Source organism: Aquarana catesbeiana, linkage group LG02, assembly GCF_042186555.1.
Source record: "Aquarana catesbeiana isolate 2022-GZ linkage group LG02, ASM4218655v1, whole genome shotgun sequence".
Classification (NCBI taxonomy): Eukaryota; Metazoa; Chordata; class Amphibia; order Anura; family Ranidae; genus Aquarana; species Aquarana catesbeiana.
The window spans coordinates 86421297-86565475 of record NC_133325.1 but is presented as its reverse complement, the minus strand read 5'-3'; the positions used below and the strand labels follow the sequence as shown (position 1 = coordinate 86565475).

At 42.9% G+C, this 144179-nt stretch overlaps 2 protein-coding genes across 3 annotated transcripts; both read right to left on the bottom strand.

Moving 5' to 3' along the window:
- Positions 1-34858: 34858 nt before the first annotated feature.
- LOC141127013 (sarcolipin) lies at positions 34859-76742 on the bottom strand. Of its 2 annotated transcripts, none has more exons than XM_073613135.1 (2): positions 76595-76742; positions 34859-35443 (listed from the first exon to the last, which is right to left on the bottom strand). In XM_073613135.1, the coding sequence occupies exon 2, from the start codon at positions 35339-35341 to the stop codon at positions 35246-35248; it is 96 nt and encodes a 31-aa protein (XP_073469236.1). In that variant the 5' UTR covers positions 35342-35443; positions 76595-76742; the 3' UTR covers positions 34859-35245. The 2 variants fall into 2 exon arrangements, with proteins under 2 accessions (XP_073469236.1, XP_073469237.1); XM_073613136.1 differs by having other exon boundaries at positions 76555-76663.
- Positions 76743-85032: 8290 nt separating this feature from the next.
- SLN (sarcolipin) lies at positions 85033-92392 on the bottom strand. The gene is made up of 2 exons (XM_073613134.1): positions 92238-92392; positions 85033-85641 (listed from the first exon to the last, which is right to left on the bottom strand). Exon 2 carries the CDS (start codon positions 85564-85566, stop codon positions 85471-85473), a length of 96 nt encoding a protein of 31 aa, XP_073469235.1. The 5' UTR covers positions 85567-85641; positions 92238-92392; the 3' UTR covers positions 85033-85470.
- Positions 92393-144179: the final 51787 nt, after the last annotated feature.

The window sequence follows — 144179 nt, the reverse complement described above, 5'->3', positions numbered from 1 at the left end:
GTACTCACTTTTGTTGCCAGCGCTTTAGACATAATGGGTGTTGAGTTATTTTGAGGGGACAGAAAATTTACATTGTTATACAAGCTGTACACTTACTACTTTACATTGTAGCAAAGTGTCATTTCTTCAGTGTTGTCACATGAAAAGATATAATAAAATATTTACAAAAATCTGAGGGGTGTACTCACTTTTGTGAGATACTGTATCTACTGTATATATCTATATATAATTATGTATATAGTGCATTGACACTTTTTATGGATTCAATAAAGTCACTGGTCTTTCCTCTTCTCCTCAAGCATCAAAGGGGTTGAGTGGAACTTGTGTAATGATGTGTGTCCACTGCTGGGTGTAGTAGTACTCTGAGCCTAGGCTGCATGTTGATACTACCCCAGTAGGCGCAAAAGTGTGTATTGCAGTACAAGCTGATTTTTTAGTTTTGCATTTATTAGGCTATTTATTCATTTATTTATTTTAATTCTCTATGAGTTCAATGATGGCAGCACAACACACGTAACAGGCTACAAAATAGCAATGTTCATACATCGTGGTAAATGACGAAGCGTTATTCTCTCTGTCAACCAGCAAAACCAGGTAGACTGGTAAGGTTATCAAATATTTACAACAAAAAAGTAGTTAGTCTCCCATACTACTATTGGTCTAAATTTTGATTATTTAACCATCCATGTACACAATTAAGATAGTAGGCTGGTTGAACTAGATGGACTTGTGTCTTTTTTCAACCAGACTAACTATGTAACTATGTAAGCTAAAAAAAAAACTTAAAAGGGATGTTGAAAAGGTAGATAATTAGGACTTACCTGCGGGTAATAAACAGGGCCGGATTAACATAGGGGCTATTGGAGCTGCAGTTCCAGGCCCCTTACCTTAAGATAGGCCCATTTAAATAAAATTTAAAAAATCACAAAAAAAAAAAAATTGACTTTGAAGGTCATGGCTCGGCATCCAGGGGTCACATAGAGCCCAAATTTAGGGGGTAAGTAGCTGAAGGTCTACCCCACTACTGGTCAAAATTTGGGGCTCCTATCACCTATGATCCTGGAGATACAGGCCTCCTTGCGCAGCCTGTCAGAAGCTACATACAGAGCGGCCAGTTTAAATACAAGCTGGCCCATTCTGTTTGCAGCAGACTGAGAGGATGAGCTAACAGTGCCTCTCCTCACTTCTTTTCAGAGGCACTGAGATCAATGGATAGCTTGGAGCCTGCAGTGTTTGACAGGCAGCACCGCCTGTCAAACTCGCTCGCAGTAGCAGCACAGTCCAACAATGTAAAGCTGCCATTCAGCAATGTAAAAAAAAAAAGGCGGCAGTAGCACCTCATGAACGCCTGTCAGCTGCTGCTATACCACTCGTTGAAAAGCAATACACCACAGATCAATTTTCAGAGGGCAGTAAGCATTACTGCAAATGTGAAAGAAACTTGAAACACATCATCCATTTCACACTTACCACCAACCAGGTCAGTCCCCAGCCACTTCCCAGGTGACCATTTCCCAAGCTGCAAATGACACACCCTACTCCAAAAGATATCACTCTCAGTTACTCCCCCCACCCACTGATTGATATCCCTCCATGACCACCTCACACCCCCCTGCTGACAGACCTCTCTCCCCAGCCTGTCCCCACACACACTCTCACCTGCTGACCTGTGGCTGGGGGAATCACTCCCGCAGTGTTATTGTGCTCTGCCAGTGGGGAGCCTTCCAAACTCACAGAATACAATGATCAGTGTTGCTAACTATAGCTGGCAGCACTGATTGTTTTGGGAAAAACCCAACAGGCTGGTTGTACTCAAGTTGATTAATAGATTGACTTGTGTACAACCAGCTAGCCCATACATAGATCGACTATGGCTGGTCTCTGCTTAATTGGCTTAATTTCAATTCATGTATGGCCCACTTAACCACTACGCAGTCCCTAAACATCCTCCCACAAACCTTTACATTTTTCCTTCCCAGATTTCTTCATCCTCCTCACCTGTATATAGTGCCCACTGTCATACCCTCCACACTCTTCTGCTATACATAGTGCCCACTGTCATACCCTCCACACTTCTCTCCTAAACATAGCGCCCACTGTCATACCCTCCACAATCCTCTCCTGTACATACTGCTCACTGTCATACCCTCCACATTGCTCTCCTGTACTTACTGCTTACTGTCATACCCTCCACACTCCTCTCCTGTACATACTGCCCATGGTCAGACCCTCCACACTCCTCTCCTGTACATACTGCCCACTGTCATACCCTCCACACACATCTCCTGTACATACTGCCCACTGTCAAACCCTCCACACTCCTCTCCTGTGCATACTGCTCACGGTCATGCCCTCCACATTCCTCTCCTGTACATACTGCCCACTGTGATACCCTCCACACTGCTCTCCTGGACATACTGCCAACTATCTTTATTTCCACACTCTTCTCCTATACATACCTCCCTCATAATACCTTCCACACTCCTCTCCTGTGCATACTGCTCACTGTCATACCCTCCACACTCCTCTCCTGTACATACTGCCACATCATACCCTCCACACGCCTCTCCTGTACATACTGCCCACTGGCATACCCTCCACACTCCTCTCCTGTACATAGTGCCCACTGTTATACCCTCCACATTCCTCTCCCTCACCTGCACATACTTCCCACTTTTACCATCCATACTCCTCCCCTACGCCTCTTACACACAAAAACAGTTCTTTAAAATTATATTGAATATCCTCAATGTTACCAACTCTAGAATGGGCACACTTTTGTTCCATCTTCACCCTGTCTTCCTTCCTGGTTCTGTGCCTTGGGTCACTTGCCTTGGCCGGGCTGTGTTGCTGTCACTTCCACGCATGCTCATCCCCCTCTCACTCTCTCTCATCTTCCCTCCCTCACCCCTAACCTCTCTCTCATCCCCTTTTTCTCTCTCATCCTTCCTCTCTCTATTTAATTTAATTTGTTATAGCAAAAAATTGTTTGCAATTTTAATTATTGTATTTATTTTTTGTTTATAAAAAGCCCCACCATAATCCTCAGCACCAGGCCCATGATGTTCTTTATCCGGCTCTGGTGATAAAGGTGAGAAGAGAAAGACCATTGATGGTGAACCTTGGCACCCCAGATGTTTTGGAACTACATTTCCCATGATACTCATGCACTCTGCAGTGTAGTTGAGCATCATGAGAAATGTAGTTCCAAAACATCTGGAGTGCCATGGTTTGCCATCACTGTGATAGACCAACACAAAGTGCCACATAATTGTGAAGTGGAAGGAGAATGATAAATGGTTTTACAAATCTTTTATAAATAAATATCGGAAAAGTGTAGCTTCATTTGTATTCAGCCCCCTTTACTCTGATACCCCTAACTAAAATCTAGTGCAACCAATTGCCTTCAGAAGTCATTTAATTAGTAAATAGAATCCACCTGTGTGTAATTTGATCTCAGTATAAATACAGCTGTTCTGTGAAGCCCTCAGAGATTTGTTAGAGGACCTTAGTGAACAAACAGCATTATGAAGGCCAAGGAACACACCAGACAAGTAAGGGATAAAGTTGTGGAGAAGTTTAAAGGTTAGGTTATAAAAAAATATTCCAAGCTTTGAACATCTCACAAAGCACTTTTCAAGCCATCATTTGAAAATGGAAAGAGTATGGCACAACTGCAAACCTACTAAGACATGGCTGTCCACCTAAACCGATAGGCCGGGCAAGGAGAGCATTCATCAGAGAAGCAGCTAAGAGGCCCATGGTAACTCTGGAGGAGCTGCAGAGATCTACAGCTCAGGTAGGAGAATCTGTCCACAGGACAACTATTAGTTGTGAACTCCACAAATCTGGTCTTTATGGAAGATTGGCAAGAAGAAAGCTATTGTTAAAAGAAAGCCATAAGAAGTCCTGTTTGCAGTTTGCGAGAAGCCATGTGGGAGACACAGCAAACGTGGAAAAAGGTGCTCTGGTCAGATGAGACCAAAATTGAACTTTTTGGCCTAAAAGCAAAACAATGTGTGGCGGAAAACTAACACTGCTCATCACCCTGAACACACCATCCCCACTGTGAAACATGGTGGTGGCAGCATCATGTTGTGGGGATGCTTTTCTTCAGCAGGGACAGGTAAGCTGTTCATAGTTGATGGGAAGATGGATGGAGCCAATTACAGGGCAATCAAACGCCGGGTACACACGACTGGACTTTTCGTCGGACTGAACCCCTAAGGACTTTTTGATGGAGTTCCAACGAAGCAGACTTGCCTACACACGATCACACCAAAGTCCGATCATTTCTAACGTGAAGACGTACGACCGGACTAGAATAAGGAAGTTCATAGCCAGTAGCCAATAGCTGCCCTTGCGTCCTTTTTTGTACGTCGGACTAGCATACAGACGAACGGATTTTTTGATCAGACTCGAGTCCGTTGGAAAGGTTTGAAACATGTTCTATTTCTGAAGTCCAACAGATTTTTCGACAGAAAAGGTCCGATGAAGCCCACACACGATCGAATTTCCGTCGGACCAGTTCAGTCGAAAAGTCCGGTCGTGTGTACACGGCATTACACTTACCTTCAGCCTTGCTCGTGAGTTCTTTACAGTGGATTCACAGGATTTATTTTTTTCAGGAGGAGGGATGGTTGTTACACAGGCTGAACATCAAACATGTCTGTCATTGCTCATTTCCATTACATGGGGGATTGATGGAACTAGTAGTTTATACACCAAAGGTAAGGATGTTTGTGCTTTCTTTTCAGCTCACAGGAAGAGACAAGGGCACTGCATTTCTGGCAAGATCAACAGGTATTTTCTGTACTTGCTGAAAATATGCTTAGCCTAAAAAATTAAAACTATTGAAGCCCTCACATCTAAGGACTAGTAAAATACAATATATTTCATTTTTGTTTTGGGGTTTAGATATCGTTTATTTTTCTGATTTATTAACCCAGGACTAACTTGCAACCCGTTACTTGTCAGTAATGCCCTGTACACACAGGCGGACTTTTCGGCAACAAAGGTCCGACAGTCTTTCCGACGGACTTTCGATGGACTTCCGACGGACTTCCGACGGACTTTCGAACGAACAGACTTGCCTCCACACGATCACACCAAAGTCCGACGCATTCGTACGTGATGACGTACGACAGGACTAAAATAAGGAAGTTGATAGCCAGTAGCCAATAGTTGCCCTAGTGTCGGTTTTCGTCCGTCGGACTAGCATGCAGACGAGCGGATTTTTCAATAGGAACTGGGTCCGGTGGAGTTCCGACGTAAAGGTTTGAAACATGTTCCAAATCAAAATTCTGTCAGATTTTCGACAGAAACAGTCCACTGAAGGTCCGATGAAGCCCACACACGGTCGTATTGTCCGCTGGATTCAGTCCGTCGGACCAGTCCGGTTAAAAAGTCCGCTCGTGTGTACAGGGCATCACAGTTAAAATCACAGGAACAAAATGACAGCCAGGTAACCAGAAATTTCAGAAGCAATGGTAGCAAAAATTCTGCTCAATCATAATGTATTTTACCCTTTCCACCCTTTCTGAGAGTGTAAATTGCAGATATAGTGGTGTATATATTAGAAAGAAAATAAACTGCATGCTTATGTTATATTTATCTGCCTGGATCCACCATTCATCTGAGTAGAGGTCCTCCCTGCAGCAGATATCACATTTTGTGGTGCAGGATCAGGGGACAAGTACCATTGTTAGGCTAAAATCCTCATTACTAGATGTCACCACTAGATGGCAGACTTCCATACAGTGCATTATAACTGCAAGCTTTCAAGATAGATCAGGTCTCCATTTCAATGCAGAAACTAACATTTCATATCATGTACATCTTTAGGACAAATCTTATTATTATCAAAGAAGTCACCACATCTTGTACCTACCTTGATTTCTCTCATTCACTAGAGACCTGAGCCAGCCTTCTCCCGTTCATATTAGCAAGGTTATCCTGCATATTGCAAGACTGTCCTGATATGTTCATATGTGTAAATGCCAGGAATGCATGTTTTAACCACCTGAAAACTAGCATTTCTTTACTTTCAAAAAAGTGCCAAAAATGAGATCACCTTTGGGTGTCCTCTTTGAACAAAGAGGTCCTTTTAAGGGTGTTTTCACGGTCTTGACATTTTTATTTTACCAATAAGTCAGGGGAAACAGTTTATTTTTTAATTGTTGACCTTTCTTCCTATATATGATCAAAAAAAGAAGCCAAGTGGTTATTAAATATCACCGAAAGGGAGCCCTGTCTAAAAAAACGGTGCTCAAGTGGTTATTGAATTTGGTTTTGGCCTGAGTTTATGCCACATCCTTATCACCATATAGACTGTTCTCTCAGGTTGAGATCTCATTTATATACACTGGGATGGGATGGTGTTGTCGCTTTGACCTCCCAATGAGCCAGACAATTTTGCCCCCTCCACAGCACAGTGTCTGGGTAAACACTAGAGGGGCTGAGCAGAGAGCTGGTGACTAACAGCCACCGGCTCTCTGCTCGCTGAAGAGGCATCAGGGGACAATTGCAGATCAGACTGATGCTTCAACCACCTACGGTAGGTTAGTATGTTTGTCTGTTATCATGGAATCCCACACTTCTCTGGCTTAATCAGAATGATGATAATCATATTTAAACCTGTGTGTCACTGTAGGGCATGATATACTGCAAAATGTGGGCATCCGTTTTGTGTCGTAGACATGATATACACTATATACTGTATATATACAGTTGGGAAAATAATTATTTGATCCCCTGCAGATTTTGTAAGCTTCCCACTTACAAAGAAATGAAGGGTCTATAATTTTTTATCATAGGTGTATTTTAAATGATGATAGAGACAGAATATCAACCAACAATACAAAAATAACACATGATACAAATGTTATAAATTGAGTTGCGGTTCAGTGAGTAAAATAAGTATTAGATCCCCAAGCAAAACATGACTTAGTACTTGGTGGAGTAAAACCTTGTTGGCAAGCACCGAGGTAAAACATTTCTTGTAGTTTGTTACCCGGTTTGCACACATCTCGGTGGGGATTTTGGTCCACTCGTCTTTAAAGATCTTTTCTAAATACTTATGCCGCATACACACGACTGGACTTTATGGCATACTTTGCCCGGCGGACTTTTCAACAGACTTTATGACGAACTTTCCGAATGAACGGACTTGCCTACACACGATCAACCAAAGTCCGACGGATTCGTACGTGATGACTAGGGATGAGCTTCGTGTTCGAGTCGAACCCATGTTCGACTCGAACATCGGCTGTTCGATCGTTCGCCGAATTGCGAACGATATGGGCCGTTCGCGCCAAATTCGTGTGGCGCGTCACGGCCCATAATTCACTGCGGCATTGCAGTGCATTGCTTGCTGATGATTGGCCAAGCATGCACTATGACCCGCATGCTTGGCCAATCACAGCGCCGCCTTAACAGAGAGCCATAATTGGCCAAAGCCAAGGAGGCTTTGGCCAATTATGGCTCAGGGGATTTAGTACACGCCCCACACTATATAAGGCCGCCTGCACGGCGGCCCTGTGCAGTGTGTTCCGGTGTGCTTAGAGAGAGAGACAGTGTCATTTCATTTGAGTTAGCTAGATTAGGCAGGACAGTCAGTCGGTTAGCTGCACTTAAAGTGTATTGTGTATATATATGCATCCCAGGTGTTGCATATATATATATATATACACTGTATTCAGTTTAGCTAGATCCGTTCCTGTTATCTTCTAGACTATTTACATTTAGTGCAGTGCGTCCTGCTCACAGTGTTCAGCTAGATCCGTTCCTGTTATCTTCTTACTGACAGGCAGGCTTGTCTTGTTACAGTATTTTAAAGAAAATTACTGGTGTTCTTTTGATCCTATTAGTACCACAGTCAGGCAGCTAGACTATTTACAGTTAGTGCAGTGCGTCCTGCCCACAGTGTTCTGCTAAACCTACAAGTAAGTGGGGTGCGTCCTGCTCACAGTGTTCAGCTAAACCTACAAGTTAGTGGGGTGCGTCCACCTCACAGTGTTCAGCTAAACCTACAAGCTAGTGGGGTGCGTCCTGCTCACAGTGTTCAGCTAGATCCGTTTCTGTTATCTTCTTACTAACAGGCAGGCTTGTCTTGTTACAGTAAATACAGCTACCTGAAGAAAATTGCTGGTGTTCTTTTGATCCTATTAGTACCACAGTCAGGCAGCTAGACTATTTACAGTTAGTGTAGTGCGTCCTGCTCACAGTGTTCTGCTAAACCTACAAGTTAGTGGGGTGCGTCCTGCTCACAGTGTTCAGCTAAACCTACAAGTTAGTGGGGTGCGTCCACCTCACAGTGTTCAGCTAAACCTACAAGCTAGTGGGGTGCGTCCTGCTCACAGTGTTCAGCTAGATCCGTTTCTGTTATCTTCTTACTGACAGGCAGGCTTGTCTTGTTACAGTAAATACAGCTACCTGAAGAAAATTGCTGGTGTTCTTTTGATCCTATTAGTACCACAGTCAGGCAGCTAGACTATTTACAGTTAGTGCAGTGCGTCCTGCTCACAGTGTTCTGCTAAACCTACAAGTTAGTGGGGTGCGTCCTGCTCACAGTGTTCAGCTAAACCTACAAGTTAGTGGGGTGCGTCCACCTCACAGTGTTCAGCTAAACCTACAAGCTAGTGGGGTGCGTCCTGCTCACAGTGTTCAGCTAGATCCGTTCCTGTTATCTTCTTACTGACAGGCAGGCTTGTCTTGTTACAGTAAATACAGCTACCTGAAGAAAATTGCTGGTGTTCTTTTGATCCTATTAGTACCACAGTCAGGCAGCTAGACTATTTACAGTTAGTGCAGTGCGTCCTGCTCACAGTGTTCTGCTAAACCTACAAGTTAGTGGGGTGCGTCCTGCTCACAGTGTTCAGCTAAACCTACAAGTTAGTGGGGTGCGTCCACCTCACAGTGTTCAGCTAAACCTACAAGCTAGTGGGGTGCGTCCTGCTCACAATGTTCAGCTAGATCCGTTCCTGTTATCTTCTTACTGACAGGCAGGCTTGTCTTGTTACAGTATTTTAAAGAAAATTGCTGGTGTTCTTTTGATCCTATTAGTACCACAGTCAGGCAGCTAGACTATTTACAGTTAGTGCAGTGCGTCCTGCTCACAGTGTTCTGCTAAACCTACAAGTTAGTGGGGTGCGTCCACCTCACAGTGTTCAGCTAAAGCTACCTGTAGAAGGTTGGTGGTGTTCTCATACTACAGGCAGGCAGTTGATTTTGCTAGCTGCAGTATCAGTACATATATATATATATATATATATATATATATATATATATATATATATATCCCAGCTTAGTGCAGCTACAGGCCATTAGTATGTCTGGAAGGCCAAGAAGGAGAGGCAGACAGTCACAAGCCAATAAGAGAGGGCAAGCAGGCTCTGTGTCTAGTGCTGGTCGTGGAGACGGTGCATCCTCATCAGCACGTGGCCATGGGACACGCTTGGCCTTTTTTTCGGCAGCTGGCCATGTTGAGCCACAACATGCGGAAGACTTGGTCGAGTGGATGACCAAGCCGTCCTCATCCTCCTCATCCTCTCTCACCCATGCCCAGGGTACTTTGTCTGGCAAAGCAGCGGCCTCTTCCCTTGGCTCAATGTCATCAGTGACTCCTTCCCTAGCCCCACCATGTCCTCCTGAGGAGTCCCTCGAACTGTTTGACCACAGTGTTGGGTACATGCTCCAGGAGGATGCCCAGCGTTTGGAAGGCTCTGATGATGATACTGAGCTCGATGAAGGCAGTAACACGAGCACGGACAGAGGGGGTGCCCAAGAAGGACAGCAATCTGGCAGTCATGCTCCCCCTGCTGCAGCATACTGCCAGGTTTGCTCCAGTGATGAGGAGGGAGGGGATGATGAGGTCACTGACTCAACGTGGGTGCCTAATAGGAGAGAGGAGGAGGAGGAGGAGGAGGCGGCACATCACCAACGAGGCAGGATGCCCTCCAGGGGCCAGCCTAAGGGCAGCACATTGACTGCATCACACCCCAAAGCTCCACATGTGCAGGGCGCTGCAGTCTCTGCGCGTTATTCAAAAAGTTCTTTGGTGTGGGCCTTTTTTGAGACGAGTGCATCAGATCGCACTGCTGCTATTTGCAACATATGTCTCAAGCGTATCTCGCGTGGCCAAAACATCTCCCGCTTGGGTACCACATGCTTGACCAGACATATGTTGACCTGCCATGCAGTTCGTTGGCAAGCGTATCTAAAAGACCCACACCAAAGAACAAAGAGGACCTCTGCTTGCTCCTCATCAGCTGAGATTTCCAACCCCACTAGACCTTCAGTCCTCTCTGAGACCTGCACTGAGAGGAATGAAGGTGTAGAATTAGGTGTGTCACAGCCACGTACTTGTGGGCAATCTGATTTTGGTACACCGACGTCAGATTGTACCAGGCAAATTTCCCTGCCCCAGCTGCTGCACCGCCGAAAGAAGTTTGCTCCCAGCCATCCACATGCCCAACGGTTGAATGCTAGCTTGGCAAAATTGCTAGCACTTCAACTGCTGCCTTTTCAGTTGGTAGACTCTGCCCCCTTCCGTGAGTTTGTGGAATGTGCGGTTCCTCAGTGGCAGGTACCCAAACGCCACTTTTTCTCACGGAAGGCAATTCCGGCTCTCTACCAGCATGTGGAAGGCAATGTCCATGCCTCGCTGGTCCAGCAGGCATGGACAGGGATGTTACCTAAGTTTCACGGCGCATTGGGTGACTCTGCTGGCAGCTGGGAAGGATGCAGGACAAGGTGCAGTAGTGTTGGAGGTTGTTCCGCCACCACGCCTCCAAAATGCTAATGATTGTGACACACCTCTCTCCTCCACCCCTCCTCTTCTTCTTCCTCCATGGCCTCTTCCTCTGAACCAGCGGTGCTCCGTAGTCGTTCAAGGGGCTACGCAAGTACGCAGGCCAAAAGATGCCATGCGGTGCTTGAGCTGGTGTGCTTGGGGGACAGGAGCCACACTGGGGCAGAGGTTCTGTCAGCTCTGCAGGGGCAGGTTCAGAGGTGGTTGACGCCACGCCAACTTAAGGCAGGAATGGTGGTTTGCGACAATGGCACCAACCTCCTCTCTGCCCTCCGACAGGGACAAATGACCCATGTGCCCTGTTTGGCTCACGTCCTTAACTTGGTGGTGCAGCGGTTCTTGGGCAGGTACCCGGGCTTACAGGATGTCCTGAGGCAGGCCAGGAAAGTCTGTGTGCATTTCCGCCGGTCATATAATGCCAGTGCTCGGCTGACGGACCTCCAAAAGGAGTTTAACCTGCCCAAGAACCGCCTAATCTGTGACATGCCCACCAGGTGGAACTCAACGTTGGCCATGCTGCAGCGGCTGCACACGCAGCAGAGGGCCATCAATGAGTACCTGTGCGACTATGGCACCAGGACAGGGTCAGGGGAGCTTGGTTTTTTTTCCCCACGCCAGTGGGCCATGATCAGGGATGCATGCACTGTCCTGTCACCATTTGAGGAGGCCACGAGGATGGTGAGCAGTGACAGTGCATGCATCAGTGACACTGTCCCCCTTGTCCACCTGTTGGAGCACACGCTGCGAGGAATAATGGACAGGGCACTTGAGGCAGAACAGAGGCAGGAAGAGGAGGACTTCCTTAGCTCTCAAGGCCCCCTTTATCCAGACAGTGTTCCTGCGTGCCCGCCGATCACACAGGAAGAGGACGAGGAGGAAGAGGAGGAGGAGGAAGATTGTGTCAGTATGGAGGTGGAGCCTGGCACTCAGCATCAGCAGCAGTCTTTAAGGGATCAGTCCCAAGAAACACATGGACTTGTACGTGGCTGGGAGGAGGTGGCTGCGGACCATGTCGTCCTTAGTGACCCAGAGGACTCCAGACCGAATGCCTCAGCAAACCTACGCTGCATGGCCTCCCTGATCCTGCAAAGCCTGCGTAAGGATCCTCGTATTCGTGGTATCAAGGAGAAGGACCAATACTGGCTGGCAACCCTCCTTGATCCACGTTACAAGGGTAAGGTTGCGGACCTTATCTTGCCATCGCAGAGGGAGCAGAGGATGAAACATCTTCGGGAGGCCTTGCAGAAAGGTCTGTGCAACGCGTTCCCAGAGACTGGGAGGTTACAAACTCCTGTTTCTGGACAACGTGTTGCTGAGGCTTCGGTCAGTCAAAGAAGGAGCGGTGGAGAAGGTGGCCGTCTGACCGATGCGTTCAGACAATTTTTTGGTCCGCAGCCCCAAGGTATGATCGGTTCCAGCAACCATCGCCAGCGTCTGTTTTACATGGTGCAGGAATACCTAGGGGCAAGATCAGACTTGGACACCTTTCCCACCGAAAATCCTCTGGGTTACTGGGTCTTGAGGATGGATCACTGGCCAGAGCTTGCACAGTATGCAATTGAGCTACTGGCCTGTCCTGCATCCAGCGTTCTTTCGGAACGCACATTCAGTGCTGCTGGAGGCGTGGTAACCGATCACAGGGTGCGTCTGTCCACTGACTCGGTCGATCGACTGACCTTCATAAAAATGAATGAGTCTTGGATCACCACCAGCTACCAAGCACCTGATGCTGATGTAACCGAATAATTTTTTTTGAAATCTCAGATCCCTTCAAAGACTGCCTATGCTGATGCTGAGTGACTATCCCTGAGTAATTATCCTCTTCCTCCTCAATCATCACGCTGATAGCTTGTAAGAACATTTTTGGTTCTGGGTGCCACCACCAGTGCCTAAGGCACAATTTTTCAGCCCCTGTTTAACAGGGGCGTGTAATTACGATTTTTGATGTAATACTTTGCAGCAGGGCTCGTTCCTGCATTCCAACTAGAGTGTCTGTGAGGGGTTGCAGTGTTGTGGCACCAGCACCAGTGCCTAAGGCCCAATTTTTCAGCCCTTGTTTAACATGGGCGTGTAATTACAATTTTTGATGCAATACTTTGCAGCAGGGCTCGTTCCTGCATTCCAACTAGAGTGTCTGTGAGGGGTTGCAGTGTTGTGGCACCAGCACCAGTGCCTAAGGCCTAATTTTTCAGCTCCTGTTCAACAGGGGCATGTAATTACAATTCTTGATCTAATATTTCACAGCAGAGCCCTGTGAGGGCTTACAGTGTTGTGGCCACAGCAACACCTAAGGCCCAAATTTCTGCTGAGTATATAGGGCAGGACCCTACTTTCAAACAACTAACTTACAAACGACTCCTACTTGCAAACGGAAGGAGACAACAGGAAGTGAAATCTACCCCTAGGAAGGGAAATTCTCTCCTGTAAGAGTTAATATGGGAAAAACATTTCTCCTTTCCACTGATGCTTTCCAATCCATTGGGACAAAAAGTGAGGTGAAATCTTCTGAAGAGGAGGAAAGACAGCAAAACAAATGTCACAGGGGTGATAACCCTTCCCTATGTTTTCCAAAAAGCTTAAAAAAGATTTTTTGGCTGGAGCTAAACACGTTAAAAATGTACCCGTTCAAAATTACAAAGAGATTCTACTTAACAACAAACCTACAGCCTGTATACTGCTGTTCAGAGTATATAGGGCCTGGTGGCCCCACACCTTTCCTTATTTTAATTTGGGTGCGGGGTTCCCCTTAATATTCATACAAGACCCAAAGGGCCTGGTAATGGACTGGGGGGTACCCATGCCATTTGTCTCACTGATTTTCATCCATATTGCCAGGACCCGACATTACATTAAACCCGCAAGCAGTTTTAAATGAGATTTTTTCCTTTAAAAATGACATTTGGTGCAGGGACTGTTCTAAACACGGGAAACACGCGTCACTTTACAGGCATACTATAGACACCCCTCAGGTACGATATTTAAAGGAATATTTCACTTTTTTTTTTTTTTACTTTAAGCATCATTAAAATCACTGCTCCCGAAAAAACGGCCGTTTTTAAAAGTTTTTTTTGCATTGATACATGTCCCCTGGGGTAGCACCCGGGTCCCCAAACCCTTTTTAGGACAATACCATGCAAATTAGCCTTTAAAATGAGCACTTTTGATTTCGAACGTTCGAGTCCCATAGACGTCAATGGAGTTCTAACGTTTGTGCGAACTTTTGGTCCGTTCGCAGGTTCTGGTGCGAACCGAACCGGGGGGTGTTCGGCTCATCCCTAGTGATGACGTATGACCGGACTAAAACAAGGAAGTTCATAGCCAGTAGCCAATTGCTGCCCTAGCGTCGGTTTTTGTCCGTCGGACTAGCATACAGACGAGTGGACTTTCCGACCGGACTCGAGTCCGTCGGATAGATTTGAAACATGTTTCAAATCTAAGTCCATCAAACTTTTGATAAAACAAAGTCCGCTGGAGCCCACACACGATCGAATTGTCCGACGAAATCTGGTACGCCGGACCAAGTATGCCGTAAAGCCGATCGTGTGTACGCGGCATTAAGGTTTCTTGGTTGTCGCTTGGCAACTCAAAGTTTCAGCTCCCTCCATACAGTTTCTATAGGATTAAGGTCTGGAGACTGGCTAGGCTAATCCAAGACCTTAATGTGCTTCTTTGTTGCCTTGGCGGTATGTTTTGGATCATTGTCATGTTGGAAGACCCATCCACAACCCATCTTCAGTGTTCTAGCTGAGGAAAAAAGGTTCTCATCCAAGATTTTACAATGCATGGCCCTGTCCATTGGCCCCTCAATGCAGCAAAGTCGACCTGTACCTTCAGTAGAGAAACAGCCCCAAAGAATAATGTTTCCACCTTCGTCCTTTACTATATGGATAGCGTTCTTAGGGTCAAAGTCAGCATTTTTGTTCCTCCAAACACGGCGAGTTGAGTTAATGCCAAAGAGCTCAATTTTGTCCTCATCTGACCACAGCACTTTTGCCGCGTACACACGGTCGGACTTTTCGTCTACAAAAGTCCAACGGACGCTGACGGACTAAAGCTGGCTGGTAATCCGATCGTGTGTGGGCTTCTCCGGACTTTCAACGGACTTTTTTAGCCTCAAATCCGACGGACTTTAGATTTGAAACATGCTTCAAATCTTTACGTCGTAAGTACGACGGACCCCAAAATCCGCTCGTCTGTGTGCTAGTCCGACGGACAAAAACCCATGCTAGGGCAGCTATTGGCTACTGGCTATGAACTTCCTTATTTTAGTCCGGTGTACGTCATCACGTACGAATCCGTCGGACTTTTGTGTGGTCGTGTGTAGGCAAGTCCGTTCGTAAGAAAGTCTGCCGCAAGTCCGCCGAAGGTACGTCGGAAGTCTGTTGGACAGGCTGTCGGACTTTTGTAGACGAAAAGTCCGACCGTGTGTACGCGGCATTTCCCTCAGCCCTTCTCTGAATCATTTGGAGGTTCATTGGCAAACTTCAGAGAGGCCTGTATATGTGCCTTCTTGAGGAGGGGGACCTTGCGGGCGCTGCAGGATTTCAATCCTTGGCAGCATTATGTGTTACCAATGGTTTGTTTAGTGACTGTGGTCCCAACTGCCTTGAGATCATTCACAAGCTCTTCCCGTGTAGTTCTGGGCCGATCCCTCACTTTTCTCATGATCATCCTTACCCCATGAGGCAAAATCTTGCATGGAGGTCCAGACTGAGGGCGATTGATAGTTATCTTGTGTTTCTTCCATTTGCCAATAGTTGTCTCCTCACCAAGCTTCTTGCTGATGGTCTTGTAGGCCATTCCATCCTTGTGTAGGTCTACAATCTTGTCCATAACATCCTTTGACAGCTCTTTAGAAATATATATGGTAGAGCGCTGTGAGAGTGCCATAATCCCAGTCTAGACAAAAAGAAGTACCCTCCAATGGAGTAGGGACTATTATAGGCAATTTAGACAAAATAAACCCCAGAGACAGAAATATAAAACATTATTTTTGTTTCTGGAGTTTCTTTTGTCTGAAGTGCATATAATAGTCGCTACTCCATTGGAGGGTATTTATTTTCTGCCTTGCCTTTGATAGCTCTTTGGTCTTATCCCGGATAGTGAGGTTTGAATGGAAGAAAGATTCTGTGGACAGGTGTCTTTTATACCCATAACGAGTTGTCATCTTTAAAGAGACTAACTGAGCACGCGTGTCACTGTGAGCACCCGAGCACTTGAAGTTCTGGGAGCTATTTATACTATTTAGACTTGTCTTAAGCCACTATGTTGGATGAGCTTTTTTTATAAACATTAGATTGCTTTCTGACAGGCTATGTCAAAGTAAAGCTGCTAAAATGCAATCCAAACACAGCTGGTTATTATGTGTCTGTAATGTACTGGGATAAAGAGAGAGTATGAACATGACATACTGTAGAGGTAGATACTTGGTAACATTGCGGAGTCTGCTTGTGCAGTTAGGACTGAAATATCTAGTGTCAGTCCCATGTCCTCTGTGATGTAATTTAAGTGCTGAGCATGGTACTCATGGCTTGGTCTACTGGCATTTTTGAGGCACTGTATTACAGAAGCCGCATGCCAAAGTGGGAGCAATTATAGGTCTTTGGTTGTGTATGGGAGAACTGTGGAAACCAACATATGTACTGCTGAGGCTGTCCTGAGGGAATTGATCTCACCCTCTGAGGTCTGTGTTAAGGTGTGGTGAGAAGTTGTGATAAGTGAGCTATGAAACATGGGTTGTGGGTCTTACACCTCTCCCATGTCTGGAACTTTCTGGAAAGCCCTTGCAGGTTTTGAGCCTTAGATGAACTTACTGGAAGGTCCCTAGCTGCATAAAAAGGGTCATGTTATTAATGCACAATGTGGGTTTCTTTAACACAACACATAGGGGTTGATTTACTAAAGGCAAAAAGACTGTGCACTTTGCAAAGTGCAGTTGCACACTGTAAGAGCAGTTGCTCCAGAGCTTAGTAAATAAGCAGAAGCTCTGCTGACTTTCATCAACCAATCATGTGCAAGCAAACATTTATTATTTTTATTTTCCTTGCATGTGATTGGGTTTTCTTTGCAAAGTGAAGCTTTACTTCATTTACTACGCTCTGGAGCAACTGCCCTTGCAGAGTGCAATTGCACTTTGCAAGGTGCACAGTCTATTGGCCTTTAGTAAATCAACCCCATAGTGTAATGGGCCTTCGGTGTCTTCACACAGAATTTTCCCAATATTTGCAAAGTGCCTTCAAACTGCTTGGTATGCTCTTTTGTGTTTCTTGTGCATCATGATGCACCAACCTAAATGATGAATGTAGTGTTGAAGCGAGGATAATGCCTCATGTCATAGGCTTTTCCTGTCAACAGAATAGCAATAGCATCACAGGTTGGATGGAGGTTGGAAACTTAAGCACCAAGAGTTTTACACCTAGAGACTGGGTAAGCCTAGCCTTGAAAAAAACTTTTAGCAGTTGTCTAGTTTGCTCCCCCCAAACGCCTGTTCAGCCCATTGGATGTAAACGCTGGCCTGCAGTAGACATGGTCAGCTTATGCTAATCAGGCAGTGCTATTGTATTTATCTCCCAGGCCTGTTGTTGTTCTCAGATTAAGCTCCAGACGGAAGTTATTTTCAGGACATACACTACTGTGCAAAAGTTTTAGGCAGGTGTGAAAAAATGCTTTAAAATGAGAAATAAGTGTTAATTGTTTATTTTTATCAGTTAACAAAAAGCAAAGTAAATGATCAGAAGAGGAATCCAAATCAAATCAATATTTTGTGTGACTACCCTTTGCCTTCAAAACAGCATCAATTCTTCTAGGCACACTTGAATACAGTTTTTGGAAGAAACTCAGCAGGTAGGATGTTCAAAATATCTTGGAGAACTAACCACAGATCGTCTGTGAATGTAGGCTGCCTCAAATCCTTCTGTCTCTTTATGTTATCCCCTACATACTCCATGATGCTGAGTTCAGGGCTCTATGGGGCCAAACCATCACTTCCAGGACTCCTTGTTCCTCATTAGGCTGATGATAATTGTTAATGATATTGGCTGTATTTTTGGGCTTGTTGTCCTGCTACAGAATCAATTCGGGACTAATCACACATCTCCCTGATGACATGGCATGATGGATAAGTATCTATTATTGTGCTCATAAAAATATATGAACCATTTAATCAATAAGAATGAATGCACCATAATATCCAATAATTATAGATATGTAGCAGCAATCATAAATAAAAAAATCAAAGACATAATATACAAACGTAAAGTCCATGGGTTATAGATCCCAACACGGATCGAGTTGCTCATATATATTGATAATTTCTAGTTCTTTCACCACAGGTGCTCAATGGAAAGGTGGCAACTCACCAGAGGTGTTTGACCCCTTTTTACAGGATGGTCAAAAAACGCATTTGGAAAGCCAGATTGGTTCCACTGCTGACACCATTCTACGAACTAGGATGTAAAAATGACTCCAATGTATATGTGTCAATATTCCGGCACTAGGTGTATACAGCATGTGCAGATATGGCTATTTCCTCCGGCTGTGGCATGTGGTGTAAGCCTCGCTCTAGATGGTTAAGCCAGATGGGTATCTCACAGGACCCGTAGTTGACGAATCCCCCTCTCCGACGCATGTTTCACCGTGCTAAGCATCTTTAGGAAGTGACGTAACGCTGTTCCGGTTTGCATTTATGTGAATGGAAAACTTTCTATTGGTTGGGCTCCTCCAATATGGAGGAAGAGACAAGTATATACTAAAGAATCTGCCTCTAGAAATGTCGATCTGCTCATGCTGACCGCACCATTCGGTAGTAGATATAAGTATATAATGCAACAATTGAAATATGAAGATGGAAATACAGTGCCTTGAAAAAGTATTCATACCCCTTCACATTTTGTCATGTTACAACCAAAAATTTAAATGTATTTTATTGGCATTTTATGTGATAGACCAACACAAAGTGACAAAAAATTGTGAAGTGGAAGGAAAATGATAAATGGTTTTCCAAAAACGTGTGGCGTGCATTTGTATTCAGCCCCCTTTACTCTGATACCCCTAACTAAAGTCTAGTGGAACCAATTGCCTTCAGAAGTCACCTAATTAGTAAATAGAGATTTTTTTAGATGCAAAAGATGTAAAGCATGTAAAACTTTTCGTGACAGAACAAGGAAAACCACAAGTTTTTCCTCTGCTATCACAGGTGAGGAATTTGATATCAGACAGCTCATCACCTGTGATGCCAGATATGTGACCTACCTTTTTATGTGCCCATGTAGATTTTAATAGGTTGGCAGAACCACCAGAAAGTTGAGGGTTGGTGAACACATAGCATCAAGAAAGGCTTCAGACATCACAGTGTATCCAGCCATTTCAGGTTGGTACACAACTAGCACCCTTCCCTTCTTAGATTTTGGGGTATAGATAGGGTCCACCAGCATTGGAGAGGCACAGACATGGCCAAAGAAATGTCCCAAATGGAGACACAATGGATTTTTAGGCTTCAATCTTTACAACCTTTGGGATTAAACATACATTATCTCACAAAAGTAAGTACACCCCTCACATTTTTGTAAATATTTTATTATATTTATTATATATGTGACAACACTGAAGAAATTACACTTTGCTTCAATGTAAAGTAGTGAGTGTACAGCTTGTATAACAGTGTAAATTTGCTGTCCCCTCAAAATAACGCAACACACAGCCATTAATGTCTAAACCACTGGCAACAAAAGTGAGTACCTCCCAAGTGAAAATGTACAAATTGGGCGCAAAGTGTCAATATTTTGTGTGGCCACCATTATTTTCCAGCATCTGTCCCTGTTCTGCCTAGTGACAAGTGTCACTGATCACAGCTCCCTGTCATCGGGAGCTGTGATCAGTGTAGTGACACACACAGCCCATCCCCCCTACAGTTAAAATCACTCCCCTAGGACATACCTAACCCCTCCCCACCCCCTAGTGGTTAACCCCTTCACTGCCAGTGTCATTTACACAGTAATCAGTGCATTTTTAATCGCACTGATCGCTGTATAAATGACAATGGTCCCAAAAATCTGTCAAAAATGTCCGACATGTCCGCCATAACGTTGCAGTCACAAAAAAAATCGCTGATCGCCGCCATTACTAGTAAAAAAAAAAAAATATTAATAAAAATGCCATAAAACTATCCCCTATTTTGTAAACGCTATAACTTTTGCGCAAACCAATCAATAAACGCTTATTGCGATTTTTTTTTACCAAAAATATGTAGAAGAATACGATCGGCCTAAACTGAGGAAAAAAATTTTTTTTTATATATTTTTGGGGGATATTTATTATAGCAAAATGTAAAAAATAATGCGTTTTTTCAAAATTGTCGCTCTTATTTTGTTTATAGCGCAAAAAATAAAAATTGCAGAGGTGATCAAATACCACCAAAAGAAAGCTCTATTTGTGGGAAAAAAAGGACGTCAATTTTGTTTGAGAGCCACGTCACATGACCACGCAATTGTCAGTTAAAGCGACGCAGTGCCGAATTGCAAAAAGTGCTCTGGTCAGGAAGGGGGTAAAATCTTCCGGAGCTGAAACGGATAATATACTGCAATTGGGTTTTACTTATTCCCACATTGATTATTACTATTTTATTGCATTCTTTTCCATTTTTTCACCCAGTTTCACCTCACATAGTGGCTATTAATTAGGAAGATTTCCTATCCACTATACATACACACTTATATGTGGGGATGTAGTGGAGTTGGTTCCTACTAGAGGGGGCCACAGCAAGAGACAGTATGTCCAAATTAGATATTTTGGCTATGTACTATTGGTCATTTCACTTAGAACATGTTTATATATATTCATTGTAGGAGACTATTCTTACATATTTTCATCTTCATATTTCAATTGTTGCATTGTATACTTATAGCTACTACCGAGCGGAGTGGTCAGCATGAGCAGATCAGCATTTCTAGAGGCAGATTCTTTCGTTTATAGCTGTCCACTGCTCCATATTGGAGGAGCCCAACCAAAAAAAAAGCTTTCCATTCACATAAATGCAAACCGTAACAGCGTTATGTCACTTCCTGAAGACGCTAAGCACAGTGACATGTACGTTGGAGAGGGGGATTAGTCACTTCCGGGTCCTGTAAGATACCCGTCTGGCTTAACCATCTAGAGCGAGGCTTGCAGAGCATCTAGCCATATTTGCACATGCTGTATACACCTAGTGCAGGGATACATGCACATATACATTGGAGTCATTTTTACATCATAGTTCCATCCTGAGGGAACATTGGAGTGGAGTGGTGTCAGCAATGCAACCAGTCTGGCTTTCCAAATGCATTTTTTGACCATCCTGTAAAAAAAGGTCAAACACCTCTGGTGAGTTGCCACCTTTCCTCTGAGCACCTGTGGTGAAAGAACTAGAAGTTATCCATACTGTATATAAGAGCAACTCGATTGGTGTTGAGTAGGGATGAGCTTCGTGTTCGAGTCGAACCCATGTTCGACTCGAACATTGGCTGTTCAGTCGTTCGCCGAATTCCGAACGTTATGGGTCGTTCGCGCCAAATTCGTGTGGCACGTCACGGCCCATAATTCACTGCGGCATCGCAGTGCATTGCTGGCTGATGATTGGCCAAGCATGCACTATGACCCACATGCTTGGTCAATCACAGCGCCGTCGGTAGAGAGAGCTGTAATTGGCCAAAGCCAGGGTGGCTTTGGCCAATTATGGCTCAGGGGGTTTAGAACACGCCCCACACTATATAAGGCCACCTGCACGGCGGCCCTGTGTAGTGTGTGTTCCGGCGTTGAAAGAGAGATAGATAGGGAGAGAGACAGTGTCATTTCATTTGAGTTAGATAGATTAGGCAGGACAATCAGTGAGTTAGCTGCACTTACAGTGTATTGTGTATATATATGCATCCCAGGTGTTGCATATATATATATATACACTGTATTCAGTTTAGCTAGATCCGTTCCTGTTATCTTCTTACTGACAGGCAGGCTTGTCTTGTTACAGTATTTACAGCTACCTGAAGAAAATTGCTGGTGTTCTTTTGATCCTATTAGTACCACAGTCAGGCAGCTAGACTATTTACAGTTAGTGCAGTGCGTCCTGCTCACAGTGTTCAGCTAAAACTACAAGTTAGTGCAGTGCGTCCTGCTCACAGTGTTCAGCTAAACCTACAAGTTAGTGTAGTGAGACCTCTGCACAGTGTTCATCTAAAGCTACAAGCTAGTGCAGTGTGTCCTGCTCACAGTGTTCAGCTAAAACTACAAGTTAGTGCAGTGCGTCCTCCTCACAGTGTTCAGCTAAACCTACAAGTTATTTTTTTGCGAGCTCTGCACAGTGTTCATCTAAAGCTACAAGTTAGTGCAGTGCGTCCTGCTCACAGTGTTCAGCTAAAACTACAAGTTAGTGTGGTGCGTCCTCCTCACAGTGTTCAGCTAAAACTACAAGTTAGTGTAGTGTGTCCTGCTCACAGTGTTCAGCTAAAACTACAAGTTAGCGCAGTGCGTCCTCCTCACAGTGTTCAGCTAAAACTACAAGTTAGTGTAGTGAGACCTCTGCACGGTGTTCATCTAAAGCTACACGTTAGTGTAGTGCGTCCTGCTCACAGTGTTCAGCTAAAACTACAAGTTAGTGTAGTGCGTCCTGCTCACAGTGCTCAGCTAAAACTACAAGTTAGTGCAGTGCGTCCTGCTCACAGTGTTCAGCTAAAACTACAAGTTAGCGCAGTGCGTCCTCCTCACAGTGTTCAGCTAAACCTACAAGTTATTTTTTTGCGAGCTCTGCACAGTGTTCATCTAAAGCCACAAGTTAGTGCAGTGCGTCCTGCTCACAGTGTTCAGCTAAAACTACAAGTTAGTGTGGTGCGTTCTCCTCACAGTGTTCAGCTAAAACTACAAGTTAGTGCAGTGCGTCCTGCTCACAGTGTTCAGCTAAAACTACAAGTTAGTGTAGTGAGACCTCTGCACAGTGTTCATCTAAAGCTACAAGTTAGTGCAGTGCGTCTTGCTCACAGTGTTCAGCTAACCCTACAAGTTAGTGTAGTGAGAACTCTGCACAGTGTTCATCTAAAGCTACAAGTTAGTGCAGTGCGTCCTGCTCACAGTGTTCAGCTAAAACTACAAGTTAGTGTAGTGCATCCTGCTCACAGTGTTCAGCTAAAACTACAAGTTAGTGTAGTGAGACCTCTGCACAGTGTTCATCTAAAGCTACAAGTTAGTGCAGTGCATCCTGCTCACAGTGTTCAGCTAAAACTACAAGTTAGTGCAGTGCGTCCTCCTCACAGTGTTCAGCTAAAACTACAAGTTAGTGCAGTGCGTCCTCCTCACACTGTTCAGCTAAAACTACAAGTTAGTGCAGTGCGTCCTCCTCACAGTGTTCAGCTAAAACTACAAGTTAGTGCAGTGCGTCCTGCTCACAGTGTTCAGCTAAAACTACAAGTTAGTGTAGTGAGACCTCTGCACAGTGTTCATCTAAAGCTACAAGTTAGTGCAGTGCGTCCTGCTCACAGTGTTCAGCTAAAACTACAAGTTAGTGTAGTGCGTCCTGCTCACAGTGTTCAGCTAAAACTACAAGTTAGTGTGGTGCGTCCTCCTCACAGTGTTCAGCTAAAACTACAAGTTAGTGTGGTGCGTCCTCCTCACAGTGTTCATCTAAAGCTACAAGTTAGTGCAGTGCGTCCTGCTCACAGTGTTCATCTAAAGCTACAAGTTAGTGCAGTGCGTCCTGCTCACAGTGTTCAGCTAAAACTACAAGTTAGTGTAGTGCGTCCTGCTCACAGTGTTCAGCTAAAACTACAAGTTAGTGTAGTGAGACCTCTGCACAGTGTTCATCTAAAGCTACAAGTTAGTGCAGTGCGTCCTGCTCACAGTGTTCAGCTAAAACTACAAGTTAGTGCAGTGCGTCCTCCTCACAGTGTTCAGCTAAAACTACAAGTTAGTGCAGTGCGTCCTCCTCACAGTGTTCAGCTAAAACTACAAGTTAGTGCAGTGCGTCCTCCTCACAGTGTTCAGCTAAAACTACAAGTTAGTGTAGTGCGTCCTGCTCACAGTGTTCAGCTAAAACTACAAGTTAGTGTAGTGAGACCTCTGCACAGTGTTCATCTAAAGCTACAAGTTAGTGTGGTGCGTCCTCCTCACAGTGTTCAGCTAAAACTACAAGTTAGTGTAGTGTGTCCTGCTCACAGTGTTCAGCTAAAACTACAAGTTAGCGCAGTGCGTCCTCCTCACAGTGTTCAGCTAAAACTACAAGTTAGTGTAGTGAGACCTCTGCACGGTGTTCATCTAAAGCTACACGTTAGTGTAGTGCGTCCTGCTCACAGTGTTCAGCTAAAACTACAAGTTAGTGTAGTGCGTCCTGCTCACAGTGCTCAGCTAAAACTACAAGTTAGTGCAGTGCGTCCTGCTCACAGTGTTCAGCTAAAACTACAAGTTAGCGCAGTGCGTCCTCCTCACAGTGTTCAGCTAAACCTACAAGTTATTTTTTTGCGAGCTCTGCACAGTGTTCATCTAAAGCCACAAGTTAGTGCAGTGCGTCCTGCTCACAGTGTTCAGCTAAAACTACAAGTTAGTGTGGTGCGTTCTCCTCACAGTGTTCAGCTAAAACTACAAGTTAGTGCAGTGCGTCCTGCTCACAGTGTTCAGCTAAAACTACAAGTTAGTGTAGTGAGACCTCTGCACAGTGTTCATCTAAAGCTACAAGTTAGTGCAGTGCGTCTTGCTCACAGTGTTCAGCTAACCCTACAAGTTAGTGTAGTGAGAACTCTGCACAGTGTTCATCTAAAGCTACAAGTTAGTGCAGTGCGTCCTGCTCACAGTGTTCAGCTAAAACTACAAGTTAGTGTAGTGCGTCCTGCTCACAGTGTTCAGCTAAAACTACAAGTTAGTGTAGTGAGACCTCTGCACAGTGTTCATCTAAAGCTACAAGTTAGTGCAGTGCGTCCTGCTCACAGTGTTCAGCTAAAACTACAAGTTAGTGCAGTGCGTCCTCCTCACAGTGTTCAGCTAAAACTACAAGTTAGTGCAGTGCGTCCTCCTCACAGTGTTCAGCTAAAACTACAAGTTAGTGCAGTGCGTCCTCCTCACAGTGTTCAGCTAAAACTACAAGTTAGTGCAGTGCGTCCTGCTCACAGTGTTCAGCTAAAACTACAAGTTAGTGTAGTGAGACCTCTGCACAGTGTTCATCTAAAGCTACAAGTTAGTGCAGTGCGTCCTGCTCACAGTGTTCAGCTAAAACTACAAGTTAGTGTAGTGCGTCCTGCTCACAGTGTTCAGCTAAAACTACAAGTTAGTGTGGTGCGTCCTCCTCACAGTGTTCATCTAAAGCTACAAGTTAGTGCAGTGCGTCCTGCTCACAGTGTTCATCTAAAGCTACAAGTTAGTGCAGTGCGTCCTGCTCACAGTGTTCAGCTAAAACTACAAGTTAGTGTAGTGCGTCCTGCTCACAGTGTTCAGCTAAAACTACAAGTTAGTGTAGTGAGACCTCTGCACAGTGTTCATCTAAAGCTACAAGTTAGTGCAGTGCGTCCTGCTCACAGTGTTCAGCTAAAACTACAAGTTAGTGCAGTGCGTCCTCCTCACAGTGTTCAGCTAAAACTACAAGTTAGTGCAGTGCGTCCTCCTCACAGTGTTCAGCTAAAACTACAAGTTAGTGCAGTGCGTCCTGCTCACAGTGTTCAGCTAAAACTACAAGTTAGTGTAGTGCGTCCTGCTCACAGTGTTCAGCTAAAACTACAAGTTAGTGTAGTGAGACCTCTGCACAGTGTTCATCTAAAGCTACAAGTTAGTGCAGTGAGTTCTGCTCACAGTGTTCAGCTAAAACTACAAGTTAATGTAGCGTCCTGCTCACATTGTTCAGCTAAAACTACAAGTTAGTGTAGTGAGAACTCTGCACAGTGTTCATCTAAAGCTACAAGTTAGTGCAGTGCGTCCTGCTCACAGTGTTCAGCTAAAACTACAAATTAGTGTGGTGCTTCCTCCTCACAGTGTTCAGCTAAAACTACAAGTTAGTGCAGTGCGTCCTCCTCACAGTGTTCAGCTAAAACTACAAGTTAGTGCAGTGCGTCCTCCTCACAGTGTTCAGCTAAAACTACAAGTTAGTGCAGTGCGTCCTGCTCACAGTGTTCAGCTAAAACTACAAGTTAGTGTAGTGCGTCCTGCTCACAGTGTTCAGCTAAAACTACAAGTTAGTGTAGTGAGACCTCTGCACAGTGTTCATCTAAAGCTACAAGTTAGTGCAGTGCGTTCTGCTCACAGTGTTCAGCTAAAACTACAAGTTAATGTAGCGTCCTGCTCACAGTGTTCAGCTAAAACTACAAGTTAGTGTAGTGAGAACTCTGCACAGTGTTCATCTAAAGCTACAAGTTAGTGCAGTGCGTCCTGCTCACAGTGTTCAGCTAAAACTACAAATTAGTGTGGTGCTTCCTCCTCACAGTGTTCAGCTAAAACTACAAGTTAGTGCAGTGCGTCCTCCTCACAGTGTTCAGCTAAAACTTCAAGTTAGTGTGGTGCGTCCTCCTCACAGTTTTCAGCTAAAGCAACAAGTTAGTGCGGTGCGTCCTGCTCACAGTGTTCAGCTAAAACTACAAGTTAGTGTGGTGAGAGCTCTGCACAGTGTTCATCTAAAGCTACAAGTTAGTGCAGTGCGTCCTCCTCACAGTGTTCAGCTAAACCTACAAGTTATTTTTTTGCGAGCTCTGCACAGTGTTCATCTAAAGCTACAAGTTAGTGCAGTGCGTCCTGCTCACAGTGCTCAGCTAAAACTACAAGTTAGTGTGGTGCATCCTCCTCACAGTGTTCAGCTAAACCTACAAGTTATTTTTTTGCGAGCTCTGCACAGTGTTCAGCTAAAGCTACCTGTAGAAGGTTGGTGGTGTTTTCCTGATCCTATCACTACCGCAGGCAGCTAAAAAAGCTACAAGTTAGTTTTTTGTGAGCTCTGCACAGTGTTCAGCTAAAGCTACCTGTAGAAGGTTGGTGGTGTTCTCATACTACAGGCGGGCAGTTGATTTTGCTAGCTGCAGTATCAGTATATATATATATATATATATATATATATATATATATATCCCAGCTTAGTGCAGCTACAGGCCATTAGTATGTCTGGAAGGCCAAGAAGGAGAGGCAGACAGTCACAAGCCAATAAGAGAAGGCAAGCAGGCTCTGTGTCTAGTGCTGGTCGTGGAGACGGTGCATCCTCATCAGCACGTGGCCATGGGACACGCTTGGCCTTTTTTTCGGCAGCTGGCCGTGTTGAGCCGCAACAAGCGGAAGACTTGGTCGAGTGGATGACCAAGCCGTCCTCATCCTCCTCATCCTCTCTCACCCATGCTCAGGGTACTTTGTCTGGCAAAGCAGCGGCCTCTTCCCTCGGATCAATGTCATCAGTGACTCCTTCCCTAGCCCCACCATGTCCTCCCGAGGAGTCCCTCAAACTGTTTGACCACAGTGTTGGGTACATGCTCCAGGAGGATGCCCAGCGTTTGGAAGGCTCTGATGATAATACTGAGCTCGATGAAGGCAGTAACATGAGCACGGACAGAGGGGGTGCCCAAGAAGGACAGCAATCTGGTAGTCATGCTCCCCCTGCTGCAGCATACTGCCAGGTTTGCTCCAGTGATGAGGAGGGAGGGGATGATGAGGTCACTGACTCAACGTGGGTGTCTGATAGGAGAGAGGAGGAGGAGGAGGAGGCGGCACATCACCAACGAGGCAGGATGCCCTCCAGGGGCCAGCCTAAGGGCAGCACATTGACTGCATCACACCCCAAAGCTCCACATGTGCAGGGCACTGCAGTCTCTGCGCGTTATTCAAAAAGTTCTTTGGTGTGGGCCTTTTTTGAGACGAGTGCATCAGATCGCACTGCTGCTATTTGCAACATATGTCTCAAGCGTATCTCGCATGGCCAAAACATCTCCCGCTTAGGTACCACATGCTTGACCAGACATATGTTGACCTGCCATGCAGTTCGTTGGCAAGCGTATCTAAAAGACCCACACCAAAGAACAAAGAGGACCTCTCCTTGCTCCTCATCAGCTGAGATCTCCAACCCCACTATACCTTCAGTCCTCTCTGAGACCTGCACTGAGAGGAATGAAGGTGTAGAATTAGGTGTGTCACAGCCAAGTACATGTGGGCAATCTGCTTTCGGTACACCGACGTCAGATTGTACCAGGCAAATTTCCCTGCCCCAGCTGCTGCACCGCCGAAAGAAGTTCGCTCCCAGCCATCCACATGCCCAGCGGTTGAATGCTAGCTTGGCAAAATTGCTAGCACTTCAACTGCTGCCTTTTCAGTTGGTAGACTCTGCCCCCTTCTGTGAGTTTGTGGTATGTGCGGTTCCTCAGTGGCAGGTACCCAAACGCCACTTTTTCTCACGGAAGGCGATTCCGGCTCTCTACCGGCATGTGGAAGGCAATGTCCATGCCTCGCTGGACAGGGAGCGGTCAGCGGTAAGGTGCATATTACCGCTGACTCATGGTCCAGCAGGCATGAACAGGGATGTTACCTAAGTTTCACCGCGCATTGGGTGACTCTGCTGACAGCTGGGAAGGATGCAGGACAAGGTGCAGTAGTGTTGGAGGTTGTTCCGCCACCACGCCTCCAAAATGCCACTACTAATGATTGTGACACACCTCTCTCCTCCACCCCCTCCTCTTCTTCTTCCTCCATGGCCTCTTCCTGTGCTTTGTCCTCGGAACCAGCGGTGCTCCGTAGCCGTTCAAGGGGCTACGCAAGTACGCAGGCCAAAAGATGCCATGCGGTGCTTGAGCTGGTGTGCTTGGGGGACAGGAGCCACACTGGGGCAGAGGTTCTGTCAGCTCTGCAGGGGCAGGTTCAGAGGTGGTTGACGCCACGCCAACTTAAGGCAGGAATGGTGGTTTGCGACAATGGCACCAACCTCCTCTCTGCCCTCCGACAGGGACAAATGACCCATGTGCCCTGTTTGGCTCACGTCCTTAACTTGGTGGTGCAGCGGTTCTTGGGCAGGTACCCGGGCTTACAGGATGTCCTGATGCAGGCCAGTTAAGTCTGTGTGCATTTCCGCCAGTCATATAATGCCAGTGCTCGGCTGGCAGATCTCCAAAAGGAGTTTAACCTGCCCAAAACCGCCTAATCTGTGACATGCCCACCAGGTGGAACTCAACGTTGGCCATGCTGCAGCGGCTGCACACGCAGCAGAGGGCCATCAATGGGTACCTTTGCGACTATGGCACCGGGACAGGGTCAGGGGAGCTTGTTTTTTTTTCCCCACGCCAGTGGGCCATGATCAGGGATGCATGCACTGTCCTGTCACCATTTGAGGAGGCCACGAGGATGGTGAGCAGTGACAGTGCATGCATCAGTGACACTGTCCCCCTTGTCCACCTGTTGGAGCACATGCTGCATGGAATAATGGACAGGGCACTTGAGGCAGAACAGAGGCAGGAAGAGGAGGACTTCCTTAGCTCTCAAGGCCCCCTTTATCCAGACAGTGTTCCTGTGTGCCCGCCGATCACACAGGAAGAGGACGAGGAGGAGGAGGAGGAAGATTGTGTCAGTATGGAGGTGGAGCCTGGCACTCAGCATCAGCAGCAGTATTTAAGGGATCAGTCCCAAGAAACACATGGACTTGTACGTGGCTGGGAGGAGGTGGCTGCGGACCATGTCGTCCTTAGTGACCCAGAGGACTCCGGACCGAATGCCTCAGCAAACCTACGCTGCATGGCCTCCCTGATCCTGCAAAGCCTGCGTAAGGATCCTCGTATTTGTGGTATCAAGGAGAAGGACCAATACTGGCTGGCAACCCTCCTTGATCCACGTTACAAGGGTAAGGTTGCGGACCTTATCTTGCCATCGCAGAGGGAGCAGAGGATGAAACATCTTCGGGAGGCCTTGCAGAAAGGTCTGTGCAATGCGTTCCCAGAGACTGGGAGGTTACAAACTCCTGTTTCTGGACAACGTGTTGCTGAGGCTTCGGTCAGTCAAAGAAGGAGTGGTGGAGAAGGCGGCTGTCTGGCCGATGCGTTCAGACAATTTTTTGGTCCGCAGCCCCAAGGTATGATCGGTTCCAGAAACCATCGCCAGGTGCAGGAATACCTAGGGGCAAGATCTGACTTGGACACCTTTCCCACCGAAAATCCTCTGGGTTACTGGGTCTTGAGGATGGATCACTGGCCAGAGCTTGCACAGTATGCAATTGAGCTACTGGCCTGTCCTGCATCCAACGTTCTTTCGGAACGCACATTCAGTGCTGCTGGAAGCTTTGTAACCGATCACAGGGTGCGTCTGTCAACTGACTCGGTCGATCGACTGACCTTCATAAAAATGAATCAATCTTGGATCACCACCAGCTACCAAACACCTGATGCTGATGTAACCGAATAATTTTTTTCAGATCCCTTCAAAGACTGCCTATGCTGATGCTGAGTGACTATCCCTGAGTAATTATCCTCTTCCTCCTCAATGATCACGCTGATAGCTTGTAAGAACATTTTTGGTTCTAGGCGCCACCACCAGTGCCTAAGGCCCAATTTTTCAGCCCCTGTTTAACAGGAGCGTGTAATTACAATTTTTGATGCAATACTTTGCAGCAGGGCTCGTTTCTGCGTTCCAACTAGAGTATCTGTGAGGGGTTGCAGTGTTGTGGCACCAGCACCAGTGCCTAAGGCCCAATTTTTCAGCCCCTGTTTAACAGGGGCGTGTAATTACAATTTTTGATGCAATACTTTGCAGCAGGGCTCGTTTCTGCGTTACAACTAGAGTATCTGTGAGGGGTTGCAGTGTTGTGGCACCAGCACCAGTGCCCAAGGCCCAATTTTTCAGCCCCTGTTTAACAGGGGCGTGTAATTACAATTTTTGATGCAATACTTTGTAGCAGGGCTCGTTCCTGTGTTCCAACTAGAGTGTCTGTGAGGACTTACAGTGTTGTGGCACCAGCACCACCACCAGCACCAAAGGCCCAATTTTTCTGCCCCTGCTCAACAGGGGCATGTAATTACAATTCTTGATCTAATATTTCACAGCAGGGCCCTGTGAGGGCTTACAGTGTTGTGGCCACAACAACACCTAAGGCCCAAATTTCTGCTGAGTATATAGGGCAGGCCCCTACTTTCAAACATCTAACTTACAAACGACTCCTACTTGCAAACAACAGGAAGTGAGATTAAATCTACCCCTAGGAAGGGAAATTCTCTCCCGTAAGAGTTAATATGGGAAAAACATTTCTCCTTTCCACTGATGCTTTCTAATCCTTGTTCCACAAAAAACCCCAAATTTTCAAAAAACATTTGTCATTGGGACAAAAAGTGAGTTGAAATCTTCTGAAGAGGAGGACAGACAGCAAAACAAATGTCACAGGGGTGATAACCCTTCCCTATGTTTTCCAAAAAGCTTAAAAAAGATTTTTTGCCTGGAGCTAAACACGTTAAAAATGTACCAATTCAAAATTACAAACAGATTCTACTTAACAACAAACCTACAGTCCCTGTCTTGTTTGCACCGCCTGTATACTGCTGTTCAGAGTATATAGGGCCTGGTGGCCCCACACCTTTCCTTATTTTAATTTGGGTGCGGGGTTCCCCTTAATATCCATACAAGACCCAAAGGTCCTGGTAATGGACTGGGGGGTACCCATGCCGTTTGTCTCACTGATTTTCATCCATATTGCCAGGACCCGACATTACATTAAACCCGCAAGCAGTTTTAAATGAGATTTTTTCCTTTAAAAATGACATTTTGTGCAGGGACTGTTCTAAACACGGGAAACACGTGCCACTTTACAGGCATACTATAGACACACCCCAGGTACGATATTTAAAAGAATATTTCACTTTTTTTTTTTTTTACTTTAAGCATCATTAAAATCACTGCTCCCGAAAAAACGGCCGTTTTTAAAAGTTTTTTTTGCATTGATACAAGTCCCCTGGGGTAGGACCCGGGTCCCCAAACCCTTTTTAGGACAATACCATGCAAATTAGCCTTTAAAATGAGCACTTTTGATTTTGAACGTTCGAGTCCCATAGACGTCAATGGGGTTCTAACGTTCGTGCAAATTTTTGGTCCGTTCGCAGGTTCTGGTGCGAAACGAAACGGGGGGGTGTTCGACTCATCCCTAGTGTTAGGATATATCACCCATGGACTTTATGTTTGCATATTATGTCACTGATTTTATATTTATGATTGCTGCTACATGTCTATAATTTTTGGATATTAATGGTGCATTCATTCATTTTTATTGATTTCATGGTTAATATATTTTATGAGCACAATAAGTGCCACCACCTTTACACTTGCACTACTAATATTAGGTGACCATTTCATTTTTTAAAGGGGCAGCTATATCATTGCTCATTATTTTTATATAGGGCACCGATCTTTGGTAATTGACACGCATGGATAAGTATCTGCCTGTATTTCTCAGCATTGAGGCTACCAACCAAAATCTTGCAAGGAACCTGACCAAATCTCTAGATTGCAGAAATGCAGCCTCAAACTTGCAAGGAACCTCCACCATGCTTCACTGTTGCCTGCAGACACTCATTGTTCCGCTCTCCAGCTACAACTAAATATTTCACATTTTAATCCATCAGTCCAGAGCGCCTGCTGACATTTTCTTCCATGAAGATCACATCTGGCCAGACTTCTCTGGACAGTAGATGGGTGTACCTGGGTTCCACTGGTCTCCGCCAGTTCTGTGCTGATGGCACTGCTGGACATCATTCGATTTCAAAGTGAAATAAGCATGATGTGTCTTTCACCTGCTGCATTAAGTCTCCTTGGCCGACCACTGCATTTTAGATCCTCAATTTTGCCTGTTTCTTTGTGCTTTTTCAAAAGAGCTTTGAAAAGCACATCTTGAAACCCCAGTCTGCTTTGAAATCTTTGCCTAGGAGAGACCTTGTCAATGCAGTATAACTACCATGTGTCTTGTTGCTGTGCTTAGTCTTGCCATGGTGTATGGTGTATAGCTGTTTCTGTTTTAGTCAATGACTGTGTTTCAACCTACATATGAAATTGATCATCATTAGCCCCTGCTTATTATAATTGGTTAATCATACATACTGACTCTAATCACTCAAAATCTTTGACTTTGTACAAGTGTACAAAGTATGCAAGTGTAAGAATTGATGCTGTTTAAAGCCACAGGGCAGTCACCTCAAATAATGATTTGATTTTGATTTTGCTTCTGTTTGCTCACTTTACATTTTGTAAACGGATACAATTAAGGGAGTTGTAAAGCCTTGTGGTTTTTCACCTTAATGTGAAAAACCACAAGGCTTTCCGGGGTTATACCGGGATGATGCCAGCAGCTGCAGGCATCATTCCGGTGCCGTTGTTTAGAGCCGGCGATCGGCTATCCGAGTATAACAACTGATGCGGCTAAAAGCCGCTCGGCTGTTATACCGGAGGAGCGGGAGGGGACATCTCCCTCCCGCCACCTCCCGCCGCTCTTACCGGGCCTCCCGTGCGATCGGGAAGCCTGGTGTCCAATCTGCCGCCTTCGGCGGCTGGGGGGTGGGCTGGAACGAAGCTGTGGGCGGCTTCGTTCCAGCCTTCTCAATGTAAACGCGGAAGCGACATGACGTCTTCCTTTTAGACCCCCGATCCTTCCATAAAGAGTACCTGTCACCACCTATTACTGTCACAATGGATGTTTACATTCCTTGTGACAGCAATAAAATTTAAAAAAAAAAATTTTTTTTTTAAACACAAAAGTATAAAAAAATAAAATAAATTAAAAAAAAATTATTTTAAAGCACCCCCGTCCCCGCGAGCTCGCACAGCGAAGAAAATGCATACGGAAGTCGCGCCGGCATATGTAAACGGTGTTCAAATCACACATGTGAGATATCACCGCAATCGTCAGAGCAAAAGCAAAATTTCTAGCCCTAGACCTCCTCTGTAATTGAAACCTGGTAACTCTAAAAAAAATTTAAAGCATCGCCTATGGAAATTCATAGGTACCGTAGTTTGTCGGCATTCCACGAGTGCGTGCAATTATAAAGGGTGACATGTTTGGTATCTATTTACTCGGCGTAACATCATCTTTCACATTATACAAAAAAATTGGGGTAACTTTACTGTTTGGATTTTTTTAAATTCATGAAAGTGTCCCTTTTCCAAAAATTTGCGTTTAAAATCCCGCTACACAAATACCATGTGATATAAAATATTGCAACAATCTCCATTTTATTCTCTAGATTGTCTGCTAAAAATATATATATAATGTTTGGGAACTCTAAGTAATTTTCTAGCAAAAAATACGGATTTTAACTTGTAAACACCACATTTCAAAAATAGGCTTATGCCGCGTACACACGGTCGGACTTTACGGCGGACTTTGCCCGGCGGATTTTTCGACGTACTTTCCGACGGACTTTGTGAATGAACGGACTTGCCTACACACAATCCACCAAAGTCCGTCGAATTCGTACGTGATGACGTACGACCGGACTAAAACAAGGAAGTTCATAGCCAGTAGCCAATAGCTGCCCTAGCGTGCCTTTTTGTCCGTCGAACTAGCATACAGACGAGCGGACTTTTCGACCGGACTCGATTTCAACGGATAAATTTTAAACAAGTTTAAAATCTAAGTCCGTCCAACTTTTGAGAAAACAAAGTCCGCTGGAGCCCACACACATCGAATTGTCCGACGAAATCCAGTCCGCCGGGCAAAGTCCGCCGTAAAGTCCGCTCGTGTGTACGCGGCATTAGTCATGAAAGGGTTATAGGAAATGAAGAAACATCAATTTGGCTGGCAAAATCAGCAAGCACTTTTTGCATATTCATGACCAACTAAAAACAAACTATTGCAATACTATTGTGCAATTTTGAAGGCTACAGTACATGTATTTTTATCATTTGAACTATTTTAGGTTGCCCATCTGCCATTATGTGGAAAAGCAGGAAGAAAAAAGGGAGTTAAATTAGGTACTGTTATACCATGAAAACCTGAATCATGCAGGAATTTACATCCTCTTTTAACTATCAAGAGTCTAAAAGAGACAGTATATATCTAGGCTGAGGAATAAAATATTAGTATTAAAAAGCAAATAAAACACAAAATGATCCGAAAACAACTTTTGGTGGGAAAGATTTTATTGTGATGGAAAGATGGGACTAAAATATTCTGTTGTACTTATAATCAAAACATTCCCAGTTCTCATTTCTAAAGACAGAAGTTTGACATTTTCCTCTCAGCTTCCTCCACCAGACTAAACATATCTTCTGTGTTTAAATTTCACTCCCTCATGTCCTTATCAGCTAATCAATCTTAGTGTAACGTGTTTTCAATCATGGGCAGGTCCATATGTACTGGTGGTATTGGCTTAATTGGGTGCTGGTGAAAACAAGGACCTTGGTGGCAGAGAGCAGACAAAATCATTGTATGGGTGTTCAGTATGCTCTCGTGGAATTTCACATAGTTAAGTACAAACAACGGCCGTTGCATTACTCCATAGTAGTCTATTAACTTTGGTAAGACTTCACAAGAACCCACATAAGCAGGACAGTGATCAGGACAATCATAAAGTTGAGGAAAAGCTCCTGAGTTGAACGCTCCATTTTGCCGAAGATTGGAGGATTGGTTGGTGCTTATTTGACAACACAAAGGTATACTCTTGGGACAACTTCAGAGCTCTGTGTTTACTGCCAGGTCCACTTGTCCTACAAAGAGGTCCACAAAACAAAAATGGTTAAACATATGCACACAAAACTCTAAGGGACATTTCCAGAAATTAGTCAGTGACTTGCTGTATTGGAAATAGTGTTAAAGTCAAAAAATCCATTAAGTTTAATTTACATTGACTTGTGTAGGTATGACCTCGGTGGTATGGATGTGTCATTGCCATCATCCCATATACATATGTAGAAAATTATAATACCTCTTAAGGGATTTTTAGGGCAATGAGTTTGCATTGACTTTCCTGTATTGCCTTGTAACCAGAATCCAGAGAGCACATCACTTATGGGAGCATTGTTGGCTGTGAGGAACTTCTAATGCCCCGTACACACGGTCAGATTTTCCAACGGAAAATGTGTGATAGGACCTTGTTGTCGGAAATTCCGACCGTGTGTGGGCTCAATCACACATTTTCCATCGGAATTTCTGACACACAAAGTTTGAGAGCAGGCTATAAAATTTTCCCGACAACAAAATCCGTTGTCTTAAATTCCGATCGTGTGTACACAAATCCGACGGGCAAAGTGCCACGCATGCTCAGAATAAATAAAGAGATGAAAGCTATTGGCTACTGCCCCGTTTATAGTCCCGACGTACGTGTTTTACGTCACCGCGTTTAGAGCGATCGGATTTTCCGACAACTTTGTGTGACCGTGTGTATGCAAGACAAGTTTGAGCCAACATCCGTTGGAAAAAATCCATGGATTTTGTTGTCGGAATGTTCGATCAATGTCTGATCATGTGTACGTGGCATAAGTATTGACATATCAAGAACATTTACAGTTATAATGCATGTTTTGCTGCACTTTTTTTGGCTGCATAAAAAAAAAACTAAAATAGTTCTATATCCATACAAAAGAGGTGGATGGAGGAATCCCCTACGAAGACATTGTAATCTGGTTGGCTGCAGCCACTGATTAAATACATTTTTCCAGCATGTCCTTTCAGCAGAACTCGGTCAACAGTTGACTTCTTTCAAGTGGGAATGACCTGTTTAGCATCTGATAAACAGGCTAAATTTAGATCAGTATATGGCCAGCTTTAGTCATTCAGCTAGTTACCAGCTTTTATAATTCTAGGTCTCACTAGCTACCTGACTCCTAGAATTCTTCCAGCTGTGCAAAATAATGTTTTGACAAACACAGTTTTGGGACCCTAATGGAATTGCACATGACCTTCAAAAATAGATATTGAGCAGTCTGAAAGATGCAGTAGGATAGCCATAGGGTTATGAAAAGCTGATATTTCTTCTTGAAAAGCTGCTGTATTTAGGCCATTGTTGTAGTTTTTCAGCAGAAGTAACTGCCTTTACAAGTACTTGGGGAGGAAAACTGGAGAAACATATTCTGGCAGACTTGTAAGTGAAAAAGCATGTTTCTTAAGCTGGGTATAAGGTTCAACTTCTAGGCAGAGGGAGTTAAATGTATAGCATGTGCCCAAGATGCTAGCATTCATTTTGTTCTTTATAAGGTTTTTTTGTGTATTCATAACAAATAACACCACAAGAATAAAGCACCTCTAAGGCTACCAAAAGCAGTTTATTAAATTATATTGATGTAAAAAATCTATTCAAACACCAAGGGGATTCCCCCACCACCACCCCCCACCCACAACTCACCCCTACATTTCAGCTCCCCCCAGCCAACCACCACCCCACTCCAAAGACCCCAAACCCCACTCCACCCTACCTATCCCTCCTAGAGCCCTGGTTCCCCCCTCAGATGGAAGGTAAGGACCCATGTGAGCCAGCTAAAAGAGAGAGCAATGCTGAAGTCCATATTAGTATTAATGTGGATGTAAGAGTACAGTTTCACTTGGAGCCAATGTGCAGATGGGTGGTGGTAATCCTAATACCTAAATAGGATGTAAATGCTGCCTCTTTTATTTGACCGCATCCATCCTCCCTCTTCTTCCTTCTGGGCCTGTGGACTCCAGCTCTGTGACTGTCCGGAGCCGTGTGACGTCACTCCCGAGCATGCGCATGGGAGCCACTAGTCACAGCACAGGGTTCTGAAGGAACGGCCAGGGTCCTGAAGGAAGGGCATTGGTGGATGTTCCTTCAGAGTGCATGCGTCGATGACATCAATGGTGGCGTACACGTAAATATCTCCTAAAGGGTGTAAGTTTGGGAGATATTTACAGTACCTATAGGTAAGCCCTACTATAGGCTTACCTATAGGTAAAAACAAACCAGGGAAGTTTACCTCCTCTTTAATCGAATATGTGCACAAGTGTATGTCCAGCCTAACTCTACGCCTAATGGTATGGAAACGGAGTCCTTTCTACTGGACTCATTGTTAATTTACGGCAAAGAGGCAGGTATTGGACCCTTAAATCAAAGTGGCGAAGTATCCCAGTTTAAAATGAAGAGGCATTCACATATAGCGACATGACTTGCTGATCCTACAGTCTCTCCAAGTTCTTTGTCTCAATGTACCAGCTAGGTTCAGTCTACTAACAGTAGATATCCTCCATAATTTGCAGCTGATTAACCAATGGTACAGAGACAGAGTACACTGAAGAGTAGTACTGTGGCAGACACCTAATGCTCAAATGACATGTATACGATCTCACCACATCTTGCCGATATGCTGACGCTCTCCTTCACACAGCTGTTGAAAGTCCAGATATTATACAGCTTGTCTGAGGTGTCAGAAAAAAGGGGGGCTGAGAGCTGAAATTACACTCTGCAGAACTCAGTGAAAAGATCTCTGACAGCTGATTGGAGGAAAGGGACACCCCCTCACACAAGAAGAGAGCTGAGGCTGTCAATCAGCTGGAGGACCCTCCCTTGTCTCCTTTTTTCTCTTGGTGTCAGGAAAACATGTCAGAAGTGACTTATGTTGATAGCAGGGGAATGAAGCAGCAGACAGAAATTACACTTAGTGGTCTTAATTGAAACAAGTACACACTATAGAGGGATATGTTTTGTTCATATTTCATGTCTGGGGTTTGAATTCAAAACATATAGGCATGTCTGAAATACTCTTTAGGCCCCTTTCACATGAGCCCACCGATTGGGTATTCCTGCCAATTTTTTAGGCGGACTTGATCAGACCATCTATTGTCCTCCAATGGAGCGGCGGATGTCAACGGACACGTGTCTGTTGACACCCGCCGACATTTGATCCTATCCGTTAAAAACAGACAGATGGGGATCCGTCTGGTGATACGAATCAGATGGCAGTCATTGTAAATGGACAGGTGGTCCGTTTACATCTGACCGTCCAAACAGGAGAGCGGGTGGTGTATGTGTTCACTCTGTATAAGCGGAGCGGACATGGACCAGCTCTCCGCCTGCTCAGCTGGTGGTCGGAGGACAGATTCTAGGCTGAGCAGGCAAACTCTCGACAGAGCCCGCCCTATGTGCAAGGGCCTTAGAGTTACATTAATCCCCAAAAAGGTATGCATGGTGATAGATTAAAGAAGAACTAAGGTCAAAAAACAAAATGTAATATGTGAGAGAACTTAGCAGACTGTAAAACATGTCTGTCTTTGTTTGTAATATAAATTCAAGGATATAGAGAAATATACCTGCTCCTCCTCCAGCTTGTCAGCTTCCTTTATTCTGGGGACAACGGAGCTTTCTCTCTTTTCAAATGGTTTAGTTGTTCCGTTATCCCCTCTTGCGTTATGCTGTTGTTCAAGAAACTAAAGCGCAGCACTGTGACGTCATTGGGGGCGTTGCTTCCCTTACTTACAAAGCCCTTAGCGTGTCAGTCCTCTTTGAAGATACACCGAGGCTCTGCCCACTTCCCACGCCTGGCCCACCTATGCCACTGACCAACTGCCAAATGAACCATGGGAAATGTAGTTTATTGTGGGAGATGCTAGGATAGTGGAAGGCAACAACGTGCTAGCTCTGCAAAACTTCTCCCACCATCACTATCAGGATCCAGCAGCGGTGACACAGAAGGGGAGATTAGAGCAAGCATATGGGTGTATGCTGAGGTAAATATGATTTTATTTATGGTACTTATTAAAATGTGGCACTTTCATGAGCTTTAGTCACAGTACACTAAAAATATGTAGGCTGCCTTTAGTTGTACTTTAAGCTCTGTTATGCCCCATACACACGGTCGGATTTTCCGACAGAAAATGTGCGATCGGAGCTTGTTGTCGGAAATTCCGACCGTGTGTAGGCTCCATCGGACATTTTCCATCGGAGTTTCCGTCACACAAAATTTGAGGTCTGGATCTCAAATTTTCCGATAACAAAATCCGTTGTCGTAAATTCCTATTGAGCTTAATTTTTCTCGGCTCGTCGTACGTGTTGTATGTCACCGCGTCCTTGACGTTCAGAATTTCTAACAAGATTTGTGTGACCGTGTGTATGCAATACAAGTTTGAGCCAACATCCGTCGGAAAAAAAACATGGATTTTGTTGTCGGAAAATCCTATCATGTGTACAGGGCATTACTGTACTAAGAACAAGCCAAGAAGGCAACAAATGAGGAAAGAAGAAGATAAAGAGGAAGAAAAGTGAAAGGGTGACAGATATAGATAGGAAGGGAGGCATGGGCTGACCATGTGGGAGAGAGGTACTGGGGATGATTCACTAAAACTGGAGAATGCAAAACCTGGTACAGCTGTGCATGGTAGCCAATCAGCTTCCAACTTCAGCTTGTTCGATTAAGCCTTCACAAACAAAATACGGAAGCGGATTGGTTTCTATGCAGAACTGCACCAGATTTTGTACTCTCCAGTTTTAATAAATCCCCAGTGTCTGCTCTCTTTATGAAGAAGCAAAGATTTGAACCCAGGGGTTCCAAACCTTGTTTCCTTAGATTATTATATATTCTAGCTGATAGAAGCTCCATAGTTTTCACTTTTTGAATGCAATTAAGGAATTCGAGTTTGGATGGGGGTTAGTTTGTTTCCAATCAATTGTTAGTATACTGTATTTTTAAAAAAAGTTTATTCATAGTTACAGGAGGTGTGGGAAAGGAAGGTCCCAGTACAAAAAAAAGTTATGTGGTCATGGGGCAATTGAGAACCAAGCATCTTAAGCCTCGTACACACGATCGGATTTTCCTCAGACAAAACCTCGGACTTCTGTCCGAAGGCATGTGCCTGGATTTTGTCTTGGATACAAACGGTACACAATTGTCGGCCAACAAACACGAACATAGTGACATACTAGACGTACTACGAGCTGTAAAAGAGGAAGTGCAATTGTCAGACACCACCCTTTGTGCTCCTTCTGCTAATTTCGTGTTAGTAGACGTTTGGTGAGTGTTGATTCGCGCTTTTCATTTCGCACTTTACATTTCGCACTTTTCATTTTGCACTTTTCAGTTCGTTTCTGAACGGCCGTTCGTCAACCAGCCATGTTGCGGAATCGGAGGAGATAACGTGTTATTTATTGTTGGCCTTGGAGTTATTGCTTTGACCCAAGTCCAGTCCAGGTACAGGAGGAGGAGGATTTTTTGGACCAAAAATTGGTTGCTTTATTAATCGTGACCTATTATGTCATATGCCTTTGGCATATGACATAATTGGTACTCTATTTCACATTATGGATTTCCTATAACTTTCTGTACTGGAGACAATGGTCACCAGGACCAATGGAGAGGGTGAATTTCCCCAGCAAGGACAAAGACGGTAACAAAAACCTGACAGAGATCCCAATCATTCAACATTCTAAACAAAACTTTACATATAACTGACTGGCTCCCTTCGTTATCTGAGCCCCTCCCCCCCCATACAGTTCGTTTACACCTCAGAGCACCATTTTTCTACCTGACTGCTCCCCGCTGTAACACCCGTTCGGTTGTCCCCTCACTCTTGCTGAAACCCACAGAAAAAAAAAAAAAGAAGGTGGAAGAAGACACTTTTACTCTCTTTCCCAGAACATAACTTTTGTTTTTTTGTTTTTTTTGTCTCCCAACAGGTTGTCAAGAGTGTTGGACACTAATGTCCTATTGTTCAGGAAATGTTACTCCTGACAGGTTATTGCATTATCCTACTGTCGGGAAGGTTTATCCCCTCCTGACCTCAATGGTTTATACTTATTTCATTATGTTTTACTTTTAAGTCTTTTTTGGTAACGGGACTCCTCTTTTTGATCACACTAATTATGCTGAATTAGGTATTACTGCCCTTATGGCTTATCCTAGATATGGCTCTAATTTGGGTACTACACACCCACATAATAACCAGGATGCCCTCACCACCCCTGGATGGTGGATAACGGTAGCCTACTCCTTGGGACCCTCCCCCAATCATCCATGCCTATTTGACCACCCTCATTCAAAATGGTTATTAGAATAACTTCCCAAAATGTCAGGGGCTTTAATTCTCCCCAAAAGAGAAAAAAAAGCCTTTAAAACTTATAAACGCCTACAGGCAGACATTATACTCTTGCAGGAGACCCATTTCTCCGAAATCATCCCACATACTTTGACAGATCATATGGCCTAGGGCACTATACTACGTTTGGGTCCAGGTCCCGAGGAGTGGCGATATTTGTTAAAATGGCTTATTGTTTGATGTTGAGAACATTTACAAAGACCCAGCTAGTAGGTTTATCATCCTTCAAGGTTCTTTGCAAGAGAAGAAGGTTATATTAGCTAACGTGTACGCCCCTAATGATTCCCAAGCAACCTTTTTTAAAGCTTTTTTCCAGATCTTGGATAAATATAACTCCCCACATTTACTGCTAGGGGGAGACTTTAACTTGGTGTCGCATTCAGCCCTGGATAGAAGCAGGGTTGGCAGTGCCACCAACACCTTCCCCAAAAACCTTGAAAACGCTGCTGCACTCACACAATCTGGTTGACTCCTGGAGGGTGCATAATGTGGGTGCCCGAGAGTATACATTTTATTCCCACCCCCATGACAGCTATTCCAGATTGGATTATCTGTTTTGTACCCCTATACTCCTTGCAAACTCTACCACTGCAGCTATTCATTCTTGCCCATGGTCTGACCATCAGGTGGTCTCCCTAGACATCTTCCAAATAGGCCTTAAGCCTTCCATCGCAGGCTGGAGACTAAATGAGTCTCTCCTCACAGACCCAATTCTGGTATCTCAAATTTCAAAACACATGGAAGAATATTTTGCCACCAATAATACAAATTACATATATCCTACAGTCTTATGGGCGGCCCATAAAGTAGTAATTAGAGGACACCTTATCCAAATAGCCGCAGATAGGAAAAAACAGAGATTGTCAGACATCACCAGACTCACTGCAGAACTTGATAGGTTATACCACCTACACAGCCAAAGTCACGCCCCTGTTTTGCTACAGCAAATTAATACCAACGGACTGGAACTTGATAAAATCCTTTCCGAACAGACAGAGAAAGCTCTAAGATGGTCAAGAGCCAAGTTCCTGTTACACAGTAATTCGGCCTCGGCCATGTTTGTGAAAAAGCTCAACTAATCCATCCACCCCCACCCCCCCACACTTACAAATTAAGAAATCCCAACGGTAACTTAGTCTCTCACCCTTAAGAGGTACTGTAGATTTTCTCTAAATTTTACACAGAACTACTCTCCCCTCCATCCTCGCCCCCTGACCCTGCCCTCACAACTTGGCTAGAAGACCTACCTCTCTCTGCCCTAACACAAGAACACCTCCAGGAGCTTAACACCCCTTGCTCAGGCTCTGAAATAATTAATGTCATCAAATCTTTAAAACCCTCCAAAACCCCTGGCCCAGACGGATACTCAGCCCCATACTATAAGATATTCCAAGGTAATTTAATCCCATATCTAAAATCTCTCTTTAACCACATTTTTAAGGGCAACGTTTTCCCAGACGACATGCTTCTAGCGAACATGTCTGTAATCACAAAACCCAACAAAGACCACTCCCTACCCCAAAACTATAGGCCAATTTTGGTCATCAACACCAATTTGAAGATCTTTGGACGCATTTTAGCAGACAAACTCTCGAATATCATTACTTCCTTAATCTCCCCAGACCAAACAGGTTTTATCCCAACCAGACAAATCACAGACAACATCAGACTTGCTTCAAACATCATACAAGACGCTGATTTACATTCTCGCAGGGTGCTACTCCTAAGCCTTGACATCCACAAGGCTTTTAATAGCGTACTATGGCCATACCTCGAACTAACCCTTGAGAAATTTGGCTTTTTGGGGGCCTTTGTCCACTGATTCCGGGCACTTTACCATCATCCGCGCACTAGACTAGACTTCTGGGCTTTAATTCTGAATACTTCACATTAGGCAGAGGAACAAGACAGGGGTGCCCCCTGTCACCACTTTTATTTGCCCTTGCCATCGAACCCCTGGCCCGCTCAATCAGCCTAGATCCCAATATCAAGGATTATACGAAAGGAGACCAGGAGTTCAAACTTAGCTTATACATGGACGATGTCCTTATGTTCCTGTCTGACCCAATAGTTTCAATGCACTCTAGATTGTAAGCTCTAACAAGCAGGGCCCCCTGATTCCTCCTGTATTGATTTGTATTGTAAGTGTACTGTCTGCCCTCATGTTATCATGTTAAGCTCTGCGCAAACTATTGGCGCTATATAAATCCTGTTTAATAATAATGTTTTAATAATAATACCCAATCTTATCTCCATTCTACGCACCTTCCAAGATATTTCGGGACCAGGGGTTAACCTCGCCAAATGCTCTGCCCTTCCAATAAACTTCCCCCAAAACATAACCTCCTCTATCAAATCCAACTTTGGCTTTTCCATGGATGGACAGACGTTACCCTACCTAGGCATTAAATTAGCTCCTACGCTCTACAAACTATTCCTCGCCAATTACTCGCCAGAATTTACTCGTATTAGGTAACTGCTGCATACATGGAGCCCATACCATATCACTTTCTTAGGCAGAATCCAGGCAGTGAAAATGTCTATTCTCCCTAAACTATTATTTTTTTTAGAGCCCTCCCCAATTATGTGTCAGACCAGACGATTAACCTAATTCAGCGTGATGTAAGCAAATTTGTTTGGCAGAATAAAAAACCCCGCCTTGGCAAGAAAATGATATATAGACCGAGAGCCATGGGCGGGCTGGGATTACCAAACCTCTGGCTATACTACCTTTCCGCCAGACTATTACAGTTGGCACAATGGCACACCCCCCCGCACGGAATCCCTTGGCTCCGCTTTGAGCAGATTTCAATAGCCCCATATTTTCTCCCCGGATTATTGTGGGCTACAGCAATTCTCCCCAAGGATATTTCCATGTTAAACGCGGTAGTGTGACAATCCCTACACCTATGGTCATTATACAAGAAAAAATTCTCCCTACTCCCTCCCAGCCCCAGGTTGGCTTCCTATGTTGGGGACCCCACATTTCACTCAGCATTCGCCAATCCTAATGCTTTCACCCTATGGATCTCAAAAGACCTTATTTCCCTAGACTCTTTACAGAAAGATGGGGTAATCTGCTCTTTCTTAACCCTACAATCTTCCCATTCTCTACCCAAGACAGAAATTTACAGATATTTACAAATCAGACATTTCTTCAACATTTCTCACTATTCCAGGAATGTAACTAACCCCATTACAAGATTCGAAGACCTATGTGGCCCCGCGTCTAGAGACAAGGGGACAATCTCCCATTTATATAATTACCTGGGCGGCCTCGGCCTTCCGGAAAAATCTACAGCCATGCTCAACTGGGAGGCGGAGACCGGGATGGTAGCTTCCCCGGAAGAATGGTCTGACAGGATCTCTAATATGCATAAATGCACAAAATCTGTGGCGGTGAAGGAAACAGTGGTGAAACTACAGACAAGATGGTACTATACCCCCTCTAAGTTACACAAATTTTTCCTCACTGTTTCCGAAAAATGATTCAGAGGTTGTCCCGAGAAAGGGACTCACTTGCATATTTTCTGGAGTTGTATAGCTCTGAGGGACTTATGGCAAAAAGTAGCCTCTAAGCTGGCAGGGATCACAGGTGTATGGACAACTCTGACACATCAGATGTGCTTAATCTTCACAGAAATACCTAGATCCTCCCTCCCTGAACAAAAATTATCCCACACGCTCTTTAGTGTGGTCCATTGGACCATCGCTTTGTTTTGGCGTACTCCAGGGGTCCCATGGGATCAGGTCCTTAAGCGTATGGCGGCCATACAGCTCATGGTCTTCCACACTATCATGGACACCATGCACATCTATGAGCTAAAATGGAAGTCCTGGTCCTCCTGATTGCACATAGATCACATTAGCCCTGCCAGGGCCGAACCCCCAAATTAAAATGGATTTTTGACAGCCTTTTCCAGACTGGTTTCCCGTAACCTCCTTTGTTTTCTATTCCAGTTTTTGGTTTATGAGTTCTTTATATGGTTTGTTCTTATTTCATCTGTCATTTCTGTAGCAGAAGTGTCACGGCAACGTGGAGATGCCTACAAAATCCCTAGTTAGCTTTAATGTTCCTCTCACTAGGCTGTCTCCCCATGTAGTCCATTATGTGTGACAATCTAGCTGTAAGCCAGTGGTTCTCAACTCCGGTCCTCAGGACCCACTCTCAGGCCAGATTTTATGTATTACCTTGGGGAGATGCAGACTAGAATACTGCAATCACTGAGCAGCAAATGATATCACCTGTGATGTATTTCAGTTATCTTGCAAACCTGGCCTGTTAGTGGGTCCTGAGGACAGGCGTTGAGAATCCATGCTGTAAGCGGATCACTTAACTTTGATAACAGCACCTCATTACAGGCATACCCCACTTTTAAGTACACAATGGGGTTTATTTACTAAACCTAGAAAGTGCAAAATCAGGCTCACTTCTGCATAGAAACCAATGAGCTTCTAATCCCAGCTTGCTCAATTAAGCTTTGGTAATAAAACCTGGAAGCTCATTGGTTTCTATGCAGAAGTGAGCCTGATTTTGCACTTTCTAGCTTTAGTAAATAAACCCCATTGTGTACTTAAAAGTGGGGTATGCCTGTATTACTGTTAATACACCTTGTTACATATTCTATGTTTCATTCTCTGTAAGTGACGCTTATTGTTACTGCTCTTTATTTTTCAATGTATTAAACAAAAAAAAAACTTTACATACACTTTAAGTCAGCGGCCTTTTAAGATCATGTTACAGTTGGGCCATTTGTTTTGCACGCATCTTTCTTCTGGCACCATATTAAAGGCTCATTACACCATGTAATCAGAAGAAGAATGGCGGTATGATTCTGTCCTTCACTCAGAGCTATTAGGAGAATTTTTATCCAGGCATAGTGCGGGCACAAACTCTCTTCATACAAACAGCTGCACCCAAGCTCCTGACTCTGTGACAAAAATTCAAAGGCGATCTGGTTACTTGGTTTCAAGTGTCAACAATCACCACATCTAATCAGGTGAATTAAAACGAATGCGCTGTGGGACAAGCAGCACTGGAATATTTATATAACCTTTGGCTACAGCATTGGCCTGTAAATCTCTCCCATCCCATTTTTAGTCAGCTTTTATGAGATCGTAGAAAACCCACTGCAGAAGACATGCAAAGTTTTCTGAGTCTTTAGTTTGCAGAATACGTAGTAATTTCTGCCCTGAATGCCTGTATAAGAGGGACAGTGCTATGTAATGTAACGTAAGTGTAATAATTTCTGTCATGCCTTCAGCAAGTGTTTTTTATGTTCTTTTGTTTAATTGTTGAATATGCTAATGGTATACAAAACAAAAATAGTGGAAATATTGCGCCAATCCCAAAGGAATATATATGAACAGCTGCCAACACAACAATTAGACAAATTGTGAATCAAAAAAACAAAGAATACAGTGTGGCGCTAAAACAGACTTGTTCCTCATTCAGGTCAGGCCCACTAAAAATCAATCAGGGGGCCAGACTTACCCAATGAGGTATTTAATTGAAATTAGGATTTTTAACAAATGCTCTAATGTAAAAAGAAGATCAGCAGAAAAAATCAAGTGTTCCCTATAGTTTGTCTAATGGGAATAAATATATATGTTGTTAGAGCATAAAAAAATAATAAAATAATGAACGTGATACTAATATTGTAGTGCCGTGAACCAACAACCAATATGTTGAATCATAACTCAAGTAACAAGTGACGTGCTAAGTACATATATAAAATGGTGAATACAAAAATTATGAAAATGTAAGACTCCATATAAATGTACTCATAGATAAACAGTGTTCATCAACAAACTACGTGAAATGGAATGTGAGTCCCAAATGCTGGACCGATGAAGGTACACCCAAGTACTTGATCACTTGGGCTTCCTTTGAACTGCCAAGATGGTTCCCGTATATTCAAATGGTAGGCATGATGTTGGAGATATAGGTGTGTAAAAAATACTCTTACCAAGAGTGGTGGACTCCCCAGCCAGCGGCTTGGGAGTCAGAGCAGGCTTGTGATGGAACGAACGGCAATGAGTAGAATATGGCTTCGTCCGTCATTAAAAGTACAGGGAGGTGAGGGTCTCCACAGGATTATCCCCCACATTAAGATACTCCATTCACCATACAGCTCCTCCGGTGGAAAAATCAAAAGAGAAACTCCACATAGCGTAAAACTGCTTTGAGACGAACTTTAATAAAAAAGCTTTGCAGTAAAAGGATGTACACTGACTCATGGACTAAATAAAAGCATATTGGCCCATAGACAACACCAAAAGTCAAGGTGCCAAAACATAAAAAATCAGTTAAAAAAGCGCTTGTTCAGTCGTGGCATAGCAGGCATATCGAACCCGACGCGTTTCGTCCGCTAGGACTTCAACTGGGGTATATGCCTGCATGCCACATTTATGCCTCTATATATACTAAAACATAATTTTGAAAAGAAGCCGCACCTGCTTACACCATGTGAGACGCCGCTTCCGGGTGCCGAGAGATGACGTCAATGCAGTAATAACCTATCATGATAGGCAGCAGTGGAGATGTAAGACCCGGTAAATTCAATGCCAATTGGTCAGGAGAACTCACCGTCGCCATCATGATTGACAGCGAACTGGGCCAATAACATCACCGACGGCGCGCCCTCAACATCCGGGTCCGCCCAACGTGACACATTAAAGGACACCTGACAGTCGCAGACGGAGGGTCACGGGCTAGCTGGTGTCATGTGAAGCCGGCGGCCAATCGAGACTCACGCAAGCAGCGCGTGACGACTATATCAGAAGTAAACGATAATATCATGATGAGGTGGAGCGCAAATGCGGTACAGCCCTCTATCTCAAATGTACATCGGGCACCTCCAACACCGCGAGAAGTGTATGGACCGCAAGTGCGCTCCATCGATCTATCTTTCAGCAACAGCAGAATCCATGGGGAAATATGTATAATCAAGAGGGCTCCGCAGCCTCGAATACAGCACTCTATTTAGTGGAGCTCTACAATCTCCAAAAACAGAACGCAATATAATAAAACTATAATTAAATTAAAATTGAAACTTACCCACTGTAAATCAGCTCCATTTTTACAGGGAATAAGAATAAATTGAACTAAATATAAAAATATATATGACTAAAAAAAATATAAAATAAGGAATCTGTGGATTATATTCCAAGCATAGCCACTCACTAAAGTTTAAAACAAATTAATGAGTGATAATATGAAAGTTACACAAATGTCTGTAATGGGGGTTGCCAAATCAGCGGTAGGCAAATCCCAACTATAAAGGTATGAGGCGTCTCACAGGACACAAGCAATGCTCACCTCCAATACTTATAATAAACAATTGTTATTAATCATAATAGTTCAACACCTTGTACTAATCAAATACAAAAGTTGCAATCATACAGTATTCAGATACATATCATATAATAATTGGTGCATAAGTATTAACCCTTTTGTTATAACCTGGGAAAACAGAGCTAAAACGCATAGGGGAGCAACTGTTTAGGCCCGATTAATAAATGCGTTTATGTCCCAGTCAATGTTAAGACCGAATGGCGAATAACTCTTTAATTGGTGGATCCAAAAAGTTTCCAACCTGGACACACCCTTTTTGAGGGATTCGCCCCTCCAGTGCGGGACAAATTTATCTATCACCTGGAACCGGGTCCCAGTTGGATTCTGATCATGACACCTTAAAAAATGCTTCGGGACACTGTGGTTTGTCAGGCCTTTTTTGATGTTAGCAATATGTTCATTGCCTCGTATTGAAAAAGTGCGTATGGTCCTACCAACATACTGTTTTTTGATGTTAGCAATATGTTCATTGCCTCGTATTGAAAAAGTGCGTATGGTCCTACCAACATACTGTTTGTTGCATGGACATGTGATCAAGTAAACCACATAACGTGTTTCACATGTCAGGAAATGTTTGATTTGATATTCTTTTCCAGTAGAGGTAGAAATGAACGTCTCACTTTTCCTCCTTCCACAGACACTATGCAGACAAACATTGCAACGTCGACAGGGAAAAAACCCTTTCATGTTCTGGAAAAAGGGGGGACGTACTGCCGGTGGGTCAATAGTGTTGGGAGCAATCTGATTCTTAATTGATGGGGCCCCCTTAAAGATGATCCCACTGCGCTCAGGGAGCACCGGACCCAATACGGGGTCATTTCGAAGGACCTTCCAATGTTGGGAAATGATCTGTTTTATCTGCTTATGTTGTATAGAAAAGCCTGTCATAAAGGACCATTTGTGTTTATTCTCTTGAGTTGGTTTGGGTTGCTCTACTAACAATGTCTCTCTATTGATTAAAGAAACCTTTCTAATTTCATCATCAACCAATGTTGGATCATAACCTTTGTTGATAAATCTAGATCTTAAGATCTGTGCTTGGTAATGGTAATCAGAGAGGTTGCTACAATTCCGCCTAATCCTGGTGAGTTGGCTGCGTGGTATTGATTTCAGCCAAGTCGCATGGTGGCAACTATCGACCGGAATGTAACCATTCCGGTCGGTAGGCTTGAAAAACGTTTTTGTTTCAAGGTGGTCATCAACCACCACTATCTCCAAATCGAGAAAGTGGATGGTCGAAGTACTGATCTCATACTTCAACTCAATACCAATGTCATTAGCATTCAGTGTGGTCAAGAAAACATGCAAAGACTCGACACTACCTCTCCATAGGAGGAGGATGTCGTCTATGTACCTGGCCCAAAGGACTAACTCCGGGGGGTCCAGGGCATAGACGACATCCTCCTCCCATCGGGCCATATAGATATTGGCCAGACTGGGGGCGAACTTAGCGCCCATGGCAACTCCTTTCCGTTGGATGAAAAAGTCACCATTGTACCAAAAGTAGTTATGTTTGGTAGCGAACCTGAGCAGGTCCATAATGAATCTCTGTTGTATTTTTGGGATAGATTCTTGCCTGGATAGGAAGAGTTCAACTGCCGCTAACCCCAAACTATGGGGTATACAAGTATATAGCGACGTCACGTCAGCAGTGACTAAAAGTAAATCACTGCTATAAGTGACACCATTCAACTTGGTAATGGTGTCTTTGGTATCCCTCAAATAAGAAGGTACAGTTTGTACAATGGGTTGGAGGAAATGATCTATGTATTTCCCTATGCGCGAAGTAACGGAATCAATACCGCTAATGATGGGGCGGCCTGGAGGCTGGGTAATACTCTTATGCACTTTGGGTAGATAATATATGACAGGGATCCTAGGGGCAACTGGAACTAAAAAGCTCTTTTCTTTTTTGTTTAGGATTCCTAATTGGAAGCCTGTATCCACTAAATCAGTGAGTGACTTTTTATAGGAGGCCGTAGGGTTAGCATACAATCTTGTATAAGTTTCCGTGTCACTTAAAATTCTAGTCATCTCGAGGTGGTAATCATCTTTATCCAAGATGACAATCCCACCACCCTTGTCGGCGGGTCGGATAATTAAATCCTTGCGCTCACATAATTGTTTAAGTCCGATTCTAATGTTGGGATTACTGGAAATTTTTTTAACAGGTAATTTATCTAGATCTTTTAGCACCAGGTCACGAAAAACCTTTATAGAGGGGGCAGTGGAACCTGGTGGGTTGAAAAGTGAGGGGTTTGAAAGTCCTGAATGGACAATGTGTGAGCTCGCCTCTATTTGTGGTCTCGTTGGATTGGAGAGTATATAACGCTGTACGTTAAGTTTTCTAACATATTTCTGTATGTCTATAAAAGTATTAAATTTATTAAGTCTTTTTGGGGGAGCGAACTTAAGTCCCTTATTAAGAACTGAAAGTTCTGTGGCTGAGAGATTGAATTTGCTTAAATTGAAAATCCCACTATCTGTTAAATCCGTTGCTTTTTTTCGGGTGCGCCTCCCCCCTCTGGTCCCACGTTTGCGTCTATAGCTCGCTTGTGTCTTTCCTGTGCGTTGGGAAAATCCCTACCGTTGGAAGTTCCTGGTTGTCGCTGGTTGTAATTAAAAGGTGATCTATTATGATACCCAGGATCCATCTCTCTGTAAGTGTGATAGGAGTTGTAGTCATCACGTGGTCTGACGTTTTCCAATGGTGAGTATCGATTGTATGTATGAATGGGTGTTCTTGGTGGGTAGTAATGCTCGTACTGGTCATGATGTCTATCATGTTGATATTCTCCTCTTGGTGTGGACCTATAATGGTCATGATTAGAAGGCTGACCTCTCTGTCCTCGTCCTCTACCTCTTCCACCCCTACCTCTACCTTGGGGGGGAGGGCCTCTGTTCGAGGGCCTGGGGGTACTCGGAGGGATCTGGTGGTGATTATAAGTGGTAATTTTTCTTTTTTCTGGAGGGTGGGAGGATGGTTGGGAATGGAGAGTCTGTGGTTCCGAGATGTCCATTTCACATGCACTTCTCTCAGGGACAACAGTCTCTTCTTGTTTATTTTGCCAAGTGAAAACGCTCCCATTTTTATAATCACTAACATCTCTGGTATACTTTTTTTGCTTTTTGATTTTTTGATCTTTCTCTTCCTTCTCTAAGTGATTCCTCAGAGATGTGGAATGGGAGATATACTCTGGAGTAGATCTGTGAGAGGTCAGTTTTTCCCTGATTTCCTTGATCTCCTTATCTATCGTGATCATTCGTGTTCGTTTTTTATCTATCAAAAAGTTGAGAAGCGAGATTCCTGTATCATTAAAGTATCTAAACCAAGACTCTAAGTCTGAATCACCCTGTTGGGGGTACACATTCCACCTAAGTCCCCTCGGAACCATACGCTCCTTAGAGTACTGTTCTAAGAAAACTATATCCCAATCCAGGTGAAGCTCAGATACCATAAGGTTCTTCAGTCTCAAAAAGAGGCCACCTATTTCCGTGTCTGTCTTTAAAAGAGTGAAGACACCCTCTGTGTTGACTGAACGATTGGTACGATAGTCAAATACGTCCATAGTTATAGAATTGGTAATATGTGTGGAAGTCAGCAATATAAGTGTCTAAAAATAGCAAACAAAACAAAAATAGTGGAAATATTGCGCCAATCCCAAAGGAATATATATGAACAGCTGCCAACACAACAATTAGACAAATTGTGAATCAAAAAAACAAAGAATACAGTGTGGCGCTAAAACAGACTTGTTCCTCATTCAGGTCAGGCCCACTAAAAATCAATCAGGGGGCCAGACTTACCCAATGAGGTATTTAATTGAAATTAGGATTTTTAACAAATGCTCTAATGTAAAAAGAAGATCAGCAGAAAAAATCAAGTGTTCCCTATAGTTTGTCTAATGGGAATAAATATATATGTTGTTAGAGCATAAAAAAATAATAAAATAATGAACGTGATACTAATATTGTAGTGCCGTGAACCAACAACCAATATGTTGAATCATAACTCAAGTAACAAGTGACGTGCTAAGTACATATATAAAATGGTGAATACAAAAATTATGAAAATGTAAGACTCCATATAAATGTACTCATAGATAAACAGTGTTCATCAACAAACTACGTGAAATGGAATGTGAGTCCCAAATGCTGGACCGATGAAGGTACACCCAAGTACTTGATCACTTGGGCTTCCTTTGAACTGCCAAGATGGTTCCCGTATATTCAAATGGTAGGCATGATGTTGGAGATATAGGTGTGTAAAAAATACTCTTACCAAGAGTGGTGGACTCCCCAGCCAGCGGCTTGGGAGTCAGAGCAGGCTTGTGATGGAACGAACGGCAATGAGTAGAATATGGCTTCGTCCGTCATTAAAAGTACAGGGAGGTGAGGGTCTCCACAGGATTATCCCCCACATTAAGATACTCCATTCACCATACAGCTCCTCCGGTGGAAAAATCAAAAGAGAAACTCCACATAGCGTAAAACTGCTTTGAGACGAACTTTAATAAAAAAGCTTTGCAGTAAAAGGATGTACACTGACTCATGGACTAAATAAAAGCATATTGGCCCATAGACAACACCAAAAGTCAAGGTGCCAAAACATAAAAAATCAGTTAAAAAAGCGCTTGTTCAGTCGTGGCATAGCAGGCATATCGAACCCGACGCGTTTCGTCCGCTAGGACTTCAACTGGGGTATATGCCTGCATGCCACATTTATGCCTCTATATATACTAAAACATAATTTTGAAAAGAAGCCGCACCTGCTTACACCATGTGAGACGCCGCTTCCGGGTGCCGAGAGATGACGTCAATGCAGTAATAACCTATCATGATAGGCAGCAGTGGAGATGTAAGACCCGGTAAATTCAATGCCAATTGGTCAGGAGAACTCACCGTCGCCATCATGATTGACAGCGAACTGGGCCAATAACATCACCGACGGCGCGCCCTCAACATCCGGGTCCGCCCAACGTGACACATTAAAGGACACCTGACAGTCGCAGACGGAGGGTCACGGGCTAGCTGGTGTCATGTGAAGCCGGCGGCCAATCGAGACTCACGCAAGCAGCGCGTGACGACTATATCAGAAGTAAACGATAATATCATGATGAGGTGGAGCGCAAATGCGGTACAGCCCTCTATCTCAAATGTACATCGGGCACCTCCAACACCGCGAGAAGTGTATGGACCGCAAGTGCGCTCCATCGATCTATCTTTCAGCAACAGCAGAATCCATGGGGAAATATGTATAATCAAGAGGGCTCCGCAGCCTCGAATACAGCACTCTATTTAGTGGAGCTCTACAATCTCCAAAAACAGAACGCAATATAATAAAACTATAATTAAATTAAAATTGAAACTTACCCACTGTAAATCAGCTCCATTTTTACAGGGAATAAGAATAAATTGAACTAAATATAAAAATATATATGACTAAAAAAAATATAAAATAAGGAATCTGTGGATTATATTCCAAGCATAGCCACTCACTAAAGCTTAAAACAAATTAATGAGTGATAATATGAAAGTTACACAAATGTCTGTAATGGGGGTTGCCAAATCAGCGGTAGGCAAATCCCAACTATAAAGGTATGAGGCGTCTCACAGGACACAAGCAATGCTCACCTCCAATACTTATAATAAACAATTGTTATTAATCATAATAGTTCAACACCTTGTACTAATCAAATACAAAAGTTGCAATCATACAGTATTCAGATACATATCATATAATAATTGGTGCATAAGTATTAACCCTTTTGTTATAACCTGGGAAAACAGAGCTAAAACGCATAGGGGAGCAACTGTTTAGGCCCGATTAATAAATGCGTTTATGTCCCAGTCAATGTTAAGACCGAATGGCGAATAACTCTTTAATTGGTGGATCCAAAAAGTTTCCAACCTGGACACACCCTTTTTGAGGGATTCGCCCCTCCAGTGCGGGACAAATTTATCTATCACCTGGAACCGGGTCCCAGTTGGATTCTGATCATGACACCTTAAAAAATGCTTCGGGACACTGTGGTTTGTCAGGCCTTTTTTGATGTTAGCAATATGTTCATTGCCTCGTATTGAAAAAGTGCGTATGGTCCTACCAACATACTGTTTGTTGCATGGACATGTGATCAAGTAAACCACATAACGTGTTTCACATGTCAGGAAATGTTTGATTTGATATTCTTTTCCAGTAGAGGTAGAAATGAACGTCTCACTTTTCCTCCTTCCACAGACACTATGCAGACAAACATTGCAACGTCGACAGGGAAAAAACCCTTTCATGTTCTGGTAAAAGGGGGGACGTACTGCCGGTGGGTCAATAGTGTTGGGAGCAATCTGATTCTTAATTGATGGGGCCCCCTTAAAGATGATCCCACTGCGCTCAGGGAGCACCGGACCCAATACGGGGTCATTTCGAAGGACCTTCCAATGTTGGGAAATGATCTGTTTTATCTGCTTATGTTGTATAGAAAAGCCTGTCATAAAGGACCATTTGTGTTTATTCTCTTGAGTTGGTTTGGGTTGCTCTACTAACAATGTCTCTCTATTGATTAAAGAAACCTTTCTAATTTCATCATCAACCAATGTTGGATCATAACCTTTGTTGATAAATCTAGATCTTAAGATCTGTGCTTGGTAATGGTAATCAGAGAGGTTGCTACAATTCCGCCTAATCCTGGTGAGTTGGCTGCGTGGTATTGATTTCAGCCAAGTCGCATGGTGGCAACTATCGACCGGAATGTAACCATTCCGGTCGGTAGGCTTGAAAAACGTTTTTGTTTCAAGGTGGTCATCAACCACCACTATCTCCAAATCGAGAAAGTGGATGGTCGAAGTACTGATCTCATACTTCAACTCAATACCAATGTCATTAGCATTCAGTGTGGTCAAGAAAACATGCAAAGACTCGACACTACCTCTCCATAGGAGGAGGATGTCGTCTATGTACCTGGCCCAAAGGACTAACTCCGGGGGGTCCAGGGCATAGACGACATCCTCCTCCCATCGGGCCATATAGATATTGGCCAGACTGGGGGCGAACTTAGCGCCCATGGCAACTCCTTTCCGTTGGATGAAAAAGTCACCATTGTACCAAAAGTAGTTATGTTTGGTAGCGAACCTGAGCAGGTCCATAATGAATCTCTGTTGTATTTTTGGGATAGATTCTTGCCTGGATAGGAAGAGTTCAACTGCCGCTAACCCCAAACTATGGGGTATACAAGTATATAGCGACGTCACGTCAGCAGTGACTAAAAGTAAATCACTGCTATAAGTGACACCATTCAACTTGGTAATGGTGTCTTTGGTATCCCTCAAATAAGAAGGTACAGTTTGTACAATGGGTTGGAGGAAATGATCTATGTATTTCCCTATGCGCGAAGTAACGGAATCAATACCGCTAATGATGGGGCGGCCTGGAGGCTGGGTAATACTCTTATGCACTTTGGGTAGATAATATATGACAGGGATCCTAGGGGCAACTGGAACTAAAAAGCTCTTTTCTTTTTTGTTTAGGATTCCTAATTGGAAGCCTGTATCCACTAAATCAGTGAGTGACTTTTTATAGGAGGCCGTAGGGTTAGCATACAATCTTGTATAAGTTTCCGTGTCACTTAAAATTCTAGTCATCTCGAGGTGGTAATCATCTTTATCCAAGATGACAATCCCACCACCCTTGTCGGCGGGTCGGATAATTAAATCCTTGCGCTCACATAATTGTTTAAGTCCGATTCTAATGTTGGGATTACTGGAAATTTTTTTAACAGGTAATTTATCTAGATCTTTTAGCACCAGGTCACGAAAAACCTTTATAGAGGGGGCAGTGGAACCTGGTGGGTTGAAAAGTGAGGGGTTTGAAAGTCCTGAATGGACAATGTGTGAGCTCGCCTCTATTTGTGGTCTCGTTGGATTGGAGAGTATATAACGCTGTACGTTAAGTTTTCTAACATATTTCTGTATGTCTATAAAAGTATTAAATTTATTAAGTCTTTTTGGGGGAGCGAACTTAAGTCCCTTATTAAGAACTGAAAGTTCTGTGGCTGAGAGATTGAATTTGCTTAAATTGAAAATCCCACTATCTGTTAAATCCGTTGCTTTTTTTCGGGTGCGCCTCCCCCCTCTGGTCCCACGTTTGCGTCTATAGCTCGCTTGTGTCTTTCCTGTGCGTTGGGAAAATCCCTACCGTTGGAAGTTCCTGGTTGTCGCTGGTTGTAATTAAAAGGTGATCTATTATGATACCCAGGATCCATCTCTCTGTAAGTGTGATAGGAGTTGTAGTCATCACGTGGTCTGACGTTTTCCAATGGTGAGTATCGATTGTATGTATGAATGGGTGTTCTTGGTGGGTAGTAATGCTCGTACTGGTCATGATGTCTATCATGTTGATATTCTCCTCTTGGTGTGGACCTATAATGGTCATGATTAGAAGGCTGACCTCTCTGTCCTCGTCCTCTACCTCTTCCACCCCTACCTCTACCTTGGGGGGGAGGGCCTCTGTTCGAGGGCCTGGGGGTACTCGGAGGGATCTGGTGGTGATTATAAGTGGTAATTTTTCTTTTTTCTGGAGGGTGGGAGGATGGTTGGGAATGGAGAGTCTGTGGTTCCGAGATGTCCATTTCACATGCACTTCTCTCAGGGACAACAGTCTCTTCTTGTTTATTTTGCCAAGTGAAAACGCTCCCATTTTTATAATCACTAACATCTCTGGTATACTTTTTTTGCTTTTTGATTTTTTGATCTTTTTCTTCCTTCTCTAAGTGATTCCTCAGAGATGTGGAATGGGAGATATACTCTGGAGTAGATCTGTGAGAGGTCAGTTTTTCCCTGATTTCCTTGATCTCCTTATCTATCGTGATCATTCGTGTTCGTTTTTTATCTATCAAAAAGTTGAGAAGCGAGATTCCTGTATCATTAAAGTATCTAAACCAAGACTCTAAGTCTGAATCACCCTGTTGGGGGTACACATTCCACCTAAGTCCCCTCGGAACCATACGCTCCTTAGAGTACTGTTCTAAGAAAATATATCCCAATCCAGGTGAAGCTCAGATACCATAAGGTTCTTCAGTCTCAAAAAGAGGCCACCTATTTCCGTGTCTGTCTTTAAAAGAGTGAAGACACCCTCTGTGTTGACTGAACGATTGGTACGATAGTCAAATACGTCCATAGTTATAGAATTGGTAATATGTGTGGAAGTCAGCAATATAAGTGTCTAAAAATAGCAAACAAAACAAAAATAGTGGAAATATTGCGCCAATCCCAAAGGAATATATATGAACAGCTGCCAACACAACAATTAGACAAATTGTGAATCAAAAAAACAAAGAATACAGTGTGGCGCTAAAACAGACTTGTTCCTCATTCAGGTCAGGCCCACTAAAAATCAATCAGGGGGCCAGACTTACCCAATGAGGTATTTAATTGAAATTAGGATTTTTAACAAATGCTCTAATGTAAAAAGAAGATCAGCAGAAAAAATCAAGTGTTCCCTATAGTTTGTCTAATGGGAATAAATATATATGTTGTTAGAGCATAAAAAAATAATAAAATAATGAACGTGATACTAATATTGTAGTGCCGTGAACCAACAACCAATATGTTGAATCATAACTCAAGTAACAAGTGACGTGCTAAGTACATATATAAAATGGTGAATACAAAAATTATGAAAATGTAAGACTCCATATAAATGTACTCATAGATAAACAGTGTTCATAAACAAACTACGTGAAATGGAATGTGAGTCCCAAATGCTGGACCGATGAAGGTACACCCAAGTACTTGATCACTTGGGCTTCCTTTGAACTGCCAAGATGGTTCCCGTATATTCAAATGGTAGGCATGATGTTGGAGATATAGGTGTGTAAAAAATACTCTTACCAAGAGTGGTGGACTCCCCAGCCAGCGGCTTGGGAGTCAGAGCAGGCTTGTGATGGAACGAACGGCAATGAGTAGAATATGGCTTCGTCCGTCATTAAAAGTACAGGGAGGTGAGGGTCTCCACAGGATTATCCCCCACGTTAAGATACTCCATTCACCATACAGCTCCTCCGGTGGAAAAATCAAAAGAGAAACTCCACATAGCGTAAAACTGCTTTGAGACGAACTTTAATAAAAAAGCTTTGCAGTAAAAGGATGTACACTGACTCATGGACTAAATAAAAGCATATTGGCCCATAGACAACACCAAAAGTCAAGGTGCCAAAACATAAAAAATCAGTTAAAAAAGCGCTTGTTCAGTCGTGGCATAGCAGGCATATCGAACCCGACGCGTTTCGTCCGCTAGGACTTCAACTGGGGTATATGCCTGCATGCCACATTTATGCCTCTATATATACTAAAACATAATTTTGAAAAGAAGCCGCACCTGCTTACACCATGTGAGACGCCGCTTCCGGGTGCCGAGAGATGACGTCAATGCAGTAATAACCTATCATGATAGGCAGCAGTGGAGATGTAAGACCCGGTAAATTCAATGCCAATTGGTCAGGAGAACTCACCGTCGCCATCATGATTGACAGCGAACTGGGCCAATAACATCACCGACGGCGCGCATACATTAGAGCATTTGTTAAAAATCCTAATTTCAATTAAATACCTCATTGGGTAAGTCTGGCCCCCTGATTGATTTTTAGTGGGCCTGACCTGAATGAGGAACAAGTCTGTTTTAGCGCCACACTGTATTCTTTGTTTTTTTGATGCTAATGGTATGTAAAGTACTGTATTTTTCAGACCGTAAGACGCACTTTTTTCCCCAAAAAATATGAGGGAAAATGTCCCTGTGTCTTATGGTCTAAATACTGAATGGAACCCCCCCCCCGTCCGTCTTCGCTATTTTACATACTGGGCTAGCAGTGGTCAGAGAGCATGTCAGCAGCCAGCGCCGTCAGCTAGAGCTCACGGGGAGGTCAAACTGGTCCGCGGCAGCATCTTCTTCCCAGCAGCACATCACACAGCAAGGGAAGGGGGCAGCTCATGTAAAAGAAGCCCAGGAAGCTTTGCTGCAGGTCCAGTGCGTGGAGGCATGCCCACACGACGTCATTGCGTGTTGCTCCGCGAACTGGGCTTGTTCAACATAAGCTGACTAGTAAAGTGAGCCCTCATTGGTCGCTGCCTCAGGAATCCCTTCCAGTTCTATACACTTTGAATACTGGTAATTAACACTGAGCAGGTGCCAGCCCAGCCCCCACTGACAAGACCAGGGCCAGGTGCCAGCTCAGCCACCCACTGAAAGGGCCAGGTGCCAGTCTAGCCACCCACTGCCGGGACCAGGTGCCAGCTTAGCCACCCACTGCAGGGACCAGGTGCCAGCTCAGCCAACCACTGACAGGACCAGGTACCAGCTTAGTCACCCACTGCCGGGACCAGGTGCCAGGTCAGCCACCCACTGCCGGGACCAGGTGCCAGCTCAGCCACCCACTGCAGGGACCAGGTGCCAGCTCAGCCACCCACTGCAGGGTCCAGGTGCCAGTTCAGCCACCCACTGACAGGACCGGGTGCCAGCTTAGCCACCCACTGCAGGGACCGGGTGCCAGCTCAGCCACCCACTGCCGGGACCAGGTTCCAACTCAGCCACCCACTGCCAGGACCAGGTGCCAGCTCAGCCACCCACTGCAGGGACCAGGTGCCAGCTTAGCCACCCACTGACAGGACTAGGTGCCAGCTCAGCCACCCACTGCAGGGTCCAGGTGCCAGTTCAGCCACCCATTGCAGGGTCCAGGTGCCAATTCAGCCACCCACTGACAGGACCAGGTGCCAGCTTAGCCACCCACTGCAGGGACCGGGTGCCAGCTCAGCCACCCACTGCCGGGACCAGGTTCCAGCTCAGCCACCCACTGCCAGGACCAGGTGCCAGCTCAGCCACCCACTGACAGGACCAGGTGCCAGCTCAGCCACCCACTGCAGGGACCAGGTGCTAAAGCAGAAAGGATGATGAAGCAGAAAAGACATATAAAATTCCTTTTAAACTGGAGGTAGTAAAATATGCTAAGGAACATGGAAACAGAGCAGCGGAAAGGCATTTTGGGCCACCTCCATCTGAAAAAATGATAAGAAAGTGGAGGAAACAGGAGGATCGGCTGCAAAAAGCAAATAAAAGTAAGCACACTTTTCGTGGGCATGCTGCAAAGTGGCCACAGTTAGAAGTGGCCATGAAAGAATGGAACACACATCACCGGAATAATGGCTTCTCAGTCTCTACAAAAATGATAATATATGAAGCCAAACGCATTGCCATAGAGAAAGGCATTCAGGATTTTACTGGATCACCATCGTGGTGCTACAGATGTATGAGGCGATGTGACCTTGTTATGCGCACCAAAACTAGAATTGTGCAAAAAATGCCAAAATAATATGAATCTAAGATTCTGTCTTTTCATAAATTTGTGATTGATGCTAGGAAGAAAAATGGTTTTGAAATTGGCCAGATCCGGAATATGGATGAAGTCCCGCTAACGTTTGATGTGCCATCTAATAGGACTGTTGATCTGAAAGGTGCCAAAACCATAACTGTGAAAACCTCAGGACATGAGAAAACACATTACAACGTTGTGTTGTCCTGCTGTGCAGACGACACCAAAATACCGCCCATGCTAATTTTCAAAAGGAAAACATTTCCAAAAGAAGTGATTCCACGAGGAGTCGTTGTACATGTTCATGACAAAGGATGGATGGATGAAAATGGAATGAGAGTATGGGTTGAAAAAGTGTGGTCCAAATATCCTGGAGAGTTTCTGAAAAAACCTGCCTTATTAGTGCTTGACCAGTTTAGAGCACATATTAGTGAAAATACAAAAAAATGCTTTAAAGAAGTGAAGACACATCTAGCTGTCATTCCTGTGGTCTTACCAGCCAGTTGCAACCTCTCAAAGTTTCCATCAACAAACCATTTAAAGTCTTTATAGGAGAAGAGTGGAACAAATGGATGGCTGCTGGTAATCATGATCTGACACCTACTGGATGAATGAAGAGGCCCACTATCACTCAAGTTTGTGAATGGGTGAAAACATCATGGCGCTCAGTGAAGGAGGAAATCGTTGCACAGTCATTCAAAGAATGTGGTATTAGCAATGCCTTAGATGGAACTGAAGATTGTATTGTATATGAAGAGAGCGAAGAAAGTGATGTCAGTGATTGTGAGCAACTGAGCTTTAAAAAATTCTGACACTAGCGATGATGAGGTCTTGGGGTTCCCAGAAAACTAGAAGACTACTTTAACCTTAAAGTCTCCCCTCATTTGTTAATTACAGTGTTGATGGTCCTTAATGCCATTGTCGACTGCTGTTCACTTTACATAGTTGAAATATTATTCTGTTATAGTTTATTAAATATTTTGGTACCCCATTAGGTTCAGAATATTTTTTTTTCTCGTTTTCCTCCTCTAAAATCTAGGTGCGTCTTATGGTTAGGTGCGTCTTATGGTCCGAAAAATATGGTAAATTGTAATATCGCCATCTAGTGGCTCTTTTACATACTTAGTATCTGTAAATAATTTACTGAAGGTAGGTAGATATTGTTGCTTAAAAGCCACCATAGCTTCCCATAATTCCACTGGTCTATACCGTGAGGTCTGAGAGACAGCCCCCAGTTGCCATCTTCCTTTTTCGTTCCATCTTCTCCAGAGGACTCCACACCTATTCAGCTGCAATTCTAATGTCAGCCTAACGGAAACATCGCCGGTATGTTTATAACCCCTTTCCCTAGTTAGACTAGTGTGTTAGGACTGTATATTTTGTATATTGTGTATACTGATTGTATGTTATTTCTTTCATTTTAGTTTTACTCTAACTTCCCTGCAATAAAAGTTAAAAAAAAGGCCTTGCGTCTGCCCCAATGAGTTGTTAAGGGAGGAGAGTTAGCTGTCTGTCTAGTTATACCTCAGCCATGTATAGTGAGGGCAGAACAATTCCAATACAGAATTCATTTTTAAGATGAACCCCAGTCAAAGAGCTAAATATACAAATGGAATGTGACCTGGACATTGAAAGAGCAGCAGCAGACTGATGAGGTCCAGCCTCTGCTCTTCTGCTTTCTTCTCCTATCAGCATTTTTCTTGTCAGCCAATTTGCATGAAACACACTTTATTGGCTCCTGGTTCTGCCCCTCCCTCTCCCAGCCTTGGTTCTATTGTACAGGAGTTTGCTATAGGCTGATATCAAGCAAAATCCAGGTACTCGCACTTGTTGCATCTAAAGGTCCATTTACATTTTTACAGTGCGGTGCTTTAACCACTTGCTTACTGGGCACTTAAACCCCCCTCCTATCGAGACCAATTTTCAGCTTTCAGCGCTGATGCACTTTGAATGACAATTGCGCGGTCATGCTACACTGTACCCAAATGACATTTTTATAATTTTTTTTCCACAAATAGAACTTTCTTTTGGTGGTATTTGATCACCTCTGCGGTTTTTATTTTTTGTTAAAAAAATTTAAAAGACCGAATTTTTTTTTAAAAAACAAAATGTTTATTTTTTTATATTTTGTTATAAAATTTTGCAAACAGGTAATTTTTCTCCTTCATTGATGTACGCTGATGAGGCGGCACTGATGGGCACCGATAGGTGGTAGTGATGGGCACTGATGGGTGGCAATAATGGGCACTGATCAGTTACACTGATAGGCAGCACTGCTAGGTGGCACTAGTTGGCAGCACTGGTGGGCATTGATAGGTGGCACTTGTGGGCATTGATAGGTGGCACTCATGGGCATTGATAGGTGGCACTGGTGGGCAATGGCAGGTGGCACTGGCAGGGGGTACTGGTGGGCAGAATTGCCTCTTCCTCTTCTGTCAGCGTGAGGAGAAAAAAAAATGATTACCAAGCTTTTGTTTACATTATGTGATTGGCTGTCATTGACTGACAGCTGATCACGTGGTAGCAATATTTTTTACTTTTTGCTATAATAAATATCCCCAAATAATATATAAAAAACACATTTCTCCCTCAGTTTAGAACGATATGTATTCTTCAACATATTTTTGGTAAAAAAAAAAATCGCAATAAGTGTATATTGATTGGTTTGCACAAAAGAGGGGATAGATTTATGGCATTTTTATTATTCTTTTTTTTTATTAGTAATGGCGATTGCAATTTTTATCATGACTACGACATTGCGGAAGACACATCGGACACTTTTGACACTATTTTGGGACCAGTGACATTTATACATCGATCAGTGCTATAAAAATGCTTTGATTACTGTGTAAATGACACTGGCAGGGAAGGGGTTAAATACTAGGGGGTGATCAAGGGGTTAACTGTGTTCCCTCACTGTGTTCTAACTGCAGGGGGGATGGGCTCACTAGAACATGGCAGAAATCACTGCTCCCGATCACTGGGAGCAGTAGATCCTTGTCATGTTGCTAGGCAGAACAGGGAAATGCCTTGTTTACATAGGCATCTCCACGTTCTGCCTCTCCGTGTCACGATCACGGGCCACCAGTGGACATCAAGTCCGCAGGACCCGCGGGCACGCTCACATGGCAGGCGTGCGCCCACTAGCCCGCGATTTAAAGGGGATGTGCAGGTACGCCCATTTGCGCAGCCGTGCCATTGTGCCAATGTACATTGTCGTGCACTGGTCGGCAAGCGGTTAAGATCACTGAGGGGTAAAGTGAATAACATTGATTATCTTGTTACAATGACATCTGAAAGTGGGTGGGATATATTAGGAAGCAAGTAAACGTTGTCCCTGAAGTTAGTTTTGAAAGCAGAAAAAATGGGCATCATAGTTTGTTGTGTATGGAGCTGCGTAGCCGCAGACCAGTCAAGGTGCCAATGCTGACAGCCAAAAGTGCCTACCCCGGCCTACACTGTCAGATCCATGGAGTTCCCACCCCATGAAGAACTTAAAGCACCTGCTACTGAAGGCTTGAGCCCAGATACCACATCATACCTTCAGAGGTCTAATGGTGTCCATGCCACAACGGATCAAGGCTGCTTTGGTGGCAAATGGGGACCTGCTTAATATTAGATGGATCTTCATAATGTCATGGTTGATCAGTGTATATTGGTACATTAACAAGCTCACAATTGTTCCCTAAAATGAAATTGGTTACATATCATCACTTCAAACAATCCAAAAACAAGGCAATCATTGATAATTCATAGACAAAGGGCAGAACCATGCCAATCATTCCTTTAGGCCTCGAACATAAGGGGTGGGCTATGTTGGAGTCCGCCTACCCAGCAGGGAATCTGTCCACTGAGCCCCGGTGAGAAGGTGGATAGCTGGTCCATGTCCGCTCCACTTATGCAGAGCGGACACAGCCCACTTTCCTCTATTGGCGGATGGATGTACACGGCCCGCCTGTCCGTTTACACCCGACTGCCATCCGATCCGATCTGCCAGACAGATGGGGAACCCATCCATCTGTTTTTAGCGGATAGGATCAGATGTAGGCAGGTGTCAATGGACACACGTCTGTTGACACCTGCTGCGCCATAGAGGAGACTGGAAGATCGATGTCGAGGGAGATTAAAGTAGACCATCAGTGAAAGTGCCACTCATCCCTTTCCCTCCGTCTCTAACAATTTTTACTTTTTTAGGGAGTGAGTACTTTTTTGTGACAGATACCAGCCTCCACTTCCTCAGTTCTCATCTACGCGAGAATATGTTAGCTTTAGTTCTAAAATGATGCTCTTTGTACCACTGCCAAGGTAGCATATAGTCAAGTTCCTTGGCTGTCTTTAGCTACAGTATACCAATGAAGAATATATGTTGAAAGATATTCCCCATTTAAATCGACTCAACAGAACCTTAATAACTGTGGATATATAATTCCCCCTTTTGTTTTTATCTTCCCCTATTTTTCAAACATTCAATTTTCCTTCCTACCCTTTTTTAAATAATATACATATAAAATAATTGACAAACAACCGGCATAGAAATGAACCCTAAAGACTATTCAAAAACAGTGGATTACTGCAAACGATCTATTCATTTTGAAACGTTTACCTTTCCTTAATAGGGGGTTTTTTGAACCTCTGCAGAGAAACCACTTCTTCTACACAAAGAGCAGGGACCCTTCTCTGCAGCCTGCTGGCAGGGGACAGGATTCTCTACTCTACTACTGAGGCTGCTTTTCAAAGAAAACAAATTCTATGACTATGAACCTTGTTTTTTAAGCACACAGGACAGCTATTCTCAACCAGGGTTCTTCCAGGGGTGGCTAGGGGTACCATGGCTAACTGACTTCCTATCTGATGGTGCCTGCATAGTTCCAGGTCCAACGCCACTTGCCGGCATTTGACCAATGTCACCTGATGGACTAATCGTATTAAGGTTGCCCTGAGACCTGAAAATTATTTTAGGGGCTACTCTGGGGTTAAAAGGTTGAGAAAGGCTGACCTAGAATGTATTCAGCTGATGTCCACTTGGGCTGTAAAAAGAAAACCTGCCATATGAGAAACATCCATGCGATTACCCCCTGCCTAATCTGCAAACGTTTTCTGATTCAGAGACTTCCAGAGAGGTCAGAAACAGTAGTCCTTGTATTTCTCTCATGACAGGCTTACTTTAGGTAAGTTTCACTTAAAACAAGGATATCCAATGGTAACAAACAGATACAAAAATGTAGTTTAAGCTTCTACCTGCTTTCCCCTTATTAGATGCTTCTTTATTTAAAATGAACTTGACCTGGCCTAAAATGTTCCTAAGACAACAGTGCTGAAGTGCATACATCTTGTGTTACTCTCAAGTGTAAGTAAGGAATAACTATGTTTTTAAAAATCATTCCTCCCCTTCCTCCTACCGATGCTGATCAGTGGAAATTTGTCTTTTGTTTTTTTAAATCTACTCCGGTGTGGTCATGTGATTGAGAAGCATTTGCTCCCCTGTGTAAGGAAGTGTTCCACCATGGCTCTGAATTCCCGCAGCCATAACTTCACCCACCGACTCCCATTATCCATCTACTGTCAGCACTCCCCTTGCCTGCAGCAGCCGCTTCCTAATACAGGGGAGCTGGAGCTTCTGTATCATGTGACCGCACTACCAGAGCATATTAAAAAAAGGTATTTCCATAGCTCTTTTTAAAAGGGCTATGCATTATAGGTAGGAGGAGGGGGGAGGCAACATTTCTAACAACAATTATGGCTAGCCTTTACTTCCACTTTAAGTGACTGTGTTTGTCTTCAAAATGATCCCTATATCCTTGGATCCAATCCATAGGGTGTACATGGGCCTCAACTTCTGCCTAAATCAAGACTAGAGACTTTACTACCCACTGAAGATCTGGTAGTTGAATGCTAGGGTAGGGTTAGAGGGGATGGAGCTTAAAGTGGTTAAAAAAAAACTTTCAATAGCTGCTCCCCCCGGCACCCACCTTAAAAAATTACTAACCTGAGCTTGATCTTGAGCCAGTGCTGTGCCCGTTTGCAGTAGCTTGTCTCTGAGGAAACTCTGCAGTAACCATGGTGGTCTAGCTAATGGCTAGTGGGGGTGGGGGGGTGGGACAGAGTCACACTTTGTGTGTCTATGGATGCACACAGTCCAGCTCAGAGAGAGATGGAGAGGGCAGATGGAGGACTCCAGAAGAGGTGGTTCAGGGGCCATGCTGTGCAAAACTGTTGCACAGAGAAGGTAAGTATAACATGTTTGTATTTTAGGAAAAAAAAGAAGCTTTACAAACACTTTAATCTTGAATGAAGCAGAAGTCAAAGTCCTATGTACAGCCTAAACCTAGGATCCATGGAGCTCCACAGGAATAGGTCTAAAAATGTAACACAAAAATATGCAGGCAACAGAAGACGCATTTTAGCGCTGTTGCTAGCCTTAGAAATGTCGCAGATCATCAAGTTCTCTTTAGAAAATACATTGTAGTACTGATAGAACTGTTGGTACCAAAAGAAGTGTCTAATGTTGTCTGATCTATTTTCTAATATGGCTGTTGCTGGCAACACCACTTTTCTACACACATTTCTCACTATGAGCAGAGTTGTTTTACTATAAAGGACTTTATTGATAATAACACTAAACTACAAGTGAAGATATTCCTGAAGAGCAGTCTGACAATCCAATGTGTGACATTTCTCTTTACCAGGGCAAACATCTGCTATTACCAGGCACTAATTAGAGAAGGCCTTCCAATATCGTCATACTGTATTAAAAACACAACCTGTGAATGATATCCTACACCAGCTTTATATAAATATAGAAACTTTAATTGCCAGTGTAAAGAAAATTGCTGCACTTACAGCCAGTGCTACTGTCTGGCCATTCTGTTTTTTTATGTATTAGCCTTATTTTTGTATCTTCCATGGAAGCGCATGTGACATTACGCCTCTTCCTCTCATGTGACCATGTTGGTCCAGCATTGTCCCAAAAGAATTGGGAGAATCCTTATTATTTTTATTATTCATAATTTATATAGGGCCAACACATACCTCCCAACTTTTTGAGATGGGAATGAGGGACTATTAGCAAAAGTATGCAGGCATAGGACACACCCCCTGCCACACCCCCTTAAAAGAGAATTATACAAAAAAATGATTAGTTAAACCCACAAGTGCATTTTTTTTAACACTATTATTTCTTCATATTGGCTTTTGGAATTTACAAATGCAGCAATTTAGAAATTGGATGAAAGGTTTAGCACTGGGAAACACTTTTTGAAAGGTAAAAAGTGCATTTTATATACAACTATATAGATCAGACCAAAATGAGGGACAAATGAGGAGGAAAGAGAAACAGAGGGACATTGTTCCAAATCACGGACAGTCCCTCGAAATCAGGGACAGTTGTGAGCTATACCAACATTTTGTATAGCACTTTACAACAAGAGGACAGACAGTACCCCAAATAGCAAGGATTTTTGGCAGTGTTGAATTGTAAGTCTGTTAACTTGCTGCACATATTCACTGGCAATTTGTACATTTGCACAAGTTGTACACTTGTGGAGCACTTGAAGCACAAGTTCTAGTTGACACTTTTCCAATTTGTAGCGAATTTGCTCAGCAAGTCTCCAGCAAGAGCAAAGTTGCGGTGGTGAGTCTACAGCAAGAGCTCTGCAAGTCACAGTGACAGGTGTCATGGTGGGATGACTATTGCACAATATAACTGAACCAGAACTTGCAGCAGACTTGCAGAATGTTTGCAAAGAAAGTTGATTTGGAGTCATGCAATGCCGACTTCTTGCAATTGTGCAAAAAACTTATGAAGCCTGGAAACTCTAGCAATAGCTTAGCAAGTCATTTTCAAACTTCAAACTTCAAACTTACAATGGCTTGGTATCTGGGACAGTTACAATACAATTCAATGCAAAAGAAATCAGAGTATTCTGCTTGTTAGAGCTTACGAAAGGTAGTAACTGTGGGGGATGAGCTGATGGAGAAAATAAAAGTACAGTTGTTAGCTGATTGCAAGACAGGCTTCTCTGAAGAGACGGGTTTTCAGGGAATGCATTAAAAGTGGACAGAGTAGGAGATAGTTGGACAGATTGGAGTAGGGAGATCCATAGGATGGGAGAAGGTCTGGAGAAGTCCTGGAGGCGAGCATGGGAGGAGGTGATGAGGGAGCTAGTGAGCAGGAGGTCTTAGGAGCAACAAAGAGAAGGATTTGGTTGGTATTTTGAGACAAAGGGCTCAATTAACTAAAGGATATGTCCATGCACGGTCAATGATGTCATGGTTTCGTTCCCACCAGCAAGCCACATTGAATTCATGGTCAGTGGTGTATGCTAGAATTATCAGTGCTGATGTACCGATCTCATTTCTTCTCTTTTTTGTTAAAACTGTATTGAAACCTATCTTTCTGTCATAATTCATTGTAATTAAAATGTCATATTGATGCAGGTAGCAGAGAGGACTGCATGGCAGATTTTAAAAGGAAACTTGTCCAAAAAGAAATATTGGGGTTCATATTTTGGAACAATGTCACTATCTGCCCATTAGAATATTTTATTAAAGTCTTTATTATTTTCTAATCAGTTGTACATCAGCTCCCACATGTAGAATTTTCATTACAGAACTAGAATTGTTATTATACATCCTAACCTCTTTTGTTGGATAAAGAAAATGTTGGAATTATACATTAAAGGGGTTGTAAAGGCAGAAGGTTTATTCTATGCATTAAGATAAAAAGCCTTCTGTGTGCAGCAGCCCCCCTCAGCCCCCCTTTCACTTTCCTGGGGTCACTCTCTGTCCAGCGATGTCCACAAGGGTATCAGCTGTCCGAGATTCTCCTTCCTGATTGGCTGAGACACAGCAGCGGTGTCATTGGCTCCCGCTGCTGTCAATCAAAGCCAGCTAGCCATTAAGGGGAGAGAGGGGGCAGGGCCAGACCGGGGCTCCATGTCTGAATGGACACAGGGAGCTGTGACAGCTCAGGTGCCCCCATAGCAAGCTGCTTGTTGTGGGGACACTGAACAGGAGGGAGGGGCCAGGAGCACAGAAGAGGGACCCGAGAAGAGGAGGATCCAGGCTGCTCTGTGCAAATCCACGGGAACAGAGCAAGTAAGTATAGCAGGTAGCATGTTTATAGGAAAAAAAATGAGCCTTTACAATCACTTTAAATATTTGGAATGTCCTATGTGTTTATATTTTTTTACTTTACCAGTAGTTCCTCAATAGACACAGTGGAAAATGATGATATGTTAAAGAAACAGTTGATAATATAAATATGTGTAAAAATGCACAAATAAAGCAGTAAAGTATAATATATATATATACATCTGGAAACCTAAAGGTATTTTTCTAATCTGCAAACGTAAGCGGTATAGTAAACATGACTTCATATGTTTAGCAAAATCTGCTAGCCTCTTCCTTTGTATAGTATACAAAAAATTCTAATCTGGGAAATTGTATATACTGTATGTATTGTGTTACACATGGGCTCCGATGTAAAATATCCCGGGCCTGTTCACGCCAGTGGGCACATGTTGATTTGTTACAACGCATTGCAGTTCTTTTTTATTTAAACTTTATTTACATTGCACTTGATTTAACTCTATGTACAGCAGCATGTTGCAATGCATCATCGCATGTTGTAATGCACTGCGTTGCAATAAAATGTATGTGTGTGTCATTTAATCGCAACGCACAACATCACAGTGCATTGGTGTAAAAGGGCCCTATCAAAAACAAGGGTGTTTTCCTTGGCTTTGCCTTGGCCACCACTGCCCAATGCAGCCCAGTAGTGTGAAGGAGCCAAAAAAGAATATCTGTACTTTTAGCACAGCTATCCTTTAAATGACCCCCCAAAGCGTTATACTTACTAGCCTTTGTTTTTTTTCAAAATTCTCTGTGCCAACCTCTGGTATGCACACAGCCACTGCTGCAAAATTCTCCCGGCCGGCTCCTATTTATTTCAGGCATTAATGTAGTGCTGACAGTCTATGCAGCAATTTACACATTGTACATTTACATCAGTCCCTGTCCTCAAGGAGCTTACAATCTAAGGTCCCTAACTCACATTCGTATATACACATAATAGGGCCAATTTAGATAGAAGCCAGTTAACATAGCAGTATGTCTTAAGTGTGAAAGGAAACCAAAGTACCTGAAGCAAACCCATGTAAGTACAGGAAGAGCATGCAAAGTCCATGCAGATAGTGTCTTGGCCAGGATTTGAACTGAGGACCATACATACAGTATATGTGGCAGCACATTGGTGGGCTTTATATTCTGTTTTGTGCTGGGATTGCCTTCTGGAGCCTGCAGCGCTGATGGACGTCCCACGGTCCTGGCATTGGACTGGTGTGAAGACCATCATAGGTGCTGCAAGCTCCAGAAGGCGGGAATTACAATGTGGCCACCGCGCCACTGTCAGAAGATTCCAACCCCACTCTGCACTTGGGTAGGCGGCTCTCCTCTCCTCATCATGGCTCTGGCTGCCTGGAGTCTACTCTACTGTGTGATGGGTGCGCCGCTGAGCTGCAAGAGGACACCTGAAGTCTGGTCAGGTAGGTCAGTTTATGTCGTGTAGGTCAGGTAGGTCAGTGTGTGTTAGGTAGGTCAGGTAGGTCAGTGTATATCAGTGTAGGTCAGGTAGGTCAGTGTATGTCAGTGTAGGTCAGGTAGGTCAGTGTAGGTCTGTCTTTGTGTCAGGTAGGTCAGGTAGGTCAGTGTAGGTCAGTGTGTGTGTCAGGTAGGTCAGTGTAGGCCAGGTAGGTTAGTGTGCCAGGTAGGTCAGTGTGTGTCAGTGTAGGTCAGGTAGGTCAATGTGTGTCAGGTAGGTCAGTGTGTGTCAGTGTAGGTCAGGTAGGTCAGTGTGTGTCAGGTAGGTCAGTGTATGTCAGGTAGGTCAGTGTCAAGTAGGTCAGCGCGCGTCAGGTAAGTACTAACCCCCCTGCTCCGGTGCTGGACTTGGACTTCGGGCTGAAATCCCTGTTTTTTTTGCCACCTAGCAACGCCCCTGGCTGCTATTGAAATAACAGGCAGCCGCTCTTTTTTACTGGTCCTCTTACTGTGGTGATAGCAGTCTGCTTGTCTATATATCCCAAGCTGGTACCTCTAGAGAGTGACGGAAGTATGCATTGATTTCTTTTTTTGTAGCTAAATACAAGTACCAAAAAAACAAAAAAAGTCACGTTAAAGCTAACTGGCTTTGGCTTTAATTGGAGGATGTCCTCTATCTGCCAATCAAGCCAATCTGGAGCAGCTCTCAATCCACACAGACTTTACTCATGTTGAGCTGCAAGAAGTTACGAAGAAGAAAAGGAATTCCAGCTCTGTTAACATATAAGCCGCCTGTGTAAATAGTAAGCAGCAACACGTCTGTGTGGTAATCCTCTAGGAATAATACAAATGTCACACTTGATATATCACATTATGGCTAATCACATGTAAATGCTTTCAGTCATATGAAGCCTGTAGCACACATCATGCGTCTGGAGGTGTTAAACATTTTCAGAGATGGACTACACCAGAAAAAAAACAACATACAATGTATGAAGTAAGCCACAGCAATACCCTCTGCTCATTTATCTGGCTACAATAAACTAAAATATGGCAATTGCTCTCCCTCAGTGCCATCATTGCTCCTGCCATTATTGAAAAACCCCAGAAAGATGCTCCTTCTTCTTGCTGAATGTTGTAGGTTATGTAGTCTTACTACAATCACAATTCATAGGATAGTCATCATCCCATTTCTGAACATAGGTCACCATATCCATCCATGTGCAGGTCTTAGTTTATGGGTTGTGAAGAACTACAAAACAGGTGACTGAAAAATGTTGAGCCTTCTACAGAAGAAAAATGTTTAAAATTGAAGTTATATGTTTGGCCAAGAGATGAATATGCTACCAACTTACTGGAACCACCTTCACTATTTTGTTGAGACGAGATCCTGATACAGTAATAGTTGGAATGGGACCTTTAGCATAAAACAGAATTACAGAGTGAGTCTAAACGTTTCTGACATCTGACTTACCCTCCTAGCCTGACCCTAAAGCTGGCCATACTCTAGTAAAAAAATTTCCAAAAAGTTCTTTTTTTTTAAATGTTCGTTTGTGTTTCCAATGGTTAGTAAGGTCAAATGGATTTTCATTTTCAACCATAGGGATGAAAACATTTGAAAGAGCGGGATGAAAAGTTTTTATTGATCAAATGAAATTCTAATTGTGAATGTGGTTTTCATTCCAGAAAAATCATACATTTTGTTTTAATACACCTGAGATTACATTCAACAGCAGATCTGGATGATATTTTAAGGGCACTCAAATTAAATTAGTTGACTCAATAGGGTTGATTTACTAATGGCAAATAGGCTGTTTACTTTGCAAAGTACAGTTCACTCTGCAAGTGCAGTTGCTTCAGAGCTTCGTAAATGAGATAAAGCTTCACTTTGCAAAGAATATCCAATCACATGCAAGGAAAAGAAAAAAATAGCATTTTTGCTTGCACATGTTTGGATGATGGAAGTCAGCAGAGCTTCTGCTCATTTAATAAGCTCTGGAGTAACACAGTAGCACAGTAAATCCATCCAATGATGGCAAGAATGAATGTTCTGATGAGAATTTTCGTACTAACGTCTGAAATTTTCCTAGTGTATGGCCAGCTTAACTCTAATGCCCCGTACACACGATCGGATTTTCCGACGGAAAATGTGTGATAGGACCTTATTGTCGGAAATTCCGACCGTTTGTAGGCACCATCACACATTTTCCATCGGATTTTCCGACACACAAAGTTTGAGAGCAGGATATAAAATTTTCCGACAACAAAATCCGTTGTCGGAAATTCCGATCGTGTGTACACAAATCCGACGGACAAAGTGCCATGCATGCTCAGAATAAATAAAGAGATGAAAGCTATTGGCCACTGCCCCGTTTATAGTCCCGACGTACGTGTTTTACGTCACCGTGTTCAGAACGGTCAGATTTTCCGACAACTTTGTGTGACCGTGTGTATGCAAGACAAGTTTGAGCCAACATCCGTCAGAAAAAATCCTAGGATTTTGTTGTCGGAATGTCCGAACAAAGTCCGACCGTGTGTACGGGGCATTAAGCCTCCCCCTACCTGAACCCTAACATTTAACTCAACCCATAAAAATAACCCTTAATTCTTTACCTGATACCTTAACAGCTGTTAAAAGGAAGACAGAGTAAGGTCAGCAATATACAGTGCAAATTTCTTTTCTACAACCGAAAGAAATTTGCATGATTCCCCATCAACACATACCGTGCTGACGGGGGAATCCCTCCTGCTGAGCAATTGTCTGCTCCCCGCAGGGGCAGGCGGGGGAAAGCCATCCCTGCTGGGACAAAACAGTGTTTAATGCTAGCGGCTATAAAAGAATCTGGCAGGCTGGTTGTACCCAAGTTGATCGATCGATCAACTTGGTGCATTCAGCCTGCTCATTCAGCAGGATTCGAACCTTGTATGGCCGGCCTAACTGAACAGTGCCACTGAGATCTTCATCTAGCAGAAGTTCTACTGTGAATTCTCATGCATTATTCATTAATGTAAGGAAAGAGCTCACCTGTCCACCCTCCCTTATCAGCTAGACTTGGCTCATCGCTTTTGGTGGAAACAGCGGTCACAATAACATAGCACAGGTGAGTGTTGTAATGGACAATGCAGTGCATGCAGCTAAATCCCTATGCACTTTCTGACTGCCAATCTATATTTAAGACCCATATATACCCCACGGTATGCAATGAAGGACTGAACACCTATCTTCATCACACTCTATAATAATTCTCTTTAATGAATGTGTCACTATCTTGTGGATGTGTTTCCCAATTGTTGATTTGCTCTGTATTTTAAAGAATTCACTTGGAGACCATGCCACCAACATAGCTTGTAAGAGCCCATGGAGACCTCCATGAGATATAAACCAATATGAAATTTGTCGTTTAAACAAGCATGCAAAACTGAGTACATGTTTTGGGTAGATCTGACTCTTCAGAATATGTGTGAGTTTTAAAATTCATGACATTCTATCTTACCTATTGAGTCACATTCAGATATTATATAGAGTACAAGGACTTATTTTTTGGGCAGTGTAATGAGCAACCAATCAGATTTCTATTCTGCTTAATATGGCTTTCAGAAAATAGAAGATAAATGAATGCCGATTTTGGGTTATTTTGGGTTTTTATCACACTTGGCGCATTATTTTATTTCATTTGTTAGAATGTTCATAGCATCAATATGCACGTTTTTTATCAGCAAGGTGTACATGGTGATGCACTGAGCAGACACCCCTAGCGCCAACCTGATCTAAGAAGAACGGGAGTGCTCAGGTAAAGCACATCCATTCAGAAACGCTCTATTCTTAACCTGAAAATGGCAACCAGGAGATATGTGTGTACTGTGAAGTGCTCAGAATGTCCAGAGACAAATTGTTGTTTCCCAATTCAACCACAATTGGCCAGCTTGGGGAAAAAACTCATGCCTATGGTATCCCTAACTGAATAAGGTAACAACATGAAAACCAACAACCAATCAGATTTTTTTTTTTTTTTTTTGCTGATCTGACTTTATTAACCTGTATACTTGTATCTTGCACAGACTTTTTAAATTAGTTTTTAGTAATGAAAGAATAGCACATTAAAAATGTACAATATTGATGATGAAGAACATCATGTGAAATGATGTATATTAACTATATTACATTTACTACATTTTAATTCTACCTGCTCAAATATTTCCAACTCGTCCCAGTTATGTTTATATTGACTTTTTTTGTTTTATTATAAGATCTATTGTTTTTAATGACTTTTATGTTTTTGTAAATTTTAGCCCAAACTTCAAATAATTTTGGCAAACTGTATAGATTGGAACGTGAATACAGTTTATCCTACAAAAAAGCAACAATTACGGTATATGGAAACTTTTTGCTGCAGGCCAAACTACAAATATATCGATGTCTGTTGATGTATCTTATTACTATGTCAAAGATGCTTTCGAGAGATAAAACATTTTTTTTTAACATCAACAGGTTAGTCACTCTATGTAAAGTACTTCCATGAAAGTTTAGAAATACCTGGAGGTCACTGTGAAGAAAAGGTAGTGGTGAGTTTTACCTGCAGTGTGCAATCCAACTCCAGGGAGCTCAGGACTCCTTGCTGTCTGTATTGTTCCTCTCCGTCCTCTGGAATTCTAATCCCCGTGTTAGGACTGAAATAGTTAGAGGGAGGAGTTGTGAGAATTTAATTGAGTGTGATGTCACAGGCAGAATATTAATATTAGAATGTGTTTGAACACAGTTGGCCCAGGAACAATTTGCAGCTAATGCCATGGTAATTTAGTGGTCCTGAACTTGACTTCAAATACTATTTTAATTGCCTGCAAGACAGCTGTCATTCCTAACTTCTTTAATTAGCAATACAAAGACAAATGACCTGATGACATGACACTGAATGGATGAATAACGTTCACAGAGTGGAGTTTTTTCTATGTTGCTCTGAACACACGTGGCATATATTGCAGCTGAACTGGGCTTCATGAATAATTGAAGGGATCAGTAGTCCAGACAGTAGTGATATTTTAGTTATAGATAAAGGCTGGCGGTGGGATAAGTCACCTGCTGACTTTTTGGACTTTCTTGGGACTCCATCCACAAGATCTCCATGTCATAGATTTTATGGATATTACTGCCCAGTACTTTTAATGTTGATCGATACACTATATTACCAAAAGTATTGGGACGCCTGCCTTTACACGCACACGAACCTTAATAGCATCCCAGTCTTATGCCCTGTACACACGGTTGGATTTTCCGATGGAAAATGTGTGATAGGACCTTGTTGTTGGAAATTCCGACCGTGTGTGGGCTCCATCACACATTTTCCATCGGAATTTCCACACAAAGTTTGAGAGCTTGCTATAAAATTTTCTGACAACAAAATCCGTTGTCGGAAATTCCGATCGTGTGTACAAAAATCCGATGCACAAAGTGCCACGCATGCTCAGAATAAATTAAGAGACGAAAGCTTTTGGCTACTGCCCCGTTTATAGTCCCGACGTACGTGTTTTACGTCACCGCGTTCAGACCGATCGGATTTTCCGACAACTTTGTGTGACCGTGTATATGCAGGACAAGTTTGAGCCAACATCCGTCGGAAAAAATCCATGGATTTTGTTGTCGGAATGTCCAACTAATGTCCGACCGTGTGTACGGGGCATTAGTCCATAGTGTTCAATATTGAGTTGGCCCACCCATTGCAGCTATAACAGCTTCAACTCTTCTGGGAAGGCTGTCCACAAGGTTTAGGAGTGTGTCTATGGGAATGTTTGACCATTCTTCCAGAAGTGCATTTGTGAGGTCAGACACTGATGTGGACGAGAAGTCTCCACTCTAATTCATCCCAAAGGTGTTCTATTGGGTTGAGGCCAGTCAAGTTCCTCCACCCCAAACTCGCTCATCCATGCCTCTATAGTTTTGCTCTGTGCACTGGTGCACAGTCTGCAGTCATTTTGGAACAGGAAAGGGTGGTCTCCAAACACTTCCCACAAAGTTGGGAGCATGAAATTGTCCAAAATGTCTTGGTATGCTGACACCTTGAGAGCTCCCTTCACTGGAGCTAAGGGGCCAAGCCCAACCCCTGAAAAACAACCCCAGACCATAATCTCCCCTCCTCTAAATGATTTGGACCAGTGCACAAAGCAAGGCCCATAAAGACATGGATGAGCAAGTTTAGGGTGCATGATCTTGACTGACCTCAACACCTTTGGGATGAATTCGAGCGGAGACTGGGAGCCAGGCCTTCTCGTCCACATCATTGCCTAACCTCACAAAAGAACTTCTGGAAGAATGGTCAAACATTCCCATAGACACACTCCTAAACCTTGTGGACAGCCTTCCCAGAAGAGTTGAAGCTGTTATAGCTGCAAAGTGTGGGCCAACACAATAATGAACCCTACGGACTAAGACTGGGATTCCATTAAAGTTAACGTGCGTGTAAAGGCAGGCGTCCCAATACTTTTGGTAATATAGTGTATAAGCCGGCAACTCGGTGGACTCAAACATTGAAAAACTTTACTGGCTATACAAGTACATCCAGTAAAACAATCTTAATGCGATTCGGCCACTGTGGCCTTACTAATAGCCTACTGATGCTATGAGTAAGGCCACAGCGGCTGAAACACGTTAGTATTGTTTTACTCGATGTACTTGTGTAGCCAATAAAGGTTTTCAACGTTGCTGGCTTATGTCATTAAAAGTATTGAGGGACTGCACATCCTAGCAACGAGCATCGGTCTTCAGCTTTGGATAACATCACCAGCAGTAGTGCTTGAGTATAGTGTTCAATGATATTGCTACCCAGTGCCCCCCTTGGAGTCTTTCTCCTACTGCCTCAACGCAAGGTGTCCCTAACCTTCCAGTTGCATTGTCTACAACATAAAATCTTTCATGGTGGTTGATACCTCACACTACTAGATTTACTGAGAGACATAAGAAATTGTGACATAAATGTATGTTTTGGATGGACTGTCATTTTAAAAAGGTACACTCCAGTCAATGACAGTTCTGCACCTAAAGGAGAAGTACAGCCAAAGCTGTATGTGGATATAATCTTATGGGAAGAAAATTGTTAAAATGAATGGTCTGGAAACAGAATCTCTTCAAACTACTACTGTGCTCTACTGCTGACTTGGGCTTAATTTTCTGGTCCAGGCAGAAAATATCAAAACCTGGAAGATGTTTCTGAAACATGATGAAAAGTCTGCTAAATGTGAATGCAATGGTCTGCATACACCCCAATGGCAAATCAAAATGGAAGCATAGCATTTTTTTAGTGACCATTCTTTTTAGTTATTATGGTAGTGTTTATTATTGCATTATTTTCATATAACTTTGCCATTTTTACAAGGTTGCTCATTTCTATTTTTCTAGTGAGACCATAGGGATTTGTGCATTTGACGCTATAATAAAAATATTAACTGCAGCGCCACCTGCTATACGTGTCATATTTTACGTTGATCACCTTAATACAATCAAAGTAAATAAATAAACAATAAATAAAATTACACAAAAGTCTCTTATGTTTTCCTTATTACATAAGACTCCCAGTCGTATTCATTGTTCACCACATGTGTAAGTTGTATTAGTCCTTCAAATTGTGCTCAGTGATCCCCACCACTTTTGTGCCTGCGTGCTCACCTCCAGGTGTGTCTTTCCCACTGGGGATCAACCTGGCTCACACTTTAATGTTGTCACGGGTGATATTCCTCCTCATTTGCTCCAAGAAGGTAATGTGTACATCATCAAGCACAAAAGAGGTGTGTGCTCCCTTTAAGCGTTCCACCTTATATCTTCCTCCACTCTGCAACTGAGTTCACAGGACCCCACAAAGTGTGATATAGCTTAAAACCGCTTTTAGGAAAATAAAATTGCACTTACATTAATACAGAATAGTTTAGCACTTCAAACTAACAGCAGGGCCACTTTGTTACTTCCGGCCTCAACTGTCAATCACAGCAGCCGGCTTTGCCCTACACGTGTCGGCCTAATCATGTGACTTCTTCAGGGTGGGCCAAGGGCAATAAGGCTGAATAGGAAAGGGCTAGATGATGCAGGACGTGCACCAGCCAGGAAATTAGGGCTCTATCTGAATTGCTTCAGCTCAGTGGCAGCTGGCGGCAAACAACCACTCCCCCAATCCGCCGGTCGGTCCTGCACTTACCCCCATCTAGGCAGCAGGCATCAGGCATGGGGCAGTGGACATCAGGCAGGGGGCAGCGAGCATCGGGCAGCGGCTCCTGTGTCCCTTTCCTCCATCACGGTGGCTGTGTGTCTCCTCCCCTTCTCCCATTTGTCCAACAGGATTTCCTATCCTTTCAGCCAATTGGGTGACGGGTCTCAGATCCGCCTCCTGATTGGCTGAGAGGAGGATCAGTGTTAGAATAGCGAATATTCATTCGCTATTCTAACCCACCTGGCTGGGCTGTGAGCGTATACTCTGCGCCCCGATTCCAGCCTATTTCGAAGCCAATTAGAGCCTTTTGCTCTAATCAGTGCTTCAAAAAAACACCCCCACCATTGTAATTCATGCGCCTGGCATCCTGCAAGGGGCTGGATGCATGGATAGGGAGGTGGCGGCATGGATGGGGGGGCGGCACCCGTGTGCCCTAAATTGACGGGGCGCCCCTGCTTCAGCTTCTAATGCAAACTGTGTGCAGTGAAATCAGACTAGGTATTTTCAGTATAGGAAAGGAGCTTATACAACTGTGCAAGATTAATGGTAAGGCTGGAGTTTTGCTTTAAGTCATTCAATGTAGCTGCACATTTTTTACTGCAGTGCAAAACATATCTTCTCTGAATCAAAGTAATCCACCTTCTCAAGTTTTAGAGTTGTGAGATATGGGATTTATATGATTGTGACATCAAAAGGAAAGTTGTTCGTCTAGGAAGTAGATGAATAACCATATATGAATAAAGTGCTCTGGTCTTCTAGGGATAAAAGAAAATAAAGGCTTCCCAGGGTAATGCTGGTCATACTCTATAATTTAGACAGTTCATTTGTTTTTCAGCCAGTTAATGAGCACAAAATCGATAATCGTTGGGACGTTTTTGAGCCGAAAAAACGAAGGACAAGTTTGGAAATCTTCTGCTGAACGAAGGATAAATTGAAAGGTTAATGTGTTTCCCATCCAAACTGTCTGCACTAGGTATATGTAAAAAAACAAACAAAAAATGCATTCATTTATGTCCACGGAACGATTTATTTATTCTTTTTTACATGAAGGCACTATCGTTTGCGCTCACGGCCAAATGTTCGTTTTTTCGAAAATGGGTTCAGGCGATTTTTCGTATAGCGTATGGCCAGAATAAGTTCTATGATCTCTTTCAGAGGTAATAATTGCCTACAAATGTTAAATATGACTTACTGCATGCTTTGTAGCATTAAAAACATTTGACATTAGATCTGCTTTACCAATTATGCTTTTGCTGGTGTTTGTAGTCCTAAGACGGAGAAGTGTTATAGTCTACAGTACTCTACTAAGAAAAAAAGTTGGTCTGTAGAGCATTTCTAGAACCAAATCACCATAAGTGGTTGGGAGGTAACACTTAACAACAGCACTAGAGCAAAGGGAAAACATAGGGTATATACTGCTCAGTCATTACTTTATGACAGATTAAGTGAATAACATTAATTATGTTGTCACAATGGCATCTAAATGGTGGTGGGATATATTAGGCAGCAAGTAAACATGTTGTCCCCAAAGTTGCCCCTGGTGTTGAATTGGCCTCCAAAATTCTTCAGATCTCAATCCAATCGAGCATCTGTGGGATGTGCTGGAAAAACAAGTCCGATCCATAGCTGTCCCACCTCACAACTTACAGGAATTAAAGGATCTGCTACTGACAGCTCGGTGCCAGATGCCACCTTGAGAGGTCTAATGGCATCCATGCCTCAACATGTTAGGGCTGTTTTGGAGGCAAAAGGGGAATCTACTCAATATTAGGTGGCTGATCCTTATTATCACTTATTTTTTGTAGCTCGAGTTCCCCGCCACGGTACAGGTTATTCAGCATTATCCTTGACATCTGCCATTTTAAAGAATGCATCTCATGTATTGGGTTAGCTTCCCTGACCAGCCCCTCACCAAAATCTGGCAACGCTGGATCAGGTCTTTAGGTCATTTTAGCAAGGACACACCCACAACCCATGTTCTCTAGAATGCAATACCCAACCTATTTCTTTTCTTGGAACTGAAGTTCTCTTTCATGTAAAGCTGGCATGACTACAGCAACAGATAAAAACTTCAAGACGCACTTGTGGTGTTCACCCATATTTCAAAACTCAACCAGAAAGTGGCTTGCTACACTCCTGGAAATTCTTCCATAAATTCTGAGAGTCTTGTATCTGTAAAGGGAACCTATCACCTCTTTACATATATAATTACTGGCAGCATAATATTTTGTAAAAGTCTTAGCCACGATGGTGTTTATTCTTTGGCTTCTGCAGGTGTAAAGTTGGTGCAATAATGATTGTGAATTCCCCTTTTTGGTGGCTGGGTTTTTTTTTTGGGAAATAGTATAAAACTCAGGTAAAGTAGGCCCTTATACTTTCTCCTAGGGTATTTCAGCATCGCTGGTTGGACCAGGTAGATGTCACATTGTCCCTTTCTGCAAGTGAGGTTACGATGAGTTTTGGCAAGCAAGAAAGCAAGTTCCATTTGGAAAAGTGGCAGCAGTGTTTTGGTGACTCATGATCATCAGTGTGATAAAGGCCTTAGTTTATCTTTTAATAGAACTTTTATAGATATAATTTAGGAAAAATATACTTTGTGAAAAATAAGCAAATCTTAGAAACTGCATAAATGCCCCCTATGCGTTCTAAAAATAATTCGCTTTTAAAATTCTATGCATTCTGAATACATTGAATACAAAACCTAAGTATGTGCATCCTTCTCATGTTTAGAAGGGAAATAATTCAACATACTTCACATGGAAAAGGTCACCACTTACTCACCACTCATTTTCTTCCACTGCCAGCCTCATGTCAAGAATCTGAGATTAGGTTTCCTAACAGCTGTTCATGTTCACCAAGGATTTGGATAATGCTAATTAACAAAGGTAGGCTGACAAAGAGACCAGTTTATTACCAGCATTTAAACTGTTGCTTTGATCCAGAGTGCCCAGCAGATAAAGTAAAACTACAAATTATGCATGTTCCACAGACTCCCATGTGACAGTGCTCAAGTGTGGCCATTGGCTGCTCAAAGTGCTGCATTGGTAGGAGCAGGGTCATGTTGCCCTGAACTACCATTTTTTCTCCCAGTTGGAGCCGTGAGCCAGGGTGTTGGGGGAGCATAGGTCAAGTTTGCTTACACACCTTTTACCTCGACCAGTCAATGCTGAGTGGTCAAGTATACAGTGGAGAAATATAAATTCCTCTTTTATATATCATTTTACTTTATTCACTTGTCCCGTGTTTATGTCTGTTGAGACTTGGCTGAGAATCTGTGTTGCGCTTGTAATGTCTTCCTATGAGCACTTCTTTATCATTCACATCCCTGCCATTATTATACACATAACTCATTGAGACAAAAGGAGTGCCAACAATCTTTTGACTACCATGTTCCCCGATCTTTTACATGTCTTGATCAGGACCTGGCCCCTCTATAGACATGTCTTGATTGGTCAACTAAAGTAAGGAAACGAGTTACAGTAGCCTCTATTTTCCACTGAATGTCTGGGGCTCCCATAGGTCTCCTCTGTGGATAGAAGCCCTGATGGATCACCTTCTTTGGAGCCATTTGCATTATAACAGGCAGCACATACAATATGGATACCTGGACCCCTAGTAATTGAGTTCCTTGTTTGTGTTTACAGTCACAGAAAGTTATGGTAAAGATACAGCCATGTTGGTCAAACAGACTCCCGGTCCTTCAAGATAGTTATAGTTGGGATTTTTTTTATCACAATGTGTAAAGTGTCTAAAAAGTATTAGATCACCTCCATTTTATTTATGCAGGCCAAGAAGTTTACCTTAGACATCCTGTACCCAGGGGTTCTAGCTATTAATGAAGGATTCTTGAGTATATGTGGTAAAAACTCTCAATGGATACATGTTGATTTCTACAGTAATGTGGAGCAACATAATGCATTTACTAACATGACCCCTTATTGCCAGAACTGTTTTGTTATCCACCCAAAAACGGTAGTAGAAGCACTGTAGTTAGAATTTGTATCATGTTTTTATTGTTGTCTGTTTTACCATTAGTGAGATCCACCCTCTGAGTTTGTCCTAGTGACTGTCATCACTGATACAGAGAGCTGTGGGAAATCCATAATCTTACAGTTGTCATTGGTTTAGCGGCTGAGGGGAAATCTTTCAGCTGGGGCATCTGTTCCATTGACAACCATCTAATAGGGGAATTCCCAACACTTTGCAAAAGTTTACTCTTACCTGCTGTTGTATCTTCAGTACAGTAAAAATAAGAAAATCCCTCCAGTAGGACATAAAAAGCTATTTAAAAAACAAAAAATCTATCAGGAGTGTTTACCATTGCCTTTTCTTTTCAAAACGAAGAAAATTATGTCTAGAAATACACTTTAAAGTGGATCTTCACTCTCCTCATGAAGTCCTCCTCTCCATCCCTCCTCCACTAGGCAAATGGTGTGCAGTCCCCTGTTGCTTCCTGGGATATGTGATGTGCATATCCCAAGAGACACTGAGAGCATTTATTCCAATCATTAAAGGAGAAGGAGGAGGGGGCGGGCCTAGCAGTGATCCTGAACCCGGAGGAGCCAGTAGCCTCCTAATGATCTCACAGGAGACAATGGTGGCACAGGGCCCAAGCAGTGGCTGCAGAGAAGATGATCTCAGCAAGACAACACTGGATCCACTGGGTGGGTGAGTATCTGGACTGTGTAGAACCCATCACCAGGAAAGCAGGGAATAAAAATAAATAAATAAATGGGGTGAGGGTGACGTTTCTCTTCAAGCTCCCATGACTTCTGGGAAGTAGGTCATGCCGTCGTAATCCTAAATTACAAACAACACATGAGTCGTTTCAACTTTTCAGTTTATTCAGTTGAAAACGTGTTGTGTCCCAGTGTATATTTTATTATGGGGGCTCAAAGAAAAGAGCTGATAAGATGGTGTTCATATTATTGACTTGGGGAGAAAGAAGCATGGTACATCAGAGCTTCATAGGCTTTTCACAACATTCAAATGCATCAGTTGATTGACTTTTGGACAGTGTTTATCTTCTAGAAGCTAAATGTTGTGCACGAGGGTAGAACTCTCTTTTGGTTCCAGTAGATGAGGTCGCAGTTGATCGGGGAATTGAATGTACAGATGTCACGTACAAACTATACGAATGCCGTTGACTTGTGCACACAGCCCTTTCAGTGCAGAGGAAGACTGGTGAAAAAATGCTCTTCGGCACTGAAGGGGCTGGAAATGTAGACTTAGGTGCATCTAAGAATCATCATGTAGTCCATTTACTCTATGTAAGACTTGACAAGAAGCCACATCAACATTACAGTGATCAACACGATCATGAAGTTAAGGAACAGCTCTTGTGTAGATCGCTCCATCTTCTCTGAGTGTGCAGGGGTTGGTGGACCAAGAGGAAGCCCGTAAACTTGCAACAAAATCCTCACAAGGTGAGTCTGTGGAGAAAGCACATATACAACACCATTATAAATAATGTGCATTTTGTTTTTCCTTGCAAGCATGTAAGGTACTCACAAAGGTTATTCATTTTTATCTTGTTATTTTTTCTTTAAAAATCACATAGATAATCTATAATTTTTCCTGGGATACAGTTATGTTCTTGAGGTCGGTCATACTTGCTTAATATGTATGCGAGTTTATTTGGGTTTCACGGACATTCACTATATATATATATAGAGAGTTGGCAGCATATGCACAAATGGTTAAACCCAGCTTGGTTACAGAACATAACTCTTACACAACTTCTGTATGCAATTATTACATAAGGCAAATAGCAAACTGCAAGGAACTGTAAATTATAGCAAAACAATTTTGAACAGAAATAAGTTGAGGATCCATACACCATAGAGGAAGAACCAGTAGACCTATCTGTTTATCAGTCACATGCTACCTACTTATAGGAACACTATAAAGACATCAGTTGAGATTACAGTCCCCAACCAAGTAGATGACAGCTACAGCTGAAAAACTAGATTTATAATTCCAGTTAAAGCCCAACTATCCCCCCACCCTCCTTCCCTCCAGGTTGGACATGTGTCACACAGAGCCCTCTTCAGATCTTCTCTTCTCCCAGTGGTGGGCAGTTCTTGGTGATGCATACAGCAGTGCTGACATGATGATATCAGGGCAGCTCTCTGTGGCACAGTTCATACCAGAGCGTGGTGCTAGAAACCCGTGTTTCGTGCTCATTTCCAGCACCACGTTCAAAATGCACTGCAGTTGCGATCTGCAGCGGGTGTCAATGTTAAGTTAATGACACCCCAAATGCAGATCGCAAACGCAGTGCAATTTCCTGCACTGGAATGCAAGGTACAAGAATTTCTATACGATCTGGTTGCTCTGCATTTTTTAAAGTAGTACACAACTTTTTTGTTGCTGTCTGGTGCAATTCAGCCATTAGGTTCATGTGAATAGCACAGGAACCTAATTCCTGTGTGATTCCTGGTATGAACTGGCCCTGTATCAGTACACTGATGGTGGTGACACACCCCCAAGGGGATGAACCTCAGCACTCACAGTAGGTCCTCAACCTTCTGCATTAAATCGGCATCATTCAATCCACAAGACCAAGTATATCTTGTGACAGAAAGCAATTCCTGTGGGGGACAGAGCCGAAGAGAAGGAAATCTTTGCAGCTTTTTGTTTTTTTAAACCTCCAAAGAAAATGTAGCCTGGTGTCAGGCTTTAAATGAAATAATTGAACGTATGCCCTTTCCCTTTTGGTTTGGGGCCATGATCAACTGCCCTGCTTCCCTCCTGTAAATGGAACATATTTTTGGATACTATTTGGATGTAAGTGGAAGAGTAAAGCACAATCACAGTGCTTCATTACCAGTCAGAAAGCACAGCCTATACATTTAACAAGCAATTATGACTGCCCTCATACATTGTAACAATAAAAAGCATGAATAGATTAAAACACTACAGCTACATATATTTGACAAATTTCATATGAAAATTAATACAACATCTCATGACTTCCGATGATGAGTGACACATTTGTTCTAAGGCCAGAACCTGCAAAAGGTTGAGCAAATATTTAGCAGTTGTGATTATACTGTACTAGGAAATGCTAATATTAACACGTAATGTGACCTCTGGAAATTCCTGTGTGCTCCACCAAGTCACTTGCTATGTGATGCAGTCCTAAGACTCATCCTGCATTAGATAGCACACTTGTTGAGTTAGTAAGAGGCAAGGAGAGATTCATTATAAAGCTTCCATATCCATGTAAAGGATCTTTATACAACCAACGGGGTTGATTTGCTAAAGGCAAATAGGCCATCACTTTGTAAATTTGCACTTTGTGGTGAAATTTCACTTAGCAAACAATACCCAATCAAATGCAAGGGGGGAAAAAAACAGCATTTTTGTTTGCATATGATTATGAGATAGAACTCAGCAGAGCTTCACCTCATTCACTAAGCTCTGGCGATATTTATCTTGCAAAGTGTAGTCTCCCTTGCAGAATGCACAGCCTATTTTCCTTTAGTAAAACTCAAATGTGTCCAGTTAGATTTGTTTCATTTCTGTGTCTCCTCTTTACTACAGAAAATTCATATAGACACATGATCCTTCCATTTTGTTGTCAACAAGCAGAAAATTAATATTTTCTACTGGGGATAACAAATGAGATAGCTGTGCTTCATTGTCATACAAAATCAGAAATCTATATTAGTTTTGTTAAAGCCTGACCAGGGGCTCCAGGGTTTATTGTCTGCTGTGATCTCCAGATTACATAGTTACACAGTTAGTCTGGATGAAAAAAGTCCATCTAGTTCAACCAATAAGATGTAATAGAGGAGGGCTACCTTTCCTGCCTCTCTCTCTGGATGTATGCTTGTTATGTTCCTATAAATTCCAGTTAATCCAGTAATATAAGTCATTGTCCCTCGACTGGACTTTACTCAGGGAATCACCCCAGGGAGAGGGACCAGGAGGATATAGCTCACAACAGATCCATGGCCATCAAATGGGATATCTCCCTGCTGTGATCATGCATAGCAGTGGAAGATGCTCCAGGAAACCAAACAAAAACTAAACAAATATTTGTAGAGTTCCACTTTACTAGGTTTATTTTATTTTACATTTAGACTCCTTCACACCTCTCTGTTGGCTACATACGACAGCTGTGAGCAAGGCTTTTAAGCCGGAACACGTGAGCCCCTGTATGTTTTTACTCACTTTATTTATGCACCAATAAAGAAGCAACAAGGTTGTTTGAAGTTGCTGGCTCTATTCTTTGTATTTATGTCTGTACCGGTGTGAGAGAGAGCATCAGAGCCAGAGCACCCACTGTGGATTTTGTCACAAGCCTGCAAAGGACCTACACTGATTTTGAGCGTTGCATTATCTGCTTTTATAGTTATATAGCTAGTCCAGTTGAAAAAAGCCACAAGTCCATCTAGTTCAACCAATAAAATGAAGAAAAAAATAAAATAAACAATCCTATATACACAATCCAATACGCATAGTTTATCCAGAGGAAGGCAAAAAAAAAAAAACTAGCAAAGTATGATCTAAGTTGCTCCAGCAGGGGAAAAAATTCCTTCCTGATCCCCCAAGAATCACCACTAACAACCCTAGACCATTCAGAGTATTAATCATTAACCACTTCTCTCTGAATTCGGTCTTTGAGACAGTTTTCTATCCATTTACAAACCGATTTTTCCAACCATGTAGACTTTACCTTACTCATTAACCATGTGTGGGGAACTGTGTCAAACGCTTTTGCAAGATCCAAGTATACCACGTCCACAGCCACCCCTCTGTCCAAGGTTTTACTTACCTCCTCATAAATTAAATCAGATTTGTTCGACAACTTCTGTCTTTCACGAATCCATGCTGTTTGTTGCCTAAAATATTTTTTTCCAGCAAGAACTTATCTATGTGGTCTTTTATTAAACGCTCCAGTATCTTCCCGACTATAGAGGTTAAACTAACAGGTCTATAGTTACTTAGTAAAGACTTTGACCCCTTTTAAAATATAGGCACCACATTGGCCTTACATCAATCCAGTGGTACTATTCCAGTCATTAAAGAGTCCCTAAAAATTAAGTACAATGTCTTTGAAATGACAAAGCTCAATTATTTTAGGATCCGTGGGTGGATGCTATCTGGTCCTGATGCTTTATCCACCTTTATTCTGTCTAAACATTCCTGGACCATATCAATTTTGAGCCATTGTGGATCATTTGGGGCTGTGTCACTACCACCCCCATTATGGACATGAGCTCCCCTATGCTCCTTTATATACACAGAGCTGAAGAAAGTATTTGATACATTTGCCTTCTCTTTTTCCCCAGTCACCTACTCCAGAATATTTTGTACAGGGCCTACATGCTCAGACCTGACCTTTTTACTATTAATATATTTGAATAATTATTATCACCGTCCCAGGCCTTGCAACCATTTCTATCTGTGCAAGGAGCTGAGTCTCCACCTCCTCATTAACACTGGGTGGCCTATAACAAACTCCAATGATTACCTTTTTAGTAAGCACACCCATGTATAGTTCCACCCATAATGCTTCAGCCTCATCATACTCTCCATCAACTAAGTCCTTTTTCACACTCGCTTTGAGATCACTTCTCACATAGAGACAAACACCACCACCTTTCCTTTTTACTTTATCTTTCAGAAAGAGAGCATAAGCAAGTATATTAATAGTCCAGTCATGTAAAGAATAAAGCCAAAATTCAGCAATAACAATACAATCATAGTTTTCCCTTGTGCACCAGAGCTTCCAACTCACTTATTTTGCTTGACAGACTTCTGGCATTGGTGAACAAACACTTGATGAACAACCACCTTTTGCACACATATTTTTTATTTTAGTACAAATAGTACCATTTCCAATGGTTGTTTGTAACATGGGAATCTTCTTATCATCTGCCATAACCCTCCCCCCCATCTTTCCCCATTCCACCCACCAATAGGGACTGACTCCTGTCTTACCTGTCTGCCCCATTATAATTAATTCTCCCTCCCCCCTCAATCCTAGCTTGCAGTGCATTTCTCATGTACATTAACAAGTGGTATTTTTTTGGTATTATCCTTGTATTAAGGCAGCGCATTCATTTTGAATGGGCTGGCAATGCCCCACAATGCCTGAAAAAATTGATATTTCACCTCTCATTGCTGCAAGGCAAAGGTGTAAAATCAGTCTACAAGACAGAACAAAATTCACATCTGTGTATGCAGGGTTGGCAATGGCACTAAAGTTTACCAATTACAAAAAGTAAATATAGCATTCAGTGGAAAATGTTTCCCTGGTAATCAAATGTTCTCAACATTTCTGCTTCCTTTTTAAGCTTTGCTATTTTTTCTTCTGTTACAGCTGGACTCGAGACAAATGTTTCTCAAGACATAGAACTCTATAAGGTAATGTGCTGTGTTGTAAATGTTTAATTGCTTTTACATAACATCCATGGGCATATACTATGTCAGTTATATTTGATTACAAGTAGATCATGTGTAAATATAATTCGGCAAAAAATAGTAAATATGCACACTATACATTCTATTGTTGGGTTTGCCCCCTCGATCAATCAAATCAATTGCAGTTAAAGCCATCTTGGGACTGCAATGTGCTTCACCAATTTGGCTCATAACACACCCCTTGTGCTGCACAGTAAAAAGGAAACAGTATGCATTGTATATGTAACAATATAATACTGATGTAGCCATTTAAACATATGAATATAAATAATCTATATGTTTTTAATGAATACCACGATATTGTATTTAAAATGAGGACATTCACATATTTATCTAAATTGTAAATTCCCTATAGTGAAAGTACAACCTATTATAGGGAAATGAGCAGAACGTCTGCTGCTAAGCCACACCCACCTGTCACATACACCTTTCAAATAAGCCACACTCCCCATGCTTTGTAAAGGTTATTTATTTGTCTTTAATAATTCCAATGAATGAGAGTATTATGAATCATAGTATTTTCTAACCTCTTCATTCCCATGAATATTTTAAATTTCCACTGGGCAACCAATTGGTGCTTAGCTGGTATTTTGATTGAACCTCACATACCTATGTTTCATTTTTCCTGAACTCATACTTAGTATACCATCATACTGGAACCCTAAAGATATATTATCACCATTATTACACAGTAGAAAGAATGGAACCTCCAAAACCCAAAAAGTTGGTTCAAGGATCTTCTTTGCTGGCCTAACCCAAGAGTTCTTAAATTGGTCTAAAAGCTTCAATATATGGGACTAGAAAAATACTTTTCCAGGTATAATTGTTGACCATTTTCTTCTACAGCCACTAGGATTCTGTTAAGCAGTCTAATATAAAGAGACGTAGTATAAGGAACGCAAAGTGCACTTGTAAATGACTTTTTATGTCACTAGACACATTGACCAGTATTTAGCATGCTCTTTCAGTAGAATGACAGTGTGTATAGGGTTGGGTTGCTAACATAACACACGACCCTCCTCATTTCTCAGCACAAACTTGAAACCAGATAAAGTAGATTACTTAAAGCTCACCAGTTAATCCATCAAAATGTTTTTGGGCAGACACAGGCAGAATGAAACTTTGTGCAGATAGTGTCCCGAAGGAGGATTGAATCGTTTATCTGGGCATCAAGGGGACATGCTTATTATTTCAACATTTTTCATGCACTGTACCCTAAGTTATAGAAAGATCTAGACAAAAAAATGTCCTTAGTATTCCATGCATAAGAATACCTATATTTTATAATGTATATCATAATGTTAAACTTCAGGTACAGAAAGTCTTAAAGACAGATTTAATTTTAGCAGTAACGTGCACTTGAAAAGCAGAAGTTGCATGCCAACCTTTTATAGCCTCTTAGATCCTTGTGCTTGCCATTCAGGCACAGATGCTTGACAGCTGAAGGAAATGTTGTAACTAAAGGCTGATTACGGACTGTAAAGTTTAACATACTGTCCATGTTACATAATAAAAAAATATCCGGAATAGAAAACTTTGCTAAGTATTACAAAGATGAGACAAATTATTGGCTCTAATAGAAGAAAGTTACCTTATCTAATTGCTCAGAATTTTCTAGCAATAGATGTTATCAATTCCTGTTTGACTTGACTCTTCCCACCTCCTTGAGCAATGTGATTCCCGACTGTCTGTGTGGGGACTAAAGTAGCCAGAGGGTGGGGAGCACCAAGTTGACTGGCAGAGTTTCTGATGAGGTCATGCTTGCTGTAATATATAAGGCACGAACTGCATCCAGATAGCCCTTCTCATTTGACATTATAGAAAAAATATATTTTTAAACAAGTTAGTTTTATCATTTAGTCCAGTACACAACTACCCAGTACAATCCAATAATTGAATTGTTTGTAGACTGGGCATTACTGGCTCATTACATCTAATGCCCCTGTCCATGTTACTGTCTGCCCAGGCGGTACCCTTACCAAGTCGTTAAACCCTGGCCAAGCTGCCTATAAATAAGCAGCTAATTCCACAACCGCCCACCTACGTCACTTTCAATACTGTAGGTCCCTCTATTCTTTCTGACACACAATTAAAGCACTGCCCTTGACGGAGCCAATAATTGTGGCCTTTTAAAATCCTCCCTCCTGCTGTGTACAATTGGCCTCCCATGTAGGAGTAGGTTAGGGATCATTGCCAAATGTTCATTAGTAAACTGATATTATTCCATGATAACATGAGTTCTATTTATTCTGGAGGACACAATCCTGAAAATATCCATAGCTCACCTCCTTTATTTATTTATTTATTTTTAAAGAAGAATTGTATCAATCAGTTAAATATTTAACTGTGAATCGAGATTATACTAGGTTAGTAACAAGTGGAGTACTGTGCCTAGTTACTTGGCTCGCAGTAAAAGGATGAAGCACCCAGACTAATAAATCAGTACTGAGTAGGATCTAGAAAGTTGAAGAACATGGTGATTGTTTAAAGAACAGCAGTCTGCAGCTAAGGAGATATACTGGCAGGTGTTCCTCTAATGAATTTTCAGTGAAACCATATCTACGTCTAGATGTCATAGGTTGTCCTACAGTCATGAGTGGAGAATTCAGTGGAGGAAGCTTGACTGTGTCTGGTCTTGATCTAGACGCTGCAATGGTAACTTTGAATAGGAGGCTGCCTGGAATTTTGTGTCAGTTATGATTTCAGACATTTCTCTGGCCAATCCTATGATTGAGGATGGTGGTGCTGGTGAGGCAACTCCCAATAGAAATGCCCTAGTCAATCTGATTGCTGAAGAAAATGTCAACATATGCTATATGGCCAGCATACATAACAGCTATTAGAAAAGAAAACACCAAGGGCAAGAAACAAGGCACAAAGGTTTCTCCCATGCTTTTGCTTTCCTTTCCCTTACCTCCACTGTGGTCCAATTAGGCAGCCTGCATTTTGCAAACATTCATACCTCTTAATTGTCCCAGCTTCCTGTGAATATAGACTATGTCCTGCTGTCAGACGGGTGCAAAATTTCCTTTGCTGCTCTGTCAGGTGGGGTGATCTTCTGCCTTAACATGAACACAATAGTACCTGCCAGAGGTAGACAGCAGTACAGGGCCCAGGGCATGGATAGATAAAAAAAATTTACTGAACACCAGCAACCCCCACTGATTACTAATGACCCCCATTGACACTAATGTACCCTATCCTACCCTCATCAAGCACTAGTGACCCATGCCCCCCCCCCCTCCCACCAGCCACCAATTCCAGCAATTTTACTCCCATTGACCACGGACAGCTTTTTGTCCATATTGTGTTTTAAAGATGATACTTTTAGTTTATGTGTGTCTGCAAAACTCTTACTTGTGGTACAGTGGTGTGGTTAAGGAGAATTGTGTGGGTACAAGGACTGTGACAGATCTCGGATACCCCGGGCTGGGCACCTCCACCAGACCTGTGTCTCTTGTTCTCCAAACGCACCCGCAGCCATCAGACTCACCATAACCAGCCCTTAACCCCCCAATCACGAGGCAAACCACACAGGTGTTGAGGGTTAAACATGCAGAGCATAAACTGTTTATTAAGTATAAAATGTACACTTTTAAACACAGTTAGGGACACTTAGCCTTGTCATAGAGGGGGTAGGGGAACAAGGAAGAACCAATGGAAACTCGACACTTGTACATTCAAACAGAAACTACAGTTGAAACAGATAAAGGAATTATAATACGCAGTCTGCCCCTCCTTACACATCCCCCACTGGGATGTGTCTCCACACCTTTTGTCTACGTGCCATGACCTAACATAATTAAACACAATAACAAGAAGGGGAGGATGGGGAAAAGGGATGCAACGTATATGGAGACACCATTACATTATCCCAATGCCATTTTGTCCCCAAGTCTCTCGTTCTCTGCTGGGCCATAGTCTGTGGGTAGGAGGCAAGCCCACAGCCCCCTCCAAAACACACAGTGACAGTGGGTTCTGTCATAAGGACTATGGCATATATGTAAAGTGTATACTGCTAATAGGCATTGACTATATATAACTATGCCTCAGCAGCTCTGAGAGGCCACAGTTGATGAGGCAGAGGTAGCTGAGCAAGTGATCTGAGAGACTCCAGAGAGGCAGTCCTAACCATGAACAGTGTAACCAAAACTATTACATTTGCTAGAAATCAAGCAGTGGGGCAACAAAGCGTAACAATTCCTCATACAATAACCGAAAATGTGGATGAAGAATCTGATAGGAATAGAAATCCCTGACTTAAGTGGAGAAAAGCCTAAAAGTAGGCCTCATGTAAACCTCATCCAGGTACTGGAAGTTTATAACTGGGTAGAGGCGCAGAGCAGGATCCAGTGGTTGCCCCTTAATAGAGCCAATATGGCTATGTTGGTATATCCGTCCTAGAGAAAGATTAAAGCTATTACTGGAAACCAACAAAAGGAAGTTCCACAGGAAGAACCGACTATCGCCTTTTTTTACAGTCAGTCATGTCAGAACCATTATGTTCTAGTCATAGTGGACCACTTTACCAGATTTGCGGCAGCAGTATGACGTGCAATCAGACTGCCAAGACTGTCACCCAGAAGTGGTCTGGTAATACAATCATACAGTGCCATCTTCCACAGGCTTCTCCCCTACTATGTTATGTTTGGCTCTCAGAGAGTTCACAGACCTAAAGTATGGGCCACAGTGTCTACAGAAAACTTGAACACATTCTAATTCCCTGGATTCAGGAGTGGAAATGATGCCTGTCTGAAGTCCAGAAATCTTGTCTTGGGTGGTACAAGGAGAATTTGACCTTCAACCTGGGGACAGAGTGCTAGTGTGCAGCAGCAAGGAAAATTGCAAACGCCGAGGGAAGAAATCCTTGGAGTTATCTTACAATAAGCTTCTTTCAGGTGTGCCAGTCTATGATATACAGAGAGAAGGAACCCACAAAAAACTGTTCAGTGATGACTGCCTCATTCTCCTCTTCTGTTATCACTTATGACGCGTACACACGAGCGGATTTCTCGTCAGAAAAAGATATGACGACTTTTCCGATGGGATTCCGCTCAAGTTTGCCTTGTATACACACGGTCAAGCAAAAGTTTGCTGAAATTACGACCGTCAAGAACGCAGTGACATACAACACTACGACGAGCCGAGAAAATGAAGTTCAATGCTTCCGAGCATGCGTCGAATTGTTTCCGAGCATATGTAGGGAGCATTTTAGGACAGGAACTTTTCCCGACCGAAAAATTGAGAACATGCCCTCAACCTTTTGCTGGCTGGAATTCGGCCAGCAAAAGTCCGATGGAGCATACACACGGCCGCATTTTCTGACGAAAAACTCTCACCGTTTTTTTGCAGGCCGAAATTCCGATAATGTGTACACGGCTTAAGACATCCAGAGGAAGCAATGAACCCTGAAAATATTACATAGCCCAATGGTCACCGAGTTTAGGTCCATGCTCGTGTTATGGAGCCGTCTGCATTCCCTTACACTGACACTTCTGAAGATGGAACCCAGACTCAACCTATAAGGGAGACCTTACTTCAAGAGACCCCCTGTATTCTTTATGCAAGATTAATTTAAATGGTCTACAATCTTGCCTGGGACATCAAGTTCAAGTAGGTTGGGGTGTAGCAGAGTGCCTATTTACTCACCATGCTCAGATGCAAGTGAAGGCCACTTTAACCCCCTTTTCCACAGTCATCTGGTTTACTGATCATACCCAGGGAAGATACGTTTCTCTGCTTCCCTCTTTCAACAGCTCAGAGCGGTCACACCCGATAAGCCAGACATAACTGGGCAAGTGATCTGCAGCCAGATGGGAGGCGCCCTCCACTGTCAGAACTGGCTTGTGGGCAGTTGAGCCAGAGCGTAATAGCACACAGGCACAGCTTCTCCAGAAGACCCAGCTACTGTGGGGAGCACATCCCAGATTGCTACCAGGGTACTGCTACTCCAGTGGGGTGGCAGTTCATCCTCAGGCCTTGGCTCCCTCCAGCTGTTCAGCTGTGTTACCAGTGTAGCGTCCTGCTCTAGGCTGGATACATTTATTTGCTAGGACCTTTCCCTAAACCTGGGGAAACCTATTATTTTAATTAAAGCTCCAGATATAAAAACATTGAAAATGACTTTTTAATTTACATGAACATGTAACGTTTATAGAAGGTTTTAGCTACTTAATTTACAGTACATATACTTTTAGGAAAACCAGTGTTGAGAAAACATGTAGCCTACCTTCGCTGAAATGCTCATTTTCTGGCTGTTAATTTGAAGCTTAATTTGAAGGTCTTTAAAGCTAAACTCAAGTAATTATTTGCATTGCACACTTTGGTCCAGCATGGCACAATGTAAATATGCAGTACTCACATCTGATGTAATGCTGCTGAAGCTGGAAACCATTGTAATCGCGATTTTTTGGGTACTGCTGAGGTTATGTGTAAGTGGCTACCCACTACACACAGACCACAAAGTGACAATTCATTCACATCACCAGAGAGCAATGTGTTGCATTGTGCTGCTGTGCAGTGACATGCGGTGTCATCCTGTGTGCTGTGTTTCTGCATTTTATCACAGCTCACTGCACCACACCCCTGAGCTGAGTTGCAGTGCAATTGGGGCACACAGAAAACCAATGTTTTTTATGTGTCACTGCTGTGTGAACAGCCCCTAATGGTCAGTTCCAGTGCTTAGGTGTAATGCCTATTTAACTGTACTGGCACATGCTATAGATTTGGTATGGGATATTTTGGTCTATATTTAGACAAGGAGACAAATGCTGATTAAAGATAACTTTTCCCTGTCTATCCGAGAAAAGCCTGTTTTCTTTTCTCACCGCCTGTACACAGCCCAATCACAAAATACATTAGTATACCAGCACCTGTTGCTGTCATCAATTCTTAATATAGACCCGCCAGCTTCTCCAGTGACTGTCTAAGTAATTTTAGCGATAACATTTACAGAGATTAAGAGTTTGCTGTATTTTCTTCTTATAACTTTAATTTGTAACTTGCTGTGAAAGTGCTAGCAATTATCTCTGTAGGGTCAGAAGACAAAAGCTTCTCAGAAGAGCCTTGAAAGGTTCCATCTGGCATTCCACCTGCTAGTAGAAGAACCATACAGTCTACTCTCAGCATGTACAGTACTTCCTTGGCATGCAGCAACATCAAATATAATTTAGCGTGCTGAAACCAATCCTAATTTTATTTATGTTCAGATTCTGGATGGCAAGTGTAATCTCAACATTGTTATGAAAGAAAAACTCTTTTAATTACACTGTACAGTATACTGCATATTGCAAAGGTTGTTGTTTTTTTTTTTTTAGCAAACTCTAGTGTACATCCTATGAGATTAGTATGGAATAGTAGGGATCTCAGCAAATAATCCACGCTGAGAGGTTTGTTTATGGGTTTCTTTGTCCAATTATATTCATGACGATATGAACAGAAAGGTGTTTCCTCACAAAGGTACAGCAAACAGAACAATATGACCTCCTGGTCAGCAGATCCACAAATTTCTCTGGCCCCACACAGCCACTGTTAACACTATCCTCCCTTAAAACCTCCTGTGGCTTCCCGACCCTCTTTTCCTGGCCAGGCTCCAGGGCACTAACTAGAAATCTGGCTGCCTGTTGAAGCTTCTGTCTCCCTCTGGAGAACTTTTATCTTACAAAGCACCAGAGTTTGGTGAAACATGGTGGATCTTTAGAAACAGGAACATTTTCTACCAAGCTTTGGAATACAGAAATTGGGACTACCACAGTTACAGACTGTTAGGGTTGCTTAAAGTTATATTAAAGGCGATTTGTTTATTTTTAAAAATAATAAACATGTTATACTTACCTGCTCTGCGCAATGGTTTTGCAGAGAACAGCCTCGATCCTCCTCTTGTCGGGTCCCCCAGTGGCGCCCCTGGCCTTGCCTCTTCTCAGAGTGCCCCCATAGCAAGCTGCTTGCTATGGGGGCACTCATGTGTGCTCACTCACAAGCCCTACGTCACAGACCACGTGACTTTCTCATGGATATCCTTGAGAAAGTCACGTGGTCTGTAATGTAACGCGTGGGAGGAGCCAGTGACGCAAACTGCTGCTACGGCTGAATAGTATGACAGCAGCGGCTCTCTGAAAGAGCTTTGTTCACAGCGGCTGATTGTAACCTTTGTGCCGAACGTAGACCGGGCTTTGTGAGTGCGTCATTATGGTGCTTATTTCTCTCTGGGTTGTTTGGTTCACTGCGCAATGATACATTTATTTTTGTTTTGCATATTCATCTCCTGCTGAGTTGAACACAGTAGCAAAATAATACGTTATTCACCACTTATCTATCTGGGAAAGAAATTGAATACAAAAGTCCCGAAGCTTGAAGTTATTACAAAGGACTGTTAATTGCCATACAATCTAACTTAATGATAGAGGAACTGTTGGATTATTAATAATTTTAATCCTATATAGAGGAATTGTGATTTATATTTATATATTTTTTTTCTTCATCTTTAAATATGGATGGCCCGTGCAAAATGGCACTAGTATCTATCTATATGTTATTTTGTGCTATTTTTTTAGCTGATAACTGATAAATACTCATTTGTTTTATTTTGAGCATTTATCACAAGCAATTTATGCTATTTTTATGTGAATCATGTGATTGATTTTTACCGGCATTTTTTTCTCACGATTTGTATGCACATGTTTAATAGGTGATTGATTTTCATTGGCATATTATTATCATTTTTATCTTCACACAATGTTAACACTATTCCAGTACATTTATCACTAATTATAATTTTATGCATGTTATGCATGGTCATTCACACATATTTAAGTATAAGTTAGAGTGCTGTGCACTGATTGAGAAGCAATTAGAGCGCATCAATACTTACCATTTTTATTATTATTATTATACGAGATTTAAATAGTGCCAACAGTTTACGCATCGCTTTACAATGTATAAGGGGGACAACACAATTACAGTACAGTTCAGTACAAAAGGTTCAGGAGGGCCCTGCTCGTAGAGCTTACATTCTAAAGGGAGGGGGTGGTGGTACAAAAGGTAATAGCTGCAAAGAATGATTTGATGGGGGTAGCTCAGGGACAGTTATGTGGGTGTGGGATAGGCTTCCCTGAATAAATTAGTTTTCAGGGATCTCCTAAAGGTGGACAGGGTAGGGGCTGATCGGACATACTGGGGCAGGGAATTCCAGAGGATGGGAGAGGCTCTGGAGAAGTCCTGAAGGCGGGCATGGGAGGAGGTAACAAGGGAGCTAGAGAGCAGGAGGCCCTGGGAGGAGTGGAGGGGGCGATTTGGGCGATATCTGCAGATGAGGTTGGTGATGTAGATGGGGGCGATGTTGTGAATGGCCTTGTATGTTATGGTTAGCATTTTGAATTTTACACGATGGGGTAGGGGAAGCCAGTGAAGGGATTGGCAGAGAGGAGCAGCAGTCACGGATCGATTAGTGAGGTGTATTAGTCTAGCAGCAGCATTCATAATAGACTGAAGGGGGGATAGCCTGCTTAAGGGTAGGCCATTAAGGAGAGAGTTGCAGTAGTCGAGGCGGGAAATAATCAAGGAGTGAATAAGTTGCTTTGTGGTGTCATTAGTCAGGAAGGGTCGAGTTCTGGAGATGTTGCGGAGTTTAAGGCGGCAGGATTTAGCCAGTGATTGGATATGGGGGCTGAAGGAGAGGTCAGAGTCAAGGATTACACGCAGGACCCTGGCATGTGTGGAAGGACCAATGGTTGTGTTGTTCATATTAATGGTGAAGTCACAGGAGGGGGACCGTGAAGGAGGAAATATAACAAGCTCAGTTTTAGAAAGATTAAGTTTGAGGAAGTGGTGTGACATCCATACCGATATGTCATTCAGCAAGTTTGAGATCCGTGAGGAGATAGAGGAGGTGAGTTGAAGAGTGGAGAGATAGATCTGTGTGTCATCGGCATAGAGGTGGTATTGGAAGCCATTTTTACTTAATAAGAGAGTGTCTGAATACCTATGATTGATAGCAGCTTAATTGCAAGTCCTCAATCATTCTTCACGGATTTATTTGTTTTATTTTTTTTATTATATTTTATTTTTTTCATTTCAGCGCTTGTTTTTTTTATACATATCGATATCCAAAAGTAGTTATTCAGTTTTGGTTTAACTTTGTTTTGATCACTCACCATTGATACTTGCATAGCCTTATTATTTCAATGTTGTATGTGTAAGTGTGATGCGTGTAGATGGGGGTCCTGTGATTTCAGCAGTTTCTCCTGTACAGGGTCCTACAGGGTCTAGGGGTTATCACAGTGGTAGAATCATAAAGTCTTGTCAAAACTAAGTAATGTAGCTGTATTTGTGCACTTGCAACAAGAACAATTGAGTACTGCCTGTGATACTTTTTTTTGCCCATCCAAGAACAATTGAGTACTGTCCATAATACTTTTTTTTTGCCCATCCAAGAAGAAATTGAGCACTGTCCGTGATACTTTTCTTTTTGCACTAACATCCAAATTTTTAGGACAAATTTTTGGGGGGTGACCCCTTCTTCAAGGTCCAAGCAGTCTCTAAGCAAGAGTACCAGAGTCCTATACCAGTGAGAAAAGAGTTTGTTGTGTTCCTGTACTGACATATTCTGTGAACCTTTATGGGTCCTAAGAAAAATATTTTCCCAATTCTGGGGCGGCAGGGAGGAATCAAGCTCTGTTTCCCATTTGTCAGTGATGTTAACTGTGGGTTCGGGGGAAGAAGACAGTAAGATAGTGTAAATAGTTGAGAATAAGTGTCTTTTATCAGACTTGGCTACGCATAGTTTCTCCAGTGAAGACAAAGGCCTGCTAAAGACACCTCTGAGATTTGGAGCATTTAAGAAATGCCTAATCTAGAGATATGACCATAGAAGTTGAGGCTGTCGTTCTGAGGGCATTAGGGAGGAATGAGCAACAAATAAGCCTTGAATGAAGAACTGATGTGCACACGGAGGGAGTTCAAATTGCAGCTTACTTGTGTTGTGGAAATTTTATGAAGATGTATTAATATGTATTGTCATAATGTCTCCCAGTGTTAGTTCTCCCGCAACCCGCTCTAAAGAGCTGACTGGGGCAAACTGACGCTGGTTGAGATCCGTTTGGTAGGGAAAAGCTCCTTGGGGATGTAGAGAAGTGTTTGCAGAGTGGGGATATGTCCGCCAGCGAAGGGCCGCTGTGCGATGCACAGAACGATCGTCTGGGGGGATGTGTTCGCGGATGTACGCTCGTGTCACTGCTGTGTGCCTGATCAACACATTTTGGCGGGGGCACCTGCAGATAATCTCCCATCCACACTTGACGGTTGCATAATCCGTTTATGCTTTGTTCTCTGAACAATGCAGAATAAGGATTGACTCCAAACGGTAAAAATGGGAGTCTTTGGGTGCGTTATGGTCGGGGACAGCATTCATGAATCCAAGCCATGCGGCTTCCTTTGTCTAGCTATATTTGTTTACAGAGACAGGGGCGGGAAATCGTACACGCTGCCCCCGCCCAGACACGCCTATAAGACTCCCCTAGTCATTGTTCATTGGTTGTTGTATAACCCCTCCTCTTTGAGGGAATGCCTGTGCTTGATAGGTCAACTGTGAAACCATGAGGCTCTATTGTTTATATGAATAAAGTTTGCTCCTAGGATCAGGTCAGTTGGTTTGAGCGATGGAGCTAACAACAACAGGAAGGTGACTATGTCTGTTGGGGAAATGCAGGAGACACGGGTTGTTTAAAGATGCATTATACTGAAAGGAAAGGGTGGTCAATAGCGCAAAAGAGTATGGTGGTTTATCCACAACACTTGGAGATTAGCCTGTTGCCCTGGAGGAAAGTTGGAATTATCCAATATCGGAAACAGGGGGCCTAGTTGAGAAGCGATGTTAGTACAGTAGACCCTATTTTAAAGAGAACTGCTTGCTTTGAAAAAATTCTTAAACTTTTGAGGATTCTACCACTATCTAGCCAGTAGCAGATTTTTGGTTTGCTTTTAGGTATAAAATATCTTCATTTATGTATTTGTAGAAAAAAAATGTCAAATAGATGTTACTAATGCGCCAAAACTTTCGGGTTAGACAGGGTCGTGTCCAGCAATTTATGTATCATCTACAAGCAGGAAACAATCATCTGGATCCTTTGAGTTTTATGTTTTTGTACTTGTGGAACTAGTTCAGTATACAGTGTACTGTAGGCTGTGGGAAGTTTCCAGTGTTGCAGTGTGGTTTGTTGTGTTGTGAAGATAACAGATGCTAAGGATCCATAAATCACACTGTGAGTCAACTCTCAGCACAAGTGTCAGAGGATTTCTCTATAGTCCCTGCTTCTCCAGTTAAGAAGATTCATAGTTGCCCTTTAGAACACATTAGCACAGTCTTTCCTTTTCGTTTTTTTATTGATGAATTGTAGAACTGCAAAATCTTGATTTACTTTATTTGTAGTGGTAACTGAAATACAAACAAACATTGATGGCTGGAGTGGTGGAAATGCTCAACATGGTAGATTAATTGTAGGACAATAATGGAACCATAGATATAAGCAAACTGTGTGGTCTAGATTGCTGGGTAGCAAGCAAGAAACAGTCCTGTAGTTTGGGCACTTAACCTACAAAATTAAGACATGGGAACGCACTGACACACTGACACACTGACGCATTAACACTCAGCAGGCAAACCGTTCTATTAGCAGAAAGGCGAGTCACAGCCATCCAATAGTAATGTGACAAACATAAGGTAAACTCACACCATGCTGGCACAAATATGTGAGAATGATTCTCTCAGCGGCCTCTGCCTCACCTGGCACAGAGATTTTCCAGCTCATTTGGTCACATCTGAGTGCCAGCAGAGTGAAAGTGATCTACACTGAGGTCAGTAAATTACTCCGTTAACCTGTTAAACATCCAAACAGCTGCCATCATGTGTTTTTATCAAAACACGAACCATTCACAATATTTAGATGAACAATTATAACTTTAAAGATATGTCCATGTAAACTAGGCACCCGAAAAAAATAAAAAATAAAAAATAATGGCTCATATTGCACACGCATTTATGTGGGTGTGCGTTTCCAACTGTTGTGTTAAATGTCAAATGCGTCTAAACGCCATGTATAAGCACAACCGTTTTTTTCTGCCCAAAAGCTTCTCTCAAAAAACGTGCTTATGATGGGGGTTTTTTTTCAGCCTGTAAATATTCCTCTTCAAATATGCCTGTAAATGCCCAAATGTGCATGGATACATAGGCTAACATAAAATTGCTTCCACAGGCCGAAAGAAAAAAGCACCAAACGCCTGTATATGCAGCATTTGTTATGCCCAGTGTCCAGCATGAGGCCTAATACACACCATCATGGCAGACAGGGATATTTCAGAAACTTACAATGTAGTAGCGCTATTCAAATGGACAGGGATTCTTTAAATTTTAGCTTAGTGCACTATAAATGATTTAAATGATTTTAAAATATTGTTATATTGTTTAATAAAAAAACAAGAAAAAAAGGGTGCAATCAAAATAGAAAAAAAAAGATATTGCAACAGAAATAAGATAAATAAAACAGAAGTACAAAAGGGGATTAAGAATAAAAGTGCTTAACTAAAGTCCTGGGTTCTTTGGTTCCCAGAAAAGTTCAGTCAATGAACATAAAATGGAGGAAATAAGAGTTTGGGCAGATGTTCCTTGTTGGATGGTAAAGGAGAGCCAATGCTGATGCAGCAGCATTTGTGGACTTTCTTGAGGGCTTCACTGAGCCATTCCATTTTTTACAAGAGTTAAAGGCTAAGTTCACCTTTAAAAAAAAAAAATGAACATGATTTTGCATGACTGACAGTCTACTGACTGGAATGGTACCAGCTGATTGGAGAAAAGCCAATGTAGCACCAATATTTAAAAAGGGCACAAAATACATCCCTGGGAATTACAGACCAGTTAGCCTAACATCAATAGTATGTAAACTCTTGATGATAAGGGACTATATACAAGATTTTAGTAATGAGAACAGTATCATTAGCAGTAATCAGCATGGATTCATGAAGAATCGTTCTTGCCAATCCAATCTATTACCTTCTATGAGGAGACGAGTTGCCATCTAGATAAAGGAAGGCCCATAGACGTGGTGTATCTGGATTTTGCAAAAGCATTTGACACAGTTCCCCATAAACGTTTACTGTACAAAATAAGGTCTGTTGGTATGGACCATAGGCTGAGTACATGGATTGAAAACTGGCTACAAGGGCGAGTTCAGAGGGTGGTGATAAATGGGGAGTACTCGGAATGGTCAGGGGTGGGTAGTGGGGTCCCCCAGGGTTCTGTGCTGGGACCAATCCTGTTTAATTTGTTCATAAACGACCTGGAGGATGGGGTAAACAGTTCAATCTTTGTATTTACGTAAGTACGACTCTAAGATAAGCAGGGCAATAACTTCTCCGCAGGATGTGGAAACTTTGCAAAAAGATCTGAACAAATTAATGGGGTGGGCAACTACATGGCAAATGAGGTTCAATGTAGAAAAATGTAAAATAATGCATTTGGGTGGCAAAAATATGAATGCAATCTATACATTGAGGGGAGAATCTCTGGGGGAATCTAGGATGGAAAAGGACCTGGGGATGATAGGCCCAGCAATGGCATGCAATGCCAAGCTGCTGCTAACAAAGCAAACAAGAATATTGGCATGCATTAAAAAGGGGATTAATTCCAGAGATAAAACTATAATGCCGCGTACACACGAGCGGACTTTACGGCAGACTTTGCCCGGCTGACTTTTCGACGGACTTTATGATGGACTTTCTGAATGAACGGACTTGCCTACACACAATCCACCAAAGTCCGTCTAATTCGTACGTGATGACGTACGACCGGACTAAAACAAGGAAGTTCATAGCCAATAGCTGCCCTAGTGTGGCTTTTTGTCCATCGAACTAGCATACAGACGAGCGGACTTTTCGACCGGACTCGAGTTCGACGGAAAGATTTAAAACATGTTTCAAATCTAAGTCCGTCCAACTTTTGAGAAAACAAAGTTCACTGGAGCCCACACACGATCGAATTGTCCAACGAAATCCAGTACGCCGGACCAAGTCTGCCGTAAAGTCCGCTCGTGTGTACGTGGCATTATTCTCCCGCTCTACAAGACTCTGGTTTGGCCGTACCTAGAGTATGCTGTTCAGTTCTGGGCACCAGTCCTCAGGAAGGATGTACTGGAAATGGAGCGAGTACAAAGAAGGGCAACAAAGCTAATAAAGGGTGTGGAGGATATTAGTTATTAGGAAAGGTTGCGAGCACTGAACTTATTTATTCTGGAGAAGAGATGCTTGAGAGGGGATGTGATTTCAATTTACAAATACCATACTGGTGACCCCACAATAGGGATAAAACTTTTTCGCGGAAGGGAGTTTAACAAGACTCGTGGCCACTCATTAAATTAGAAGAAAAGAGATTTAACCTTAAACTTCATAGAGGGTTCTTTACTAGAGCGGCAAGAGTGTGGAATTGTGGAATTCCCTTCCACAGGAGGTGGTCTCAGCGGGGGGGGGCAACGATACTTTCAAGAAACTATTAGATAAGCATCTGAACGACCACAACATACAGGGATATACAAGGTAATGCTGACATATAATCACACACATAGGTTGGACTTGATGGACTTTTTTCGACCTCACCTACTATGTAACTATGTAACTATGTAAAAAAAAAAATGTGTATTTATTATTTTTTTTTTTTTTTACCAGCCTGGAAAAAGCATTACACCCACGATCAGTAGATCACGGGTGCAATGTCAGGTTCCTGCAGACACTCCTGACACTTGTCTGCCCACACCTCCATCTGGGCAGACAGTTACTCAGCTGCAGGAAGCATCATTGAACTACAAGAGCCCTGACGAAAGATTGACTCTAACACAGACTGGTCGGAAGGGTCACGGCATTCCTATATAAGCATTATTTCTTTCTTGTTGCCACTTTTATATGCCTTACTTTTCCGCAGTATATCTCGGAGTATTGGTTGTGCTAATGATGTTTACTACTGATTGTATGTTGTACGAAGTTACCCTCTTATTGTATCTGTTGCACATTCTTAAATTAAAAAAAGTAAAAAAGAGACCTGACAGTTCAATGAGAACTACACAAGCTGCTGTGGCAAACTGGACTTGTAGTTCATTCATTTACAGATCACTGTGAAAATGATGCAGCTATGTGGGCAGAGCTGTGCACAGCTGACCTGTTTCTATATTGTGACAGCGGGTGCAGGGAGAGGACCCCCTTCCACTGTCAGGCTACTGCATTAGCAACATGTCACATGTTACACCCTGAATATGGGTGTAACAGTGTAACATGTTACTAAAGGTGAACTAAAGGTGAACAATTTTATAATTCACAAATTATTATGCAGCATTCAGTTACCATTCCATGCAGACTAGCGCCGCGTACACACAATCGCACATTCCTACAACAAAATCCATGTTTTTTTTCCGACGGATGTTGGCTCAAACTTGTCTTGCATACACACGATCGCACAAATGTTGTCAGAAATTCCGAATGTCAAGAACACGGTGACGTACAACACGTAAAACGGCACTATAAAAGGGAAGTTCAATACCAAGTACGCCACCCTTTGGGCACCTTCTGCTAATCTCGTGTTAGTAGAAGTTTGGTGATAGACGATTCAGCCTCGTGCTTTTCAGATCGTTACTGTTCTTCAGTTTGTGCTTGTGGGTTCGTATCTGGTTTTCAGTGCATGTAGTCAGTTTGCATTTGTTTTTCATTGCGTATTTTATAGTACGTATTTGATTTTCAGTGCGTTCTTGTCTGCTCGTTTCTGATTTTCAGCTCGCTCTTCTCAGGCCTTTCTGTTTTTTAGTGCTTTCTGTTAGTTCGTTCTGACCAGCCAACCATTTTGAAGCCATGAGGACCCTCACCCCTGACCAGAGGGTTTTTTACTACCGGCTGGCCAGAGCCAGAAGAGTGGCTGAGAACGCTTTCGGGATAATGGCCAGCCGGTTCCGCCTATTCCTTACGGCAATCAACATGGCAGAATATAAACTTAACCATATAATCTTGCATGCTGCATTCTCAACAACTATTTAATAAGAAATACAATGAACTATGTGGCCTCAGTTGGGCCTGAGGCTGGAAACCCTGACGGTGCTTGAAGCAAGACAGAAACATGTTGAGTACTTTGCAGGTAAGGGGGGCATTGATATGCCACAAAATGTTTAAGACACATTTTAAAACTAAATATTTTAGCTAAACTGAAATAAGATTTCCTTTGATTTACTGCTTGTGTTTCCTTTAGCTGTGTCCTAGGTTATCCAATGGGCTTTTCATTTTGGCCATTTTCTTCAATAGTGCAAATGTAATTTATTTGATACATGAAGTGACAATCTCTTCTTCAGCTAACTATTATGTTGTGGGTCTGCTACACATACACCTTGTTTTTGTTGTTAAGGTATGTAATGCATTACTGATAAAAATATTCATCATTTTCAGCACCATGAATTAACTTTTGGGAGTCACAAAAATGGCCTGATTGTTGCAAATTATAAATCACTGTGGGAGTTATTTACTAAAGGAAAATCCACTTTGCACTCCAAGTGCACTGCAAAATTGCACTGCAAAAGTGCACTTGAAACTGCACTTGAAACTGCACTGAAAGTGCACTTGTAGTGCAAAGTGGAGTTGCCTTTAGTAAATAACCCCCATTGTCACTGTAAACACCAACTTAGTGCAAAAACTGCTATTGAGCATTGAAATAAGAAGCCACACCCTGTTGAGTAGAAAACTTTTGACTCTGTGCATATGTGTGCTAGAAAAGGGTTTTTCAACAAACCAACATATTTTTGTAATGACATTTTTGGATTTGACAGTACAAATAGCTTTTTTTGTGTTTTTGTTTAATAAATTTTTATTAGAGAAAACTATAACAGAAATACAATTATATCTCAAAGTAGAAAAACATTCTCATTTTTAACAATAGAACAGAGAGGGAGAGATAGTATCTCACAAAACATACCAGTTATGATAATTCCACAATTGCCTCTAGATAGGTACATAGAATTAGCGTACTATCCAACTAGGCGAAAGGTATAAGCTATGTGGGTATCATGTATCAAATATAGTTGAGTAAGAACATAGAATTTTGGTTTGTTAGCAATAGGTACCTAAGGAGTACTATTGAGGAGCGAGTGTAGATGAAAAAAGGAGAATAAAGGAAAGATAGAGTAGGAAGGGAATATAAAAAGAGGAAATGAGGGAAGAAGGGTGAGAAGGGAGGAGAGGGGAGGTGAAGGGTTGCCGGCATGCAGGGCCATGTGTTGAAAAGAGGGTTGCATTAGCGAAGTGAGAGACAATGTTATATGGCTAAGTTTGGTTAATTATTTTAAGGGGTTTCGGTAATGAGATTTTTATATAAGGAAGTGGTCTTAAATTTTTCCCAAGAATCCCATATAAGAGAATGTTTTTGAGAGGTCCCTCTGAGATCATGGGTGATACTCTCCATGAGGTGTACGTTATCAATCATTTGTAGCCAGTTTTTGATGGGAGGAATTACCGGTTGACCCCATAGAGTGGGAATCAAGGCCTTGGCAGTGTTCAGCAGATGAGGAATGATTGAGCGTTTGTACAACCTCATGGGAGTTTTTGTAACATGAAAAAGTATAGCCCACGGGTCGTTTGGTATGTGTACCTCGGCAATCTGAAGAATCAAATCGCGAATGGCATCCCAGTATGGACGGATAAGTGGGCAGGACCACCATATGTGTGCATGGGTAGCTTTGTTCCCACAGTTCCTCCAGCACAAAGGGGAACTGGCAGGGAACATTTGGTGCATTTTAACTGGGGTGTAATGCCATCTAGTGAGCAACTTGTAGTTGACCTCTGACATTTTTGATGCTAAGGACGTGGTGTGTGCTAGTTGTAGGATCCTGTCTTTTTGAATATCAGTCAGGGGAAGATCAAATTCAGCCTCCCATTTAGTCAGGAAGTGTGGGAATCCGGGATTTTGGAGAGTGATAAGGGCTTTATAAAATAACGAAATGCTATGTAAAGGAGGGTCTTTTGGGTAAAATATAGCTTCTATAGCATTTAAATCACTAACGCCCCTAAGTGGAGTAGTAAGAGAGTTTAGGAAGTGTTGTATCTGGTGGTATCTCCATTTATCTAAATACGTGACAGGTTTAGGGGCGAGGATCATAAATAGTGGTTTCAATACATTGCCATTAAGGATATGATGGAGCAAAAGAGGTTCTCCCGGTCTCCATGTCTTAAAGCCTGAGTCTAGAAGACCCGGCAGAAAGTATGTATGGTTGAGGAGAGGTAATAGGGGGGAGTCATAAGCCCAGGAGAGTTTTTTACGTAGGGCGTCCCATACATCCAACGAGGATATGGTGAGAGCCGAGGTGGAGCGAGCAAGGTTCCTGTGAGATTTGGGTATCCAGGGCGCCACCGAGAGGTCCATGCCACTCAAGGAATACTCAATTTGTACCCATAGCTTCGAGTTAAGAGCATATTTCCACTCAGCTAGTCTGGCCAACACAGTCGCTTGATAATATGCTTTGAAATTGGGAAGTGCCAGGCCACCTGAGCATTTGGAACGAAACAATGACGCCCTGGATATTCTGGGATGTTTGCCCTTCCAGATGAAGCGGGAAACCATGGATTGTATAATAGTAAAGAACCCCACTGGAACATCCAATGGTAGCATTTGAAAAAGAAAGAGAATGCGAGGTAAAATGTTCATTTTAATTATATTTACTTTCCCCAGCCAGGTGTGAGACAGGTTGGACCACTTTCGTAAGTCATTTCTAATCCTATTTAGCATGGGGATATAATTATATCGGAAAAGGGAGTGGAGATTAGGAGTGAGATAGATGCCTAAATATTTTATACATTTTTGTTCCCATTTAAATGGAAAGAGGGGTCTAAGCGAGAGAGCTTCAGATTTAGGGATGTTAATGTTTAAAATTTCGGATTTAGATAGGTTTATTTTGAAGTTTGAGATTGAATGAAACAAGGAGAATTCGGATATTAAGTTGGGGATCGAAGTACGTGGTTGTTGGATGAAAAATAGAACATCATCTGCATAAGCTGCATATTTGTGGGATTTGTTGCCTATTTGTATGCCTTTAATATTAGTGTTGTTCCTAATTGTGGCTAGGAAAGGTTCTAAGGTAATAGCAAAAAGGAGAGGGGAGAGGGGGCATCCTTGCCTGGTTCCATTATGCAGAGCAAAGGGGTCACTGAGCGTCCCATTAATTCTGATTTGAGCCAGGGGATCAGAGTATAATGATGAGATACAGTGGAACATTTTAGGTCCCAGACCAAAGTGGCGTAAGGTCAATTTAAGGTACTCCCAGTCCACCCTATCAAAAGCCCTCTCTGCGTCTGTAGACAGGAGTAGGGTGGGCTGGGAGTAGCGTCGGACATATTGAATCAAGGAGATTGCCCGAAGGGAGTTGTCCTTTGCTTCTCTGGTGGGTATGAAACCTGATTGGTCGGTTGTAATCCATTTGGGTATAAGGGGAAGTAAGCGGTTTGCCATGACTTTGGCGAATAATTTAGTGTCGACGTTAATTAATGATATTGGTCTATAACTATTACAATTGGTAGGGTCCTTATCTGATTTGGGGATGACAGTGATATGAGATAGAAGTGATTCCGGGCGAAGACCTGAGGAGGAAGAGATAGAGTTTGCGTATGCAGAGAGGCGAGGAAGCAAAATGTCACTGAATTTTTTATAATATAGAGTAGTGAACCCGTCTGGTCCAGGTGCTTTACCGGAGGGGGAAGACTTTAATGCTGCTTGAAACTCCTCCACCGAGAAGTCTGCTTCTAATTCTTTAAGGACGGCTACAGGCAGTTTAGCAAGATTGGCTTCAGTCAGATAGGAGAGCATGCGATTCCGTCTCTCCTTATGAGGAAGAGAGGACAAGTCGTTTTTGACGTTATACAAGTCCGAGTAATAATCTCTAAAGGCTTTAGCGATATCTGGAGTTGCATGAGCTAGTGAACCAGACGGGAGTTTAATTTTGGGAATAAATGATTGTGATTGCTTAGTCTTTAATGATCTAGCTAACAATCTGCTAGGTTTATTTCCCCATTCGTAGAATTTTTGTGACAGGCGTTGAAATTTTCGCTTAGTGTCTAAGTTAAGGAGGGATTTCAGTTCCTCTCTTTTAAGTGTAAGGGATTGGAGATGTGCAGTATGTAAGGAAAGTTTGTGTTGTTTGTCCAGAGCCGCTATCTGTTGTAAAACCTGGTCAATTTGTTGACCATGCTCCCTTTTCTTCCTAGCGCCAAGCTCAATGAGTCGGCCTCTAATAGTGGCCTTGTGAGCCTCCCACACAGTAGAGGGGGAGGTGTCAGAAGGTTTGTTTTCCTTGAAGTATTGTGATAAATGGGAAGCCAGCATGGAAACCTCCACTTCATCAGAGAGCAGGGAGTCATTCAGCTTCCAGTTAGTGGTGCGTCGGGGTAAGGAAGGCATGGTCAATGTCATCGACACAGGTGCGTGGTCTGAGATAGATGCGGTGCCTATATGAGTAGAGTGTAAGAGAGGGAGATGAAAGTGATCTAAGAAAATATTGTCTATTCTGGAGTATGATTGATGCGTTGAGGAGTAATGTGAAAAATCCCTCTCTTTGGGGTGAAGAAGGCGCCATGCGTCCATTAATTGAAGATCGAGAAGTCGTTTTTTCACAAATTTCAATCGTTTGAAGGAGATATTAGAGCGGTTTTGTGACGTATCAATGGAGGGATCTAATGGCATGTTTATATCCCCTGCTAGGATAGTAAGGCCTTTAGCAAAATGTGACAATTTAGTCAGTATTTGGGATAGAAAGGTTGGTTGATTATGGTTCGGGCAGTAGATGTTCGCAAGGGTGCATTGAGTATTTCCAATAAAACCCCTAAGAAAAAGAAAGCGACCGTGATCGTCTGCAAGCATTTCAGATAACCTAAAGGACATGTTTCTACAAAAACCAATAGCTACACCTTTAGCTTTATTGGTGTCCGATAGGCTATAGTACCACTGTGGAAAGTTAGGTGACGTTAGTTTAACGGGTGTCGTGTGAGTTAAGTGGGTTTCCTGAAGAAAGGCAATGGAACATGTAGCTTGTTTCAGTTCTCGATATACTTGGTGTCGTTTAGCAGCAACATTAAGACCCCTAACATTGTAGGACACTATCTTTACCTTAGCCATTTAGAAGTAAGACGTGAACCTTCAAACAAGTTAGCCCGGCATGCCAGCAGGAAGAAAGAAATGAAAGAGAAAAGGGAAGAGAAAGTAAGTAAAGAGAGAGAAGAGAAGATATGGGAGAGGGTAAACATATATAGAAGATATACCTGTGAATTAAAGAACTTGTGGGAAATAAATGAATGTCACGCAGAAATCTGCAGTGGTCCCGTTGGGGAGAGAGAGAGCGAAAGGCCATCCCAATCCCTAAGCAAGGGCGGGATGGGGTAACTTCAGGGCCGTTCGCACTCGCCTACCCCAGAAGGAGGTGGGGGGCGGGGTTACGCTGTAGGAGGGAGATAGTGAGGGGTATGTGCCCCGACAGCACACGGCCTGTAGTGAAAGAGAAACAAATTAACAAATAACTTACAGCTAGCAAGAAAACAAAACATTACGTTCCAGTTAGGGATATGGAAAACCCGTACAGACTGAATCAGATTCAGTATATACAGTGTTCCCCCTACAGGGCGTCAAAAATGTAGATTAGCCCAGTGCTTGATCCATACAAAAAAAAAAAAAAAAAAAAAAAAAAAATTTTTAAAGAGGGAAGATCAGACACTGGTGAAAAAAAAAAAAAAAAAAAAAAAAAAAAAAAAAAAGGGGGGGGGGGAACATTTTTTCTAGGAGCCCTGCAGGAGAGACACCGTCCACATTAATGATGGAGGTATGGGTGAAAAAGTAAATGGTTCAGTCATGTTTTTGTGCAGAACCCGGGAGAGAGGTGCACTTCTTCTTTGAGGGTGTTTTTTTCCAGAGAGCGTCCATAGGGCAGGAGAATTTAGGAATTGGGTCCTGCCAGCCTGGAAGTTCCATGGGCGGGAGATGCAACTCCTGCAGAAAATTTGAAAGTTCCTCAGGGAATCTCAGCGTATGGGAGCGACCATTTTTTGTGGCAATTAGGCAGGCAGGGAAGCCCCACCTGTATGTGATCCCGTCTGAGCGTAGTCGGTCAAGGAGCGGTTTTAGGGCTCTACGACGATCTAGTGTGTCCTTGGAAAGATCTGGATAGATAGTAATAGTTGCACCGTCAAAGTCGATGTTGGGGAGTCCCCGCATTTTCATCATGATAGCATTTTTATCTTCAAAGTAATGCAGACGGCATATAACATCTCTAGGCAGATCTGAGTTGGCATTACGGGGTCGCAAAGCACGATGCACACGATCGAAGCGTAACGGTGCAGTGGCAGGGTTATCCAGAATAGTATTGAAGATGCCTCTTATAGAAGGTTCTAGATCAGAGTCTCCAGTGGCTTCTGGTAGACCTCTAACACGTATATTATTTCTACGGTTACGGTTCTCGAGGTCTTCAAGCTTATATAGAGAAGCACGATGGGCAAACGCCAACTGGGTAACGGTGTCCTGCAATTCTTTGATAGCTACTGCTTGCGTGTCTTGTCGCTGCTCTGTTTCCTCCACTCTGACCAAGATATGTGATATATCCGATCTAACTGCAGTTATTTCTTTTTTAATGGATTTCTCCAAGCCGTGAAACATGCCTGCGAGTTCTTTTTTTAGGCCACTCATAAGTACAGACATTTCAGAGCCCGCAGGGGATCCAGGATCATCCATGAGGTCCGAGCAGTAAGAGGATGCCGGAGAGCTCTCTCTCGCCGATGCAGCGCGGGATGATGGAGATGCGCTTGTTCTCGCAGTTCTGGCTTGATTACCACGTGCGTTGGCTAAGTATTGTTGAATAGAGCCAGTGGAGGTTGGATTGAGTAGTGATCTCTTAGTGGGGCGTTTTGTTGGGGCAGACCGGCGTTTAGATGTTTTTGCGGGCATAATTGGAACTGTATGGCCGATAGCTGTGGGGAGCACCCCCCTCACATTTGAACAAAGTCATACATTCAGTAAGGCACCATCAGCGTATAGGGGAATTCCCATTAGAAGCGCAATGGTGGTCTCTGGTCTCCAGATACTGATCAGAGCCGTGGATCCTCCCTGCGGCGGCGACCAGTCGATTATTATTTAGGGCTCAAGGAGGGCAAGCAAATTCTCTGGATAAAAGTCCCAGTAGGCGCTATGTAGTGTGGCAGTAAAGGGGTTTCAGTGAGGTTCGGTGAGGCTTGGAGTCTGAAGGGGTGTATATGGAGCACCAAGATGGCCGCCGGCCTCCAGAGGTAGGCCGGAGCCGGGGACTTTCTTAGCGGTTCCGCCCGATCGGGTGGGCGCCGCTTCTGGGAGAGGAATCTAGTGTCCAACTTAGGTATTCAAAAGGTGGATGCTGTTACTCACTGTGTCCCAATTAGTAGAAAGGATCGGTCTGCCTCTGGTGGATGCCTGGAGCCTGAGTGCTGCAAGGTGGATGCTCCGATCGAGCCACAGGCCGCAAGATGGCGACCGGCCCCAGGGAAGAGGAGCTGCGGACTTGTAAATATATCCCCGCAGCTGGTCCCCGGCAATCTTCGGTGCGGTGGGAGGCCACTGACCCAGTGTAGATGCCCGCCGAGCGCACGGAGCTTTTTTTGTGTTAAACAGGCATGTTTAAAACCATAAAACAATACACAACTCTGGAACTTACAAAGTTCAACTTTGATTATTTGAAGGCAATATCAGACATGAGTATGTCCAAACTGTGTTGATATTGCCTTCCTCAGATGGAATGATGTCACCCCTGTGAAAGCCAAATATTGAAGATGCACACACATTGAGAGTCAAAATGGGGATTTCCCTCCTGATCCCATGCCTAATGTCAACATGTGCTAGCTCCCATCATGGGGGATCAATGGACGTGTTTCGGGGGTGCAACCCCTTCCTCTCAGCTACTTGAGTTGCAAGGAAGGGGTTGAACCCACAAAACGCGTACATTGATATCCCTTGATAGCAGATAGCACATGTTGACACACTGTGTGCATCTTCAAAATTTGGCTTTCAATATATAGTTCAAAAAGATTCCAAAATTTTAAAAATATCAACAAATGGAAGAATTTAGGTGTGTTTTAGATTCTGCCTAAAACAATTATGTTTTTGAGTCTTTTTTCAACATCATTAATGTCTTCCTTGATCTTCTGTAAACCCCGATTGCACACCATGATCTCCCCGATGAGGATGTGTGCACTTGTGAAATGAGTTTCTTCTTCCACAACATCCACATCACCTAAAATAAAAAAACACACCATGTATTATAAATATGCAGGCATACATCTATTACCTGAAGCTGTGGTCTCAGACACTCACCTGTTGTGGTCACTATTTCGCCCACTTCATAAACCTCTCCTTCCTCCACATCCTCTGGTTGTGGTGTTGGTATTTCCCCTTCTTTATGAGGTTGGGGGTCCCTGGTGTTCTATGATGTCCTGAGTCTTTTCTCCCCTATGTGAATAAAAAAAAGGTATACTTAGCACACAGATATTTGAGGGCAGAAATAGGAATCTGAAACATTGCTTGGAAGTGTAATGTAAATTTGTAAGTTCTGTATATAATTGTATTGTATTTTGTATGTATTGCACACTGCCCTCACTGTGCACACAGCACTAATAATGTTTTCAGTACATGTTTACATTCTTTCGAGTCCTGATTAGAATTAGCCTGCCTATGTAACGCCCCTTGTTACCATAAACGTACAATTGTAATATTAATGTGATACCTACGTAATCATGTGCATAAAAACCTTCAATTGTGTCATAATAGAGCAGAACAGTTATTTGGAAAGATGCTGAACGTATCTTTTGTGTCTGTTCCCTACTGCAGTAGTTATTATTAATTTGGAACCACTAATCAGTATGAGGATAGGAGTTGCCTATCATCAATTTAACCGAGTCAGCATGGCGAGCCAGCCAGGAGGGGATTCCAGGTGACCCTGAGTATCCGAAAGGAGGAGCTTGAGGCGATCCGGGAATTTCTGATAATCAGCCGGCTGAGGTAAGCCTTTTGCTTACATTTGAGTTATCAGGCTTCCTTGATCGGTAAGGCATTTTCGGGACAAAGGGTACCTATTTTACTCCCCTTAATCGAACTGTATTGATTGGTGGTTATATGTTATGTTGTCACTGTCTATTGTCCATCGGAGTGTTATAGATAAGAAAGGGAAGAATAGTGCTGTTCACAGGTATATGTAGTACATCTGCTAGATAAAGTAGTTTAGAGGCAAGAGGGTATAGGCACACGTAGAGAAGAGAGAAGACTGGCCAGTCATTATGGGCATTAAATTAAGTAAGGGAATGAAGGGTAAGAGACCCTCAAAAATGCCCAGCGCAAGAGGAGCGCTATATATGAACCGAAGGTGCGGTTCCGCCTATACTGAGCCCCTAGATTAATGGTTAAAGTGGACAGGGATCCACAATGGGTAACTGGGTTACCAAGGTCCACAGGGACTAAGAATCATGCAGAGTAAACAGCTAGAGAAACAGCTATCTATGTGAGCAGGATGGATCAAGGGTGACATTAACACTAGACAGAAAGGGACATTTTCATGTTAAGTTGTGGGATTAATTTGGAGTCAGGCACTACCAATAGTAAGTCAAGAAACAGAGAAATGAGAATTAAAACAGAATACTTTATATGTTGTCAGAGAGGGAAGATGGGATGAGCACTCTGGCTGCCTGTCTGATCATAGAAGCTAGATATAAAAGATATCTGAACAAAATAAGGAATGCAGAATTTAAGGCAGGGAAATATTAAAGAGTTAAAAGAAAGTGAGAGAATGATATGCATGTGTTGTGTACAAATGGGAAAAATTAAGCGATTTTAGAGAAATATTGGTGTATGTGTATGCGAATGCTGGGACCTTTAGTTCTATTGCTTGTGTGTGTCATGTATGCAGATGTGACCCCCTCCTTTGTGCTCTCATGAACGAATGTGGCTGAGATGAGAGGTCAGTGATAAGCTGGAAGGACACCATGCCAATTCCAGTTTTTTAGACACAACATTTATAACAAAATGTGCCGGGTTAACGAATCTAATGGTAAACAATGTGATCACAATTATTTTGAATCTGTTTTCCAGACATGGTAAAATGAAGGTTACATTTAACCGTGTATTGCACAAATTGAATATCCTTTGATAGTGGAAACACTGCATTTAAAAAAGGGAAATTAAGTAAAATTAAGCAATAATGAGTATTCATTTCTAATATGAGTTTAACAATTTTATTAATAATATAGATATATTGAAACTGGTTTAGACAACCTTTGGTTGGAAATGAAATTCAGGTTAATGGGGAAATTTGTAAAAATTGGATTAGTTTAGATTAAGATAACAATTTTGTAATTTTACATTTATACAATAAGCCCTTATTGAGAGAAAAAAAGATTAAGATGAGGTTGTTATTTTGAATAAAGCTGCCATAATATTTAACAAAGCCAAGATGAATGGGATACATAAGAAGTTTTTCTACAAAAATGAAATTTTAAGGTTTTTGATAATAACTTGATGTGCGGTCCATGATGTGAGAGTAATAATAAATAAAATTTAAATATAACAGACCCATCACATCAAGTCCACACACCCTGTTAGGATAGATGCCACCTGCAGCCAGTTGTTTTATAGTTTTTAATGCTTTCTAGTCCATCATACAGATTGTTGATCCTTTTGTTTTATTTATTTTTATTTTTTAAATACAAAGCAGAATGTGTGGATTGTGAAATGATGTGCCCCTTTTTCTTGTAAGTGCAGTGGTATAAGCAGAAGAATATTTTGGATTTATGTGCATCTCTCCATGACCACAGGGTATTGTTATCATTTATTATAATATTGCCAGGAAAAAGTTGTTTTTTGAAACATGAAACTGGAGTTCTTACACAAACAGCATGATAGAAAACAAGCCATTGTAATATATTTATGTAGCTGGACCCAGTAATGAAGGGTTCACCCCGATATATCAGAGCTGTAGCTTTTATGCAAAGGTTCTATTAGACAAAGTTAGATATTGTTTTGGTCAAACATTTAATTTTTAATGGTCCGACATTCTGCGCAGCAAATATACAGCTAACTAAATGTTTGTCTAATGAAAGGTTTAAAATATGAGTTTGTTTATGTACAAATCTAACAATGAAAAATGTGTACATTTGAATCCAGCCATCCTTATTGCCTCTATTGGAGGAGGCTGGAGACAAAGGTAGACACGTGTGTTAAACTGATGTGGGAATCAGCTGCTGTGAGCCCAGTGCAGGACACACTCCCTGAAGACCCAGATATTACATTTTTTGTAGATTTGAGTATGCAGTTTATCACCCAGAATACTCTGTATTCTAAGTCATTGGATCCTTTTTCCCCAGCTCAAGAAGCAGAGCTCCATGTTTTAGCAAAGCTTGTGAGCTATAAAAGAGTGTATATTTATATAGATAGTCGAGATATAGAGAGCTTTTGGTTCCATTTAAAGGGCCAGAAGTTTGTTTTTACTTCGGCAGGTAAACCAGCCAAGCATGCCAAGTTAATTTGATCGGCTGTTTTCAGCCTTCCAGGTTCTTGCTGAGGTAGCCATATTAAATTTAAAACTCACACATGGAAGCAGACTCTAAGGATGCTGCATTACAGCCCCGGACACTTGATGGGTCTGTGCAACTCACAGATTCCACCCTAGTTCTGGCCCAGTATAGCTGGAATTAATAATTCAACTTTAAGGACCCCAGAACGAGAAGAACAAGTGGTCCACAGGGGGCAACTTCTTATGAAACAGGACTTTGGAAAAGGTGATCATTTATGTCTGCCAGCCACTCTTTTCTCTCCAGCTTGACACATGGATCGTGTCATCAGTCACAAGCAGTTATGGCTGCCTTAGTAAATAAGCATGGGATAGAGCCAGGGTTCTCCACAGTTGTTTTTATAACATACCACTTCTTGTTTTACCTGTTACCAAAGGTGTTACCAAAAGCTGAACATCCCTTCCAGAGATTACAAAAACATATATCCAGATGCCCAAGTCAGGATCTTACGAGTATGCATTTTGTCTGTATGGACATGTTTTCTGGATGTCCTGTGGCAAATGCTACTGCAAAGGCCACAGTAAAAAGTGTTATCAGAAGTAGTTTGTAAATATAGAGTGCAGAAATTACAGAGAGTAACAGAAGAAATCATTTTTTATAGGAGAGTCTATACTAGAAGTTTTGAGGTTTTATTTTTACACCCCCTACTGTCTACAATGTAGCGGACAAAGTAGAGTAAGAAACTAGAAAACTTTTGCCTGAATGTTTTCTTATATTTTATGAAGCCCCTAAGGGGGATGTTGGACTCTCTCCCTATGGGATTTGGTTTGGGAGTGTGTTACTCACTTGCTTATATTTAGTCTCAGCAGCTGAAGTCCTCCATTCGGATCTCACAGAGAACGTTGCTGATCTTTTAAGCTTTTTTGACAAACTAATTTATGTGTTTTCTCCCCAATTCCAGATCCTAAAAGTTTGGAAGGATCTAAAACTAAGGCCAGGTGACTTGTGGATTGTTAAGAGACATTTATATATAAGGAAATGTTTGGAGACTCAATACAGCATCTATTTCATGTACAGTTTTTGCAAAACTTGAAGGAAAAGTCACCTGGATCCACACCAGACACTGCAAAAATGACTAAATTAAAGAAATCTCTGTGTTTGATTTGTTTCCCTCGATCACAGTCTAGGGTACTTTTTGATTCAATTACTTTATTTGTAAGGGAATATATATATTTGAAAAGTAGTTTAGCCATGTTGAAGTCATATTTTGTCTTTTGTACGTTTTCCATTTTATGTAGAATTGTCTGTGTTTACATATGCTGATAAGTCAGCATGCCCACAATTCAGCTAGAAGGCCATTCTGGTCACAGGAGTGTACAGCCAGTACTCTGTAAATATGTCTTATCAATCATTTGTTTTTCACAATGAAAAGTCATTTGGTAATGAAAAAAGTTGCTCAGCTATTATTTTCTCCACAGTGGAGTTTTTTTGCCTCTTTGGCCAGGACTACCTCCACCTAAGTGTGTGGAGGTTCCAGGTTAAAGGTTATAGCAGGTATGGTTAGTGATCAAAATATTGCTCAAAAGAGGGGAGACTGTAATGGAAATTTGTAAGTTCTGTATATAATTGTATTGTATTTTGTATGTATTGCACACTGCCCTCACTGTGCACACAGCACTAATAATGTTTTCAGTACATGTTTACATTCTTTCGAGTCCTGATTAGAATTAGCCTGCCTATGTTACGCCCCTTGTTACCATAAACTTACAATTGTAATATTAATGTGATACCTACGTAATCATGTGCATAAAAACCTTCAATTGCGTCATAATAAAGCAGAACAGTTATTTGGAAAGATGCTGAACGTATCTTTTGTGTCTGTTCCCTACTGCAGTAGTTATTATTAATTTGGAACCACTAATCAGTATGAGGATAGGAGTTGCCTATCATCAATTTAACCAAGTCAGAAGTGTCGTACAATTGTCTTTTTGGGCAGAGTTCCAAGCTGAAGACATTTTTTTTCCCTTTCTAAAGCTGGAATACTTTTTTGTATAATTTTCACACATGGAGACACCCCTAGTATCCACTGGAGCACCTGTGTGGGACACCCTAAAAAGTTTGTTCTGGTGTCCCACACTAGTGCTCCTGCGTCCAGATGTGTAAACAGCTGCTGAGTAAAATGTGTAAACAGCCGCTGAGTGTCCTCTCCTTACACTGAATCAAGTTTACATTTTCATTCTAGTTACAAACCCATCTAGACAACAATGTACTAAACTTCTTTTAATACAAATAGGCCTGAACAAATGTAGTTAACCTGGATCTGCCAAAAACATCGTATTAGTGGGTGAACAAATGATGTTTACTACGAACGATTACTGTGCCATGAACCTGAAAGTTGCCATTTTAAACAGTACAACAGTAAAGAAAAACACATAGAGCAGCACGAACATAATAATAATAATAGAAACACAGGACAAAAACTTACTTTTTAGAAACAATTTCCTGATCTTTCTGTATTGATCCTGCTCTCTCAATTTGAGGTCTGACCATTGTTTCCTCAATTGATCCTTGGATCGTCGTACCCCAAAATTCTTCTGCAGACTTTTCACAACTTTAGCCATGATCTTGGTCTTTCTCACATTTAGGTTTGGGTAAGGTCCATGCTTCCCATCATAGTTGGCCCTCTTCAAGATGTCCACCATCTCGACAAAGGACATATTTGAGGCCTTAAATCTCCTCTTGGATCGGGACATTCGTGGCTCCGGGCTTTCATCGTTGCTGCTCTCCTCTGCATGCACTTGCTCTTTCTCCGCCATGTGCTCTCCCACTGCGCCGAAAGAGAAGGGGCGGGGAATAGACTAGAAAGAGTGTCAGGGGTGGGTGGAGTTTCACGCATGTGCAGTGTATATAAAGTGTAACACGCAAGCGTCGTACGTACGATCTGTGAGTAGAGGAAGGAGTATCGGAAGCGCCAATCGTTAGAGCAAAGGTACAATTTTAACTTGGTGCATCAGTGGTCTATACTGCTTATAGATTGAGGCCTATATTGGGACAGGATTAGGAAAGTTTAGCCTGACATTAGGGTTTGTCTTGTGTTGTGTCTTGCAGAGAAAATGGATCTATTCAATGATGAGGACTTTATCCCCATATTCATTGATATGTACAGGGAGCTGCCCTGTCTGTGGCAGGTAAACCACCCCTTTTATAACAATAAACCAAAGAGGAAGGCAGCGCTGGATAAATTGCTGGAATTTGTGAAGCAGGTGATCCTCACGGCAGACATTCCCTTTTTGAAGGCCCTAATTGGTGGCATGAGGAGCACTTATAATAGGGAGCGCAAGAGGGTCCAGGATTCCCAGAGATCAGGAGCTGCAGCAGATGACATTTATGTACCCAGGCTGTGGTACTATGACAGACTGCATTTTCTGGCAGGCCAGACTGAACCCAGGCTAGCAGTCTCCAGTATTCCTTCAAGGCTTTCTTCCACCTCAGCTGAGGCTTCCAACGTCCAACCTGGGCCTTCCAGCTAGGAAGAAGTAGAGGAGCCCAGCTTGAGCCAGGTATAGCATTGTTCAACATAATTCTAGTCAAATAATTAATGATGTTAACTAGATGTTATTATTGATCAATAATTTCTGATTTTACAAAGTGTTTTACATATCAATAGACAGTAGTGGCCACAAATGATTGGGACAAGAATGAAAAATGCTGGGGTCAGAATGATAGTCTTTTCTACTTATTAACATTCAATTTGCAACAGTCATGAGCTGAAAATTTTGTGTGATTGATGAATCAAAAACTAAAACTATGTCCCTTTTTCATACACAGGAAAGTCTCAGCCAGGAGGAGGCTGTGGAAAGTGGCAGCCAGGAGGTGGCCGGGCCCAGTAGTCTGCCCGAATCCCAGGTCCCTCCCCTCCGCCTTCCAAAAAAAAGTCCCAGGAAGAGGAGTAACCCGGAGGAGGCAGCACTTGGCCTATTTCGGAAGGCTACTGTGGCCCTCAGAAACCCCCCATTAATCAAGACGACTATGCCTACATGGCAGCCTGCAAAATGCAGGAAATGGAGGAGGGCCAACGCATCTTATGTGAGGAAGTTATGGTACAAGCCCTAAATGAGGGGTTGAGGGGTGAACCCACAAGCCAAAGCCACGTTTGTGAGTTCAACCATAGTCCTCCTCCTCCACCTCCTGCCACAACTACAACACCAGAGCCACAGCCTGGAAGCAAGCGTGGAAAGAAGCGTGGAAGGAAGACAAGAAAGTGATGGCCTAGGTTCAGTCTGGTCTGACAAAAGACGCAGGCTGTTGTAAGACCACAGCCTGGGGACAGATATGTCATCTGCTGCTGTTCCTGATCTGATTCTGGATCTGAATCTGGACCAGATTGTGCTCACTATTATAAAGACTCCTCAGGCCACCAATTTTGACCGTAAAATAATTGATGTCTGCCCTGGGGTACAAAGGCTTCGCAAATTTCACCAGTTTCTCCAGCGTTGCCTTCCTCTTTATTTTGTTATGACCCATAATAAATGGCTATTTATTTTTCACAAATACTTGCCTATGTGTTTTACTTCAAAAAGGACAGTTTGTTTGTGACTAGGCAGGTACTTTTCAAAAATACAATGTGAAATTAACAAGGGACACCAACACCAAGCTCCTTGAGGTTAAAAAATACAAGATGAATGAATGAATGAATGATTTGTAAAGCGCAGCAAATGCAAACTGAATCGCCTCAAGGCGCTAAGATACATTCTCTGTTGTCAGCTTGTTAGAAGAGGAAGGTCTTTAGTTTTTTCCTGAAGGCCTGGTGGTTTTCTTCCATGCGGATGTTGGTTGGAAGAGCATTCCATAGTCGGGGTCCTTGGACTGCGAATCTTCGTTCTCCCTTTGCTTTGTAGCGGTATTTGGGAATGATACTAATTGAGAAAGATAATAATGGTGTTGTGGTAACTTGATGACACAAAACGAAAGAAAAAATTTTGGGGATCACTATAAAAAAAAACAGTATAAACAAAAATTCTAAACATTATTATAGAGATCTGATGAAAAAAAAAAATATTCATGAGATCACGAGAAATAATAAAGAAATCAGGTTGTCAAAACTCTGTGTGAATATCAGCAGCAAAACAACTTCATTATTCTAGCATTATAAAGAAGAAGAGAATGCGCTGCATTAAAAGATTTTAAAATTCGCAGTGTGACGAATGTGCTAGCTCCATTACAAACGCTAGTTTTACCAGAATGAGTGCTTCCGTCTCGTACTTGATTCCGAGCATGTGTGGAATTTTGTGCGTTGGAATTGTGTACACAAGCTTGGAATTTCTGACAACGGATTTTGTTGTTGGAAAATTTGAGATCCAGATCTCAAATTTTGTTTGTCGGAAATTCCGACTGAAAATGTCCGATGGAGCCTACACACGGTCAGGATTTCCAACAACGAGCTCCCATCGAACATTTGTTGTCAGAAATTTCCGACCGTGTGTACGCGGCATAAGAATTCTATACCCTAGATCAGTGTTTCTCAACTCCAGTCCTCAAGGCGCCCCAACAGGTCATGTTTTCAGGCTTACCGTTATTTTGCAGAGGTGATTTGATCAGTTTCACTGCCTTAGTAATTAGCACAGCTGTTTCATCTGAGGGAAATCCTGAAAACATGACCTGTTGGGGCGCCTTGAGGACTGGAGTTGAGAAACACTACCCTAGATGTCCAGATCTTACAGAGTGTAGAATGTTGTAATTCTGCCTTCTGTATATGATAGTCCAAATGTGTCTGGTAGCAAACTACTTGTAAAATGTTAATGCTTTCTGTTAGATGTATGTTATTAATGTAGCTTTATCATGTCAGTTTTTTTTATGAACTGCGTGTAGATTTTTTTTAAAACAGTGAGTTTATGAGGTGCCGAAATGGCTCTACTATACCAATTAGCCCTATGTACTAAAGGCCATACAAGATTCATTTTCTTTCGTTCAACCAGTGGGTTGAATGAAAGAAAATTATTTGATTCGCCCATCCACACATTCGAGGCCTGAGCCATTGTATTCTGACAGCGGGGAGACTTCACTTATCAGTACGGCAGGCTATAGCAAGTGGCACTGATCGAGTGAAAATTTTCCAACAGGCTGGTTGTACAGAAGTCAGTCATTACAAAACTGGAACGCTTTTAACGCATTTATGATGGGCTGATCCCAACTCTCTAGGTCTCAGTGTGGTGATAACCCTTTGTGGATTCTTTTTTGTTTAAAAGAATATATTTTTATTTAATAGTGTGGCCCATGACACTGAAAAGGCATCAGAACCCTGCACAGACAATAGTACACAAGATGACAGTGGTTATTGTCAGCAAAGAATAGCTAATAGCACATAAAAAAGGGAATCTTAAAGAACTTAAAGAATAGACTGGGGGCTAACTAAGAAGGAAGAAGGAAGCCGAGCCAAATACCAGGGCAAACTCATCGAATGCTGCTGGGAGCACATTTTTCCTAAGACATTGAGTAATGTCAGAGATCCAACAACACTTTGTGGACTTTTAATGCTAACAGACATGATGAAATTAAGATGATAATCAACTGTTTAAAGACTGCAGTATTCTGTTCCTGTTAAGACATTAAATTCATTTTTGACAGCTGTAAAAGTTCTTCTGAGTAAGATTTATGGTCCTGCTTGAATATATGATACTGCTAGGAAAGTTTAAAGAAATATATGGTGGGGGTTGTACTTCTACAGACTTCAAACTAACTTTTGCAGACTGGGGAAATTAAACAGCATAAGGGTACCCCGGTGTTCCTGACTCAGTTACTGTTACTAGTGGTACCAATTTATTTAGTTTTTTCCCCCTAAGATACCTGCCAATTAAGTTCTGAAGGAATTCTCTCAATTTCTTGAATTCATATTGCAGGTTTAGGAATTTAATGGGAAAGAGAGAGGAAGAGAATAGGGTAATGGCTGAAAACGGCTACTGGAGGAACCAGGAGATTTAACCTATCCTCATCTATTTGGTCTCCCTGGTTCTGAATCTCATACCTATCCAGCAATACCCTATGCTTTCTGCTGGTGCCATCTGCTAAAGGCCTCAATCATGTGAAAATGATGTCAGCATTGAATTTATCATGCATTATTATTGTGCACCACTACAGCAAAAAAAAAAAAGCAAATGCCCATTAAATAAGGGTGACATAATGGCATAATTCTAACAACAGTAAAGCAACCACAACAAATAGTGGAAAAATTTGGCCTATGGGGAAAACAAAGCAAACTGGCCCATTCATGGTGAGACACATTGCAGAGGATGGAGAGCAGGGATGTTAAAGAGCTCACACTGTTAAGCCAGTTCTTGGACATTAGGGTCCAGGCCTGCAGAGCTTTTCAGAGATGAGCTAAAACTTAAACTTTGTCCTGATCTTTTTACAGTATGGTTTCATTTCTCTGACTCTTGGCATAGACAGGAATAATTAACACACTTTACTTCAAAGGCCTTTGCTGTACCAGGCTTATTTTCTGAGCAGTCACATTCCATAGCTGGGGCATGTGCTGCACAGGTGCCTAGGCGGCATGTCTGGTGCACTGGAAGAACCTACCTGGTCACCCCCACCTACTGACCCACCATTGCTGAACCACCACCATTCCTTTCTAGAGCTGGCTGCTATCAGGGGATTGCCCAGGCACTGGCTGAGCAATACCTCTCCATAAGACTCAATTCAGTTCAGCATATTGTAGGGCTTACTTGCTGTTGCCCGACCACCTGCAGCCATACAGCAATTATGCCCACTTTACATGTTACTGTCTTCTACACGCATAAATTGGAGGTAGACCTCAATTGGTTTTGATTCTTTACTGAAGTATAACTTGGTTACATACAATAACTGAATAAAACTTGAGACACAGCTCCACTCACATGCCAGCAAATTTCTCAAAAACTATGGTAACAGAATTTTGTATCGCAAGAGTTCAAAGCATGTGGTCAAACACTTACATAAATACCCCAGCTTCAGGTGCTAAGGAAGGGTGCTGTGGTGCTCACTTATGTGCTGCTCTTTATCTCACGCCACTATTATTCCCCTATTTCCGAGCCTTTAGACCCTACATCATGCATCCCTCCACAAAGGAGGATGTTACGCTGTAAGGCACAGGACTCCATTTGGTCTTTCCTGAACATCTGAACCTTTATCTAACTCCTCACTCAATATATATATATATATATATATATATATATATATATATATATATATATATATATATATATATACATACACACACACATACATACACATACATACACACACACACATTATACTGTATTACCAAAAGTATTGGAACACCTGCCTTTACACGCACATGAACTTTAATGGCATCCCAGTCTTAGTCTGTAGGGTTCAATATTGAGTTGACCCACCCTTTGCAGCTATAACAGTTTCAACTTCTCTGGGAAGCCTGTCCACAAGGTTTAGGAGTGTGTCTATGGGAATGTTTGACCATATTTCCAGAAGTGCATTTGCGTGGTCCAGCACTGATGTGGCCAAGAAGGCCTGGCTCACAGTCTCCACTCTACTTCATCCCAAAGGTGTTCTATCGGGTTGAGGTCAGGACTTTGTGCAGGCCAGTCAAGTTCCTCCACCCTAAACTTGCTCATACATGTCTTTATGGACCTTGCTTTGTGCACTGGTCCAAATCATTTGGTGGAGGGGGGATTATGGTGTGGGGTTGTTTTTCAGGGGTTGGGCTTGGCCCTTTAGGTTCAGTGAAGGGAACTCTTAAGGCATCAGCATACCAAGACATTTTGGACAAATTCATGCTCCCAACTTTGTGGGAACAGTTTGGGGATGGCCTCTTCCTTTTCCAACATGACTGCACACCAGTGCACAAACAAGGTTCATAAAGACGTGGATGAGCGAGTTTGGGGTGGAGGAACTTGTCTGGCCTGTACAGAGTGCTGACCTCAACCCGAGGTTCATGTGCGTGTAAAGGCAGGCGTCACAATACTTTTGGTGATATAGTATAGTCCATATATACAGTTGTGCTCGTAAGTTTACATACCCTGGCAGAATTTATGATTTCTTGGCCTTTTTTCAGAGAATATGAATGATAACACAAAAATATTTCTTTCACTCATGGTTAGTGTTTGGCTGAAGACATTTATTATCAAGCAATCAACTGTGTTTACTCTTTTTAAATCATAATCACAACAGAAACTACCCAAATTACCCTGATCAAAAGTTTACATACCCTGGTGATTTTGGCCTGATAACATGCACAAAAGTTGACACAAAGGGGTTTGAATGGCTATTAAAGGTAACCATCCTCTCCTGTGATCTGTTTGCTTGTAATCAGTGTGTGTGTATAAAAGGTCAATTAATTTGATATATTCATATTGATGAATCAATTTGATATATTCATATTCATAATTTGACATATTTGATATATGAATTTAATATATTGCTCAATAGACACAAAGAATATAAATCCACAAATGTCTTTAGAAACCCAGATACTACCTTGTAAAAGTAGCAATTACATTATCACTGTGCTGTACATAGCCTGAGCAGAAAGCAGAGGTGTGGGAGGGGCCCAGCAGAGTCCACCCACTACAGGCTGCCTGCAGAAGACTACAGGAGGGGAGGGGAGGAGACAAGACCAGTCATCCTACACAAGGAGAGAGAGCAGCAGTGACCAGTCTTTATTACAGGAAGTTCCTGTGCAGAGGCAAAGTTTTACATTGGATTACTGCACAGATCTGGAAGAAATACATGAAGCACACCAAATTTCAAGTAAGTATATATATCTCTTGTATTTAGACAATGTGGGAGTATTTACTAAAACTAAAGAACTCTGAATCTGGTGCAGCTGTGTATAGAAACCAATCAGCTTCCAGGTTTTATTGTCAAAGCTTGATTGAACACGTTGAAGTTAGAAGATGATTGGCTACCACTAGCATGCAGAGCTGCACCAGATTCTGTGTGCACCAGTTTTAGTAAATCTCCCCCTATCTGTCTATCCCGGAGTTCAGCTTTGGGCCACATATAAGAGAACATATTTGCTATAATTCCACAATAAGAGAACATTTTCCCTATAAAAGACAGAACCAAAATAACGTTTAGGGTCCATTCACACCACATTCCAGTGCAGTCCCACCACATGACATGGCAAAATGCCTTGTCTCCCTATCTCCCCAGTTCACACCATTGCATTGTGATGGTAATGCAGGTGGTGCATGTTGAAAAAAAGTGCTGCATGCGGTACTTTTTTTCAGCACAGTGCAGTGCGAGGCAATCCACTGCCTCGTACTGCGTGCCTGGCAATTAAACTTTATAAGATATCTGTGTGACATCTCAAAAAAGTTTGTTTAAAAAAATAGGAAACCAAGATCAGCGCATCGCTACACAGCACACCAGCCGCTGCATTACAACACAGCGGCTGATATGAACAAACCCTTTGTGTCAAGGCTGAAATTGGAGCATAGCAAAGGCAATCTAGCTCCGGTGCTCTGATTGATTTTGATCAGTGTTGAATTGTTAATCTCTGCAACTTCCACAAAGCCAGTCAGCACCCGTTAATGCAAAATGATTTCTTATGCTGGCAAAAAACCCACCACAGTCTGAATGTTTTCATTACGAAATCAGAGATAACAATGGACTGATCTCTAAATGATGAGGTTTAGTAAGAGGGACACGGGTGCCTGGGTTCTTTGGTGCTGCAAAATATGGCATAATACAGAAATACAGCCTAATCATCACAAAGACTAATATTTATAGTGTATGTCCAGCCAAAAGTTTTTTTTTTGGATAGTGTGACGGAACTGTTTGGGCACCCCGACTACATGCTTCCTGCCCTCCAAACCATCCAGAGCAGATTGAGAGCTAATACCAGCCCTTTTTACCCCAAACATTGTACACAGGCAAGATGTGAGGTAAAAACCAAAAGAAAGACTTTTATTGAAACTCAGATACATTTTATACCACACAGGAGGACATCCCCCTCCTGATCATATTACCCTAACAATACAAACTGTACACAGGAATATAAATACCATAGCTAAACAACAACCAACATATACTATAAACATTAAGTTGATTAAAGAACTAGCCACCTGGACACTCAGAGGTCTCATTCCAGGTCAGACTTGCTGGAATCGAGCTCACAAAGTACAATACACTTTATTACAAGTATAAACACATCCCCGCAGTAGTTTGCTAGCAGACAATAGGTGTGTTAAATTAGCACAATCAACAATACAAACAGTGATCTCTCCACTCCTCAGACTAGTAGGCAACGGAAAGCGCAGGGCTTTCCAGAATTCATCAGCTTTTTTTCACATACATCTGTTTGCTGAGTTTCAGGTTGGCAGAGACCATCATGGCTTCCTTGATTGTTAAATGTAATAATTTTGCACTATATAACAGAACATCTTCCTAAATGCTTGTAGGTCTCTCAAATGCCAGAGCCCATAGTCAGTAGGCAAGAAGTTAGCATTCAGTCCCCTCCAAAAGCCTCGGTCTTGCGTGAGTCTGTCACAGATAGAGTGTTGAAGGATAAGAACCCTTGTCAGGCTTTTACCGCTATCTAGGGCTCTGTTAAAGATTTTCCTTTGTTTCATTTTCCTGCATTTGAATAGCACCCAACATAGTTACAGAGCATACCACCACTGCGGTAAGATTTCTCCATTCAAAATTCTGCCATGCTGGGGGTGTGGTCTGGACATGGCGGCGTAAGGACGTGTTATACCAGAGCTCCATCTATCTCCTCAGCTATTTACCGTCTGATGCAGCTTTTACCCCCGTATGAGCACTAAGAGGAAGGGGAAGTTGAAAGGCACATACAGGACTCGCCCGTGGTCAGAAATACCGCATTTCTTCCCCGGATCCCGGGCTTACTTGCTACGGGCCCGCATCGCGGAGACACGTGGAGCATCTCGATAAAGATCAGATTCCTTAATGGGATACCCAGCGGATCTGACTTCTCAACCACCAGCCCCTCCAGGCAGGGCCGGTACAAGGGGTGGGCGAGAGGGGCGGGTGCCCTGGGCGGAGTGTGAGAGGGGGCGGATTTCTCCCCCTCCCTCTGCTCGCTGACTCTGAGCATAATGTGAGAGCCGCTCCGACCGATCTGCTCCCTCCCCCTCATTGTCAGGGAGGAGAGCGACTTCAGAGGGATTGAACCAGCAGGGGGAGGGGCGGACAAGCCTCCCATTATCTTGGTAATTGTGAGAAGATCCCGTCCCGTAGGATAGGAGAATCAGTCTGTAACATTGTGAGACTGGTGGCTGCAGCTGTGTAAGTGTGTCTAACTGTGACACTTACACAGCCCAGCGAACACATCACCTCCCCCCCCTCACTGACAGGAGATCAGGGAGGAATACAGCTCCTCCCACCTCTGCTCCTTCAGTGACTTCCCGCCCCGCCCACACTATCCCTGACGTGTAGATGTATCTGAAGTGAGGGGATGTGTGGGCGGGAAATATGAAAACAGCAGCTGCAGGCTCCAGATTCCAAAGATGCCTGAGCATCCAGCCTGGACCTGGGTGAGTGAGCAACTGTGTACACCACAGTACAATGTAATCACTGAACTGTCCTTATCTCCATCTGTCTCCCCCTCACCCTCCCCCCTCATGTTCTTTCAAGATATTCACTAACTTTCACTTTCACTTTCACTTTCAGTTAGACAATAGATGGTACAAATTTCTTTCCAGTAACCACAGATTGCATGAAAGAAATTATCACAATTCCCCTGTCAGCACAGTCAGTGCTGACAGGGGAATCCCTTCTGCTGAGCAATTGTATTGTCCCCACAAACGGTGATTATCACTAGCAGATATAGCAACCACTAGTGATAATCATAAGAGAATCCGGCAGGCTGATTGTACCCAATTTGATCGATCAACTTGGAACATTCAGCCTGCCCATTAATGGTTTCAATCTCAGCCAGTTCTCACTGAAACAGCTGAGATTTAACCACTTGCTTACCGGGCACTTAAACCCCCCTCCTATCCAGACCAATTCTCAGCTTTCAGCGCTGACGCACTTTGAATGACAATTACGCGGTCATACAACACTGTACCTAAATGAAATTTTTATAATTTTTTTCCCCACAAATAGAGCTTTCTTTTGGTGGTATTTGATCACCTCTGTGGTTTTTATTTATTGTTAAAAAAAATGTAAAAAGACCAAATGAAAAAAAAAAATAAAAAATTTTATTATATTTTGTTATAAAATTTTAAAACAGGTAATTTTTCTCCTTCATTGATGTACGCTGATGAGGCGGCACTGATCAGTTACACTGATAGATGGCATTGATAGGTGGCACTTGTGGGCATTAAAATGTGGCACTCATGGGCATAGGTAAGTGGCAATGGCAGGTGGCACAGATGAGGCATAATTGCCTCTTCCTCTTCGGGACCGATGTCCCTTGCAGATGAGCCAGTGATCAGCTTTTTTTTCTCCTCGCGCTGTCAGCGTGAGGAGAAAAAAAAAACGATCACAGAGCTTTTGTTTTGATCATGTGATCTGCTGTCATTGGCTGACAGCTGATCACATTGTAAGGGGCTGGGACTCAGTGACTCGGTGATCACAGCGCGCATAGGGCACGTGCACTCCGGAAATTCAGGTCCGCGCTGTGGCTATCATTCAGCTATAGCGTGGATGTCAAGAGATTAAACTATCTTAGTCTTCGCTCTTGGGCAGCCCATACATTGATCACTTTTTTCATTCAACTATTAGGTTGAATGAAAAAATAAAAGAATGTTCCAATTCCCCCATCTACACATTCCAGGTGGAATGGGGAATCCTCCCACTGTGGACCAGTGGTGGAATCCATTGTGGTGGTGTATAGAGCCAAAAAGATTAGAATTGTGTCAATGTCCCAATATTTATGGACCTGACTGTACATATAATTAAAAGGTGTGAGTGAACTCTGTTTCTATCACAATAAACCTAACTGAATTTGTATTAAGCCCCTCTGCCCTCGGTAATGGGAGACCCAGATCTCAGGGCTCTCCTCTAGGCACTGCCGAAGCGGTCCTATATGGAGGCGCTGGTTCTCCTCCTAGAGGAGGCACACCGCAGAGACATCCACTCAGTTAAGGCAGATGTGCAGCTGCTCTCTGAAAGGATCTCTATGGGCGAAACGTCTTTGTCACCCCTGGAGAGCCGGGTGTCCCAGTTGGAGCAAGCTCAATCCACACAGGCTGCTCAGGTCACCTCCCTGCAGCTGCACATGGAAGAGCTCGAGGATCGGAGCTGCTGAAACAGATTGCGGGGCATTCCAGAAGCCACAGGCCAGGAATCCCTGCAACCCACGGTCCTGGAGATATGTCAGCAGCTGGCTGCCCCGGTTACCCCCCAAGATCTTGAATTTGACAGGGTGCACAGAGCCATCAGCCCTCGCTCCCTGGATCCAAACAGACCCAGGAATGTCATCTGCCACCTACATCGCTACTCCAACAAAGATCTCATCCTACACAAAGCCTGGGAGGTAGGTGACATTGACTTTGATGGGGCCTCAGTGAAGATCCTGCCTGATCTGTCTAGGGCCACTTTGCAGCTACGAGCACTGCTGCGTCCCCTCCTGGATAAATTGAGGCAGCTAGGCCTTTTTTCTTTCCACCACTGTAATAACCTTTATCTAATCTTGCCCCCCCCCCCCACTCCCGAAGGCTCATTCACAGGCACTGCTGCCCCTAGAGTGCCTTTAGAACTCACCTACTCCTATGTCCTATTGTTGGATGCCTATATATGTCCTGAATTTATGTTATAACTTCTGATGTATGTTTAACCTGTATTTACAAAATGTGTTCAGCAATTGATCACAGATGGGTCAGGTGTAAAAGGGTTTTTCTTGCTGGACAACATTATGTGGATTATTCATCCCAACTGAATAGCGGGTTTTTGCTGTGAGATATATGGGTCCTGAGGAGGCCCCCCCTGGTGCATCTTACATGCTGGAGAGCGTGATTACTCTTTCTTCTCCACAGCTCATCAGTTATATTCTCGTATCGACCTCTTTTTGGTCCCCTACCAACTACTATCTCTTGTCCTAGATGTTTCTATTGGACACATAACCTGGTCTGACCATGCATCGGTTATGCTGCGTCTCTCCCTGTCTAACTCTACCGCCGCCCTGGACTGGCGATGGCGTCTGAATGAGAGTCTGTTACAGATCCCAGAGGTTCTGACTGATGTGGTCCAAGAGCTCACAGCATACTTTCTGACAAATGCCATCCCTGAGATTGACAAGGGTATAGTGTGGAAAGCCCACAAAGCAGTAATTCGGGGAACCCTGATTAAACACGGATCACGAGTCAAGAAAGCGAGAGAAGCACAACTGACAAAATTGTTAGCTGACATCCAGGTCCTTGAGTAGCAGCATAATAGATCCCCAGCCTCTTCTGTGGGGATCGAACTTGCTCACCTTTGCCGGCAGGTCTCAGACCTTCTTCGTTACAAAGCAAAAGCAGCACTCCAATCCTGCAAGAAGCTAGGGTATGAATCGGGGGATAAGTGTGGCAAATGGCTAGCCTGGGCCCTCAGAGACCAACGTAAGGCCTCCTATATCCCATATATTAAGGATACGGACAGACGAAAACTCTGCTTACACAAAGACAATGCCCATACTTTTGGGGAATTTTATTCCTCACTATACAACCTTCCACCCCCTCCTCCCTCTTCTTCCATAGAAGATTACCTTTCTTCAGCACACTTATCGTGCCTCCCATTCCTGATTCGGGGAGAGCTGGAAATCCTCATCACCGTTGACAAACTAAGCATGGCAGTGAAGTCATCCAAACACGGAAAAGCACCCAGCCCAGATGGGTTTACCACACAGTACTAAAAGACCCTTCTGTGACGGAACGTCCCACACTACGCTTGAGTTCTTCCATCAGTATATCATTTCCTAAGTCCTGGAACACAAGACCAATGGATCTGGCTATAGTAACCCCCAACAACCAGACAACACCAGTCTTGAAGTACATCAGGAATAGCCTGCTTTATTTGAGATCTCACACAAATATATACACCAGGATGACAATACAAACTGTAACCAGAAACCTAATTAACATGAGCTAATTAACTAATCCTTTAACCAGACAGGTGACTCAGAGATATGACCTTTTAGGGCAGCCTTGACACCTCCTAGCTCACGACTATACAATACACATTATCATAAATATCAGCACAGAACTCCTTCATACAATTGCAGGGTTAATTAGCACAAACAACAATGGGTGAAAGACTCTTAGAAGCCATATTAGACTTATTTACATTATAGCAGCAACAGACAGACAAGTGGCTGGAGTTGATGACATGAGCATCTTCTAATGCCGCGTACACACGGTCGGACTTTTCGTCTACAAAAGTCCAACAGACGCCGACGGACTAAAGCTGGCTGGTAATCCGATCCTGTGTGGGCTTCTCCGGACTTTCAGCAGACTTTTTCAGCCTCAAATCCGACGGACTTTAGATTTGAAACATGCTTCAAATCTTTACGTCGTAACTACGACGGACCCCGAAATCCGCTCGTCTGTGTGCTAGTCCGACGGACAAAAACCCATGCTAGGGCAGCTATTGGCTACTGGCTATGAACTTCCTTATTTTAGTCCGGTGTACGTCATCACGTACGAATCCGTCGGACTTTTGTGTGGTCGTGTGTAGGCAAGTCCGTTCGTTAGAAAGTCTGCTGCAAGTCCGCCGGAAGTCTGTCGGACAAGCTGTCGGACTTTTGTAGACGAAAAGTCCGACCGTGTGTACGCGGCATAACAGTATGTGTCCCAACGGTATGAATCAATCACTATTTCTAATATGGCATGGCTTCCCAGAGTCTGTGTGTCTTGGGGGGACATGGACCTGAATCTAAAGTAACACCACCTTAAGGGTCCCCAGGCATACAGCTCACAAAGAGCACGGTTCCCCAAAACTCAGGGCCCATGATCAGTAGGCAAGAGGCCAGCATTCAGTTTCCTCCAAAAGCCTCTGTCCCAGGGGAGTCCATCACAACTTCTACCCCTGCTAGGTCCACATATGGTAAAAGTGTTTAATGGCCTGGGACAGGCTTCTTCATTCCCACCACAATCACTATTGGTACATGTGTCAGTTATTCCAAAAGAAGGGAAGGATCCCTCTGTATGTGGTAGCTACCGGCCGATATCTCTGCTCAATGTGGACCTGAAGCTCTTTACCAAAATTCTTGCTTCAATCTTTGCTACCCCAACTGGTCCACCTGGACCAAGTGGGCTTCATGCCTTCCCACGAAGCAAGGGACAACATGGTTAAAGTGCTCAATCTGGTCCACTTCGCCAATCGAATGGGCTCTCCCTGCGTTTTTCTTAGTACAGATAGGGAGAAGCCCTTTGACAGGGTGAACTGGGCCTTTATGTTTGTGGTCCTGAAACACATGGGTTTTGGAGAGCAGATGCTCTGCTGAATAGCTAGTATCTACGCCTCACCACGGGCTGCGGTGAAAGCAAATGTGGTGTTTTCAGAGCCAGTCCCATTTTTAATGGCACCCGTCAGGGATGCCCCCTCCCACCCCTGCTTTTTGCCCTCTTGTTGAAGCCATTCCTGAGCAGGGTTAGACTGAACACAGATGTCTCTGGCATTCAGGTGGACGATCTCTCCCATAAAGTCTCTGCTTACCTGGACGATCTTCTCTTCTCCTTGACTAATCCACACATCTCTTTGCCAAATCTTCTAAAAGAATTTGATCATTACGGAGCATTATCCAAAATGAAAATGAACTATTCCAAATCAGAGGCGATGGGAGTTGCCCTGCCCTCCCCTTTACGCCTTACCCTTCATCTCAACTTTAACTTTAAATGGACGTCTTCGGCTTTAAAGTACATGGGCACCCGCATCCCCCCAAATATAGTGGATACGTTTAAGATGAACCTTCCACCCTTGCTCAGGAAAGTGCGTTCACTTTTAGACAAATGCAATCGAGGATTGCATTCCTGGTTTGGCTACTGTAACAGCATCAAAATGAGCATCTTGCCAAGATTCCTGTACCTCTTTCAGACCTTACCTATCTCCATCCCTTTAGCATTCTTTTGCCAAATCAATACTCTCTTTACAAAGTTCATATGGGCACATAAATTGCCTAGGATCAGTAGACGCCTTCTGTCGCTAAATCCATGGAGGGGTAGCTGCCCCAGACACACTCAAATATTAGCTATGGATAAATAGATAAGTAAATAAATAAGCTATGGACACATATAGAACAGAAGTTTAGCACTATTCCTCTGAATAGGGCACCTTGGTGCTATGCTTCCTTGCCTGCTTCCCTCAAGTCACATCCAACTATAGGACCTACTCTCCGAGTCGGATATATGGCATGCTCGAAACCAGAACTTTCATCCGCCCATTCCCCCGCTGTTTCCCATACTTGGAAACCCCGGTTCCCCCCAGGGGGTAGAGGGTGGCCCGTTTCGGAATCTTCGGGAGAGGGACTGCTTTCAAAGCTCACATTTTTTAATAGCCAACGCCTGACCCACAATCCTCATATTGATGCAACCAGATGGTCCGTTTGGACTACCTTTCTGGCAAGCACTTCAGCTTCAACACTTCTTCAGAAACCTAGACCCCCCACAAACCCATTATCGTAGTCAACAGACTCTGAATCTTACTGAGAAGACAAAGACCCCCTCCCCCGCACTCTCTCTAAGTATGCCTTGCTCATCTCCCGTACAGATGATTTCATCCTGCCGAGTCTCAGTAAATGGGAAAGAGATATCAATAGGACCTTCACACCCGCCCATCGTCAAAACATCATCCACCTCTCACTGAAATCTTCCATCTGTACACGCACACAGGAATCCAACTATAAAATATTGACGCAATGTTATCTCACCCCGTCAGTTTTGAGTAGATGCTACCCAGAGGCATCGGAGCATTGCTGGAGATGTGGAGAAGAGACAGGAAACTTTCTCTATATCTTCTGTTCCTGCTCAAAGCTCCAACAATACCGGTCGGAGGTACAGAGGATCTCCCAACAATTTACAGACTTCACTATCCCGAAGGATCCTGCTTTCTTCCTGCACCACTGCTCACAAATACCAATCCAGACGTACAAAAAAATCAACCCTTCGTCACCTAAATAACACGGCCAAAGCTTGTGTCACTCTGTGTTGGAAAGACCTCAATACCCCTTCCATCGCCATGTGGCTCAATAAGGTTAGGAGTGTCAACACCCTGGAAGATTTGCTACATACTGCCCAAAATAAGAGAGAACGATATACGAAAACATGGGCAGACTGGAACATGTTTGTATACTCAGATGAAGGGAAGTCCTGGGGACTGAGGTCCTCCTGTCATTCGTACGATTGCATCCACATGTTCCATCACCCTGCCCCCCCTCCCCCCCCATTCCTTTTTTTCTCTCCTTTTTTTCTTTTTCTTCTCGCTTCTCCCTTTTTTTTGTAATTTTTTGTTTCGGCACCCTTTTGGATGCCCCTTTGACTCTTTGACCTAGATTTCCTCTTTCTAAAAATATGAAGTATCCGCTTGTACTATGCGAACAGACTGTACATGGTTGCCACCTGATCTTGTGAAGTAAGAAGCTCATCTGCGTGTTATAGTGATGTTATATTAATTTGCTTCTGAGCAACTCTGCTTCGGATTGTACTTACATGGCTGACATCTATGTTTGATATGACAGGACACATGTGGTGCTTTTGTTATATTGTATTTTGATGGATACTTTATTCTTCTATACAAATAAAGAATTTGAAAAATAAAAAAAATTCTGCCAAGCTTATTTTTTTTCTGCAGCAATTTTTTATCTAATTTCCCATTACAGAAAATTGGGAAGTCCTGACCCAATAATAAATGTTGTATCAGATGTGATGTTGCTGAAGACTGCTATGTGCTTAAAGAAGAATTCCAGGTTTGGAAATTTTTACATAGTTACATTGGTTCAGCTTGGATCAATGTAGCAGGGCATATACCATACTTGCGGGGATCCCTGTGGATGCTGGAAATCACTGTTGTAGAAACCACTACTCCAGTGATCTCCACTTGCTTCTGGGTCCTGTGCCGATAGGCTGGCTTGCTGCATTTTGGATACAGAAGGTTACTCACTGAGCATGGGCTCCATTCAGAGATCAGTGAATGCAAAATGTTCTAATATTGTATAAGGTGAAGAGGCAGAGCATTAACATCGCACTCTCTACCTCGTCCAATCATAGAATGTTTTGCAGTCATTCAAAAAATGCAAAGCATTCTGTGCATGGCATCTGTGCTGAGCAGGCAACCTCCTGTGTTCTCAATGCAGCAGGGCAAACGCTTGGAGCGGGACCCAGAAGCAAGTGGAGATCAATGTAGTATTGGTGTCTACTAAAGTCATTTACTAGAGGGATCCTACAGGTATGGTGTATGCATATTTACATTAGTCCAAGTTGGGCCAGTGTAACTATGTAAACATTTCCATACCCAGAATTCTTCTTTAACCACTTGCTTACCGGGCACTTAAACCCCCCTCCTATCCAGACCAATTTTCAGCTTTGGGCGCTGACGCACTTTGAATGACAATTGCGCGGTCATACAACACTGTACCCAAATGAAATTTTTATCATTTTTTCACCACAAATAGAGCTTTCTTTTGGTGGTATTTGATCACCTCTGCGGTTTTTACTTTTTATTAAAAAAATGTAAAAAACTGAATTTTTTTTTAAAAAAAAGTTTATTTTTTTATATTTTGTTTTAAAAAATTTTAAACGGGTAATTTTTTTCCTTCATTGATGTACGCTGATGAGGCGGCAGTGATGGGCACTGATAGGCGGCAGTGATGGGCACTGATGGGTGGCAGTGATGGGCACTGATGGGTGGCAGTGATGGGCAGCACTGGCAGGTGGCACTGATTGGCACTACAGGTGGGCATTGATAGGTGGTACTTGTGGGCACTGATAGGTGGTACTTGTGGGCACAGTTAGGTGGCACTGTGGGCACTGTTAGGTGGCACTGTGGGCACTGTTAGGTGGCACTGTGGGCACTATTAGGTGGCACTGTGGGCACTATTAGGTGGCACTTTTATTGGGCACTGATGAGGCAGATGTGCCTCTTCCACTTGGGGACCGATGTCCCTCACATCCGATCCGGTGATCGGCTTTTTTTTCTACTCGCGCTGTCAGCGTGAGTAAAAAAAAAAACCGATTACCGATCTTTTGTTTACATCATGTGATCAGCTGTCATTGGCTGACAGCTGATCACATGGTAAGGGGCCGGGACCAGCCCCTTACATAGATCGGTGATCAGCCGAGTCTCAGTGACTCGGTGATCACAACGCGCCCGGCGCGCGCCCTGCAGGGCGCGCGCAGGGAGCGTGCACAGGGGAGGACGTCATATGACGTCCTCCCGGGAATGTAGGTCCGCGCTGTAGCCGTCATTCGGCTATAGCGCGGATGCCAAGCGGTTAAAGAGGAACTCCAGGCTCCCCCTAAAAAATTAAAAGTCAGCAGCTACAAATACTGTACTGTCCAGGGATCCAGCAATGCCCTCACCCGAACTGATTCTTCAGTCGGTTTTGGGTGCAGATGCCCGGCATAGCAAGTAAGGGAAACAGGAAGTGAAGCCTTGCAAATGATCCTGTAGTCTTCTGGAACCTGTGATGTCTCCCAGAAGACTGCGGGGGAAGAAGGGGGGGCCGAACATCCAGCTCAAATTGGCGTGGCCATCTGAACTGGAAGTGGGAGTGGGTACCTGTCAAAAAGTGCACAATGTGGCAGTGGAGGGGGAGTGGGTGCAAACAAGCAGAACTTGGGTGGTGCTCCGCTTTAAGGTTTATATTTGCATTGTTAAAAAGTCTTAGGGTTGTATATATTAAAAAAATTACAGATCAATATGCCCAGTGAAAGTGCATGTACATTTGCTCTGTGAGAATGGGACAAAAAGTACATTTTATTAGGTTATTTCCGTGCTGGTCGAACATATTTCATTGATTTAAAACAGAAAATACTGAATTTGGCAACTAGGTGGAGCTAAGTATCATAGGAACTGAGCGATGATGTGGTTTTTGATCGCTCAGTTCTCAGTGCAGAGCCAGCGGGGGACAGCTGCAGCTGGGATCGAAGCTGCAGCCATCTAGATGAGTAGGATTCTTTATTTTTTTGTATTCCTAAACTTCACTGTTAAAAGAGAAGTATTTTTTTTTGTTTTTGTTTTTTAAGATTCATACTTACCTATGTGGGTGCAGCATCAGTCCGATGCTGAAACTGTCCCCCCTGGGCCTCTACACTAAGAACCGAGCGATCAAACACTGCAGATTTTATCTGCACACTCACGGACGTGAAGGGAGACTTTGTACTCCACAGTTGCTTAGTATTTATTTATTCACACTCAATTTATCCGGGTGGAGCCACTCGATGTGGAGTTTATATATTATTCTCAATTATTAGTGGTACGTTATACTACTCACCTGCCCAATAAAATTCTAGGGAGCGCCATTACCCCATTCATATATATAAAACACCGTAGATCGCTCGGTTCTCACAGCTCCATGAGCACAGAGCTGGTGACTGTCAGTGACAGCTCTCTGCTCTGCCCCCTCCTCGCTCACTGGAGCCCTGGGCCATGGAGGGGTCAGGGGCGGCCACCTCAACCTCTCAGCGGTTTGCTGAGAGGCTGAGCTGGGTGTTGGTCCTGGTATCTGGCAGACCCCGACTCCGTAATCGTGATGACGTGGAGCCGGGACCAACTTCAGTGACGTCAGCAGAGAGTGGACTTCAGCCTGTCTGCTGAAAATGGGTCAAAGAAGTGCAAAATGAACTGCACTCTTGTGATCCATAGGAGGAGTACAGTCAAACGAGCTTTGACTGTACTTCTCCTTTAAGGATGGAAAAGGAGTACAGAGCGGCATTTATTTGTATGTTTCAATATTCCTTGGAAATTCACATGTTCATGTGGGTTTTAATTGTCAATGTTGCCACTATCTTACATAGGATTGATTCACGGAGTAATATGTAGGTAAAGCATTACTTCAATTAATTTTTTCATGTTGACAACCTGTCAATGCTTTTACTAATTTTCCTACTGCCTTGTTATTAGTTCTCTCAGATGTTCCTCTTCACTGGAACTACTCCAAGCAACTTCAACTAGGATGGAGACCCAGGAGAGATCCTGCATGCACTGTAAGCATTATATTTTTCAGCAGAGTTGGGATTGCCTTGGAATCCCCCAGGAAGGGTTGATGTTGTGGCCAAGGACATTGGGACTGGCCTGACTATCCTGATGTTCAAGCAAAACTTACTAGATTTAGGTGAAATGGAAGGAAATATGGAAAGATGTTGCTTAGTACTTCTAGTGGGGGGAAAAAAACAAAAACATTGATTGTATTTAATAAAGATTAATCTCCTCTTATTGAAGAAAATTAGAATTGAATGTATTTATGAGAAAAAGAAACCTGAAAGTAAATATAACAGCTGAAGTTGATGGTGGATATTTCTTATGTTGATACTCATAATTCTTGGCACTGACTGAGGTTCTAACCTTTCACTACAGCTGTGCCAGAATTTCCTGCCCACCCTTCACATAGCTAATGTAGGGCTCCAGGTTATAATTAGCATTGCTGACTCTCCAAATATTCCTCTGGACCTTCAGATGAACAGGCACGTAGCCTTTCCTGAAAGCAAAGACTAAAGTCCACTAGGTTGTGTTAACTCTCTCATCTTTGCAATGGAAGACCGCTTTGTATATTAACTGTTTGAAGACTGGCATGTTTCACCCTCCTCCAGTCAATTTTTCTGTCTCACTTTGAATGACAATTACTCTGTCATGCAACACTGCCCAAATAAATTTTACATCCTTTCCTATTTCTTAGTTTCTGTTATAAAAACTTTGCAAATAAATAATATGTCTTCATAAATTTGAGCCAAAATGTATTCAGGACAGAATGCCAGGACAGTATAAATACCCCCAAAACAGACCCTTTTTCATTTCTTACCACAAGTTTTTGGAAAATGCTAAATGATTTGATTGAAATTATTTACACAAACTTGTCAATTAATAAGACATTTCTCACACACAGCGTTGGCATGCATCCCAAAACAAATTCTGCTATGCCTCCAAAGTAAAGTGATACCGCAAGTGTGAGACTTTTTTCACAGCCTAGCCACATAGAGGGGCCCAAAATTCAAGGAGCACCTTCAGGCTTTCTAGCGGCATAAATTATGCATCTTTTTCTGACTACCCTTCGCATTTATGGAGGCCCTGGAACACCAGGACAGTAGAAACACTGGTTTGGTGGCAATCAGAGACACTGTTTCTTGATGACACTGTTCTGGTGACACTTAGACTTGTAGTGGCTAGCAATAGCCACATACAATGCCTCCTCACCACCTGTCAAATGCTCTCTGAAGAGTGATCCAAACAGGCATTGCTCTTCAAAGGGCACCGCACATATGAAAGAGGCCTTTTGTTGACGGTTTACGAGGTGATTGAGGATCTTGTGCCTGTCTGCACTGTTCTGGTGATTTTTGTACTGATATAGCAGTGATCAGAGACAATGGCCTGGCTGTCCTTACATACAGTGATATCCGAGCAGCCAGTTATTGTTCATGATCACTGCCACAGCAATAAAATGTCACTATAGTGCCACTGTACTTGCTCTGGTGATAAAATGTAAAATAAAATTAAAAAAGCATACAGTGTCACCAGTGCGTCCAGGCAGTGTCTGATCACCAGATAGAGCAGTACAGTGTCACCATAGTGACACTGCACTGCTCAGGGGGTGGGGATTGTTTTTTTGTTTGTTTTTTAATTTTGAGTGCTTACTATCATCCCAATCACTGTAGTAAGCACTCTGTTTCTTCCCACAGCCAATTACTGTGAGAGGGAATGGTTGAAAGACTGCATCATGCAGTCTTTATTTACAAGTGAGATTGCAGCGTCCCCCACTTGTAGCAAAGGGCTTGTAACACCTCTTGGGGAAGAGCTCATTCTCCTGGATCTAGATGCTGATGGCTGAGAAAATCCACTGGCAAATTCTCTATGCCTG

Excerpts from the sequence above, each read along its gene's own strand:
- LOC141127013 (XM_073613135.1), bottom strand. The coding sequence starts at position 35,341 with ATGGAGCGTTCAACTCAGGAGCTTTTCCTCAACTTTATGATTGTCCTG.
- SLN (XM_073613134.1), bottom strand. The coding sequence starts at position 85,566 with ATGGAGCGATCTACACAAGAGCTGTTCCTTAACTTCATGATCGTGTTG.